The 118,761-nt window shown below is 40.4% G+C and overlaps 1 protein-coding gene across 1 annotated transcript; it reads left to right on the forward strand.

Moving 5' to 3' along the window:
• Nucleotides 1–8,506: 8,506 nt before the first annotated feature.
• nfasca (neurofascin homolog (chicken) a) lies at nucleotides 8,507–92,613 on the forward strand. The gene is made up of 34 exons (XM_053446456.1): nucleotides 8,507–8,785; nucleotides 33,009–33,068; nucleotides 37,627–37,797; nucleotides 41,565–41,582; nucleotides 43,049–43,154; nucleotides 46,325–46,521; nucleotides 47,270–47,392; nucleotides 49,026–49,196; nucleotides 49,481–49,528; nucleotides 55,304–55,415; nucleotides 55,848–56,032; nucleotides 56,127–56,258; nucleotides 56,434–56,577; nucleotides 56,825–56,936; nucleotides 57,059–57,225; nucleotides 58,024–58,171; nucleotides 58,923–59,047; nucleotides 60,574–60,618; nucleotides 62,678–62,779; nucleotides 63,375–63,572; nucleotides 63,880–63,950; nucleotides 65,810–66,032; nucleotides 66,236–66,351; nucleotides 66,508–66,718; nucleotides 67,127–67,249; nucleotides 67,617–67,790; nucleotides 69,575–69,601; nucleotides 72,319–72,588; nucleotides 73,239–73,361; nucleotides 78,079–78,228; nucleotides 79,346–79,474; nucleotides 80,272–80,307; nucleotides 80,859–80,928; nucleotides 88,379–92,613. The coding sequence occupies exons 3-34, from the start codon at nucleotides 37,704–37,706 to the stop codon at nucleotides 88,605–88,607; spliced, it is 4,179 nt and encodes a 1,392-aa protein (XP_053302431.1). The 5' UTR covers nucleotides 8,507–8,785; nucleotides 33,009–33,068; nucleotides 37,627–37,703; the 3' UTR covers nucleotides 88,608–92,613.
• The last annotated feature ends 26,148 nt before the right edge of the window (nucleotides 92,614–118,761 follow it).

Consider the following 118,761-nt stretch of genomic DNA (forward strand, 5'->3'; position numbering starts at 1 on the left):
CCGTAAAATAATCATCCAACAGACCAAGAGGAAGTCTGTCTAACCTGCAGTATCACCTACTTAAGCGAAAGGTTTCTGGCTCTGCTTTACTCAATAATCAGTTTTTCTGGGCAGAATGGCATTTCAGGTACAGTTTATACATTAATTAGTGGATTAATTACAAAATGCTGCAAGCATGTTAATAGTTTAATATTAATTGTATGCAGGAATTACACAGCCTCTTTGAAGATTGGAGCCACCATGTAAGAAGTTGAAACCCCCCCTCATATGTTCAATAGCTTAGTATTCTTCAGAATGTGATGAATTATTCCCATTCATTCAGCTACAACAGAATATTCAAAACATCATTCAAGGAGTAATGAGACAGATACAAAATATCATAGATAAATCCACAGTAAAATGCAATAGATTTATTTGTTGGCTTTTCCTCATTTGGTGCATGATTATTAGACTGGTTAGTTTAAAATAGTTAAAAAGTTTATCTGGCTCTTATTTCCTCATGTGTTGATATTGATGTTTAAGTATTTTTAAATGAAGCAAAATGCTCATCTGAAGTTTGTTTTGAGATCTGGGTTTTACCTTTTTTGACTAGTGCCCACCTGGTGTCACAGTGCAGGATTAAATCAGATTGTGTGTGTGTGTGTGTGTTTGTGTGTGTTTGTGTGAATGGGTTTGTGGTAATCATCATCAGTGCAGCCATGGTAACGTCTGCTCAATTACCGGTGTGTTGCTTGTTTATCTCCAGACAGCGGGCCTCTCTCTTCCTTACTGTGTGCGACAGCTGCTCCCTCTACACTCACTGTCTCTTACCCCTTTCATTTTAGTTTCTCACTACTTTCATTTAAATGTATCTCTTTCCATCACTCTCAATCACAGTTCCTAATTTTGTATCCGACAAAATACAGAACACATTCAACATTTACTTTGTTACAGAATCACATGCTTGCCTATTTGGTTTCTCTATGTATGTTATGATTTGGCACTCATTGAAAATCTTCAATTTGTGACAGAACGTTTCTAATTTAACTGGCACATTCAAGCCTGCACTTATTCAGCAGCACAAAAGTGGGTGATATATTGAAGATACTTGATGTTTCACGGCTTGTACCATATGCAATGTACAAAATGACTATATCGTGACCATCGAGTTTAAAATGTCACGTGAAAGTTTTAAACTGCCAGCATGAAATTCTCTTTGAGTTTAGCTTCTCTCTTCCCATGCCCCTAACAGCAGACTGCCCCCTCCCCCGCCCATCCAGAAAACTCTCCCGGCGCATGCGTATTTGTGTATCAGTAGAGGAGGGAAGAGACTCAGAGAGCGTGGAGAGAAAGAAAGAAAGAGAAGAGCCCAAACGAGTTAACCAGGGTTCAGAGACGGTTATTGACAATTTGTGCACAATTTTCTGAACGCTGAACCGAACAAAGCTGTTTACAAGTGACGAAAGTGAGCGGCATTCATTCCAGCTAGAGTGGAAGCTTGTGTGCGTGTCTGTGCTCAGTTTACACACACACACCCACACACACACACACACATACACACAGACCCCGGGGCTCCGGCCCCACTCACTCACTCGTGGCTAAGTGGAAATCTAGGTATTTGCACTCTTTACCAAAAGTCCACCACCTCTTTCCTAGAGGGACCTTCTCTTGATATAAACTTTGCTAGAATTGAACAGACAGCTGCCTTGACAGCTTTCTGTATTCCATCAGCACCAGTATCATTTGCCATGCATTTGCTCAATGTGAGGCTGCATGTTGAATCTACTAAAGACATGGTCGGTAATCCTTTTCTGGTGTCATTCTCCTGAAGCCTTGGTTTCAGCTTCCTCCTAGAGGCCTCCTTCAATCAATCAAACTCTATTGGTATTATCGAGCGTCGGAAATACACGAGGGTAGTGGATACTAACTGGAAAAAACAAAGGGGAGACTTTGTTTTTTCAAGTTGGTATTTTTCTTTAAAGTGCCCCCACTTTTTTTTAAAGCCCCTTGATTTTAGTCAGTGGGGGAAAAAATTGCCCCCTAAATAATATGTAAATGTCCTTCCCAGGGTATAGCCCATATTCACAAATCACAATTTCTCTCCTCTGATATTGTCTGGCAGCTGCCTGTCTATATCTATGTCCTCTTATCTGAACACCTTCTTTTTTTTCTTATTCAGGGATGCTTTGATGGTCATGGTAAACCAGGAAGAGTTTTTTACTGGAACAGAGGTGTCCAAACAGAAGTTGATGTACACAGTATAACAGTCTCTCAGTCTATCTAGGTCATTTGGCATAAGTCCTTCACAGTCCTCCATGTGATCTAATAATAAACTGCGGTCAGCTGTGTCAAATAGAGCAGAGATTCTGCCACTGTATTTATTAGGACATCATTGAACAACTTAACAAGAGCATTCTCAGTGCTGTGGTCTAAAGCTTGTCTGGAATACATCGAAAAGTTTTATGCTTAGAAGTTGTTCAATTGTTGGAAAACAGATATTTCAATGATTTTACTCAAAGTGAGAGCTTTTATATTGGCCTTTTCAGCAGTGGCTTGTTTAGTTTTCCAGAGATAGCTGGAGAGAGAGACCAAGTAAATGTGGATCATTGGTTTCTTCTGGATGTTCAATTTATTCATCCTTATGTGTTAATATTCTGTCTAGTTAACATGTGTGTTTTTGTCTATGAATATGAGACAACTTTTTTTAATCTCATACCCCCATTGTCCTCCTGAAACCTCTCTCCATCTATCTCACCATACATTTTTAAAGAGCTCAATTAGTGAGCTACCTGATACAGGTCAAGGGGCCTGCTCATGTGTGACCATGTATCTTTGTGTGAGTTTGCATGTGTGTGTGTGTGTGTGTGTTTATGGAGGAACATACATGACTTAAGTAAAAATAAATAAATAAATAAATACAGAAATAAATAAATAAATAAAAAAGGAAATAAATTAATTAATACAGAAATAAATTAATAAATATGTTAATACGAAAATAAATGTCAAAATAAATGTCTTAAATATATTTGCACATTTATTTATTCCCTGATACATTTCCTTTTCATTTGCAGTGTCCTTATGCTAATGAGAAAGGCGGGCCTAACCGCAGTCTCATGCAGGATTGGTCACAGGAGTGTAATGATCCAGCCCTACTACTTCTGCCTCTCAATGCTGGGGTCCAGTACCTGTTTGCAGCGTTGAGCCAGTTCACACTTAAAATGAACTAGTTCAAGTTCAGAGGGTTAGTTAAGGTTATTTTTTATTGGGATGATTTAGGTGTCGGTAGTCCTGACTGTGAGCGTCACGTGTTCTACTGAGCACAAGGAGCGAGCCAAGAGGAGAAGGAGGAAACATGAAGGAGGAAACTGATCATGAAGCCGCTGATCTCTGAGCAGATGTGACCAGAGAAACTCTGTGTTTCCACTGTTCTACAAAGTCACTGAGCGGCTGCTTCACGGTGAAGAGCTCAAGTCTCAGTCACTGCCCGTGTCTCTGAGCGAGTATGTGGTGGAGCGCAGGGGCCGTGTGTGTGTAGCTCAGTTGACCAATCCTGCTTGAGACTGAGGTTAGGCCCGCCTTTCTCACTTTCAACAATTAATAAATCTTATATTATTTCTTTCGCCCATATTCACAAATCACAATTTGATAAGAAAATGTTTCCAACCAGGCCTCAAAACAATCTGTCAACAAACACACTAACAAATACTGTATCTGTGTAAGTTGTTGTTGGTGATTGTGTGTTTGTGTGTGGTTTTGTTATTTGATTAGAAAAAAATACCTCAGTGCCCAGGGTCAGTTCTTTCCCCAACACCTGGTTCAATAACCACAGGATATGGCTGTACTCTTTGTATAATATAATTAATTAACGTATGGCCACCTATGGCCTATCTGTAATGCATCCAGTAATTATTTAGCTTGTCTTCATTTCTCGTTCCTCTCTATGTACTCTTGTACGGTGTGTCCCACTATGACATTTTTTACTATTTTTTCAGTTAACGAGTCGTAGGGGAGAGCGTGGCCTAAGTGGGTGTTCTGCAACAAGAAGGTTGCCGGTTTGAATCCCACTCTTTCCCATCTGCATGCCTAAGTGCCCTTGGCAAGATACTGAACCCCTAAATGGCCCCTCATAAATGTTGAGTGTACTAAAAATGTAAGTCGCTTTGGACAAAAGCGTCAGCTAAATGACATGTAATGTAATATGCAAGCATGTTTTTTATGGGTAATTTCAGTGCTAATTTATGGCTAATAACTCAATGTTTAATGCTAGTGGCCCTTTACTCTCTTTATATGGCTTGTTTCAGGATTTTAAATGGTAAATAGTCTGTATTTATATAATGCTTTTTTAGTCTTGTTGATCACTCAATGCACATTGTAGTACAGCTTTTTGCCATTCACACGAAAGCTGCTTTCAGACATGAACTGAACTCTGGAGATTCTCTGCACTTTCTTCAGAGGACGTACATGTGTCAATGCAAATGTCCAAGTGAGAGCCTCCAGATTATCTGCAAACTTTGTCTGTCTGGCCTGGCTGCTCCACCTCCTGACTTTACAGTGAACCTCCCGCTGTCTTGTGCATGTGTGAAAGGGTACCCATTTCTCCTGACTTTATCCGCAGATACATTTTTTAAAACAGCTAAACATTCATACAGTGATATGGGCAGCACTTTTTTTAAGAGTCAGTGGCAATTTGGGGTTCAGTATCTTTCCAAAGGACACTTCGGCATGCAGAATGGAGAAGACTGGGATCGAACAGCGACCTTATGGTTAGAGGACATATAATGTTATCATGTTAAACAATTGTAGAACTTCATCAAGGTTTAATTGACATAAAATTTGTTTGATTTAGGGCCATGGTTCCCTTTTGTCCACTGACCTCAGGCTTTATCATTTAAATTCAGTATCAAGCATAGTGTGCAATCAAACTTCCAGGACATGAGCAGAATTCCAAGCAGTCAGCTATAGATCTGAAGTGCTATGTTTTCTTTGTGTGTGTTGTGGTGTGAGGGGGGACACAGTGCACTTGTCTCGATGTATATTTGTCTGTTTGCTTGTCTATTACAGAGGTCAACTGACTGGAGTCCATCTGGACACAATTTGATGTTGTCTTTAGTTTTGTTTGTGTAGTGTGTGTGTGTGTGTGTGTGTGTGTGTGTGTGTGTGTGTGTGTGTGTAATTGTGTGTAAGTGTGTTGTTTGGGTGAGTGTACATCTTGGTGCATGTCTTAAGGGGGTGTTGAGGTTTTCCTTTTGTTGTTAGGGCATATGTTTTAATTATATGCAAGGGTCATTTGCATGTCATAGCTAGAGGCAGTGTGAGGTTGCGTTATTGATTGTTTGGGGGTGTGGCTGGACAGAGAGGGGAGGTGAAAATGCTGGCCAATTCTAGGAGGTCAAACATAGATACACACACATGCACACACCAGTACACAACAAATAGATCATAAAAATGAAAATCTCTGCCTCAGCTGGCCTCAGGTCAGTTGAGGCTCTGTGGGGGTGTGGGGCTTTAACATGCCCGAAGGCTCATAATCCTCCTCCATGCAAACCAACTATATCCTACTGACCTTTTCTATCTGGCTATCTGGACTTCTTGATAATTCTTGCTCTTTCCAGATTTTCTATTCTTTTAGGTACCTTTCACCATTGGGAATTTATTAATATATATGTTTAATTAAATTAAATTAAATTAAACTAGTGCAGTGCCCATTTTACACATGCCTGTTTGGAATAGGCTGTCTGCTTGGCCTGTGGTAATGCTGCTTGAAGTTTTTTTTTCTGAGACTGTAAGTGAGCCGAAGCAACTCAAGACCATCCGTAGGACTCAGTCCACAGAACCCTGCAGCCATGTTCCCACTTCTGAGCGTGTCCTGATTAACAACTTGATGAGTCCCCAGCCACTGCTGCTATAGAGCACTGTTTGCCTGTTAATTCAAAGTTTATTTATATTGAACGCGATATGTGTGTCTAAATTGCACCAAATTTGACACTGCACTTCTTTTCTGCACAGGCAGAGAGAAAGAAATTTCTGGAATAATTCGACAGATGAAATTCTCTTTTTTTTATCTTCCCTTTCCATATTCTGAATAATACATGTGTACTATAATATGTTAAACGTCATGATACGTTTAGTGCCTACTAGGCCTCGTCAAACAGTTCTACAAAAAACTCACTTTTTATTGATTGTGTGCTGGATGTTGTTTGCAGATTGTTTTACAAACACTCTATGGTGCAGGGTGAAGTTGTTTTAATACTACTTGTTTTATCTGCAGTGAAGCTTTTGAGTGTCCATGATCAACAGCATTCATTTTTTTGCACAGATTTTATAGTCATTATAGTCAGAGTCATATAGTTATTTTTTAAAAGTGTGTCTGTTAGTGTGATAATTTGTGTGTGTGCATGCTTACTTTACATTCATGCATGATCAACCCTGTCTTCTCTCTGACCTGGGTGTGTTTTGCATGTGAATGCATTCATGTTTGATGTGTGTGTTGGACCCTCCTTTGGTTAATTGTACATGTGAGTAGACTGTGGGGGATGTATATCTCCTTTTCATTGGACAGACTGACTGAGAACTGTGTCTGGAGTCTGGAGGATAGGAGAATTTAAAATAAAGAATACATACAAACAACCAGATTATAGGTTACTATCAACCAAATACGATTCCAAAACAGACATTGACCTAAATGACAATGAGGTCAATGTCTGTATTTACATCTCTGATTGGTCAATTGTTTCTCCAAAATGGGAAATGCGGGGTAATGTGGGACATCAGGTAATTTGAGACACCCCCTGTATCTAGGCAACGGAACATATTTGTGATCATGTGACCATTATGTTTTCAAGCCCCTCCCATTCCCCCCTTGCCATGAAGGAGAAGTTGGTGCTGGTGCTGTGGAAAGTATGTTTTTTCACAAAAATGTGTTTTTTGCATGTAAAAGTAAATTTTCTTGCTTTGAACTTAATCAACTGTAGTGTCAAAACAAATTGAATCAGGTAGAAAAACGTATATCATACATGTTGGTGAACTTCCAACATTTAAAACCATGTGATTGATGCTAGCTGAAGATTAGCCTGAATTGCTAAGAGATGTTGTTTTTACTAAGACGGTGGCTGTGGGGTAAAGTGGGACAAATGCCGTGGGGTAAAGTGAGACACTGTCTCACTTTACCCCACCATGAAGAACAAGTTAAGTTTAGCCTTAAACGTATTTTAGTTTTATATTACATTATATATGTTTTATTTTTAATGTCATAAACATTGTAGAAAAGCCATCATGCCAAGAAACTATACACCAGCAAGACAACCTGGGGCCAAACACCCCTCCAAAGATGGAGAGTGCAGCCGCTGAGGTCATGCAAGGAAAGAAGTCCTTAAGAAAAGCTGGAAGGGATATAAATATTGATAAGACAACCCTCAAAAGAATCATAAAGAAAAAAGAGAAAAGGAAAGTAAAATCAGTAGCCTGGGGTGCAGTAGCTGAGGTAAAGAGAATATTCACTGATGAGATGAAGGAGGAGCTTGCCAAACACTTGAAACAACTAGCTGACCAGTTCCATGGCCTTGCTCCAGTTAAGTGCCGTGAACTGGCATTTGAATACGCAGAGAAAAACAATATCCCTGTCCCTGCCAATTGGACAGAGAAACAATATGCCGACAAGCTAGTATGTGCAAGAGATCACATGAATCATAATAATAATAAATGTGCTTAATTGACCAATCCCCATGATTCTGTTAGTAGTCCGATATTAGTTTTGGAATGTGTGGTTGTCAATCTAGCTGTCGGGATTTTAACTATTACAACATGTGTTGTTATGGTAGTTTTAAAGTGGAAAAAGTAAGTGGACCACTTTACCCTGTAGCTGGGGTAAAGTGAGACACAAGACCACTTTTTAAAAACAATCATATTTTCACTGCCCTTTGTCCTGAAGACATTCTGATCATTGCCATTGCTAGAAAACATCCTGAAATGTGTACATTTTACTGATATATCATTTTAGCTCGCCTAGAGGGGAGCAAATGTAAAAAATGTCCCACATTACCCCGCTCTCCCCTATTACAAAACAGTATTCTTTAGTTTTTCTATGTCGTTTTGGTTAAGAAGGTTTTACTTGTGGTTTTGTTTACTTTAGGAAAAAAATTAATTCTTGTAGAAAAAAATGGTTATTAGGTTTTTTCTAGAGTGATCACAACCTGTGATCTTCATGATCTATGATCTCATAGAGACTATACAGTAGAAAGCCGTATTCTACAGTATTTTACTTTTTGTATGTGGGACAGTTGTGCATTGCGTTCAATATGTGTGCACGAATGTATTTGACAGCAGTGAAGCTGGCGTGTGTGAGGCTTATTAATAATGTATGAGGTTGGAGGGGTAGAGAAGAGGGGGTGGCGACAGATGGAGAATCTGTGTGTGAGAGAGAGAGAGAGAGAGAGAGAGAGAGAGAGAGAGAGAGAGAGAGAGAGAGAGAGAGAGAGAGAGAGAGAGAGAGAGAGAGAGAGAGAGAGAGAGAGAGAGAGAGAGCGGTGTGACAAAAGCGAGAGGACAGAGAGGGCCAGAGAAGGACAGAGAGAGAGGGGAGGAACATGATAGATTGAATGAAAGTGTGAGACAGAGTCTAGTGTTTCCTACATTTTGAAAGTAGTGATATCGCCTGCCGAATAGCTGCTGTGGTGGATTTGACTGACAGTTGCTCAGTCTTTTTGTTTGCCGTTTTCTCTTTGGTTCGTTGGATGTTGCAGGATTGATGGAGATACAACAGTCACTCAGCACTGCTGTACACCGGGAGACAAGAGCTGCACTGACAGAGGTATTAACACAGTTTGTCTGCATATTTACAGTGTGCATGTGTGTGCGTGTGTGTATTTGTGTTTCAGTAGGGAAGAATAAAACAGCATTTCAGCATTTTCATTTTTCCAGGAAAAATATCAGATTGGCACGCTCACGGTAAACACCATTTAGCAATAACACTTACACAGGTGACACTGCCAGATGCCGTTCCTTTGGGGCAAAAGAGAGACTGTGAAGGAGCATAAGCCCTTATGATTGAGTCTAAGTGGATGGTGCAGACCCAGAAGTCGCTCTATAGGAAAGAATTAGTGATCAATCTGTTAAAGGGCACCCATGTATGTGTGTGTGTGTGTACGTGTCGTGATTGAGGGCTGTCTGAAGATGCAATGTGATTGTAACGTAGGTAGTTTATACACAGAACACACTATAACCATTTACGAGTAGCTCTCTGATTTTTATTTTGTATATGTGTATAAATGCTGTAGAGCGTACAAAGGGAATTCTCTATATTGTCCTATATTGGACAGCTTTTGACGTTGTTGCCTTAGACATTAGTTGTTAAGTTTAACAAAGGCATAAGGGTTATGATGTCTGATCTCCTGAGCAGGCCCCATAGCTTTTATAGTACTGACATACAGGCCAGTAGCCAGTCGGATTTACCTTTAGCCTAAGTGTACCCTCAGGTTCTATTTCTAACATTGATTAAAACACTGGATGACGCTAAGGTACACAACTGAAGTTAAGTCCCTAACATCTTCTGGTGGCCACTAACATCTACTGGTAGTTGTTAACCTAATTTGTGCAGTGGACCTTTAATCATATTCAAACATATTCAACATCTTTTCCTATGTTCAAAAAGTGTGTGTGTGTGTGTGTGGGGGGGGGGGGGAGGATAATTGCATCAATACATTAATACTTTTTTCATGTGCAATATAGTATGTGTTTGTTCAGGGATGCAAGAGGGTTGATAGGATTGGGAGAAGAATACTACACACAAACACACACTACCCACACTTCACACACGCACACACTACACACATTCGCGAACACACAGTCAAGCTCACACACATTCTGATATACACAAATACAGTCTTTCCTTTGTTTGGGAGCATTGTGATGAAAAGGTTAATGCAGCCAGAAAAAAGAAAGAGAAAGAGAGCCCCTAATGGATAACAACAGGCCTTTCACTCACCATCCCATCCCCCTTTCTGTCTCTGCTTACAAGCCCACTTTGGAAAAAGAGAAAAGATTAGATAAATTGTCACTATCTGATCGGTTGCATTACGTTTTTTTCTTTCTAGATAGAACAATTCTAAAGGCCATATATTTGAGTCTAATCATTGTGTTAGGAAGAAAATCTGAGAAGACATGCAGCCTCCACCGGACATCTCATCACAATGTTCAGGCAAATGTATCTTAGTAGTGTTACTTCAATGTAGTTCAGGGCAAAGTCAGGTTGTGGACACCTGAGTGGTTGATGGATACATCATTGTGACATTTTCCCACAGAAGATGCACATACAAATTGAATTTACTGACATTACATTGGCTCAGTTTACTTGAACTTTTAATAGTTAAGAATGGCCCTTGCCTTCCATGGTAATAATGAATTCAACTTGAATGCTAAGGATGTTTTAATGCTCAATACATAGTCCAGTTATCATTGAAATGAAGATGTTTATTTCACAAAATGTTTTATCAGATGGGGTTATCTTTTATTCAGTTATTCAGAGAAAACTGTAAAATCAGCTGGGACTGAGCGGCGGGGTGCAATGCCACTGATGCCGCAAGGCATATATTCTTGAGGGGGGATGATCCCCATGGGTGTCGTGGCTGCAGCGAAATTCCTGTTCTGATGGATAGTATCAAATAATATCACAATTTATACAGGAATTATAGCAAATATAGAATAGCAAGAGAAATGTATCCGGCAGTCAGTCCGGTAACAAACAAATCCGACAAGGAGCAGGCAGAAGATAAGTCCAGGGACAAACAGGCAGGTCAGGATGGGGATCAGGCAGAAGATAAGGCAGGAGGAAAAACGCTGGAAGGTCAGGCACGAACACACTGAACAATCTGGCAGAGGACAAAGGAAACAGGCAGGTAGATATATTGGGGAAACTAATGAGTTGATAGAAGGCAGGTGCGTCTGTGGTAGGAGCCGGTAGAGGGATCTGTGACATGAGGAAGTGCAGAGCAGAGGGGAGTGGCTGATTTCTGAAATGAGAAAAGGATTAGTATATGCAAAACTATGACAAGAGAAATAACAATATTAATAAGAGGGTGAATCCGTGACACATTCAGTAGTAAGAGCTCATGCCCCTGTATTAAGCTTTTTACACACAGATTTACTATTTTCCTTTATATTTTATATTTTTGTGTAGTTTTTAGCATGAAATAAGGTCTGTTGAATAAAATCAGTACTGAAGTAGAACATAAACATAAGTAGCGTTAGAAAACAAATTTTTTCATCAGTTTGCTGCCCCTCTTCTGTTGCTTAGACTTGCATGTTATGTAATCAGAGATATTTAGCTTGAGATGACTCCTCTGCCATGTCAACTTAATCTGTCGGTTCAATGTGTGTGTGCGTGCATGGATGGGTGTTTGTGTGTGTGGGTATGTAGTGAGATATCATGTAATAAGCCCTCACCAGCAGAAAAAACATTGCATGCAGCAGAAACAAAGTTCCTGCAGTGAAATATTCTGTCTGAAAGCTGAAGGTTATCTTCACTGCTGATAATCCATCTCACATTAAATAAACAGAAGATGCTTTGGGTCAGAGCTCCTACTCAGTGCTAGTTTATTTCCAGTGGAAATATTATCACTTTTGTAATGAGATAATAATTTTCTGTAATCTGAAGATTCTGTTGACTTGTTTTCCTGTGATCACCATCAAAAGTAGACCTGTATAGTTACAATAATTAAGAAAATCTACTGATGACTGAAGAAAACCATGTAAAAACAGATGTGCTACTTCCTTAATGGCAAAATGAGGGAATTATGAGAAACCTAATCTGTGTGATTTGATTACTGAGAATTTCTCTGACATCAGCTATCTAGGCTCATCTGAGGCTCACCAATCAGCCTACTGGACCATTTCACTATCTGACTCAGTCTGTTTCTGTCTTTTAAAGACAAGGTACCAAACCATGACACCAAAGAAAAAGATTAAAAAGACTCAATAAAAGCATGATAAGAAAGTGTGAGCATGGTTTTGTCAATATTCAAATAGGATATTTTCCTTAAACAGTACAAATGCTGGTGACCCGCACAGAGCTCCACTGTTTGCTTCAAACTTTCGTTAGGACTCAACAATAGTCCCAAGTTATTTACACGATTTCCTCACATTCCACAGTTTGACCTTGGATAAAGGTGTGAGGGCAAGTTTTCTGAAATCGATGACCATATCCTTGATTTTTTAAATGTTAATTTGGAGGAATGACTCCTCGTACCCCTAAACAAAGTGGCAGTAGATTGTGGTTTGGGTTACAAAAGAACTAGGGTTGGGCAATAGCTTGACTATATTGTCTATTATCAGCGGTTGGCAGAGTCCATCCTTGATAGTTTTTTGGAGCTATTTTGTCTTTTTATTTTGCCAATATAATTCCTTCCTACTCAAAAATTCTTTCAACTCTATAAATCATTAACAAAAGAACTGACACTTAATATATATATTATATATAATATTAAATATTTTAATCTATTCAGACCATGCTGATGCTGCTCACTCACCTTTGTATCTCTGTAGTGCTCGCGCTGACACAGACACAGACAGACACACTACAGCTGATTACAGCTACATTTTGAACATATTTAAATTTCTCAGTGTCCTTACATAGATTTTTTTGTAGCCACTCCCACAATATCAACACGTAACACAACAAAATGAGAGATACCATTCTTAAAAATTATACTTTTCTGTAGGAACTGTTCTGTAAATTGTTCAGGTCCTGACCTTATTATGTTATGATTTGACCCTTAGGAGAGCGGGGTAATGTGAGACATTTTTTACATTTGCTCCCCTCTAGGCGAGCTAAAATGATATATCAGTAAAATTTACACATTTCCCATTACTTCAGGATGTTTCCTAGCAATGGAAATGATCAGAATGTCAGTGAGCAGTGAAAATATGATTGTTTTTTAAAAAGTGGTCTTGTGTCTCACTTTACCCCAGCTTAGGGGTAAAGTGAGACAAACCAGAGAAATCAAGGGGGTAAAGTGATCCACTTACTTTTTCCACTTCGAAACTACCATAATAACACATGTTGTAATAGTTAAAATCCTGACAGCTAGATTGACAACCACACATTCCAAAACTAATATCGGACTAGTAACAGAATCATGGGGATTGGTCAATTAAGCACATTTATTATTATTATGATTCATGTGATCTCTTGCACAGCCAACATTTTAGAAAAAGCATATCTTAGCAATTCAGGCTAATCTTCAGCTAGCATCAATCACATGGTTTTATATGTTGGAAGTTCATCAACATGTATGATATACGTTTTTCTACCTGAATCAATTTGTTTTGACACAACAGTTGATTAAGTTCAAAGCAAGAAAATGTACTTATACATGCCAAAAACACATTTTTGTGAAAAAACATACATACCACAGCACCAGCACCAACTTCTCCTTCATGGCAAGGGGGGAATGGGACGGGCTTGAAAACATAATGGTCCACAAATGTTTCCGTTGCCTAGAAACAGGGAGTGTCACACATTACCCGATGTCTCACATAACCCCGCTCTCCCTACATTCTAGACATAGACTTGCTTGTGTATCACCTCATCCAACATGATTCTTGGATGAGTGGGCCCAGTTTGGATAGCCACAGGATTTAAGTACTATTTTTGTTCTTATTTCTCCAAGTCAATTATTCTTTAGTGTTGTAATGGCATGATAGCAAATTGCTCTTCTGCCGTTCCTTTCCCTTGGAGTGTTGTGAAGACTGTGCCTTTCAACCCTATAGACTAAACACTAATAGAAGGATGCAGTCCAATGCATCACAGATTGTTAAGACATTTTCTTTGGAGAAACAAAACAAAAAATAATGATTACAAAAAACCCATCAACAACATGTGTGGTACACTCACTCATGCTGTACAGTACTGTGAGTGTTCTAGTCCTCCCTCTCTCCAGCATTTGGCCACAAGTTTTAAACATCCAAATCGAATCTCTTTCCTGCAATGTCTAATCCAACTCTGCCACTCTTCTTTCCCCAACAACCTGTCGTCCAGAATTCATGTTTCCTCACGACATCATTCTGAGGCCATCCTCTTGTGTCTGTTGACATGAGACTAAAACACATGGTCTTTCATTTGAAACTTTTAATACAATGTATTTGGAATGATTAGTTTATTTTAAATATTTTGCTAGTTTTGTTTCATTTAAAATCGTAATTATTGATATTAAAGGTAGGTCTTAAGTTGAGCTACATGACAGTCTGGTGAGGTATATTGTGGGATATTATTAGTGTAATGCTGCTTATGCTTCAAATCTGTCAGAAAACAGTAAAAATGTGTGTGTACTGTGTTGTCAGCTTTATAGAGATTATGTAAGTCACTCTTGATTGTTATGCACAACATTGATTTATCTCATTTACAAAATTTGCAGCATAATGCTAAGAAAGGAGAGACTCCAAAAGCAGAAGGACAGGGAACTGCAGCAAGCAGCTCAGGGTAGCAGCTCTCTTTTGTCTTGAATCAGGCCATCAACTTGTAAAACAGATGAGGGAGAATCAGTAACCCTACCTGGTTCAGGGGAGCCATTATTTACTTATTCAGTATTATTATTTTTAATTTCATAAATGATTTTGGCGATGGGTGCCCTTTTTTTGGTTTGAGCACCTGCCCCCCAAAATGTCTGTGCACGTGCCTGACCTGTATAATGATATTAAGTCCATTGGGATGTGTGTGTGTGTCCAACTAAAGAGACACAGTCAAAGAGACTAAAGAGACCCATCCTCCATCTCCTATCTTATTAATTCACATGTGATATGCATGTTTCACAGTCTTTTTTAGTTTTGTTAACCTGTAAATGTGTGATATACAGAATGATTATAATATAACCATTATAAACGTTATATATATAGTACCTTCAAAAACAGAGTTTACAACGTGCTTCGACAGCAAATGCGAAGGGAAAAAGCCACCTTTAGTTTTCAGCTTCAACTTTGGAACAGCAGGGCTCTACCTGAGGATCTAAGGCTCCGAACACACATTAGAGGTCTCTATGTCTGTGATGTGGCTTGGGGCCAGACACCCGGCAATAAAAGTGATCAGTAAAATCTTATGAATGGTCAGGGAGCCAATGGAGAGAAGCAAGGATTGGGGTGTTGTGATTTCATCTGTTAAAACCAGTAAGAAGCCTAGCTGCTGAGGCCTTCTGTACTATATATATATATGAAACATTTTCATGACATTTTAATGAAAGGCCCAAACATGAACCCTGTTTGTGCCATGTGTTTGTCAGAAGAAGTCAGGTGTGAGTTGTCTTGTTTTTCTGAAATGAAATAGCATTTCAGTATTAACATCATATTGTTATTTAATCACATACAGTTAATCAGGAGCTATTTCTCTGCAGGGTGCAATACTTTCCTGCATCTTTTCTGTGTTCTATCCATGAACTTTGGTTCACATGAATTAAGATGGCATTGTTGAAATATGGCCGGTGTTTATTTGGTAGGCGGATGTTTTTACCTTAGACAAACCCTAACCTTGTCATCCTTTCTACAATCTTTATGTTAAACTGAACTAACCAGGTTTCCGGCTATACCTTTATATTATAGTGACAGATGTAATCGGCATCAGTCTGCTGATCTAAGCTACCTGTCAAAAAGAAAGTTAGTCAGCATGTTTCCTATAATATCAAAGTTTTCCTTTAATTGAGCATCAGTGCTACATAACTTAATTCTAATGTGAACAAAAGGATCTTAGCCTGGGTGCTGCTGAGGGGGGATAAAAAGAAGAAACTGCTGCGGTTTTTTCTTTTAGTCTGAACTAGTTCTTTGGCCTATTCATTCTAAACGTGCCTGTTTGGAATGGTCTGTTTGCTTGTCCTGTGTTCATTAGGGTTGGGTATTTTTTAACGTTTACTCCAATATACTCATATACATTAGTGCAAAGCTCTCAACAAGTTACATAACAATATCACTAATAAAACTTAACCCAACTAAATTATTGAACAATGGTTTCAGTGCTTAATACAGCATTTCTCCCCACCACTGGGGCCAGGGATGCTCACACTGCCCACTGATGTGAAAATGGAATCACACTAGCAGTTAAACCTGCAGCATCCCTCTATTTTCCATACATCGCCAGGTGCTTCATTAAGTTAGTTGTCTTCTACCATTCCTTCTTTGGCATTCCTTCTTCCTAAAGTTTACTGGTGGATCTCAAACAACATGGTACATTACGCCACCAACTCCGCAAGCTGCTGCTCGGTTGCTCGGCTGCTCAGCAGTAGCTCCCAGGTCGCTGCTCCGCCCTCAGCTATTGCTCGGACATTTCCTTTACATGCCAGTGATGCAATCCTTTCACATGAAATACAGCCACACTTTGGATCGTTTAGTTTTAATCATTTTGTTGTCTCAAGTTTAATGTAGCCACTAGCTAACTGTGCGAAGAGTTTGTTGTAACCAGAGTTAACTAGACATGAGTGGTAATGTTAATGATGCCAGTAAGTAGGGCAACAATTTCCATACAGAGTTCAGGCATCAAAATTAGGCCCCCTGAAATCTGTGCCTGCAATATGTATGAAGAACCGCGTAAGAACCTGTGCCCGATTGGCATTTGATTCTAGTACCCAACTCTAGAGTTATTGCTGGTTGCGACTTTCTTTGTGATGAACACAGTGTTGACTATGTAGTATTAACACAAAACACAAACTTGATCTAACCTAAGTCCAACTCTCGGTCTTTCTGAGTCGGATTATATGTTAACATCATTTTTGTGTTATTTATCTGCTTCCATCTATAATCACTTATATAAGTATATATTGATTATCTGACATGAGTCTTTCCCCAGTGTATCCATTCTGAGTGAAAGGCTTAGGTCAGTAATTGCCTGTACAGATGCTTAAAAGCACAACCAAAGGGACACATTGTATGAGTGTCTGTGCTAGAAAAAACACCATGCTACTCTCATGTTTATTCATTTTCTCCCTCATAAGTCACATGGGAGCTTACAACAACCTAGTCTACATTATTTTCATACCAATCTTTGACTTAGCTATCAGGCATTTTTGTTTCTGTAAATGCATTAAAATACAAAATAGAAAAACTGGCTCTTTATTGAGAAGGATTTAGTTTTTTGTGTACAGCGAGATTAAGACATAGTATCAGCCGGGCTTTGAAGTGCGACTGTGGGGTATTTTTGATGGACCTCAGTCAGGTCAAGGATACATGCACACACACCCAGACACACACACCCAGACACGCACGCACGCACGCACGCACGCATGCACGCGCACACACACACACACAAACTCCTCAGATGCAAGGCTTTGATAAAGGCAAACACACTTTCAGCCTCCCACCCCCCCAACCCCACCCCATCCTATCTCTCTTCTTCCTCCCCCACCTCCTTCCTCTATCTTTCCTCTTGTGAGGCTGTTGCTAAGGAACCCTGGTGACCAGGGACTTTTCTCATTGGTCGACGACCAAGGGGGTGAAGGAAAGGAGAAGGGAGGAGGGATGGAGCAAAAGGGTAGGGTGGGGGTATGTGGGTAGGGGCTGGGGGAATTGCTGGGGGGATGGATGCTTAAGAAGGAGCACAAAGTGAGATCCAGATGTACTAGTTAGGTGGCAGGCAACTCCCGCAAATGGGATTACGACCGAAAAATACGTAATATTATAACCATGCCCATGTAGGGAGTTTCGCTACATGGCCTTGGACCACCCCCCACCATCATCTCACCGGCTCCGGGGATCGAGACTGCGCGGCTAGCCGGGCTCGCGCTCAAGGCTCGCGCTCCACCCTCTCCCCGGGGAGAGGACACCTCTAAACGTTGACTCAACAGTGTGGAAGAATGCTGCTGCTTCGCCAGATCCAGCTCCTACTGCTCCCACTGCGGGGCTGCGCTGGGGAGCTGGGGTGCTGGGGCTCTCGAAGAAAAGGCTTCGGCCCACCTGACTCTGGTTCAAAACGATATGGTTCATATTTCTACAGAGGTAATGGATAGCTAAAAATCTGGGCGCTTGTATCTCGTGAAAAAGGGAGGAGGGGAGAGGGGGGTGGGGCACTCAGAACAGGTCAATCTGAGGAGGGCTGTTTTAGACAAGGTAAAAAGGGTGCTGTTTTAAATGATCCTTGTAGTATTTCGACCAAAATATGTTACAGACACTTCATTAAGACCAAAAGGAACCATATCAAATGTGGTCAAATGGGCATGCGATGGGTCCTTTAAGTAATTTGATACCAAATATATCTTATTACAGGCAGCAGTTTGTCATTTCTTTTACAGTATAAAAATCACCTGTAATATCCTCACGACCACACGATGGTTTGCTTAAACGTTTGTTTATTATCCACTGCACACCGACATAGCATAGCCACGGGCATCACTTCTTCTCTGGTATTGTTTCTCTAACCCCGTGTCTTATCCCCTTCACCCCAGCGTTACCGCCCCCTAGTGGAGGAATGCAGGTAGGCTTTTCTCTGAACTTACAACATTCCCTCCCCTCAGAGAAAAACTAGTAGACACCCAAATTCATTAAACACATGACCACACATTTTTTTTTTTTTTTTTTAACTATATATAACTATATCTCTATTCCCATATATACAACCCTCAAGAACATCTTTAAGCTAGGGATTCGGGTGGACTACCTCATCCCAGTGAGATTCCAGGACGCATTCTTGTCCTGTGGATGTGGAACTCACTACTAAACTAACCATAGCCATTCCAATCATACCAAGTCTTTTTTTTTTTTCTTTTTTTAGAACTCATCACTCCCCAAACCTCCACCCGCACCCTCAGATCTACAAGTAGCTCGCTCCTTCGGGTTCCCAACACCAAGCTCCGCACCATGGGCGACCGGGCCTTTTGCTCAGCAGCGCCCCGCCTTTGGAACGGTCTCCCTGACCACCTGAGGGCAACACAGACCCTTGACTCTTTTAAGACTGACCTAAAAACCTTTTTATTCAAGAAGGCGTTTTTACTTTGAGTTGAGTTTTTAGGACTTTGATTTTAACTATGTACTTGTGGCACTCTGAGATTCTCGGATGAAGAGTGCCTTACAAATAAAATGTATTATTATAATTATTACAGTATTCCTTAAACAATAAATGCGTTGTGAAATTCACATAATTGTTCAAATCATTTGCAGCATCAAACACACACACACAAATACACACACGAACAGATGGACATTTATTTAACCTGCCATCTTGTCTGCTACAGTGCAGGCTCGCTGATCCACCGAAACTGCTGTCCTTTTGTCGGTTATGTGGATTCCAAGCTTAATACTTTACAATGTAGGCTAATGAAAATGTTTAACGTCAACAAAATATGTAACAATGAAAGAACTTAGAAATGTGACTTTGTGCACATTCATTTAATCACGTTCTATATCTGGACTGGTGGATTCAACATGGTCCTTTTTTTTTTTTTTTTGGATAACATACTGGAAAACCAAGTATAGTGCTGAACGTATTTGAGAGGCTGCCTGCTCCAAGTGGGTGGGTGTGGTTTTGGACTGAGCGATGTGCCTGGAGGGATCACTAAATGGCCTCTTTGTATGATAGATAGATGATAGATAGATTACTTTATTCATCCCCGAAGGGAAATTAAGTCGTCATAGCAGCAGGTATATTTGAATACAATAAAATACAATACAATAGAATAAAATAAAAAATATTGAGGTAGTGTCATGAATTCATGATGTCAATAAGCAGGTGTAAGGGGAAGTCTTTAGTGTGATTTAGCTGCAAGTGGGAGGTCTTCAATATTTCAGATGAAGGACATAGGAAGAGACGTTAACCTTCTTTGATGATTTGTCAGGTAAACATCTGCCATTTTCCTAACCCTTCTTTCTTCATACCATCTCCTCTCATTTTTTTCTTTACATCCTGGTATTTGTGTTATGGCCCGTTTACTCTCTCAGTACAGCATTTCTTTTTTTTCCCCTTCCTCTCCTCTGTGTTTTTGTAGTTTTCTCATCCTAGTCAAGGGTTAAAGACAGAGGATGTCACACCATCTACAGATTGTTCAGCCGGATGAGTCTGTGACACCACATCATCTGTGTTGTTTTTGTATTCTCTGGTCTTGTCTGCTGATATCTCTCTGTCTACATCTTTAACTGTCTCCCCTCTTGCCTCGCCTCCCTCCACCTCCATCTCTATGTCTGCCTGCCTCAATCCTGTCTTTGTGGGTGTGATTGGTAGAAACTGACAGGGAGTAATGAACTGGTTGGGGTCCCCCAATCGGTTGTATTTCCTCATCAGATATTTTGAACTCTCCTTAGTTCAAAGGTCTGCAAGATCTGCATAGGATTTGGTCTTGCTGTGTGCTCTGCTTGTTTGTGACTTGTTTTTGTGCATATACATGAATACATTTTTGCTTTGTGTGTCGGGTGGCTGTAGCTTAGTGTGGAGTGGGTCGTCCTCTAACCATGAGGTTAACCGTTAAATCCCTGTCTTCCCCTTTCTGTGTGCAGAAGTGTGCTTGGGCAAGATACCGAAACCCCAAATTTCTTGATGGTCATCAAGACTAGAAAAGTGCTATGTGATACAGCCCATTCACTGTGGATATGGTCATCATCTAAGCATCATATGAAATACATACTGCTGAAAATAGTTAGACTGATACAGAGTTCATGTTTGAGATTGGTCTTTCAAAAAATATAATTCAATTCTTTTGGAGAGAAAAAACTCTGACAGAAAAAGACTCAATGTGAAAGGCCATCTGCCTTGACATGATGGATATGATGATTGACATGTATTTCTGCAATTGCTTCAATTCCTGCTGTCTTTCAATGCCTCACACCACTATGGAAATGTCACTAGAAAGTGTAATACTGTTTCATGGTGGTCAGTTTGACTTGTTACAGAGATAAGCACATGTCTAACTAATAATATTAAGGTGTTTGATCCAGCAAACCGGAGACCTATATATTCATAATTTCAGTTGTGGTTAAGAGGTAAAAGTGCTACTCATTGATTCCATTTTTTCCATTTTTTCAAGTCTTTGAACTAAAGGAGCCATTTAAAAAAAAGATTAGTAGCAGCATGGGTACTGGGAAAATAGGCAGAATTGGTCAAAGTTGTTGTTACAGTTTGTCTTTTTTAAACAATAAATAATTTGTGCTTTTGGGGTATGTATTTCTATTCCTGCATAATGTATGTATTCCTACTGCTCTCATAAAAGAGGCTGTGTGGACACAGGAAGTGTTTCAACATCAATCCAGGAACTCGGATTGATTTATTTAGAATTGATCTTCAGGGCACACATATACACACACACACACACACACACACACACACACACACACACACACACACACCAAGAAACAGCCCTCTGAGCCCTTGTTTTGGCTGGTCCTCACATCAAAATGTCCTGACAATGATGGTATTGAACCAAAATTGGCCATCATAACTATAGATTGACACAACCACACGCACACACAACTACCCGCACACACACCCACACACCTCCTTTTTTTACAACTCTCCGTTGTTTCTTTATTTTCATCTCTTTCTTGCTTGACCCTAAGGGACATCTTTTTCAGTCTCTTTCACCTCTCTTTCTCCCTGTACATCTCTGTCTTTCCCCATGCTCCTTTCTTTTATTTCCTCTTAATGAATAAAACCACTGAACCTGTTTATTTTCCATTGCATCTCCACTTTGCTGATCCCTACTATCTTTTTCTACTCGCTCTTTCTCTCTCTTTCGATTAAAAGTAGGTCATTCTGCAACATCGAACTGAAGCCCCCACCAAGAATTACATCCACAAACACACATGCATTGCCTGGTAACCACACATTCACCCTCCACCCTCTCCATTTTCTATCCTCTGTCCCTCCATCTTTCCTTCCCTGGAGGTTGAACATGGTGCAGAAGACTGGGTCTGCATTTGACACTGCTTTGTTTTGTCCCTGTTTGTGTTCCATTGAGGGGCTGAGAGTTAATTGAGCAGGGCTTTGTAAAAGAAAGGGGGGTTCATGTTACACAATGTCTGTAGATGTACAATAGAAGAGCCCAGTAATAGTCTACACACACACATTTTGGTGCCGCATTGTAACTAAACTTGGGTTATGTGTGAGATTTATAACCTGGACAGATGCCGATGCCAAAAAGTTGAATTTACAAAATAAATATACAAATATATTGAATTTTTTTTCCTCAGCTTTAAATTGCACCTAACATTCCATCTCAACAGGTAGAGCTATTTCAATCGTCAGTTTCCTCTTTGCCTTCCTTAATGCATTTAATCTTAATTCATAAAAAGGCAATGATGTGCATTCATTTGGTTACACTTCTGGAGCTAACAAACAGATTTGTATAGTTTTACTTCAACTCCCAGGCCACTTTATTACAATACAACAGCCCTGTCTTAACATTAATCTTTTAAAATTTCAGATTTGAAATTTTTTGATAGTCGTGTATGCTGACTTTCACACATAGGCAAGTAGAGGTCCAAAGGTTACAATGTAACTTACCATCCTTTTATAGGTATGTTTGGCAGTAGATGTTAAAGGTGGACCAGAATATGTGAGGTTAATTATTGTATATGACAGCCATGAGACAGAGCATAACATCTTACAGGAGTGAGACAGACCAGGACATTTTAAAGCAGTGAGAGAGACCAGGACAATTGACAGTAATGAGACAGACAAGTACATCTTACAGCAGAGACACATACAGGCCAGGACATCTATAGCCGTGAGACAGACCAGGACATCTTACAGCAGTAAGAGAGACTAGGACAATTGACAGCAATGACACAGACCAGAACATCTGACAGCAGTGAGACCGACCAGGACATCTGACGGCAGTGAGACAGAACAGGCCATCTTACAAGAGTGACACAGACCAGGATATCAGCACTTCTGCATTGTACATTGTGTTCTTTGGAACAGACCAAATACAAATCAAACTAAAAGCTAATTAATTTCTGGTCACATGATTCAAATAATAAAAAAGGAAGTGAAAAACAACATCACTAATGCAACAACATGCTTTAGTGAATACTGACAATGGAAACACAAATAGTGCTTATTATGTTTTAGACACATAAATGAACCCAACAACTCCCACACATTTCCCAATTATCCCATCTGCTTTTTAGAATGTGACCCCTGACATTCTTGTGCAATACACAGGGTTCAAAGGCCATGGTTGGAAGGATTGAGGATACACACGCACCCCGGCACATACACCTCAGGGATAGAAACTAGCGAATTGTTGAGTGTAAGATCCGTTAAAGTAAATCAGCAGGGAAGATTAGGTGAATGACTGGACATCGTAGTACCCCCCCTACCCCCACCACCACCAGCACCACAAACGCACACACAAACACACAGCTAAGGTTTGTATATGGTCATTTTTTATTCACTTCGCACATTCAGTTTAGGCTTCTACTGTGTGTTATATTATTAATAAAGGAACACTTCATAATGTAAAGTGTTCAACGTCATTCTTGTAACAGAATTCTCAAGAAGGCCACATTTACAAAAACATATTCTGTATTGAGTAGAGATGACTAAGTAGAATACAACATTTACACAATATATTTGTCTCAATGAATATAGCATTCCACTATTAATCTGTATAGTAAATTCTAATTGTAGTGACATATAATCTCTGATTCTGCAAAGTTATTTGACAGAAATTATTTCTATTTAAACCTTAACATCTATTAAAAGAGCATGACTAATGTACTGTAAGCATTCTTAGTCCAAATGTTATTCAGTACTTGGTTCTTATACTTGCTTTCATGTGCATACTTCATCTCACAGATATGTAGTTTCAATTTCAGAGGACGTGCAGAACAGATATCTTTAATTTAGACTTAATTTCTTGATCCTTCACAATGATAACTTATTTGAAAAAGGAAATAGTGAGTTACATCGGCTGAAAGACTGAAAAAAGTTAACTTATTTTTAACAGTTAATGACAGTCATGCACGCTGGTACATAAACAGACCAGTCCTGAGGAAAAAGCTAAAGACGCTGATCATACATGCTGTGGATGTCAAAAAGAGTGTTTTTTATAACATTGTAGTGATGTGTCGTTCGTGAACGATTCGTTCATTTTGAACGAATCCTTACAAGGACTTGGGAGTAACGAGTCCTCTCAAAGAGAGATTCGTTAATTTTCTCGTGGCCGCGCATCGGGACTGTTGCATAGGCTGATGCAGGTCACGTGAAAAAGGATCCAAAGACTCATATCCGGCAGATGAACGAATCATGGATCCGAAGACTCTGTTGGCAGAAGAACGAATCATTGATCTGAAGACACGGTTGGGAGGTGAACGATTCGTTCATCTCCCGGTTACGAGTCTTTGGATCATTTTCCACGTGACCTACATATGCTCAGTACTGGTAGCTAGAGAAAACAGAAATGATTTGTTCATTTTGACTGGGTCTTCTGATACGGATCTTTGGATAATTTTTCACGTGACCTGCATAGGCTCAGAAGTGGAAACAGAAAGGATTTGTTTACCTCGTTTACTTTCGCGTGACTAGGTTTAGTAACACGTGAATGATATTCGTTCGAAAGTGATAATTACAGGTTTCGTTATTTTAACTTTTTTTGTACTTTACTTACAGTTAAGTGCAGCGTAATTGTTTGCCGTGATAATTAAATGCTAGTGTGATAATAAATTACCATTTCAAATCATCACTACTGTCATGATACATTATTTTAATGCAGGAATTTCTTGCAGGGATTTCTTCACCCCCCCGTTGAAATGAACGAATGACTCGAAAAAAGATTCGTTCATTTTACTGAACGAGATTCAAAGAACCGAGTCGGTAAAATGATCCGAGCTTCCCATCACTATAACATCGCACATTTATCCCTTGAAGGTTACCCTAATTCCTGATTGGCATATGGCACCATTTCAGACCAAACATGAAATGATCATCGTGAATAATATGGGAACGTTTACACAGGTTAGAAACTAATAAAAAATTATGTCGAATGTGCAGAAACTGGGGCTGTAAATAAAGGCAAATGAAAATGTTTGTCATACACACACATTCTTCAAACCCATCAAATGCAGCCTGAAATGAGTCGTTATATGGTGTGTTTCTGCTTCTGGTTAGGTTAGTTTAGATATAGAGACTTTGCTGTCCGGTAAGCTGGGTGAAGAACAGATGATGTCACACCTTGTACAGATTGTTAATTGTTTGAGGCAAAATTTGATCTGTGAATGTGGGCTATAATGTCTAAGAAAATTTGATTTGATTTGAAGCCGTCAAACAAGATAACAAGGAGAGCACTGTATACATAGCACTGCAGCCTTCTTCACATACACATTTCCCTAAGTAGGGCATACTACCATACCCTTTGGCCAAGCACTTAACCTAGTTAAACAATTCACCCCCAGATGTTCAATATGTGCATTAATGTACCTATAAGGGGTATACTGTATAGCTTTAACAAATATTGGATGAATGCTTTAGTCATCAGTTCGTGTTAAAGCTATAATAGTAAGTTCTGGAAATCACACTAGTTCAAGCATGATAGTGGAAATCCAAACACTGGGTCGGCTGTGGATGAGGGACTAGAGAAGGTCGTCCTACAGTGCCTTGCATAAGTATTCACCCCCTTTGGACTTTTCTACATTTTGTCATGGTATAACCACAGATTAAAATTTATTTCATCGTGAGTTTATGTAATGGACCAACACAAAATAGTGCATCATTTGGAAGTGGGGGGAAATATTACATGGATTTCACAATTATTTACAAATAAAAATCTGAAAAGTGTTGAGTGCATATGTATTCACCCCCTTTACTGTGAAACCCCTAACAAAGATCTGGTGCGACCAATTGCATTCACAAGTCACATAATTAGTAAATAGGGTCCACCTGTCTGCAATTTAATCTCAGTATAAATACACCTGTTCTGTGACGGACTCAGAGTTTGTTGGAGATCATTACTGAACAAACAGCATCATGAAGACCAAGGAGCTCACCAAACAGGTCAGGGATAAAGTTGTGGAGAAATATGAAGCAGGGTTAGGTTATAAAAAAATATCCAGAGCTTTGAACATCTCTCTGAGCACCATAAAATCCATCATAAGAAAATGGAAAGAATATGGCACAACCGCAAACCTACCAAGAGGAGGCCGTCCACCCAAACTGAAGAGTCGGACAAGGAGAAAATGAATCAGAGAAGCAACCAGGAGGCCCATGGTTACTCTGGAGGAGTTGCAGAGATCCACAGCTGAGGTGGGAGAATCTGTCCACAGGACAACTATTAGTCGTCTACTCCACACATCTGGCCTTTATGGAAGAGTGGCAAGAAGAAAGCCATTGTTGAAAGGGATCCATAAAAAATCCCGTTTGGAGTTTGCCAGAAGCCATGTGGGAGACACAGCAAACATGTGGAAGAAGGTGCTCTGGTCAGATGAGACCAAAATTGAACTTTTTGGCCTCAATGCAAAACGCTATGTGTGGCGAAAACCCAACACTGCCCATCACCCTGAGCACACCATCCCAACAGTGAAACATGGTGGTGGTAGCATCATGCTGTGGGGATGCTTCTCTTCAGCAGGTACAGGGAAACTGGTCAGAATAGAGGGAAAGATGGATGGAGCCAAATACAGGGAAATCCTTGAAGAAAATCTGATGCAGTCTGCAAAAGACTTGAGACTGGGGCGGAGGTTCATCTTCCAGGAGGACAATGACCCTAAACATACAGCCAGAGCTACAAAGGAATGGTTTGGATTAAAGAATGTTAATGTCTGAAAATGGCCCAGTCAAAGCCCAGACCTCAATCCAATAGAGAATCTATGGCAAGACTTGAAGATTGCGGTTCACAGACGGTCTCCATCCAATCTGACTGAGCTTCATCTTTTTTGCCAAGAAGAATGGACAAACCTTTCCATCTCTAGATGTGCAAAGCTGGTAGAGACATACCCCAAAAGACTTGCAGCTGTAATTGCAGCGAAAGGGGGTTCTACCAAGTATTGACACAGGGGGGTGAATACTTATGCACCCAACAGATGTCAACTTTTTTGTTCTCATTATTGTTTGTGTCACAATAAAATGTATTTTGCACCTCCAAAGTACTATGCATGTTTTGTTGATCAAACGGGAAAAAGTTTATTTAAGTCTATTTGAATTCCAGTTAGTAACAGTACATAATGGGAAAAAGTCCAAGGGGGGTGAATACTTATGCAAGGCACTGTATAACAAGAAGTTGGCGCTTTTGATCCCATGGCAAGATATTAAACCCACCAGGTTTAATATGGCAATTATAGCGGGTTCAAGCCTTAAAGGACCCATCGTATGCCCATTTTACCACAGTTGATATGGTTCCTTGGGGTCTTAATGAAATGTCTGTAACATATTTTGGTCAAAATACCACAAGGATAATTTAAAACAGCACCCTTTTTACCCTGTCTAAAACAGCTCTCCTCAGATTTCTCTCTGCTCTCCCCCCCCCCCTCACCCTTCGTCCCTCCTTCACGGTAGAAATATGGCTACTGGAGAGAAAGATAAAATCTTGCAACCATATCGTTTTGAACGAGAGTCAGGTGGGCCGAAGCCTGGCTGCGAGAGCCCCAGCTCCACAGCGCAGCCCCGCAGTGGGAACAGTAGCTTGCGCGGCAGCAGCATCCTTCCACACTGTTGAGTCATCGTTTAGAGGTGTCCCGGGACTCCCATCGACGATCGGCATGTTTATGCGGCCACTTAGATGTCTGACGGGTAGCAGCAGCGAGCTAACGCTAGCCGTGGGATCCCGCCAGGGTGCTAACGCCCCCGGGGGGAGCCGGCGAACCAGGGAGAGACGGCCCAGCTCCCCCCGAAGCCGGTGAAATGATGGTGGGGTGTGGTCCAAGGCCATGTAGCGAGACTCCCTACATGGGCATTGTTGGAACATTACATCTTTTTCGGTCGTAATCCATTCGACGCCATCTAGCGTATAATTTCTGACATAGAGGAACCACAAAAATTTAGTTTTTGGGACGGTAGACATGCCAGATAACCAAATGAACATGTAGAAGCACTACAAAAGTGGAATTTTCATAATAAATCCCCTTTAATTCGCTTAATAGACGGAAGCAGCACATAACCTTACATGTCATTTAACTGATACTTTCATCCGAAGCAACTTCCATATGCATTCAATATAAACAGATCTGAATAGTTTCACATATAGTTTCCCAGCTTCAAATATTTAAAAAGTTATAGCCAATTTTCCTCTAAGCCCAGCCCTTAGCAAAAGTTTATTATAATTAGTGATTTTTTACCAATCCTGAATTTTTTTTATAGAATTGTGTATCTCAGTCTCACAACGCTTTAATGCTAAAGTTGGTGTTGATGGTTCAGAAACCAAAATGGAGATGTTAGATTACTGTTTTTAAATTTATGAAAACTACCAAAAATCCATAATGGCAGACAGTTATGGTCAAAAAGGCTTTTTTGTAGAGCACATTGAGCTGGACTTGCGTGTGAAATTTCAAGTCAATTAAACAAACTGTGTGAGTGTCAAATGTAATAGCGCCACATTGTGGCCGACTGGACTCGAATTTCTTGGGCATTACTTTCCGAATAGTTGTACCAATTTGTATGTTTCTAGACTATATTATCTCAATTCGGCACTTTAGATGCATTCATACCAAATTTGGTGAAATTTGGTTTAGTGGTTACTGCGCTATAGATGTCTGGAGATTTTAGCGCCCCCTATCAGCAGAACTCAAACTGCTTTGCTCTGCATGTTTCCGGACACTATTCAAACATATCTCCCAAGTTTGATGATGATTGAACCAAATGTAGATGAGTTATTGCAAATTTCCTGTTAAGCATCAACACAGTCTGGTTGTGACATGTATACCACATAACATATCCGCCTTTGCGAAACGTTTTTGACTAATGGCGTTTTTTATAAAAGAAATGTGTATCTTAGTCTCACAGTGCTGTGTACCAAATTTGGTGTTGATAGGATGCAAATTTGCAAAGAAGATTCATGACAGACCTTTATGGTCCTAGAGGCTTTTTTGTATAACACATTGAGCTGGACTTGTGTCTTGCATTTTAAGTCAATCAGTCTTAAGGTGTGAGGAGCATGGCTTGTCAAAATGTGTATTTTCAAGGACTTATTACAGCGCCACCATGTGGCCGATTGAGCTCATATTTCAGCGATAAATGATGCACATCAATTCCAGTTATTGTGGCAAGTTTCATGTTTTTAGCTCATTTTAGCTCACAGGAATTTGAGCCCAAGGAAATATAAATATTTGTAAATATAACAAACCGCAACAAAATCAATAGGGTTTTGGCCTTTCAGGCCTCAAACCCTAATAAACTATACTGTAAAGTGCTTTGAGTGGTCATCAAGACTAGAAAAGCGCTATATAAATAAAGACCATTTAACTCATACTCCTCTGTTACATACTACCAAGCTCCCTCACCTAAGTCTGGGCTTTGCTCACTGTCCAAGCTAAAACAGGAATTAAGAGCTTTGTTGCATGTGAGCTAATACTATCTGGAAGCCTCACTGCAAGAGTACTTATAAACTAAAAGCATGTCCATTGATTGATTGAGCTTCATCACAAATTACAATGGATTACTGAGACCAAAATAGCCTGTTTGTTTTATACATCTTGTCATAATAAGTGTGCTTATACAAAATAAATTGCTGAGAAATGTAATCAAATGAAACAGCAACAATATCAGCAGTACCACAAGACAGCATTGTAACTAAAAAAAATGTTAATCTTTTTAACCGCTAGAGCTTTAATTTATAGAATTATTTCATTCTGAGCAGTGTGTTGTGATAAGAGCTTAGGTATAGCCAGTAGCCAGTTTAGGTGCACTTTAATGTGCAGTAGTTCCTGTTAGTTTTCCTATGAAGCCATTGACTCCTAGCCTGGATGCCAGACGAACTTAGCCCCGCCCACAACAATTTGGTCGGGCAGTTCGGTCTGGAGTCGCTCCATTGGGAAAAAATTATGGCCCGACCGGGCCAATCAGATTGTCAGGGCGGGCTTTATACGATGATTGACAGATGATCAACGGTAACGTAATCAACCACGTCATCACAGTGCCCTCGGGTTGAATTCGTTTTCAACAAACATGCCTGCCGCTGGCGAGCTGAGATGTGTAGATGCTTTGACCATTGGGTCTGTTTTAGAAGACATCGACAGCGCATTCATTTTGAAAGAGGAACACAGAACGTGGAGGCGACGCCAAAGCACCGCGCTAATCCCTATCGCCCCGGCGCTTGGCTGTTCACAACGGACACTGAAGCGACGCTGAACCGCCGGGCAGCGCTAATAATATCACCCGTTTATCCAGTAGATCGCTGCACGGCTTTGTGCCGGTCACACCGGAGGCTGAAGCACCGCGCTGCGCCAAGGCTGCCTCGCGGTGCTTCAGCCTCCGGTGTGACCGGCACAAAGTTTTAACATGGGAGTGGATGGGAGCCAGCTGTTATTTAAGGCTTGGCGCTGCGCTGAAGCGTCCGGTGTGAACCCGGGTTAGTAAATAACTCACAATGCGTTGCTTAGCATACGTCACATACTACGTTGCTCTGATTGGTTGTAGGTCTATCCAATTGAGCGAAGAGGAATTTTACTTCCTGGTCAGTTGAAACACGCCCCATAATTTTTTCCCAATGGAGCGACTCCAGACCGAACTGCCCGACCAAATTGTTGTGGGCGGGGCTAAGTTCGTCTGGCATCCAGGCTAATTGACTCCAGCTGCGATCAGCAGTTATGTAAACACTCAGTAGACAGGACACATACTCTCACCCCTTTCTGTGCTGGGATGTCTTTCAGAGACACAAACACTGGAAATACTTGTCACTGTCCACCACGGTGCTGTTACACCAGTGGCACCACTACTACTATTACCATACTGTCTGTGGGCTACACACATTATAGCATGGCTGTGCATATGATGATGGGCCTTTGAACTTTTTTGCGTTAGTTTGCACTGCAACAAAATTGTACCTGATGCTTTTATTTCAATGCGTGTTACACCACCTTAACTGGAGTTACAGAGTAAGTTTTATAAATTTTGTTTTTATTAGTTTTCTCCTATTCTGTATGTTAATTCATAACACAGTATATGGTTACTGTAATATAATATTTTTGTCCGATATCGTGCAGTTCTCCTGCATAGATAATTGCAAGGTGGCCTCCTCTGTCAAATTATGTTCCGCCTCCCAACACATTTCTAGTTAAGTGGTAACAACTTATACTGATCACCTTTTTTTTAGGCTAAATTCATCACTAAGCGGTTGATTACTATATCATAATTTCGTGGTTTCTGTATGAAGGTAATTGCAGCCCCCCCCAACATTTTATTGCTACTTTTACCTGTTACCACAAAGGAAAACACCAAACTCTTATGAAGAGGAGAACAAAATGCATTGGCATAAGCCTACTTTGAAATAAATGAAAGACAGAACTCTTCTTATCGCTCATCTCCGGCTTGGTACTTTTCAAGAAATGATGTGTGCTTGTTCTGGAAATTTGTCTTTCAACAAACGATTTTTTGTTGTTTGCTAATTTCCAACAACATATCAAGCATACAGGTAAGCCAGTATCGTTGGCATTGAAAGCAAATGAATCCTTCCACGCCTTTCCTCCCAGACTTTTCTTTTTGGAGATTTATCCATGGTTAGCTGACCGAGGCCGGGGGTCTGACACTCAAGATTAGCCACCTGCAGGGAAAAGCGCAGGGCCGTAGACGTAATGGGATGTGACGCATATTTTAGTTGACGAAATATTAAAACAAAAAGTGGAGGCAGGTCAGACTGGAGGCGGACACATAAACTGAAGCTCGCTGCAAACCAACTGCAGCTTCTGCTCTGATCAAGAAGCTGCAGCACTGACCTCTGAGCAACTGTGACCAGAGAAACTCTGTGTTTTCACTGTTTCCACTGATAAGAAGCAGCTTCACGTGTACTAGCTTTGATTTCACTGTGGGTGTCTCTCTGAACAAGTGAACGGGGGCGAGGGGGCGCAGCCCCGGGGCCCATGTTTTTGTGTGCACTGTCTGGGAGCACGCACACATACGCACACACACACACACATTCACCCGTTCCTGGTATTTCATGATGGCCTGATACAATGATGCTTTAGAAAATGAACGTGAATTTGACGTACGTGGCCTAGACAATGTATGGAGAGCCAAAGGAGATGGCGGGGCTCACTGGGATGGCTAGATTCCATTGGCAGTCTGCAGCATGAATGATAAAGACACAGAAAATGACTGAAAATAACTGATTTATGATCCACACGTCTATGAAAAGACCCTAAATGAACACAGTGGAGCTGAGCATGGCTCCATGGGTGTCTTCCCTTGTCCTGGCACAGCACCCCCCGGTCTGACGGCTCAGTACCATCCCTAATTTTGGGACAGGCAAAACCCTGTATTGGTCTCCGAAATGCTCCGAAAGGCAATCGGCCCACAAAAATCCATATTGGTCAGGCTCTAGTGATTTATATTTCTACTTCCACAGAGGCATTACCTCCATTCCTAAAGGCAGACTGTGTTAAAGTGTGAGCTGACTGGGGATGTGTGAGTGTTTGCAGCATCAGCAACAGCAGTAAGAAGGACAAAAAGAAATAGCATCCTGTGATCCTAAGGGCAGCGGCTGGTGCACAGACAAGTGCTTTGATAGCACAAACTCACAGTTGGAGAACCACACTAATGCAGACAGTCCTGAGGCATGTGTGTGGGTCTGTGTGTATATATATATATGTGTGTGTGTCTGTGTGTGTGTGCGTGTGTGTGTCTGCTCGACTGTATCTTCTGCATCTTTCTGCATCTTCTGCATCTTCTGCATCTTCATTTGCTTAGGGTGACAAAGACTTATTAGTAGTCAGCACATCAGACTCAAGTCTTCCCTTCAGAGTTCTGAACCTTTTAGCTGTAGGCCTGTTGAGTGGTGCATTCATGTTACACAACCTTTTGATACACATAGTGCTTCTTTAGAATACTTAAATATTTGCACTGATCCCAGACCTATTCATAAACAGTTATTTCATAATTGTCTGGCCTGATTAACATAATTCATGAGATTATAATTTGTTTTTCTCTTTTCCATCAGGCCTGCTAAGTGGTCGAAACAAAGTGGCTGGACAGAGAGAATACGTGTCCACACGTGTACGTAAGTCAGTGTATTATACATTTACTGCAAACCTTACGCACCAATTCTTACTTATTCCTCAAGCATATCTGTCTATGGTAAAAGAGAGTTCAATATCATTGTGAATATCCTTCTTTAAACGTTGCTGGTCCACCTCAGTAAAACATTCATGAAAATTGAATTGAACTGATTAAAAAGGTTCATATTTGTATGTGGAAAGATTTAGGTTAATTTGATTTAAGGTTACCTCATAACAGTTGAGAGACTTAATATATGCTTGTGAATATTTAAACTCAGACTAATTTTACAACCTGCTTGACCATCAGTGTTACTTGGTTCTCTTGTGCTTTGCTTACACGCTTTAGGGGAACGTGACTTCCATATTTCTTATTTATTTCCTCTCTGTTGCTGCAGTATTACTGCTTGACTGATTACGGCACATGGTGATTATTCACTGACAAATGATGGGTGATGAGGGGAAGGTTACAGGTAGGGGATAGGCCATAAAAGTGGTTGCCGTAAGTGCTGCATCTGCAGCTGCTGGCAATTTGTACCTACAGTATTTATTTATGTGTGTTAGTCATTCCATTTCTGTGGTTGATGGTAATTGAGTATGACGGTTGGAGGGCTATTTTGGGTTCTTTGTAGAGGAACATTTGTGATTCTGGATTTGGGGTATATATGGAGGTCAGCAGAATGGTTGAGGGGGTAGTTTGTGTGTTATAGCCTCCAGTATTACGACTGAGATAAAATAAAAAAAATAGTCCAGAGAAATAACCACGTTTAGTATTTAGAGCAACCATTTGCAGTTATAGAAATTGGTAAGTTCACTGATTATGCTGGTCCTCTGCAAATAGTTTGCGTTTTTTTTTTTTCAAATAAAGGTTGTATAACATGTTGAGACAATAAGTAGAAAAAACACCTTTAGTCACTACCTTGCCTGCCTTATTTTTAAGCTAACTTGGAGTAGGTTCTGTTTATAACATATGCAGTGAATAAACAAAAGGCTATAATGTGAAAAAAAAGGGGGGTGTAATGTGAGGGTAAATGTCATGTAAGTCATATAAGGTCAATATTAGGAGATTTCAAGTTGAAAATAAAGCAGAAAAATATATTCATCGCTCATGGCTCGGATAGAAAAGGATCATTACACATCATCTGCAAAAAAACACCCCATTTGCTGGATTTGTGCATCTGTCAATTAAAAAAATGCTGATTCACAAAATCTCTTTATTTTGATGGTAGGTTGGCAAGTAAGAATTTATAATGTATGTTTAATCATGTGACAGTATTTTTATTTGGGAGACTTGAAAGCTGCAATTAGGACTTTCGGGTACAGCTGCAGCTTTAGCCAATGCAAAGCAGAACAAGGAGTCATATCACCCCCATAGCACTGTTCCCTCTCTATTCCATTTATGAGAACCTGTATAGACCAGGTGTGTATTAATGACAGCCCCATGAACATATAATGTTTATTGAGGAGCAGCCTCAGTCTGTTTGTGTACGTGTGACTCAGTGTCAATGCAGATTCCATACACACAGGACGATGTCTTTTACTCAGGTTAGTACAAAATTATTAATTTACAGAGTGAGGATGGTCTTGCATTTACAATTTGTACTTTCTCATAAATTGAAAAGAGTAAACTATGAATAAATAGAATAAATAAATCAACCAATCTATGCATCAACCTACAAAGAGGACTTATATTTAGGCTACGTGTGTTTTGTATACTTAACAGAAGCATCCTCCTTGTTGCCATGCAGTGGGGACTGTAAAAAACGAGTAGTATGTTGCTGCTACACTGCCATGTGAGGTAATGTGTAGTATGTTGTATGCAATGCTCACTGACCCTTTTTCTCAGTGGTTGTTTGTCATTTGTACGATAATGCACTGCAGGAGAGATTCCACACATGGAGACAAGCTCTGACCTAATTCAGAGGTTTTGCAACTTTTACTCTTCTCTGTCGATCTCTCTCCATTTCTATCTTCTTTTTCTCTCTCTTACTTTCTCATCACATTTCTCTCTAAAGTGGACTGTGTGGTATTTTATTTTGCTTATCCCTCTAGTTTTCCCTGCCCTGTATGTGTTTGTGTGTCTGTGTGTGTGTGTGTGTAGGTGTGTGTGTACATGCTCAGTAATTAAAAAGAGATAATGTGATACTGGTCAGTTTTCACATCTGGACTGCAGAGTGAGGTTTTGTATGTGCGCGCGTGCGTGTGAATGCCTCCTCATGCCTGCCCATGCTGGGGTCTTACCTCCTGAGGGACAGATTAGCTATTTAGTTGAATACTGTAGGACTGACATGCCACCAGATGGTTTATGCATAATGTCTCTGTGTGCGTGTGTGTGTGTGTGTGTGTGTGTGTGTGTGTGTGTGAGGGAGTGTTTGCAGGTTTTGGGTGAAATCTGACAACTGCCCTTGGGCCATAAAGCTGTTGAGTCCCCTCTCTTGTGAAGTCAGTCTGTTATTCCACTGCTTACAGTTGAAAGAAACACTGCGTCACTGCTTGCTACCACAATGTGAGCAAAATATTCCATATAGCATCATCATCAGGGAATAACATTCTTGACATTATCCCAATTGAATATCATGATGCTGATATGCTTCATGCCATTCACTGTAGAGTACAGCATTAATAAATAATAATAATTATCAATTTTTTATATAGAAAGATGCATTGCTTTAGTCTATCAGGCGGTATACATAACTCTTTCTAAATAGCAGTTTGTTTGATTTGGATGATTTGTTTGGCTGTCAGAGATAATGAAAAAACAGCCAGAACATTTTTTAATGAGCCAGAATAAGCTTAAATGAAAAGGTTTATATATTTCTGGCCTGATCAAAGCAGTTATTTGTGAAAGGTTGACTTCTTTTTCTGAAGGTCAACAAACCTTCCATAAATAATATTGCATATTGTTTTGGGAGCCAATCTTTAAATAAACAACAGTTGTAATACAACATTGGAAAGATATTAGTCCAGTTTTTACAACAAAGAATAATGCTTCATTTATTTGACCGGAACAGCTGTAAGATCCTTTACACTTTATACACAGTTAAGGCGTATTCAGCGAAGTCAGAGTCCTCATCAGCAGTGCTTTGTGTTTGGTCAATTTTACCGTCCACATTTTCTCCTAGATTCCTGGAGATTTGAAATGGCAACCTGAGCTTTGAGCTCTGGTATAAATGAAAGCAGAGAGGAGGACTGTGGGGGATGGCAGCATGCAGGGTACAGGGATTAACAGTGGGCAGGTGGTCTTTGCGCAGCTCTAATTTGGAGTTGGTGGGGTATAAATTAGAAAGCTCTGTGTGGTGTGCTGGCTGCTGAATATTTACAAACGCTAAAGACAGCACTGACTGTAAAAATCATGAATATAGCGTCCATTTCACCACCTGTAGGTTTCTTAAGGTTGATAATAAACTTCTCTTAGGATTAATTTATAACAATAAATAAGTTGTTTAGTCCAGTAAATTATATTTTGGACAAAGGGCACAGATACCTGGTATGGAATACAATTGTGACAAACAAGTAACCACCAACAGATAAAATGTTTGTTTAGCACACAAGAAGTGAACTTAAACTTACACAGGTCAGTTGAACAACCCTTAGTAAGGGAAGGGGCACATAGGACGTTCTCAGTAGTATTGCTATCACATTGGACATAAACAGACGACTGAGCAGAGTAGTGGACTCAAGTGACATGGCTTGGAACCACGTCGACGTTGCATAATAATTGTGATAACTTTAAAATCATGAAATCCAAAAATTCACATGCTGACAGGCTATTCCATTTTGAAGTCTCCCCCCCAACTCAAAAATGCACTTGCTCATTCTGTGTAATGTTTGAGCTTCATCTTACTAAGACCTATGGTGGTCTAACCGCAAATTTAACTTCTGAAATGAAATGTTTTAATACATATGGATTCTGAACATAAGAAGAAGTCATTCCAATGATTGTCCAACAACTGTACTTCTTTGAGAAAAAAAATATCAGATAAGTTAATTAAAGACAGCAATATTTTTCATGTCATTTGTGATTTGTGATCAGTGAGATTATTGTTTATTAGCTCATTGCTTTTAATTCACTGAATGGCCCTTATGCCCTAAAGAGATAGTTACATCAAAGACCGAATGGCCTTCTCCTAAAATGATGAAATTCCAAACTGATCATGACCATTAACCATTAAGACCAGTATAGACAGTATTGTGATCCATGTAAGACTCTCATCTTGATATCAGTACATGACTATGTTTTATCAAATATTCAGCATACTAATTTCAGGAAATTCATTGAAAGTATTCCACATTTTGCTGTTAATTGTCTTCCTGTGAAGCAGCCTGTGACAAGCCTGATCCCACTGATACAGTGGCATAGGGCTTCGCTTCTATTTTGTTTCAAGGCTGCTCTCTAAGGAGCCACAAAGAGACTCAGCTGTGAATGTAGGCCAGAGTCAACACACTCTCTCTTGTCAGAACACGCACTGACCCCCAACATACACAGTTTATACTGCTCTTTTACTCTACTGTCTACCATGCTGTCTTCTATCTAACCATCTGTCTCTGTGTCTGTATTCACAGGTCCTCGGCGCGGCTCTCAGGAGAACTTTCTGACCAATAAGCAGTGGTGAAGGACAAGGCGAGCCAATTAGGGAGAGATGTTGGGGAAGGGCAGGCATACGGCCCTGGCTCTCGTGTCTTTACTGGTTCTATTGTTGCGTGAGGCAACACCCATCGAAGTCCCACAAGACCGTAAGTCACCTGGCAATCATCAGATCCATTTTACCTCAATATGCTACAGCAAATGATAATATGCTATACGTAATACTTTACCTTTAGATCAAACTGTTTATTTGGTTGAATCAAAAAAGGTATTTTAGTTAGTAATAAAGATGAAGCAAAAAATACAGACAGTACTACTATTAACATAAATTCAGTAGTAATGGAACTTGTTTATATTTAATGTGTTTAGATGTCCCTCAGAATATATTTTTGCGCTTTTTAGTACCCCAAATAATCTAAATATCTCCTCTCTCATGCTTCTCCATGGAGCACTAGCAAGAACAGGGCATTTCTTAGTTCATCATCTCTGTCTCTGGGCCTCACTTATGATTGGCTACCTGGTTTCTAAGTGATACACAGGTAAGCCTATTACTATAGCTTGGTAAAACCCACTGAGATGGTCTGTGAGTGCGAAAATAACCATAACATATGGAAAATGAGAAAAGAAAAGATCAACTTTAGCCCCTCTTCTCTAAAACAAATAATCTTGAAGGGTGTACAGTGATATATTGGCTTCCTGACACCCAATTCTTTAGTGTTTCCTAAACATACTTTTCTTGTAACTTAAAATCTCATCAAAGAATTGGCTGCTTGTACAGGTGGACAATGCAAGACTGTGTAGTTGTGACATCAAAACCCTCAAAGAAATGTATGCTCTCAATAGTGTTGGAGCTAGAGTGGTGATCACATCTGTCACAATTGCTTCATATCTCTGGGTAATACTGTGTCACTTCAGGTTGTTGCCACACTGCAAAAATACAAAGTTATTAAATCAATCATTAAATCAATGCAAATATTAATGTTTGATAGTAATTCTGATACAGCAGGAGTCATTTCAGGAAGACTCACAGCCTGACTGGAATCTGCTGTTAAATAGATACTTGAAGGATTTGGAGACAAAACCACAGAGGAAACTTTCTCCTCATTTTTGCCCTCTCTTTGCTTTTTTTCTTTCTCACACACACACACACACACACACACACACACACACATACACACACACACACACACAAACACACAACAAAGATGAATCTTCCTCAACTTTACAATAATTAATGATGTCAAACCAAGAGAAACCCAAGGGCATTTGGTTTAAATGTTCTCTATACACAGAAAATCTGCTCGTTTTTCAAAATCAACAGGTTATTTTTGACAGAACATTTTAACTAAAAGATGTGAAACCATGGAACACCTGACACATTTAATAAGGAAACAACAGTGTGTAAAATCTAAAGAAATGTAACTATTTGTGTCACCTCACACCCATCTTTCACTGTGTTTAAAATCTCTGAGGCACTTAAAAAAATTGATTAAAATGTGCAATTATAAAATTATGCACTGAAACCTTTAGATTAAAGTATTTTAAATCCCATAATACAATTGTAGAATCGGGAAAAAGTAACTGATTTTCCACAAGCAAAATGGTGCTCCTGAATGTGCAAAGATTTTGTTTCTCAAATCAGAACAAATCCCAGATAAGAAAAGTATTGGTGAATTTCAGACAGCATGAGTGGGTATTGTTTAGAAATTTCTTGTTTAGAACAGTTGGATATTGAGGCCCCTTGTTAATAAAAAAAAATTCATTACACCATTAGTTATAAAGTGTTTTCTGAACCATGCCTCAGCTTTGCAATTTCACATTATTAGCAAAATCATGGTTTATGATATGTTCAAGACCTCAAGACTCCACCCCTCTTAGCCCTGCATCAGAAGCACTAACAAAGGCACCACATGCTCCACTGCTGATGCTTTAATTCAGTAGGGAGAAACCCCATCCCCCTCTTTTCCTTATGTCTACTTATCTACTTCACAGCTGCACTATTGACCTTTATCCATTGGTGCTTTCCACATATCCTCCTCACATGCATCTGAACATTTAAAAGGGAAGGCCTTTAGATGATGAATACAAGTTCAATTCAGTAAATAGGTCTATGTAGTTATGTAGTTAGCTCTTGAGAAAACAAAGTCCTCCTTTTGGGATATGGATGAATGTGACATACAGAGATGCATGCGCACAGCACATACCTAATTTCAAGGCTAAAAAAAAAGACACAAGGTCAAGCTCCTGACACAGGGTTGCTCTATAACCAGAGCCAGGAAAACTTTTAATGACTAAATAAAAACCTTCTAATAGTAATTATAATATAATTATATATATAAAATATTTTTTATATATCTATCAAATTAAATATATATATATATATATATATATAGTATAATAATAATGATCTTCTCTAGTCACACAATTAACTAGCTTAGTGGGATGAGGCTTTTCGTCTTTAATGTGACTGAAATCACTGTGCCCAAGGTCAGGTTATAGATAAAGGGCCAACTAGTATTACCTTGTAGTGTCTACGTTGCGGAATCATATCTAACTCAGATGCCAAGACAGAAAGGCACCAACTTCAACTCTTTTGCGTATTTCACCAGTGGAAAAGACGTAAGGACACAACGTTATTTAGGAATGCATGCTTTAGGCTTAACCATCTAATAGGATGTGAACACCTACATGTAACATAGAGAGTGACAGCCATTCTAGCCATTTATGGATGTGCTGTTGGAATGGGTGACGCAAGTAGAGGGAAATATACCTGGATCCTTTGGGAGACATCTTCAGACTTGGGGGTGCTCATGTGACTCTGTTAGCATTTGTATGTTTTTCTACCTTCTGGTCTCCTTGATGCATCAAGTCTACATTAAAACCTTCTGCATAAGACATCAGCTGCTGCCTGAGTTCTCCATTCACCAGCTTCCAGAAAACTTTCACAGCAATGGTTATTCAGTTATAAATTCAAATGGGACAAAATGACAACATGACTAAAACTCTTTTCTGACATGTATTGAGTGAACTCAGTAAACCACAGCAGACTACATTTACATTCATCCTATCATTGGTGCTGAAGAAAAAAAAAGAGCATCTGAGTCATGTGCAGAATCTGGCTGCGAAAGCAAAGTCTGATACCACCACACATAAACGCTGATAAAATTAAACCAAGTCTGGTGAGGATTGAGCTACATTCTCTCCTGACAATCTAAAGTCATTAAGCCTAGCTCTTAGTATGTCTTGTATCTTTCTTTTTGTGTGGGATATTGTGGCTTGTATAGAATAATAAACAGTATACACAGTTTACAGCTCTTTAAAAAGTTAATATGGGGGCCTCCACATACATCCATGCATGTGAAGTTGTAAACACAATTATAGTTCTATTTACCTTATGTTTCTAGCTTTAATTGTCAAAGAATGAGCCCACTGGAGATTGTATGTGAGATTGTATTATTGTGTTGGATATATGATCTAAAGCATAACTTTTGTATGGTCTCTCTCTTCCTCCTAACTCATACTTTTCTGATGTGGGAACTCATTATAGGTGAGTCCTTTGTCACTGTTTCTCTGTTTCATTGTGTTGATCACACTAGTATAGATACTTATTCACATAAGCTCTTTAACATAATGTATGTATTTAACCTGTAACAACAGTCTTCAACTGGTCCAGATTTCCCTTCAAGTTGAGGTCGACCAACATAGTTATTTTCTAGAAGAAGTTGAAATACTTGCTTGGGACCTATTCAAAATGGACTCCACCAGTTGGGAACCCCTGAGCTGTAACATAATCATGATGAATATAACAATGTCTAACATAGTAATATCAATGTTTTTGTCTTGATATAATTTACCATCACATTACAATTGGTGCACCGGTCTCTTGTCTCTTTTTTGCTTTCCGTTGGACTAACAGCAAAGATCCAGCAAGACCGTAAGTGTTTCTTTTTAACATGCCACTCATTTCTCTTTCCCACCACCTCATTGTTTAGCTCATAGCTTGTAATGATGACTGTGAAAAAGACAGAACGGTGCAAACATCGTTCTGTCTGTCATTCTCTCCATAGAGGTTAAAGACCCTCACATATACAGTATAATGCACTCATGAGCAGATCACTCTGTAGGAACACATTAACGGTAAATAACACCAATTAATGTGCCTATGCTGAGCTGCGCTTGGATAACTCATGGGTAGTTAATAGTATGTGAGGATGTTATATAAAATATAATAATAGTTATATGAATGTTATAAAAAAGAGTGTTGTTTGCCATAGCTCTCATACCCTGGTTTTATCACGAGTATGCATGCTACTTTACACCTATATTTGTGTGGTTACCATAGCAACACAAGGGCTATATAGGCCATAACACAGTGCTGTTTCAGTTCTATATAAGATTAGCTTGAAGAGCTTCAATTACAGAGGTAAAGTGTTCTTACATCTCTCTCATCTCTCTGTCTGACCAGCAGGCAGCTGGCTCTCTGAAGTGCTACTTATCTTGTCTTTTGTGAGCTGATCATCACCTTTCATTCAAATAAACATAAAAGGGAAAAAATCTGTGGAAATGAAAGAAATGTGATATTTTACATTTTCTTACTGTCAACAAATCCCATATGACTATCAAATTTAGTCAGTTATTAATCAATAATGTCAGATCCTACATCCAGATCATTCCAGCTACTTAAATCCGGAATTCCTGGCTGTGTACGTCTCCTGTTGTGTGGGTCAACTGAACTTAATCTGCACAAAATATTGGACTTTTCATTAGTGTATTTAAGTACGCAACTCATAAAGTCTTTGTCTATTCAAACAAACAAAAAGTAATCTTCAGGTACTGTATTAGTCCTAATAATTTCTGTTTAGTGTTGATGTTTATTGTTAAATAGGTTTGTGCAGAAGATTAAAGGGATATTTCATTGAAAAATGTCCAACAGAAGTGGCTAAGCTAGCAGACTTAGCTACAAGATGGGTTGAGTATGGAGGCATGTCATGTTTTTTCTGCTGTTTAATTTCGTTTGAAAAAGGACTAACAATTGACTAAGTGGTGAGTAGATAATGAGTGAATTCTCATTTTACGGTGAACAATCCCTTTAAGGTGCAAGCCGTAGATGGTACCTGATACATATTTGTCATGGAATAGGAATGCCGACCAAACATATTCTGATTGTTGACAACCAGTTCTTGCCATCTAATGTCTCTCTATTTGGTTTTATTACTATAACGCAAGAAAACAATCTATCGATCTTTAAGAAAGCCGTACATAAATCACTAGCTACTAGTTTTCAATAGCTGACATAGAATGACATGCAAAGCAGAACGGTGTGTGGGTGCATGGGTATGAATGTGTGTGTTCATTTTGTATTTCTGTAACCCTTTCTTTGTCTCCCTCCTCCTTCCACAGTAAAGCAACCCCCCACTATAGTCAAACAGTCAGTGAAGGACTACATTGTCGACCCAAGAGATAACATCATCATCGAGTGTGAGGCCAAGGGAAACCCAGTGCCAACGTAAGCACAAACACACACAAATACTAAGAGTCAATTTGCATGGTGTCAGAAGACATTACATTGACTTACATTCATTTACAAGTGACTTACTCTAGCTACTACTTGCCTACTATTATCTTAACCTAAACCATAATGGACATTAAAGAACAATTGCTGAGTGGCTAAAGGTTAGCTAAATTAAATAGTTTGACACATTTCGCAAATCTGACAGTAATTCTGAAAACATGCAGAAAAGGTCACACTAAGACTGAGGTGACAAAATGAGGCTCATGTTATGCATTCCCACTGTTTATCATTTAATCCATTCACTCAAGAGCATTGTATTTTCTCTGTCTTTATTTCTCTCCTCTGCTGCCTTTTGTCACGCTGCTCAGTCTGTTCTTGTTGTCTCTTTGCCCTCCCCACTCCTCTATCTCCATTGACTCTGGTCTGTCTGTGCCAGTGAGAATTATGAGGGGTGACAGTGCCACTCTGATGTGCTCTCCTGCCGGTCTGTCCTCAACCGTCTGTGTCTCTCTCCCACAATAGCACATTTCATCATAACCACCCTTCCTTTTTTAGTGACCCCCTTTCCCCTAACATGAACGGTTGCTTGCCCTAAAGCTCCTTTGCTGCTCTCTAACAAACCTTTAAAGAGTGACACCTGTCTGCATGCCTTGTGTATCCTCTGCTTGACAAGTCTGCTGTGCTTTTCAATGCCCCGCCCAGCTACTTGTTCTGCAGAAAAGGCAATGTATGGTAGCTTTATTTATATAGTACGTTTCAAACATAAAGGCAATTCAAAGTGTTTTACATAGCCACACGCCTCACGCACAAATTCTATGTTGGAAAACGAGCCATTTCTCTGCAAGAATGGGCCTCTTGTGAAACCTGCTAGTGGCACACACCAAACACTATTTGTGAAAAGCCAAAGTCAAAGATTAACAGATGCTTAATGAGTGGCAGTATTGGAATCAGCTTTGGTTTGCTCTCTGTTTAAGATCCAAACAAATGCAATCAAATATGCATGTATGTGATCATTCAAGATGAGTATAACATAGGCCTCCGTGATGAAGATGCACATCCCTCCATCTACGTACAGGATGTCTTCTCTCACTGAGATTTATGAAGCTTATGTTCTCATTTGTATAAGCTCTGGAGTCAAGCCGAGCAATAACTTTCATTATTTTCCTAAGCAATGTTATTGTTTTGTTTGAGTTGACTAGCTGATGTCTTGTAACACATAAATCAGAAAAGCCTTCTAGGTATTTTCAGGTAACTGAACATTTTAATTTTACATTCAGTTACATTCATCACTCTGTCTTACGGTCTGTTATAGCTGTTGCAAACGTATTCAACTCTTGCTTGTTTTTTTTTTTTATGCAGTATTTTCTGATTATTTAAACCCTGCTTGTGATTGTCCTGTAAAACATTTTCTGTTTCTCTTTTTATAAGTCATGTCACTCAACTGTGAAATGTGAAACAATACCAGAGTACTACTTTTTTCTTCCAGTCCACATACAAAAAATGATTGCCATCACAATAGCACAAACAAAACTTGCTGTGATGTACACTCATTCATCAGTATTCATCTGCTTCGAAATAGTCACATAATTCACACACACACATTGGGCCTCCAGTGATTACATCAGTGGGGGTATGACCAGCTCAGGACAGTGGTACATTGTTCATAAGGAGACAGCCTGGCTTTACGTAAGACACACAGACACACATACACATGGTCACCAATCCAAATACTTGTACACACACACACACACACACACACACACACACACACACACACACACACACACACACACACACACACACACACACACACACACACACACACAAACACACACACACACACACACACACACACACACACACCTCACAATACAGCACTCAACCACTCTCCCATGCACACATACTGGCTCTCCCATTCCCAATACAGGCATTGTCCTCTAGTAATGCACTCAGTTGACTATTCATCCTCATGAAACATTCAGGGAAGGGGATCGTTCACTTATTCTCTCACAATCAGCATCTGACTACTAACACACACAAAAAAACAGCAATGGTCTCCAGTGCGTCAACAGTAGACGATTGTCAGGCTCAGTGCTGTAACTCAAACACGCCCCAATTGACTAACTCACTTAAAAATGACAGGAAGCATCTTTTGTAAATCCACACTGCTCACTAAAAATAGAGGCGTGTTATGTAAGCATATTCAGTGTTCTTCATTAATCAGGGATCATCACATGCAACAGGATTAAGCAACAGCACTATTACATATAGGCTGTGCTGTGTGATAGATTTTTGTAGCAAATTCATGGCAAGAAAAGGAGTTACTCACTTTCCAGCTGTTAACAATAAGGCCATGTTAACATGATTACAGCCCACGTCTCTCTTTCCTTCTTTTTCTCCTCCTAAAAAATCACCTTGGTGATTCTTCGTATGTATAAGCTAAACAACATAAATCCACGTATTTTGATACTGACTGTTTCGAAGAATGAAAAAGGATGCCTAAATAAAGTCTGATCACCAGAAAAACACCAAAAAACAAGGCGATTTTGGAACAACCTGCACTCAAAGGTAACAGCTCACAGTTTCAGGATGATATAGACTTCCACAGGACCATCTCATCATTAAAACTAAATTACAAGATTTGTTTCCAGGCTTTTGAGTGGGCATTAGCAACTTCTGTTCCATAAATAGGAGCTAGTAAGGAATGGATGGAAGATAGATGGATGGTTGGCAGGAAGGAAGGAAGGAAGGAAGGAAGGAAGGAAGGAAGGAAGGAAGGAAGGAAGGAAGGAAGGAAGGAAGTTAGGAAGGAAGGAAGGGCGTTGCAATGTATATGTCAATGCATCACAACTTGTTTGAGTCTTTGGCCCAGACACAAACAACTAAATAGTTAATCTATCTATAATAGTAATAATAATTCAATGGCCGTATAACAATCAACAGAGTTGTGTTGCACTCACTCTAACCTTTCTCTGAGGGTACTCTAACACTTTCATTTGCCGTGATATAAATTTGTGCTGAGGTGTTTAGTTGCTGGGGGATATCTTACATTATGCAAATATAAATGGTATGTTAGCTTCTTGCGATAAATGTCCTGTGACTAGCTTCAGGCCCAGGCAATATATCAACAATGAAACTCTTTTGCTCTTTGTTTTGTTGCTCAGGTTTTCATGGCGAAGGAATGGGAAGTTCTTCAACATTGGGAAAGATCCCAGGGTGACTATGCGAAAACGCTCAGGAACACTGGAGATTGGTTTCCGTAGCGGGGGACGACCAGAGGACTACGAAGGAGAGTACCAATGTTTTGCTACCAATGACTTTGGAGTAGCTCTGTCCAACAAAATCCTGCTGCGGGTCTCAAGTAAGAACGTACACACGTCACGACACAATAATCTAATTCTGATGATATTTTTTAATTTTCTTTCTTGCAGAAGAAGTTTTAAATATTATTCAGGGTTCCTACATGTCTTTTAAATCATTGAATGTATATGAATACAAATAAAAAATATGTATATATTATTACTTATTATTTGCAAAAATAGAATGTTGTAGTCCTTTTGATATTTTTGTTACGGTTATGTGTTGCTGTCTGCATCCGTCTTCCATTGTGTCTTGGCTCTTCAGCTTTTAAATAAGTCTCCCTCTTTACTGCTCGACTTAGACAATATGTTTTCGAGAAAGCCTGAGATCACATAGTTTGTATCATTGTAATACAACACATTTCCCCTTTTATCTGTTGGTGGAGTTTTTGTAAAGCCTGATACTTCTCATCATAAATGTTCCAATTGTTTTTACAGTGATAAACCTTGATCTTTTTCTGATCAAGATGTGTTGGGTTCTTTAAGCAAATTTGACCTATTTGAAACAATTTAATGTTTTAAGAAATGTATGAATTTGATGACCACTAATACTACTGTGTTGCCTACAACTTCAAACAGCAGAAACACCTTTCATTTCTTCAGTTTAACCATTAAACTCCAAGAACAATAATGACAAGCTCCATTCTCATCATCTCATTATTACAATGAAAATCCTTCCCTCCCCTATATGTGATCACATGTATCATTTCCTTTTCTTCTCTCCCTCGCCTCCCCCTCTCTGTCCATCAGAGGCTCCTCTGTGGCCCAAGGAGGTGTTGGAGCCAGTGGTGGTGACTGAAGGCTCCCCACTGGTTCTAACCTGTAACCCCCCACCAGGACTACCTCCTCCCTTTACCTTCTGGATGAGCAGCGGTAAGCACCAATTACACACATATATACACATACATAAAAGTTTATTTCGCTTTCCTTATGAAGTGTGCTGTATGTGTGTCCTGCAGATTTGCTACGAATTAGCCAGTAAAAATGAAACTATCAGACAACTACGTGCAGTTTTATCTCTTACAGAGATAGTTCAGCCACAAATGAAAATTCTGTCATTATCTGCCCACCACTACGTCGATGGAGGGGAGGGTGTTTCAGTCCACAAAAGACTTTTGCAGTATCAGGGATAAACAGCATTGCGGCCAAATCCAATACAATTCAAGTAAATGGTGACCATATCTTCACACGTAAAATGACAACAGAATAAAACCTAACATTCCCCCACACTGCTCCTATGTTGTCATCCAAGTGTCCAGATGCCCCGACACCCAAATTTGATTCAATTAAAAAACAACATAATTTGCACCATGTTTTTTGGATAAAAGTCCTCTGATATACTTCAAACCTAATCCTATCATTTAGTTTTTATCCTCTTTTCCTTTTTCTCTCACCTCCTCTCTCTCCGCAGTTTGAAGGAGACATTTCAGTCCTGAGCCACTCTGGCATCCTTTCTTCACTCTGGCATCCGTTACGTTCTGCCGCACTAATTAGCTCTAACTATAAGCTTTATCAAAAAGGAGGGTTTTGAGTGTACTCTTAAACGAACACACGGTGTCTGCCTCCCGAACTGAAAGTGAGAGATTATTCCACAGGAGGGGCTTGATGTCTGAAAGCTCTGGCTCCTACTCTACTTTTAGAGACTTTAGGGACGACAAGTAGGCCTGAATTCTGGGAGCGGAGTGCTCTAGTGGGTTGATAGGGTACTAACAGCTCTTTAAGGTAAAAAGGCGCTCCATTATATTCAGGGCCTTGAAGGTGAGGAGGAGAATTTTAAATTCTATTCTAGATTTAACTGGAAGCCAGTGTAGTGATGCTAATACTGGAGAAATGTGCTCTCTTTTCTTGGTTATTAGGAACCTCTGTACACCTGCTCCTTCATACTATTATTCAATCCATCAATTATGTGGGTGGAGGGAATTATATAAGATCCTGAAGATATAGGTCAGGAGTGTCAGTTAATGTTCATATTAAACATGATGCTCTATTCCATTTGTGTTTAGAATGCTTTATTTTATTGGCTGAAAATGTCTGAATAATTTCCCAGTAATATACCAAGACATTTCCTGGAATTAAATAAAGCAATGCTCTGACAGAATACTTACATTGTTCTTGTATTAGCAGATTGGCATCCGCTATTACATAGTTTTATCTACAAAACTTCGCAAGAAACTTTCAAGAAATTACAGGCCAATGAAATAAAGTGTTACTTTATCTTCACTTTCCCTGACAATCATAATGGGTGTATTCCATGTTCCTCTATAAATCTTTGTTTTGTACTTGTCCAAGGTGAAGTTTGTTTTTTCAATTAAACTAATTTTCAAATCCATGTCTTTGGTCCAGGGCTTTTAGAAAAGGAATAGTTATTTGTAGTATGTAAATACCAGCCATGAGTGATGCGCAAGTGTCTAATAGTTGCTAGTAATGTGGTTTTATTTAACCTGTGTCTTTTCCTTTTTATCCGTATCCCTCTATCCTACCTCTGGGCTCCTCATGTTCTCTCTAGCTATGAACCCAATATCACAAGATAAGAGAGTGTCTACAGGTTTGAATGGAGACCTGTACTTCTCCAATGTTGTTGCTCAAGACGCTCAGACAGACTACAGCTGCAATGCTCGCTTCCTCTTCACACACACCATCCAGCAGAAGAACCCTTTCACACTCAAAGTTCTCACCAGTGAGTAGACAGCACACACACACACACACACACACACACACAAACAGAGAGAGAGGAGGTCATGTCTGCTGTGTGTTTTGATCAGATACCAATAATCTAAAATGGAATGTAACAGCTTGAACCGGTAAAAGTGAAGACTTCAATTATTGGATTCTCTGGATGTAATATGAAAGCCTTTCTTTCCGCTTTGCTGGTGTATCTTCAACGCCACTATGTGCCATCATACCCTCTGTATTTGTTTTTTTGTGTGGACTGATGATCCACTTTGTGTGCCTTTTTTTCAGAGGAGCCATATAATGAAACATCTTACAATGCCACTGACCCCTATGGTGGTGAGTCACTTCCTGTCAGGACAGCTCCACTTCCTGTTTACCTGTTTAGTCACGCCCTACAATTACATGGCTAGAAACATTAACCTTCTGGCTGAAGCTGTCCAATGATCTAACCTCCTAACTGCTCTCTGTAGGCATAGAATTCCCTGTGTGGTTTCATATGGAAAAGTGTAAATGTGTTGCTGTATTTATTTTAAGGCATTTTGGGTTGAAGTTATCAATATAAAATATATTTTAATTGGAAATAGAAGGTATAAGAACATTAACATGTATTCAGCATATCTTCTGAAGCGATATTCTTGTCTGGACAGCATCTACATTAAGTTGTATTTGAAAATAATCAAAAAACTATTTCAACATCAACTAATGAGCATACAACCTAGTTAAGAGGATTTACGTCAAATCAGATCATTCTGGCAATCCCATGGTTTGTGAACAAGCAACAGATTGAATGTACAACTGACGTGAGGTCAGTCAGAATCACAGTTTAATGTCACACCATTCGATCAGTGATGCATCCACTTAATCTTGTATGTACTGAAGTTAGATAGTTCAGTGCTGGGTCATGTTGCTGAGTATCGACGACCCCTTGAAGATGCACCAGGTTAGAGAGGGGTATATAAGATTTGCTCATATAACTAGTGCCTTGTTGTAAAACCAGTGGGGCTATCTTAATCAAGCCAGTGGGAACAACTTCAGTAAGTCGAAGCAGATACATTGCAAATATGAGGCCAATTCAAGCTGCTGGCCAGTGTTTTGCATGAATCCACGAATAGAACGCTGTTCATTGTACATGGTCATATTTTGGTGAGTGGCGAACTGAATGGATCTGTTTGCAACTTCTGAATGTGAACTGCGATGAATACTCTCGTAGGACTGATCATCTGTGAAAGCACCATAAGATTAAAGATTTAGGCTGCGGTCAAAAAGTCAAAATAATCCTCTTCCTAACAACTATTCCTTGACCGTGATAAAAAACGTCACAAAGTCAAGGAAAGATACGAAGGAGAAGTTGTAAGGAGTTAGGAAAAGAGAACCGTCTCATAGAAAAAAAGGACTCCACTTAAACTCTTTAGGCCCAATTCCATTTCACCCCTTCTCCCTACCCCAAGCCCTTCCATTTCATTTTGCCCATTCCTGTGTAGGGATAGCTGTCCCAATACCTGTTGAGAACGAGGGTTTTGGCCAAACGTTAGGGCTGTAGTGCCTTTGAAACAAAGATTTTTCAGACCCACCCTTCAAACCAAGGCGTACGAGAATTTCCCAATTTGCCTTGCGAATCACCTGGAAGATGGAAGAAATACCCATAGATGTATCAATTTGTCCATTAATAAAAATTAAAAATTTACAATAATGATTGTAATATCTTTGAAGATACACAATATACTTGATTTAACCAGTGTATAGCAGCGATGTTACTGAATTTAACTGCTCTAATAACAATGCATCGTGGCAGGGTTTAATACAGTCTCCTATTAGCAGACTTTGTGCTTTTGATTCATACGTGAAATAATGCAGAGCATCCAAGCTTTTTGGATTCAAATGTCCTTGATTCACCTTAGCATAGATATTATTTGACTATTATAGGTTTGTCACTTTAGTAACTGCAAGGACTTGCTTGTTTACATCGACGACTTCTGATGATGTCCCTTGTGACTCCAATTCAAGGGACGTTAAGATAACCCTCGAGAACAAGGGTTAGGGGTAAGGGTAGGAAGAAATGGGATAGGCCCTTAACCCCAGTTTTAGTAAAGTTTCCTTTCCAAAACAGAATGACACGTTCTGAGGAAAGATGTAACAAAATAGATTGAATTTAATTAGATTGGACTGAAATGTTAAAATAATAACATGAGTAATATCTATGGAGAACTTTTTTTGTGTGTGCAGTCCACATCTGGGGATCTAGTTCTGATAATGATATTGTGTCCAATATGCTTGTTGTACCTTGTTAATCCTGACTGGACAGATATAGATGTAGATGCAGCGAGGAAATCAGGAGCTCAGACAATCATATGCAGATTCACATAAGTTCTGGTTCATGACAAGAGAATTAAAGATCTCTTCAGATTATTCATATTAACGTGGGTTTGCCTACGTACTACGAGGCTGCGTCACTTTAAATGTTGATGCTGCCACAAAGAATTGTGGGATTACATTTTCTCTTTGCCTGTCATAAAGATGGTCCAGTGTTTACGATGCTAAGGAGATAAATTAGGATTTAGAGAAATCAGAACAGCTCTTATCATGGCAGCTGCTGAAATACTTCCGGGTCATTTCACTCAGTTAGGAACCTTCCTAATCTCAATGGACTAATCAAAAGCACCCTTAATATCCATGTAACAAAATTATACACCCTTAGATTGAACACCCCCTATGAAATCATACAGTTCACAACATGTGGTAATAGAAAAACAACTGAAGCCACATTTTAGGAGTTTAAGGACATTTGAGGCTATTTAATCATTTACTGATTTCTGAACTCCATTGTTTGAGTGAAGCTTCAGTTTAAAATGTATCATTATTTAATGTTTGACCAACAAGGCCTACTTATATAAATGTTTTAGGGGTTAAAATTGTGTCCATGCTGTGTGTTATACTTTATTCTTGTTTTTTCTAGGTTCAGTGACACACGATATGACTTCTCTCTGATCCTACTATGTACTCTCACAGAGGAGTGTTCATCTCATTCAGTTTATAAATAGAATATTCCATTTTCAGGAAGCCCAGGGGAAGACTCGATATGTCCCTTAGGGATCACATAGTCCCTGTGACTGATCAGGCTTGCCAATTTAGTTCCAGTAGGACTGAGGATACCGATGAGAATAATTAGGTCAAATGTTGAATAATCAGTCTGGATTCATGCCATGGTCATTAATAGTCATATATGTATATTAATAAGCTTTGCCACCTCCAACGTCTGCTCTTATACATGTTTCTTTGTGAGTGTGGGCATGTGATAAAGAGCTGTTGACATATTCACGCACAACTACTAACACATACTCATTCACACATACTAGCTAGTTTGTAACCAATCTCTTATTAACACAAACAGAAACAAAGGCCACGTTTGTATTTTTTTTCATGCTGTTTGCCATGTTTCCAGGGTGCTTACTTCATCACCATAGATATCCATCATAATGTTTGTGTGCCTAAGCATTTTGGCATATGTTGCCACTGACCCTTGATGCCTTCGTCTTCTGTAGGCTCTTACTCTTGTAATTTTTTTTGTCCTCACAGTGTCACAAACAATAACCAATCCTCCTTACCCACTCCTCTGTTCGCCAGTGGAAAAACTCCCTGCTAACATATGCTTTAATCCCATAAAGATCTCCATTACAAAGGAGCCCAATGCTAATTTAATACCACACACTTGTCAGCAGGCTGTATCCTTCCCAAACTGGATTTGTAGTCCATGGTGTTAAAAGTACTTGTGCTTGGGTTGGAGCAGTTTGGTAATGTGCTGTCTACAACTCTGGGTAGTGGTCAAGATCCAGAAAAACAACTGTATAAAAATAAGGAGAATTTTTAATTGGTTCAGTTTGTGTTGTAGTTGCAAACATTTACTACTAGTGATGGAATATCATTGACAGATTCTTCTCAGATTTGTGTGGCATTTATAGGGCAATTCTACTTTGTTACATATTGAATCATATTTTATATGTTTGACTATGGTTTCTGTTGGTTAGTGAAATATTCTATTTACCAAAAGTAATTGCTGATCTTGCAGAAAGTGTAGATATTGGCTAACATACATCTAAACAGAATCAATCAATCAATCAATCAATCAAATTTTATTTGTATAGCCCATATTCACAAATTACAATTCATCTCATAGGGCTTTAACAGGGTGTGACATCCTCTGTCCTTAACCCTCAGCAAGAGTAAGGAAAAACTACTAAAAACCCTTTTAACAGGGTAAAAATACGTAGAAACCTCAGAGAGAGCCACATGTGAGGGATCCCTCTCCCAGGACGGACAGAAGTGCAATAGATGCCACGTGCAGGAAAACATCATCAAGATTAAAGTCTTCAAGATTAAAGATTAAAGTCTCTAGCAGCATTTGATGAGGGTAGACATCACGAAGGACAACCCCAGAATGACATGCCAAGCAGTCCCGCTGCAATCACAGTCCATGGTCAGCAACCATCCCGACCACGATCCACCATCCAGACCAGACGCCACTCCAGTCCTCAGTCACCGTCCACCGCCGCCCACCAGGACCCATCACGAGCCACCACCGCGGTCCCGGTCCACCGCACGTGCCCAATGCAAACGCGACACAGGGTCCGCCACCAGCACCACGATCAGCCCACATAACTCAGAATCCGCCACACTGGATCCAACACTGCGACCCCCGGTGCGCGATCCACAAACCGCAATCCATGGTGCGGCCACAGAGGCCCTGGATCTGCGGGTGATAAAGCAAAGGGATTCCGGGGAAGGGGGATAGGGATGGAGAAGAGGAAGGGGATGGAGAAGAGGAAGGAGCATAACATCAACACAATTTTGAAATAAAGGTGCATTTTGATTTGCACTAAACTCTGGAGATCCTTTGGACCTTCTCCAGACTGTATGTGTGAACGCAAATGTCTGACTAAGAGCCTCCAGACTTTCTGCAGTATTTTTCCGTTTAGTCCACTAGTGTCAAATCTACAGAAAGTCCAGTGGCGCTTATGTGATAACACATCACAGGATCCTCTGCACCATTCTCCACGAATAAGCTGGGATGTTGATGATCTCATCCACATTGTAATTAACTGGCTTTCAACTTGACTGTTGTTTGAGATAGTATTAGTAGGTTATTCCTCTGTATGTGCTGAACAGCAAGACTAAATTGTCAACAAACCAAGAAAAGTTATCTTCCCTTCCTAGAGATATGATTGAGTGTCGTAACTTTACAGTCGACTTCATACCTGATTAAAATGCCTCATGTTTGTGTTACGCCGTAAATAAAGACAGCACTTTGCTTGCATCTCAGTCTGATACTCAAAAGTCTATTCACACTTTGGTTTCTTCCTTTTTTCAAGTTCAAGTGAGGCAAAACTATTGTCGTACTAGTCTAGGATTATAGAAGGCCTTAATGGTCTACAAGGTCTAGTAATGGCAACCAATTACATGTCGCGGTTGAGGCATAATTCACATGGGAAGGTCTAAATACACTTCAGCTTGATATTGAGCTTATCTCATTCCGAATTTGCCCTCACTACAGAGAGAGTCAAAGCAAGGCAAAGATGGAGCACAGCCACAAGGAAATTATAAGAATAATAGTGCTAGATGTATGTGGCAGTGCCCACAGAGCGGATGTTTAGCTCCTTGTAGGAAATATTACATCTTTATTTAATCCGGCAGACACATTGAGAACGAGATTTATTTTTCAAGAAAGGCATGAAAACAAGAAACATTCACAACTAGCAACAAACAATTAAACACAAGCAATCACAAAACACAGTCAAAATAAATTAATAAAACATTCACAAGATTACTAAAAAACATCACAATTTAAAAATTGTAATCTCCAAGGGGAATAAAAGGCTGTAGTTAGAGGGCAGTTTGTAAATAATTCCATTTATAAGGAATAATTGATCTTGTGCTGTATGTACTGATTTTATATGAGAGAAGAGAGGTAAGGTAATTAAGTTTAAAAAGTTTTAAAGGCAGAGCTTTGTAGATGAACAACATTAGATGTCTAACTCTTCTTGTTTGTGATAAGTCAGTTTTCAGGATTAAACTCTGGACGTTTGTTTTTAGTAACCTCTCCTCATTTCTCGTCTGCAGGCCGTAAAGTATCCGAGTCCACGCCGACCTTCCTCTCACCATCAGGCAGTGAGAGCTCCAAAATTGTGCAACGAGATGAGCAACTGCTACTGGAGTGTATCGCTGCTGGACTGTGAGCTCTCTCCTTCTCTCTTCCTCACTTTCTCCCTCACTCTCTCTGCAAAAAATAAGATCAATAAGATTTAGGTAGTATGGTCTTGTTTTATAAAACACAGCATCTGTGTGTTCAATAATTTTTTTTTTTTTTTAAAAAAACAACAAAAAAAACCAGCATGTTGTTCATAGACAAATGTGAATTCACTAACACTATGAACAGTAGGTGATTAACTATCGCTGACACTGCTTGTAACTGGGTTCTAGATATTTATTTAACATTCAACACTGTTTGTAAGTGGTCCAAACACCTGTAACACGGCAATGGAAGAATGATATTGAAGGATGATCGGATACTGAATATGCTCCTGAAAAAATTCTTGAAATGTGAGGACTGTGTTCAATGTTAAATTAATGACAAAGCTGCGTTTGTTTCATTCCTCCCCTACAGACCAACTCCTACCGTCAAGTGGTTCAAGAAGGGTGGGGAACTGCCAGGACACAAAGTGAAGTTTCAGAATTTCAACAAGACCCTGAAGATTATCAGTGTGTCAGAGGAAGATGCTGGGGAGTATGTGTGCATGGCCAACAGTCATTTAGGCAGCATACGCCACAGCATCTTTGTCCAGGTTAAAGGTGAAGAGGTCACAATTATGTGTTTTTGCACAACTACTGTATTTAAACTTGTGAGTGAGTCAATCTTGCTAACCTGAATCCCTGTGTCCGACAGCGGCTCCTTACTGGCTGGACAAACCTACGGACCTGGTGCTAGCCCCGGATGAGAACGGACGCCTGGTGTGTCGGGCCAACGGGAACCCTAAACCTAACATTCAGTGGCTGATCAATGGACAACCTATAGACAGTAGGTGTGGCTGTTTCAGCTTTTCATTCTTTCTTTCATTCATTCAGTTTTAAGTTATTGCCCCTAAACCCGTGTTTTGCTGGGACCTGATTTCCCTCAATTTTTACATAATTTTGTCCTGGGATTTTTCAGAAACAGTATCATAAACCGGTATCATTCCCCCTTTCCCCAAAAGGCTCTCCTCCTAACCCGAACAGACAGGTGCTTGGTGACACCATCCTCTTCCGCTCAGTGCAAATGGGAGGCAGTGCTGTTTATCAGTGCAACGCCTCCAACCAGCATGGATACCTGTTGTCCAATGCCTTCGTCAGTGTTCTCGGTAAGACATGGAGGGGGGTTGGGCTGTGTGCTGATTTGAAACTGTCAATAGAAGCCAAATCACATTGGCTTGGAGCGGTATGCATCTTTATGCACTACCTTAGCATTACTCTTCAACAATTACATCATCTCGGAAAATGTAAATATGAAGGTATGTATGAATACTGATTATGTTAAAGAAAGTAAATGCGTTGTATCAGTAAATCTACTTCTTTCATGTCAAAATGACCACTGTCCCTCCCCTATAGACATGCCTCCGAGGATGCTGGGCCCTAAAAACCAACTGATTAAAGTAATTGAGAACAACCGCACCTTTTTGGATTGTCCTTTCTTTGGTTCCCCTCTTCCTGAACTACGCTGGTGAGAATAAAGCATTTTTGGCAAAGACATTCTTGTTTTGGAATCATTCTACACCGATGCTCCCAGTGAATAAACTAGTTCCTAATACCATTCTTTACCCATGTGCTTTTCACCATGTGTAGGTTTAAGAATGGACAGGGCAGTGGGCTGGATGGTGGACAGTACCGTGTTTACATCAACGGCACCCTGGAGATCAAAAGGGCTCGAACAGAGGACGAGGGCACATACACATGTGTTGCCAACAGCATCCTGGGCACAGCCGAGAACCAGGTCCGCCTGGAGGTCAAAGGTCAGACATATCAATATTGCTGCACTCTGAGCAAACCTGAGAACTAAAGTCATCATCAATTACACAGTAACATATTGTTATGAAGTTATCCTGTAACGATCTAACATGACTTGTATCTTGTGCAGTCGATATGTGCAGTAGCTATCAGCGCCTGCAGGTTTTTTGACCTTTTATGACAAAACAAGCCACAATTTTTGTGTGAAAAACGAAATGATTTCCTTTCCATCTGCCAAATAACTTGCACTTCAGATGATATGCAAATCTCGTGTGCCTTTTATTAAAATGCCTTGCAAACAAACATTTGTGAATGTATTTCAAAAATATCCATGTAGCATTTGAGGTAGCACGGCATTGAATGAAATACAAAACAAGCCAACTAATATACCAAGGCTCCCTTTCAAGTGGCAAGGACCCTTATCAGGCTTCTTGTGATATCTTGTACAGAGTTGAGGAGTTCAGGGTGGATGTTTGAACATACACAACACAAGACTTTTAGTTTTATATAGATGTCATTTTTTGGTATTAGTATTTTCTTTACAGTATGAGAAGAAATTAATACTCAGATTTACATGGCCATACAGTCACTGTAAAGTGTATTGGTGTGAGTTTGCCTCTTTTGAAAGGACTGTACGATGTGCCGTCTGACACAAACTCATCTTCCTCGGCTATCCTGCCCCCATCTAAACATGAGCTCTTATGGTCTCTCTCTGTGTGTGTGTTTGTGTGTGTGTGTGTGTGTGTGTGTGTCTGTGTGTGTGTGTGTATGTGTGTTCGTTTGCACTAACTCTTTCAACTCAGCGCAAACTCGTATAATCAGATTCCCTGAGCACCAGTCAGCCATCAGGGGCTCCACAGCTCGTTTCAACTGTAAAGTGAAGTCGGATCCCAGCCTGCCTGTCACTGTGACCTGGACCAAAGATGACAAGTCTCTCTATCTAGGATGGAGGTAATGGCACTTAAAGGTGGCCCTAACAACCCTCATACATTATGAACTCTTCTCATGCCCCTGTAAGAACAAAACACCACATATTTATACAGGTTGTAAATTAAAGGGATAGTTCACCCAAAATTTTGAATTCACTCATCTTTTCCAGTCCACAAAACAGTTCTGGAGTCTCAGAAGAAAATTTGTAGCAAATTTTTTTGGGATACAATTGAAATATCTGGCGACCTAAACTTCTGACTAATTTAAACAACGGCCACCAACTTCCTCCATACTGCTCGTGTTGTCGCATCCAAGTGTCATATCAGACTTGTAATTTACACCTTGTTTTAAGCCAAAAGGCCACTATCTTTCCTGAGAGGTAGACTTCCACTTATGTTGTTTTAAATACAGATGTATTTCTATATTTGTCTTCACTGAGTAATCCATTTAAATTAATTTTGCTTGTAATATAGATATTAGGTCAATCCCCCTCAGATAAGTTTCACTAACATCACTTATTGGAAGTCGCTTTGGATAAAAGAGTCAGCTAAATGAAATGTAATGTAATGTAACATAAACTGTCAAATGGTGCATAGTTCCACCCAACTCCTAAATAATACATTTAGCTTGATTTTCCTCCGGAGCAAACAAAATCGTTTTGTTGTTGATCAACTATGGTAAACAAACACTGTGTAGTTTTACTTTTAATACAGTCAAGACTTTGTATTATGCTCAGATTGAATAATTTATGTGCTATCTTTGTTTCTCCCAGGCTGAGGAAGGATGACGAGTCACTGACCATCCCCAATGTGAATGAGGGTGATGAGGGAACATACGCCTGCACTGTTAAATCTGAGATTGACCAGGACTCCGCATCTGCCCGCCTGACTGTGTTAGGTACATCACATACAGAGCAGTTCTGGAACAGTGGGCTTCAATTAAAGTTAAAAACAGCATTAGATCACCCAATTAAAACATTAAAGAAAAACAGTTTTAGTTTAATTACAAAGTTGAATAAAATAGGTTTCAATAATAGGTGGACCCTGTTCTAGACCTGAGCCCAGATGCTGTCCAATCCAGACCCAAACCTATAACAGAAAAATTATCTATATAAAATGATTTATATAGACATTGTAAATCATTTCATGTGACACCACTCAGCCAATCCAACCGGAGCATACTAGTGAACATTCCTTGCAAAGTCTTTGAACTGACAGTCACAATGATGTTGATACATCTAGTGTTTTAAAGGGGACATATTATGCCCATTTTACAACAGTTTATATGGTTCCTTGGGGTCTTAATGAAATGTCTGTAACATATTTTGGTAAAAATACCACAAGGCTCCTTTAAAACATCACCTTTTTACCCTGTCTAAAACAGCCCTTCTCAGATTGACCTGTTTTGAGTGCCCCCCCCCCCCCATTCTTTAAATTTTCTTTATTAGGACCTCTCTCAATTTAAATTTAATACCCCTGTACTTCTCGTTTGTAAAAAAAATATTATTGTTATGCACCCTGGACAGGTCTCCAGTGTTTCACAAGGCCAACATCACAGACAAACAAGCATTCACACTCACATTCACACCTTAAGTCAATTTATAGCTACCAAACCCCCAATCCGCATGTCTTTGGATTGTGGGAGGAAGCCAGAGTACCTGGAGAAGACACACATAAATACTCCACACGACCAAACCAGGTTTCGAACCAGGAACAATGTTATTGGAAAGAGTGTGCTGACTCCCTGCATTACTTTTGCATTAGCATTGTATGCTATTATACTAACAATCATAAAATAATCTACGTCCACACACCTGATGAATACTGGATTAAGGGCTAGCCAAGACGTTACTCATCATGTGGGAACATTAAGACTGAATGTGCTAAAGCTACTTGCATATCAAAATTTACATATAAATTGGCCCAGTAATAGTAATAATACTCAAACTTTAAATGTAATGGAAAAACTGGATAAAGAAAAGTAGAAAGGCTGACAGGGTTAACATACTGAAGATGAGGATGGTTTACAGTCACGGAAATAAACCGAAAACCAAATTAATGGTATTCAGCAAATATTACTGTTAAACTGGTTCATAAAGAGAGATTAACAGATCCTTCAGAAATTACCCAAATGTTTGTGTCTCAGTACTTTCTTGAGATTATGGAAAATATTGCTCTCAGGTCACTCATCTGCTGAGTTCTTAAAGTATATGCTTTAATGATTTTGGCTTACAACTGTTACTCAGACCTTAATGCCAAAGTCTCATCTGTAAAAAACTTTTGCTTGCCAAGTGATCTGAATTAACATTAGTAAATTGTGTTCTAAATAATGTGTTAACAGTTAACTTTCTTGCTGTTGATTGGCTGGTAGACTAACATGCAACCCTTTATATCCACTGCCTGGTCCTTGACCCCATCCCACAGAGGAAGCCTCTCTCAACCCCTCACTCTCTAGCACCCTGCCTCCAGGTAACACATGGCTCAGGTGGAAGTCTTAGTTTGTCTTTTCTTTGCTAGCTTTCCGCTAGTTTATGTTGTTAGGGTCTGACTTTTCTCTAACCTTGTCTTAACTTGTGCCTTTGTTAAATTTTAATGACTACATTGAAACAATTTTAATGGGCGTTTTTATGGATATTATTTCCTTATGTGCCAATTAATATCCTTCCCCAATTTGTGTTTGAGGAGTGGAATTGTTTTGATGCAGAATGGATTTTTAATGCATGCATCACAATCCATCCTGTCAAATAATTGACTCTCATATTAAGTCTGAAAATGTCTGTTGTTGATGCTATTAGTAGTGTAGACTTTCATATTTTACTTCATTTCATTGTTGTATATAAGTGTGATTTCCTGAATTGTTCTCAATATATTTCTAGATTTGGAGGCAATTGGGCCTTTTGTTAAATAATATCTAGGGCTGTCAAACGAATAAAATCTGTAATCAGATTAATCAGAGGGTAGCTTAGGTCATTTTAGACTTTGCTCTTTTTTGTTCCTTTAAAAAAAATCTAATATGGGATGGTTGAATAAACTTTTCTGTTTTCTTTTTTAAATCAAACAACGAATCAAACCTTTCCACAATTTAAAGTGATTGTAAAATCTGAATCTGAGCCCATCTGTAGAAGAAGTGTTGAAAGAGTTAATACTTAAAAAGAACAAGTTCCAAGTTCAGTTCATGCAAATAAAATAAAATCAAAGTTTATTGTCAAATGAGACAATGACAGCGTCATCAGCTCAGTGAAATTCTTGTGACCTGCTAGGCAACATCTATGCAGTAGACATATTACATATAACATAAAACATATAACATATAACATATGACATATAACAATGCAACAATTTAAATTTAAAAGAAGGGCTAGCAGCAGTTTACAGGGTGAAGGAGTGAGGAGTATTAAATTAAATAATATGAATATATGTGTTGTAAGTATGAATGGGGGAGCAGAATGTACATTGTAACTGTTCAGTGGGTCAGTGTTGTTTGTTCAGAAGCCTAATGGCCTGGGGGAAGAAGCTGTTTTTGAGTCTGGTAGTTCGTGCTCGGATGCTCCGGTAACGTCTGCAAGACGGCAGCAGTGTTAGAATTCCACAGCCTGGGTGGCTGTGGTCCTTTATGAACTTCCGTGCTTTTCTCAGGCATCTTGTGTTGTAGATGCCTTGCACGGAAGGGAGATGGCAGCCTATGATACGCTCCGCTGTCTTCACCACCCTCTGCAGGGCCTTGCGATCAGCAGCGGAGCAGCTACCACACCAGGCAGTAGTGCAGCCTGAGAGGATGCTTTCAATGGTGCACCTTTAAAAGTTTGTTAAGTTCATAGTTCATTTTCATAGTGCAGTTCATAGTTTATTTTTTATTGGAAGGATTTAGGTGACAAACGTGTGTTTGGTTATGAATCGATGATGTCAGATCATGTCTGTGGGTCGCTCCGGTCACTTTCACACTGAGTCCTGACTGTGAGTGTCAGGTCTCATGTTGTACTGAGCCCAAGTTGACGAGTCATTTTCATGATGATTAAATACAGCCTCATAAACTCTTGAGCAAATCAAACAAACACTGAAATACTTCATTTGCTGATCGGGTCCCAATAACTAGTGATGAGTGTTTATTAGTTTAAGTGAGAGCAGAGTGGAGGAGGACACAGAATGAGCTGATCACTGAGCAGCTGTGAGCAGTGTGTTTCACTATTCTCCTACAAAGTCACTGACCGGCTACTTAACGTGAACGAGTTCTGATCCGACTGTGTGCGTGCTCCAAGCGAGTGAGTGAGTGGGGTGGGTAGGGGTACATGTAGCGGGTCATTCTGCGCATGCGTTAAATAATTTGTGCGTTAATTCCACAAATTAATCATCCCGTGTTCATTTTGACAGCCCTAATAATAACCTATAATATTCTAATAATAAGTGTATTTTAACTCAAGATTCAAGGACTGTCCATGAAATATATGACACTGTACAGTATAAGTGATGTGTTTTGCAGCATCTATGTGTTAGACATGTCCGAGACCGATCATTCCCCGTTTCTCTGCAGACCGCCCAGACCCTCCCATGGATCTAGATCTGTCTGACCCAGCAGCTCGCAGCGTTCGTCTCACCTGGATCCCTGGAAATGATCACAGGAGTCTCATCACAGGTTTTTGTACAGACACTCTTCATACTCTCTACTTGTACTTTCTGGGCTCTCCTTGACATAATTTGAAGGGTAAAATTGCCTTTAATGGTCTCTTTCCACAAGCATACTCTAAGGTCTATGTATCAAAATAGTGCAGCTTATCTCACAGTGCCCTCACATGGAAATACAGTGTATCCTGTAGGCACACCAAGTAAAAGACAGGTAATTAAGTTAGTTTCTGAAAGAAAGGATAATATTGTGATGGTGGAATACAAATTATAATTTCAAAGCAAATTGGATACATTTGAACAGACCACAATTATGATCCATCTGACAGATGAGGTTTATTACTAATAACGTATTAAATTTAATCTCTATAATCCATCTCATTCATTCGGTATGGTCTTTTAACAAATTTCAGAGTAGAGGGGATGAAATGACACGATACAGGAATGCATAAAAGCCAAAATTGCAGGTGGTCCCCCATTGGTGCATGAGGGGACTTTGAGATCCCAGACAACATTGTGAACCCCCATCATAACCTGATTTCCCAAGTTTCAAGTGTTTAAATGGTGAGTGTTGTGCCTTTTCTCAAGCCACGTGTGCGTCTCTGCAGAGTTCTTGGTCCAGTTTGAGGAGGACAGCTGGGAGCCAGGCAGGTGGCAGAACCTGTCCACTTACCCTGGGGACCTCAACTCTGTCATCCTGCAGCTTGCCCCATTTGTCAACTACCAATTCAGGGTCATCGCCATTAATTCAGTTGGCCAGAGTCAGCCCAGCCGTCCCTCACCAAGATACAAGACCAGTGGAGCAGGTGAGAAGCACGACAAACTCATCTTCAATCATATTTGTCTTTACAGACACTTTTGCTGGCTAAATATATCTTGCATGCCTCCTCATCAAGGACAGTCATGATCTTGTTCATCAAGGGCTTTTTTTCCTATTTAAAAACATCTGTCAATAATAATGATAAAACACCAGCTTCTTCTCTGAGATAGAATACACAACAGATTCTTGCAAACACAAGCCAGAAAGCCCATGCTCATAAATCTGCATCTCTGGACATGGGGTTTGTTGAAGCTGATGTTGGAACTGAGTGAATTTTGTTATGTTAAATCAAGCTCCAGATGTAATTACCAGAGGTCTTAGAGGATGGGGCTCCAAGAAGGACAACATGGAGATCACTTGGGAGGTAAGTCATGTACAATGCAAGAAATGACATCCTGTGAGTGTATTCAAATTAATGCCTGCTGACTGTAAATAGAAATATAAAACATAAAGGTGTACACTCATTATTGTGATCATGGAAATGTGAAAATGAAATCAAGGAATGTGACAAAGTTGACACAATAAACTGAGGTGATGTACTTTTTATCTACATTTCTCAAATTTTGGAATAGTGGTTCTGCATATCATAATCATATATGTTGATCCTTAACACACACACACAACATAGTAGGGAGCTGCTGGAGACCAGCTGGAAACAAGAATCAATAAAACACATGCGACGTGGTATGTTTTTTTAACTTTGTTGTTGTTAAGGAAGACACAGAAGTCAGTGCTACGTTAAAAGTAAAGCTGAATCTTTCCAGCTGAAGTATTTTTCGTATGCTGCCTAAAGCTCTGGGGCTGTTATTTTACAGGCTACCTACTTCTTACCTTGTTTTTACTTTTCCTTTCCCCTAATGACTGGCACTTAGCATGGTGGTAAAGTGTTTACTATTGTTGCCTCATGGCAACATTGTTCCTGGTTCGAAACCTGGTTTGGTCGTGTGGAGTATTTATGTGTGTCTTCTCCAGGTACTCTGGCTTCCTCCCACAATCCAAAGACATGCGGATTGGGGGTTTGGTAGCTATAAATTGACTTAAGGTGTGAATGTGAGTGTGAATGCTTGTTTGTCTGTGATGTTGGCCTTGTGAAACACTGGAGACCTGTCCAGGGTGCACCCCACTTTTGACCCAATGTCGGCTGGGATTGGCTCCAGTTCCTCCCGTGACCCTCAAAGGATAGGCAGTATAGATAATAAATGGATGGACTGGCACTCACACAACAGACAACATCAAGCTGTCCCTATTCTGGCATGATCAGTTGAAAAATTATCCAAACTCCTCTACCGAGAGAAACATTCTTTTAGGATTTATCTGAATGATAATAATAGACCAAGATGTCTTGCTTTATAAAGGCTGACTGGTTCTGTTTTCATTTTTTTGATAGCACAAGGTTGTTCAGACATTTTCAACATTTATCGACATTAATTGCATATCAAGCATACGCTGCATAAAATACAATGGACCAGCCACGTTCAAAGTGTTCGTCCTCTAACCAGAAGGTCGGCGGTTCAATCCCAGTCTTCCTCATTCTGCAGAAGCGGAAGTACCTGGAGAAAACACGCAAACAAAAGTAAAACTTAATAATCATACACTTATTTATGGCCCGATATGAAATTTATAAAAGATGATTGACTGTAAATAAATTTGTTATGAATGCCAATACATGTGCTTGACCAATCACAATCTCAGCAGTCTAGCATTTTAATAGCATCAATATTATACATAAATATTAAATTAAAAATAAAACTTGAACACTTGAACGTGCATCAAGGTGTAATCACAGAAACTAACTTTGGAAAAATATATTTGACTTTGATTTCTTAGTTTGGTACGTTTCCCATCCAATAACAGGAATGGGGCTGCGATTATGATCTATACTGCGACCAACCATCAAGGGGCAATCAAGATGTTTTGGCTTCACTTTTGGAACCTGTTATGTCGTCTATCTCTATGTACAGTTTATGGCCCAAAAAAAATAATATTTGTAAGATCATCAAAATTTCCCTTCCGGTTAAACTTGCAGATTCACACTGCAGGAAAGTATTAGTACTAATAAACTGTACAAAACAGAAACTTTGAGGAGGTTCAAACTTTTATTGTTGCCATTAAAAGTCAACCTCTCTTATTATATTATTAAATACCTTTTATTTGTAGAAGTATCACATCAGCATCTGCTCTTCAATCAGTTTGTAGTCACAGTGAGATTTGTCTTTCCTTCAGCCACTGCTTGATCTGGAGAGAAATGGTCCAAATCTACAATACAACGTGTGGTGGAGACGGAGGGATGTGAGGGAAGAGTGGAGTAATGTGACCACAGAGGGGTCCAAACATATCATCCACAACACAGAAACCTATGTGCCTTATGAGATCAAAATCCAGGCCATAAATGAGTTTGGCCAAGGACCTGAGTCTAATGTGGTCATTGGATACTCTGGAGAGGACAGTAAGTAGATTTACCCAAGATATAATATTTTTGATTGACAGACAACACCCTCATCGATTTATTTTTTTATACAAATAGCTTTTAATGATGCCGGTTGATTTTTAAGACTTTATTAGTGCAGCAGAAAATCCTCAGCACAAACAGATCCAAACCTTCTGACTTTTAACACATTCTGTGAAACATTCTTATTTTTTTATGTTCAGAGCCCACAAATGCCATCACTGACTTTAGGGTATCAAAGGTCGACAGCACCAAAGCAAACATCCACTGGAAGTCTGTGGACCCAAACTCTGTCCAGGGAGAGTTCAAAGAGTACAAGGTGAGAAGAGCTACTGCAGAGTTTGTCTAGAAAATTTTGCATAGTATTTTCTTCTGTTGTTCCCTTCATTATTTCTAAAGTTTCTTTGGTTTTAATCTCCTCACCCCCTCTGTACCTTTTACCTGTTAACCCCTTTCTTCTTCTTCTCCCTCCCAGCTGTACTACTGGCGTGAGTCCAGTATAGTCCCAGGTTTGATGGTCATTAAGGAGAATAAGACCAAAGGGATCTACAGCACCACGTCCGAGCCATCTGTCATCCTAACTGACCTGGTGCCCTACTCTAAATATAAGATTTTTATGGTTGTGGCCAACAGCCGCTTTGAAGGCCCTCCCAGCAACACTGTGGAGTTCTCCACTAAGGAGGGAGGTGAGGATGGCATCTGCTCAATCAGTGTATTACATCACAAATCACATATCTATAGGTTTCTCAATGGACATTTTGAATCCAGTATGTAGATATCCTGCCTTCTGCCGTATTTACACCTTTGTTACTTTAGCCAGAAAATTCCTGTTCCATCCATTAAACCTGGAGGGGAATTACTAAAACCATCAGAAGTCAGTATGGCAGTGACAATCACACAAACGCTTGGTATGTCTTTAGTACATTAATGTAATAGCAACAGGACCCTTTACAGGACTTTACATTTTGAGATATCTTTTGACCCAATTGGTTGTCTATTTACCTAGAGAGCATGTGAGTATTAATGCCAGTAAAAGTGCCAGTAGTGTCAGTTGTTTCTTCTCTTTACAAATGTTTACATGTATGCATGTACAGTCCCCGATGCTCCAAGGTTCTTCAGGATCAACAGGAGGAGTTTTGACACTATCTACTTGGAATGGGATAAACCTTTGGAGCCAAACGGCATTCTAACTGGATATCAGCTCAAATATCAAACAGGTTGGCTGCTCCAATGTTCATACAAGTACTGATGGTGGCGAGGAATTGATGTAAAAACTCTAAATATTAGTTTTTCTTAGGTTTGGGAATTTGTCATATTCGTAATATATCTCAGGGGAATTGGTCAAACAGATCTTCATTTAACCAGTATTAGTCTTTTATATTGACTGCTAATTTGGAAGTGAAAACAAAGCTGAAGCTTCTAACATTATTATTATTACATAATACACAACTGCAACATGTAGTAGTGAGGTAGATGAACGGGAAAGGATCCAAAAGATCTCAGAGAAAGTATGGGCAACAACTGGAAGCTTACTTATTGCGTTTATGTGTGTGTGTGTGTGTGTGTGTGTGTGTGTGCGTTTAGTCAATGGCTCCAGGGTGGGTCGACAACAGCTGGAGACTTTTCTTCCAAATATGACAGACTTCACCCTCCGCCTGCCAGATCGATCTACCCGCTATAAGTTCTTACTGTCAGCGCTCACACAGGTGGGAGCAGGAGAGGTCTTCGCTGAGGAGTCCCCACACTTCACCAATGAGGGTGAGTCCAATGAGTGTTTCCATCAAATTACATACATATATATGTTTGCAAAATCCCTATAAGCTGCAGAGGTTTAAAGGGGACATATTATGCCCATTTTACCACAGTTGATATGGTTCCTTGGGGTCTTAATGAAATGTCTGTAACATGTTTTGGTCAAAATACCACAAGGATCATTTAAAACAGCACCTTTTTACCCTGTCTAAAACAGCCCTCCTCAGATTGACCTGTTTTGAGTGCCCCGCCCCCCTCACCCCCGGTGAGCCTGGCTGTCAGAGCCCCAGCTCCCCAGCGCAGCCCCGCAGTGGGAGCAGTGGGAGCTTGAGCTGGCGCAGCAGCATCATCCTTCCACACTGTTGAGTCAATGTTTAGAGGTGTCCCGGGGTCCCTTGTTTATGCGGCCACTTAAATGTCTGACGGGTAGCAGCAGCGAGCTAACGCTAGCCGGGCCGGTGTAGCCCGGCTAGCTTTAGCTCGCTCATCCAAGGCCATGTAGCGAGACTCCCTACATGGGCAGGGTGTGACTATGAGGTTTATTACGGTCGTAATCCCATTTGACGCACTCTAGCGTATTGTTTCTGACATAGAGGAACCACAACAAATCGCGGGAGTTGTTTTTTTCCAGAGTTTTTGGGACGGTAGACATGCCAGATACCCAAATTAACGTGTAGAAGCACTACAAAAGTGGATTTTCATAATATGTCCCCTTTAAGTAATTCGATTATGAGGCACACCTGACTAAAACTATTCTGCATTTAAAGAAATGAATAAGGTTCAGGCTTAATTAAAATTGTGTTGACTGTTGATTCAACAGTGTTGACTCCACTGCATGGTAATTTTGGAGGATGTTAGTGGTGCTGTTTATATTAATGAGGCTAGCCAGAAGTATAACGGAATGCAAGATAGTTTATAGCAGCAATAACTACATCATCTACCTTAAATTAAGAATTTCTAACACAGTCTCACAAAAACAGATATACACATAAATATATACTACATTATTTTTAAATACATTTATCATTTAAATATGAATTATTTCACATCGCTCTATTATGTGTCATATATTTTACATACGATTTTTGTGACTTTGTAACAGACAAGCTCTAACCATTTACCTACATTGGAACTTGGTTGGTTAGAAAGTGTGTATACATTGTGAGTCTGTGTCTGTGTGTGAGAGAGGGAGATGTAAAATTAAACAGAAAGTGAGAAGGGCTGTAGCCCTTAAGCAAACACAGGTCTCTTTGTGTATGACATTAAATGGAGAAGAGGAGAAAGAGCTGGTGTTTAACACTCTTTCTCTCTCTCGCCCGTTCTCTCTCACACACACACACACACACACACACACACACACACACACACACACACACACACACACACACACACAGATACACACACTGATTGAAATCAGCCAGTGACCCTCTGGTGTCTCAAGTGGTATCTGCTCACCCATATAGTTTTGATTTTATTCTTCATGGTTTAGAGAAATCAACCTCTGAGATATTTGAATTAACCTCTAGTCAACTCCAGTAGATCTGAAATAAATAGGACGTGATCATTCTTTGAACTTGATTCTTTCAAAAAAAAACTATGTCCCCTGTAATGCTGGGCAGACTTCATAAGAAACTGTTTTTAAATGGCAAAGATAAAAAGATTAAACACAAACTGAAAAAAAATGTTAGATAGTGGAAAGCAAGAGAATTTGTTGAATTGACCTTCCAGTCTTTCGTCCTCTCTGACACCTCTCCCTTCTCTCCCGTCTCTTTTGTTCTTGTTGTTGGCAGATAATTTTACTGATACTACAGGTCTAGGTAATGGGGAATGGGAAGCACAGCGTGTTTGCTTGTCCACCCCCCCCCCGTACAAACACCCTCAACCTCTGTGTTTCCATCTAAACACTCAGCAGCAGTGCAGTCCAACTTCACCCCCCTATTGTGTCGTTTAGATCTAGAAGCCCCTGCAGCTTACACCAGCAAAGCTGCTGCATTTGTGTCGATCCCTTTGGGTTTAAATATTTCACTCTCCACCTCTGAGTCAAATGAACCTTAACACAGAAACCATTTTAATATAAAGAGTCTGACCAATAAGATCTGTTTATGTAAACATACTGGAGCACATTTAGAAGTTAGGTTTATTAAATCTCCAGTGTCAATCTGGGGACAATTAAAGCTTGAATCTACCATCCCTGTATTCACTATATTGAGTGGCAGAGCAATTGTTAATACCACAAAACCCATAATGACAAGTAAGTTATTAATGATATCAAACTTTAAGAGAAGAGAACATCACAACAATCAGCAGCATAACTGCGGGAGGTTCAGGGGTCACCTGCTCCCCAGGAATAACTTTAAGCTTTATCAAGGAGGAAAGTTATCCTAAAAGTTGAGATGATGTCCGCCTCCCAAACTCAATTTGAAAGCTGTTTCCACAAGGGATAAGCCTGGTAGCTTGAGGCTCTACCTCCCATTCGACTCTTCAATGTCAGTAGTTATACTGCAATGCTATAGTATTAGTATGTCAGCTGCTTGTCAACAGCTCCAGCTGAGCAAACTCTGCAACTATTATTTAAGTTTGTGATTTATTTGTAGTTTGCTTCCTATCTAAATTAGTTTAAACTTAAATGAAAACATTAAACATAATAATAATCACTTATCACAAGGGTTCCAACCTGTAAGTAAATGTGTTCATTATTCCGTCAATTGACTCTTAAAGAACCGAGATCATCATATTTATGATTATTATATTAAATTGAGAACAGGTCAAAGCTCCAACTTAGAACAGACCAGACTGTGTTTTTACTCTTGGACTGAACTACTGTTGTGCTTTCTTTTCTCATCCGCTTCTCCTCATCTCTCCTCTTTATGTTAAACTGCTGTATGTCTGCTAACATGTGCTGTCAGAGACTGAATAAGCCCACTGACCATGCTCAGGTCAGCATTGGTTTTAAATGCTGTAGGTTACTCTCTAAATCCTTTCTAGTGAATGGGATATACATTGATTGAGCTCAATTACAGTATGCAACAGTATAGCACACTGGTTATATTACATACTTCACACCCTCAAATTGTTTTGTATCATTATTCACTAAGTGGGCCTCATAGTTCACCCTGAGAGATGCTGCACAATTATCCTTTGCTCTTTTCTTAACTTTCAACTTTTGATTTCTGAGCCAGTCCGTGACGGTGCACTTTTACGATTCAATCTCACAGCATCACCCATCCTGTCTGCTATGAGACACAAGTTAGTCTGGTGTTGCAACATATTTATATACAATATATACATATTTAAACATCTATATGTTTAAATGTTTTTTTTCACTCATTGTCATTGGATACAATGTCATGAAAATGCTGCTGTTTTGGGCTTGTGTTTTTGCGTGCGTGTGTGCATGGATGTGGGTGGAAAGGAAATTCCCTTCCTTACACTAGAATGTAAAGACCTTGGAAACATTTTGATGAATCTTGCGGCCTTGGTGAGTGTGCCATGGAGGACAGACAAACAAAATTCCATCGGCAGTTGGCTTGTTTGCTCACTCAATAGCTTGATTGTCTTGCTTCAGAGCTTTTTCAACACACATATCACTCTGCCATCTTTATCCATCGTTTGTTAACTGAGTCAGTTATACTCACTTGGAATAACAGGTAAGGTGTACTGAAAATGACCTCAGCTTCAAGGTACTGCAAAGGTGAACATTTTTGAAGTGGAAATCATTGGAAAATGGTGTGCTGTTTACGAGCCTGAGGTGTCTCTTAAGTCAGTTACTACAAACAACATTGTATTGCACTTTACTTAACTGCATTTTCGCCCTTCAAATCTGAAGGGCACTCACTCCAAATGGCATCAGCATCAAAGAGTTAACACCAAATGATGCCACCAGGGGATATTCTTCCATAATTTGTCATTTTTCTGTGGCTCATCAATAGCCGATTGTTACATGAGGAGTAGTACAGAATGGTACTTTTTTGAGTGCCACTTAAATGCAATGACAAGAAAAAAAGTATAGTCTTTGGCCTGGGAGCTTAAGGCTCTACCTCCTGTTCTACTCCTCTATTTAGGGAGCAAGGAGATCTTTTGGAATATTAAGGTGATATGAGCTCTATATGTATTCTTAATGCTTTAATCATTTGCATCCTTTTCAAGGAGAAATTGGTACAGATGTGTAATATTATCATTTGTCCTCCTGGTAGCAGTGGCCTCTAAGTGTGTGTGCAGCACAGGGACTATGCAATATTTGGCTTATCCCAATAGAGATGAAGTGAAAGACACTCGAGTGAAAACTGAAATCAGTTCCTGCCTGATGATGATTCCAGTGTGTGTGATGTATGTTGTGTGAAATGTGATGGGCAGGATGATTAAGTGCAGCCAGTGGGGAAATCATGGAACTATGTTTCATCTCTGCGCTTCCTTGACTTTCTCCTATGTCTGTCAGTGCGTTTGTGTCAGTGTGTGTGTGTCAGTGTGTGTCTGCCTGTTTGATAATCCTATGGCTTGTTTAACCCTCTGCTCTCTCCCACCTCCTCCCTTGTAGTCAACCTTATAGACGCCTCTGTGGCTTCAACTTTTACTCCCACTCCTCCTCCTCTCGCTTCTCTTCCTCCTACTACCATGGCTCCTACAACCATCGCTCCTACAGCCATTAGCACCTCAACTACTACCACTCCTAAAGCTACAACTTCTCCTTCTACTACTACGTCTACTACAACAACTCCTACTACCGCCACCACTGCAACTGAGGCAACAACCACCATCACACCTCCTGTGCTAGTCACCACCAGGCGTACCGATCAGAATGTGTTGGGTACATGCTGTTGCCCCATTGTGGTTTTAACCGTCTTTGTTGTGTTTAAGTTGATCTTGAATGGCAATTTAATTTATGAATATCATAAGACAATTGCATTCTCCCAACTGACGAAATCAGGAAACTACATTAGGGCTGCATTCCGATAAGCTGTTCTGTACCTACTGCACAAACAGTGGGGAATTACTTCAGAATATTGGGATGTAGCCAGCAACTATCCTCTGAGTCTGGGACTGAGATCCCAAATGTATTTTGCATTAAATGATGATTGTAACGCTCTTGGATAGTATACCCTTTACACTTTGTAGTTAGGAGAGCTACATATTTCAAGTTCAGTTCGCCTTTAGTTTTTAGTTTTAAATAGCTTTGGAATTCTCTAGAAACCAAAAGTAAATATTGCAATTACACCTTTCATGAATTGAAAAATCCTCTGGAACTTTACTGTGGGTGAATTTTCTGTCCATGAACATTTCTACTTGGGGCTTGAGAGGACTATGTTCAGCATGAATCCTAACCTAAACAACCATTCCCTTAGAGATAGTACCATGCATAGTTCTAATTGGAGCTCTGTGTGACGATGTTGTAACTGTGCCCTCTTTACCCCCTGCTTTTGACCTTTAACCCTTTACCCCCCGTCACCCCTTGTGTAGTGGCCCCGGGGCGGCAGATCTGGGATCTGACGGTGGAGCCTAACAGTAACTACGCTAACGTCAGCTGGAGACACAACTTCCCCGCCGGCAGCAGCGAGTTTGTGCTAGAGTTCACACTGGACAGTAAGAGACCAGACCAAGCCCACCTTGAGCTATCAACACCTGGCACTGAACTTATTAATGAGTAAACCAAAACTATAGTAGTGAGATATCAGTGGAGATACAATATTTTTGCAACGAGTAAAAAGAGTAGGAGCAAACTTTTTTTTTCAGCCAGCAGGCAAAATTTCTAAAATGAGCCATCATTTATTAAATTAAAACCAGCTTTAATTTAAAAGTTGCACTAATCAATATTTTTTTATAAACAATTATTGAAATGACAAATAATTGAATTAAATTTTATTTGAACAATTTTAGTTTCCATCTGCTATAGTTTTTAGCAATCATCACTGTTTGCAGAGTGAATTGACAATTACTTGCAAACATTTTATCCACAAATTCAAAAAACTAAAAAGATTAAAATGCTTGTAAGAACTTATGTTGTCACTTCTAATCTAAAGATTTGTTTAGGGTGTTTCACAGAAGACTCAAGAACATTCTCTTAAACATCACTGGTTGAATACTGCTCGGTCCATCTTTATTTATGAAATTCACATTAGATTTCCCTTTTCCTGCATCTCTGATCATATTCAGTCCTTTTACCAGCATTTGATCATGATTGACATGATCAGAGGTCCCTTTACAGAAAAGTTAAAGAACGATTCTGCTCCAGTAATTTATACAAAATTTTTTATACAGACTTTGATCCCTCCTTAATGTTAGGGTCTTAGCCTTAACCCCCCCAACCCCCTCTCAAGGGTTTTTGTGAAATAAAATGTGTCCTTGTTCCTGTCATACTCATAGAGCAACAGAGCAAGAGTAGGAAAAATAGAATGCAAGAGAAAGAGAATGACAAAAGATTTTTTTTTAATATTGAATATGTTTTTACAACTCTTCTATCATAAGAGAAGCAGTAACTGCTGTCACATTGGCCTGTTGTTTTTTATCAGCTTTTTACTTGAGGATGTGACATTGGTAGTTAATGATTCATTTCTCAGTTTGAACTTAAAATGTGAAATATACTGGAGTCTCTGTATCTGTGTCTTTCTTGCACTCTTTCTGTCACTTCTTGGTGTGAGAAATTTGGTTAATCATCATAATTTCTCTACTTCCTATGTAATCCACCATCACAATAGTTTCCTTTCAACATGCTGCCTGGCTTTGAATTGCTCTGGTTTTATCAGCACTGTCAGTGGGCTGTTGGGATTGCAATTGCTGAATTGTTTGAGTAACATCTTCATGCTTCTATAATCACTTTCTCTTTTTATGGATTGGGTTTTTATTTTGAAGTCAGTTTATTTAAAACACATCCTCCCTTCTTTACTGGTTGAGATTGAACAACCCACGGTCTTTAGAGTCTGTGGCCATTTCTACCAATTCAACACTCAATGAGTTATCATTAAGGATCGAAAGAACGAAGGATGTGTTATTTATGTACTTGCGCGGTGGCAGAAATTCTTAATGATCCCTCCACCCATCCCTTGTTCTTCAACGTCAAATCTAAAAGCTTTGACTCAAAAAAGAGGAGCAGTGTGCCCCTGCCATCACCCTCCTCACCACCACCACTTCCCATCTTAACCCCTTCATCTTTCCTCTTTTTTCCTGACTGTAGATTTGTGTAACCGATGCCTTTCCCAGAAAAAAATTGTAGCCACTTTTTAACCATTAATAATGGGGGAACATAACACCCATATTAGTTGTGCTTTTAATTACTATGTTAGCATTTGGTCATAATATCATCCAAGAAATTCATGAACACTGAAAGCATAATTTATTTTTTATCAACTCTGAAAAGCTGCTATTTGAAACAGTCTAAATGTTTTAGACTTTCCGTCATTTCTAATTCTCAATTATTTTGAAAATATATCCTCCTAAATGTAAATATGTAAGTATTTAAATACCTATTGACATTTAATTTCCTTCATGTTCACTCCAAGTCATCTTCATATGTTCAAGAAAAAGTACATATCACTCTAGAATACATCCTTCCTTCTTTCGCTCTGACATTTCTAATAATATTTGTTAAAATGGTTACATCAGGGGCAGATCCAGGGGTGAGGGCAATTTTTTATTTTGTAATCTTTTTTTAAGTACACAATGTGGTTAGACAAGGAGAATTTTTCAAAATTTATTCACAGATATCTTGCTTTGCTCAAAGCTATAGAGCTAACAGTGAAAAAGGAATGACCTAAATATGTAACTTACTGAATCAGTTGTGTATGTTGAATGTTGGACATAAAATTGGTATCTGATTTAGAAAAAATCCGAGATCCACCACTGAGTTACACAAGATACAAATACACCTTGTTATCACCTAGTACTCCAGAACAGACAAACCAAACACAGGACTTTCATGTAAGATGTGACCTGAAGGCAGGAACGTGCACAGACATTTTGTGGGGCAGGGGCTCAAGTTAGAAAAAAAGGAACTTCTCATAATTATTTTATAAAAGAATGTTCTAAAACAAAAAGATAATCTAGGAGCACATCTCTGACTTACTTACCAATTTATTTTAATACCCTCGCACTCAAACAAACAGAGAGATTTTAACACAGAGATAATAGTCTTCCTTAGTATTCACAAGGTTTATCACAAGAGCAGCAACAACAAAGAAACGATGCCACAATGTGCATGTTTTCTATACTTCTATAGTGTTTAGAATATATTTACAATAATTGACTGCACCAAAAATTGCACTAATAATTTATTTATTTTTGCACATGACAAAAAATCCTCAAACCTCTTTCAGTGGTATTGAAATAAATAACACTTCAAAATACCAAAATCTTCAAACAAAACTGAAAGACTATTCTCAACATAAAGATGCAAACCAACCTACCCTTGAAACTACTATTGAGTTGCAACAATTAGGGAACTCAGCTCTCCTCTCCAACTTATTTAGTTCATTTTACTGGGAAAAATGGATGTTGATAAATAATAAATGTGAAAATGCAAAAATACAGCAACTTTATTGAAATCGTCAGAAAAAAGTTCTTAAAGTTTGGAATACATTTAATAAAAAATTGGGCATTGTGCTGCAGCCATTATTATAATGAATTGTTTGATTACTTTTAGTTTCACAACTAAGTTAACCCTCAACTTCTATAGGCAAGCAGAATGCTTAATTGCCTGAAAACATTAATGATTCAATAGTTTATTATTATTATTACAATTACCAAGGACGCACACACACACAAACACACACACACAATAACTGCTGGTGACAAGGACTTAGTTCAGTGTACCTACAATTCCCTCCTTTCACATTTGAGGGAGGGCTGTCCTTATCATGTATTGATAAAGATTTATCAGCATACAAAAAAATTGTAGATCGAGTTATTAATTGAGGAGCCGGCAATCAAACTATTTAAAAACTTTTCACAAATACACAAATTAGTGTATTTTAATTAGTTAAACCCTTATTTGCTTATCAAGGTTGCGATTGTGATAACATCAATAGTTGTTTTTGTCTTTTGGCTAATTAGCTGTAAACTGGAGGCACTGGAAGCTGAGTCCTTTGTTCATCACCATTCAGTTGCCCTTGAACTTTACAACTTCACCACTCAATCCTAAACACTAAACCTTTGAGGACTTTGCATGTGTTATTTACAATTGAACCATAATTTTGTCTCTTTTTTGTGTCTCGTCCTGGAGACACTTTAGTCATCTGTATTTGTAGTTTTTTTCTGTATATGGTTGAGTTGTTTGCAGTACACGTTGTCAGACTGATGACGATGAATTTGCCTGTGTTGTGTCTATTTGCATGTGTTTTCTTAAGTTGCAGTGCTTTGAGCTCCCTGGGCTGCTTTCTTCTCTGCATTGACCTGAAAACTTAAAAATCACTATAACAATACTAAATATCAGCCATGGCCATTTTCATAGTACTTCATTTACTAATTATTGAAAAAGAGGGTCTTCGCTTATTTCAACCATTGGCATTTTGTTTGGTGGGTTTGAAGACTGGTAGTTAATAGCATGGCATTGGAATGAAAACAGTTGGTTGACTTCAGTGTTGTTAAATGGTTGAAAGCATGGTGCATGATGTCACCACCCAGTGCTGCCTTCTTCCTTCACCTCAGGGTCATGCTCATAGCTTGGCCATGTCATGACCGACATGTCTTTTTGCAGGAAAGACGCGGGTTGTAGTCGCTGTGTGATTAATTGAGACGAACAATGCTTTGCCACTTTAGCCCCTGATGTTACACAAGGAAATTCTGCTGCAGTCAAAATCAATCAATTCTATCTCGTTCAAACATGATGCAGACCTGCCCATTCCCAAGACATTCTAGGAGTGTGCATGTTTGAACACCCAAGTGGTGGTTTTGCCAGGAAGACCTGCTCCTTGTGCTTATCTTCTCCTTTGCTCCATTTCTTAGATGACATTTCTGGGGAGAGTTAGTCACTAAATATAGTCTCCGAGCCATAAAAGAGGAGAACGATCCTGAATGTCAGCTGAATTGAGCTTCAAAGTTTTGCTTCTCATCCATTAGGTGTAATTTTTCAATAGTAACATATGTTTGCTTCTGCACTGTAAAGAGGTAAATAAATCATAATGATGAGGTTGGGCACTGCATTGTTATCAGTCTCAATTCACATCACCAACCCTGCTATCACTCAGAGAAAAAACTCTCCCTTCAAAACATTGTGATGCTGTGATCTTAACTAGAAAACACAGGCATAATTGTGGTATGAAGGCCACACCCCCCGGAGTGTGATCGGCCTCTTTCTTGTGTCTCCAAGGCAACAAGACGGAGAAAACAGTACGAGTGAATCAACAGCCCCCCATTAGAGTGGCGGATCTGATCGCAGGTGCCACGTACCGTCTGAGGGTTTACTCCCATGAATTCAACAGCATCAGCAGCAATTATTTCACCTTTAAGACCCAAGCAGGTGAGACCACACCAGGCTAGGTGGAACCAGCGTTCCTGCCAGGTGGGCTACTGTCAACTGAGTAAAATCTTGGTGACTTCTTAAGGTTTTGTTATTTTACAACATGCATGTTCTTCCCAAAGTAAACTTCAGTCTATTACGAGAAGGCATTTCTCTCTTCTGTATGTGGGCACCACCCACTTTAACTTGTTTGTGTTTATGAGCTTTATCTATAAGAATGTTGTTAACATGTCAAGAAAATACACGTCTAGTGTAAGTTCTTATATTTGTTTGCACATAATAGGTAGAAAAAGTATATTTAATCCATCAAGATCTTCATCTTGAGACAGCACACACTACAGCTCATGTACTGTCTGTGTAATATCAATTTAACATTATAATCCAAATGTCACAATTAACTATATCATATATACAAAACAAACATGGAGGGAAACATAATATGTGTCCTGTTATTACATCCCTTACATTACATAAGAAATTATAGATCTTAGTCTAGCTAGTTGGTTTCCCTGAATAAAGTGTGTTTTGCATTGTTACTTTGTTTAATAGTTGTCAGGCTAGTTACAAGCTGTTAACATGTACAAATAGCTGTTTCCAGCAGCCACCTACTGCTGGATATGATAGGTTAACAACAATCATCAGTTCTACTGGAGCTGAAGGTGACCCCATGGCCATCACCACAACTGCTTGGTCTGATCGGCCATATGAGACTTATGATTGTAACAACAGTGTTGACAAGAATCTGTACATTGTTACAAATGCTGCTGCAAATACCTTTGCCTTTATTTTATTCTTATCCATTCAAAGTATTTGCATATTTTTGTTGGACTGAAACCTTGTCTTGAGAGTAACAATCATCTTTCACACCAAAACAGTCTCTCCCGAACTTTTCTGAGAAGATAGGTGCCTTATTTTTATGGATCAGATTCTATCTACAACTGAATCTTGGATATGAGCTGGGGGAAATGCTGGTTCTGAGTTGAATGCTTTGCAATGTGAATCGATTGTCTGGTTTGTTTGCTCTGACTCATTATGGCCCTGAGAATGACTCACTGTGTTTCAACTCTTCCCTCTCCCTCTGCCCCACCCTGTGTATGTGCTTTATGTATGTCTCCAGCTTACATAGACCAGGTAGACATCGCCACTCAGGGTTGGTTCATAGGCTTGATGTGTGCTATTGCCCTCATCATATTGATCCTCCTCATCGTCTGCTTCATCAAAAGGAGTCGTGGTGGCAAATATCCAGGTGAGACCTGACACTGGGGCTTTGATACCAGTAATAGGATTATTCATATTTTCCTTTCATTTTAACATAGAATTTAAAAAATAAAAACAAGGATTTTCCGCATAGACTCCTGACTTTTTAAGTTGAAGCTTATTTTGTTTATTTTGTTTTTGTGAAATAAAGTGTTTTGCCGGTATTTCTAATTACATATGTTTATGCATGCAAAATCACCTGAGGGAGTTGTTAGTGACACATCTTGAACACAATTGTAGATGCAGTTGCATTGTCAGTCCACATACAAAAGGTGTATGGAAGGAAATAATAATTACATGACTGTTTCGAACCAGTGATGTGGCAGCCCATAGGCAGCTATAGCAGCCAGTAAACACAGGAAGCAGTCCTCTACTCAGTCCTCCCATTTTGAAAACCCTCTGTATGGAGTGAAGACGAGACTCATATAAAACCAGAAAAATCAATGACACCAGTTTCATCATTGTACTTGGACTTTGGACCTGTGTAAATGAGGACGATGGCCATGACCTGGGGCCTCATTTATAAAACAGTGTGTACATTCTAAAAGTGTATGTGTGTAAGGTTGTGAGGGTTGAGAGGATGTCACACTTTGCTAAGCCCTGTGAGGCATATTGTGATTTGTGAATATGGGCTATACAAGTAAAAATGTATTGATTGGTGCATTACCATGGTTTAAGTGAAGTTTCCTGCTTTTGATCCTGATCTACACTATGTCATAATTAAGTGTATTCAAACAAACAAAAATGAGAATTGTGTTAATGTTTTACAGTTTCTATAATATTTAGGTGGCTGCTGTGTGACTGGTTTCTTAAAATATCTCGGTAGGTCCTGACATGTGATGCTTATAAGAACTAACACCCAGTGATGAACTAAGTAAAGCAACAAATATACACACTGGAGTAAACAAGTTTTCAGTACTGAGTGAAGTACTGATGCACTTTACAAATCCAACCCAACAACTGAACTAAAACAAGCTCAAAAGTCCTCTAACCTGCATTGTGTTCCAGTTTTATACTAAGATTAAACAGCAAAAAAAGCATAGATTTATTGTCTATGTTATGGATGTTTTTAAATTCAAAAATTGAAAGCTACTGAACTGGCATGATATATCATGTACATTAATTACTTGTACAAAATTTGCCAAATCTGTTTGCTTTATACACGCATTAGTATGATATGATAGTAGGGAAAAGGTGATCAGCTGGCACATAGTGAACCTTAACACTTTGATAAATGAAGGTCAAAGACAAATGTATGGAACTTATATTAGTACTAATATTTTCAATCTAACTCCAGAAACTCCTCAATATGTGGTTATTTTGTCGATATCAGCAAAAGGATAATAATGTCTCATTCGTTCTTGTTTCTTCAGTGCGTGACAAAAAAGATCTCCCCTTAGACTCAGTGGACCATAAAGACCAGGATGGATCCTTCGATTACCAGTAAGTATAATTATACAGACTGTTCACTGTCTTCCCTAAGTATATCATCTGTATTTGTATACTTAACTTTCAAATAATTGGAAGTTCATTTGAGAATATATATAGGTCACAAGAATTTTGGGTAAATTGATAAGGATTGTGTCCACTCGATTTTTTGCCTTAATTATTGGTGCCAGGTCCAGAAAATGTCAACAGCAAGTGATGCAAGATGGTTGAATGGTGGAAATTCAGATCAGATGAGATGTGCATCAATTATGATGGAGTTCAGCAAATAGGTCTAATGCTTACAAGTTATTCATGGCGAACAGGACTCTTACCATCACTCGTGCAGCTAGGGCTCTATAGATACATTTCATAAACAAGTTCATGGACTAATACATTAAAAAGTCACATGTGTTGTTGTTAACACATTCTTCATTTAAGGATATAACCATGACTTCCTTTGTAGGTGTTAATGCAGCTTCCCAGGATGAGTTTGACTTAGTAAGCAGGTAGCGTTAATGAGCTGCGGTCAGCTGACCCCTTCAATGAAGTGGTCTGACAACAGACAAAAAGATTTGTTAGTGATAACACGCTAATCTTGTGATTGGCTAAACTGAAAGTTGTGGGCAACATAAGAGAGTTGTTTCATGTACAATATACTGTATGTGCATAAGAGTTCACCTGGATGAAAATGTTCTCAGTCAAGCAGCTGATGTACAATGAAATCCTACTATTCCATGGTCAGTTTACCATCCTTGCACCACCCTTTTCTGGGTACCATTTTTTAAGCAGGGCCACATATGAAAATGACACATGCTATGTTGTGCAATAATAACAATTGAGCCTACACAGTTTGCCATATTTCTGTAATGTTTGGATGTACTGTATATGCTGTAGAATATGTTGGTGAATGATGTGCCTTTATCTCCTTCCAGGTCCCATTGAACTTTGACTAAAAACAAGTTTACATTAACCTGCTTTCTAAACCTGAGATGTACACGTTCTAACTCTGTGAGAGTGACAGTGCAGCTTTTATAATTGATTGTAGATACCCTTAGATGAAAAACAACAACATTTAAATGTGACTGACATTTGATCCTAATGATGAAATGACAACAGTAACCTGTGATTGCCCATATATGAGCGCACATACAGTCACAAGAATATGGTCCTTTACAGTATCCACACAATCTACACTCTTTTTTACATAAATGAAAAGTACACAAATAATTAACCTCTTTGCTAAAATTATGTAATGCTGTGTGTGTTTTGTGCTTTTGTGATTCATGCATCCCCAATATCTGAGATCCCGCACTGTTTGTTAATCAACAATGGATCTAACATTAACACTCAACCCGTATTTTACACTCAAGGTCATCGCTTTACTCTGATTCTGTCCCTGGTGCTAATGCATCAATCCCACACCACTCCAGCTCTGTGTCTCTGTGTTTTTGTGTGTGTGCATAAAGAAATTACATGCATGTCTCATGTGAGGCTTCTCTGTCATCTGTCCTCTTTCTTTCTCTGCACATCTTCTATCTTGCTGTCTCCACTTTTTCCTCACATTTTGTCCCCCCCCCCCCCCCCCCCCCCCCCCCCCACGCTGAAATGGGTCATCTGTCCCTGACAGGAACGAAAACGAAAACAGGTACTTAAGTTTCGGCACGGCATTTTTCGCTGCCTGTGCATGTCGGGTGGAGTCGGTGTTTCGCCTGAGCTGGGGAGAGGGGCTGTGGATAAAGTGTAACTTGTTTGGGTCTGCTCAAACAGGGACAATCAGCATTATTGGCTTTTTGTTGGGCTTAGATGATGTCAGCAAAATCTGTCCCGCTTTAGGTTTTAAAGTATCATTTTAACTATTTTATGAGTGACATCATAGTAAGTATTAAACTTCCTGGCTCTGATTAACAGAGAGAACGAAGCAGCCAAGTTGTAGGCTTCAGTTCCATAACAATTTCAAACTGGAAATCTAATAATCACAGTAACAAAATTATTCCAGTGTCAACAACCTAAACTTCATACCATGGTGATCACATTACATCCAAGAGATACATACATACACACAGAAAAGTATAGTCTGGTGATCATTTAGATTTGGATTTAAAATTGACATTCTATTTTTTACAGGAAAATAAATAAATGATGAAGTTCACAAATATTGCAGTATATCTGATACAAGTAAATGGTTTTGTATTTATATAGCGCTTTTCTACTCTTGATGAACACTCAAAGCGCTTTACAGTACAGTTTTACATTCACCCATTCACACATTCATTCATACAGTGCATCTATCGCAGCACTCTATTATTCTATGGGGGGCCATTCAGGGTTCAGCATCTTGCCCAAGGACACTTCGGCATGCAGATGGGTCAGACTGGGGATCAAACCGCCGACCTTGAGGTTGGAGGACGACCACTCTACCCCTCAGCCACAGCCACCCTGTGACTTAAAAAATGTCACTCTACATTGTTTGATGTTCTTTGGAGCTAAATACGGTGAAATTCATTATTATTAAGTAAAAAATGTATCACACAGACAAAAAAATCAACAAAAGCATACAGTACAGAGCAAACATACAAAAGCATAAAAAACTAAAACCACAAATTACCACATTGAAGCCAGAAAAGACAGAGATAGCTGCAGTTACAGCCTCCATCAGTTAAGCCTGAAACATGCTTCTGCGACTGCGTCTGCGTCTTTTCACGCCGCTGTGGCGCAAGACTCGTTGTCATTCATGCTTCCCCAACCGTTGCGCGTCTTACAAAGCAATTCCGCGCCAGAACACTAGGCGGAGTAATGCTTTTTGTCGAAGACGACCTGAGAGACGCCTTCTTTGTGGGTGTGGCAATCGTTGTTGACTGTTTATTTACCTTCTACCAGTCGTGTTCTCCATTACAAACACACGGTGAACCATGGCAGAGAGTGTATTCACGATTCCAACCGAACAACAATTGATTGAGATGGAGCTGCTGGACATTGAAGAGCAACTTCTTATAATTAGTCATCAGGAAAAGCGACTGGAGAGGAGACGGAGGCGTAGGTGGTCTGTACGGCCGACGGTCGACGGGTTGTAAAGGTGCTCATATTTTCGGACCTCTTCCGACAGGAGTTCTTCCCGGTTGTCCATTCTTCTTTTTAAAATCTTCCGTTGTTTCTGCCTGTATTATGGGGCATGAAACCGGAAATGCAGCTCCAGAAGGGATGTAGAGCAGACCAATCACAGCCTTGCGGGCTGAGTGAGCTTGCGGAGCTTTGCCGTAAATTTTAGAAAAGTGGGGCGACGCCCGTCAGCACGTAAGAAGGGATACATAAGCACGTAAGGGACCCGGAAGGGCTCTTGCGCTTACGGGCCCGTGAAAACGCAGAAGCATGTTTCAGGCTTTAGTCATTTTTTGAAAACAAAGCATATGGTGAGGAATAGCCAGAATCGATATCACACAAAAGGGAGTAATTCAGGGTAGATAGGGAGCCTAACACTTGAGCCCCAGGAGCTCTCAAATTGTTCATTAACCATAAAGCATCTGGAGAAACAAAGAGCACTGGTCAATTCACTGAGTATTATCCTCTTTTCAACTAACATACCAAACATAAGGTCTGCCTAAGAGCAGCCAAACAGTGCATCAGATCATAATTGTTAGATTACCAATTAAAGATATCATACCAAAAAGGGACAATCATGGGACAAAGGCAAAGGTCATGGACCCGGAGTGATTGTTGGGAATATCAGATACATTAGGGTAAATTGTAAGTATTTATATAGAGATATTTGTTTGTCTTGATGACCAATCAAAGCGCAGTATAGGAAAGTACCTACATTTTATTAAATTTTTCTTTAGAATAATGTAATCTATACATGACGTTTAATTGAATCAACTTGAAACTTCCATTAATTGAACCTGAATGGTAATTTGAATTTATTATTTGAATATGTTCATTGGCTATTGCACTCATCCATTGATTATAATGCATCTGAATGTGTTGGATGTTGTTAGCCAGAGAGGTGTACAGAGTTGCCAAACTTCATCTTGTACATATTAAAGCATCCATCCCGATTATAGGCTCTTCCTGGATCAGTTGTTCCAGCAAGAATACATTGATTCCAGATGAAAGCATCTACCACCAGGTGCATAAGGCCTGGAGATCAACCAAAATGTTCTGACCTGAAATTCATGCATCTTGTTACAATACTTCAAAGTAGAATCATAAGTTTTACACAACATTGATTTTTCAGCAGGAAGTTCTGAGAAAATGGCGGCAGTCTGATCAGTCAGGAAATACTTGTACACAAAGGAAGAGGAAACCAAATGTGAACAAATGCATATGAAACGGTTAATACCCTAGTTAATACCCTCATAACTATCCATTAAAGTTTAAAGCCTGCTCCAACTTCCACTTGCCGTACTAACTGTAATTAGTCCTCTGCAATGAAGTTTGACCTCCAAATTAAGTGATTTCGCCGCTGGAAATGCGTTTACAGCCCAAAGCCTCATGCTAGATTGGAATGTTAATATTTTAAAACGCAATTTAAATCATTGGTTAAATTAAATGCTTTTGTATTGCACTTTTCTAGTCTCACTGGCCACTCAAAGGGTCTGATCTACTAAGATCCCAAATAAAGAGTGCTAATTTGCATGTGAAGATTGCACGTTCTGTTTGTGGGCATTTTGCGGGAGATCTACTATAAATAATTGCGTAAATGATAACAAGTGAAAGAGCATTACCGATCGCAGAGTGAGTTGCAATCGCTAAACAAAATTTGATACCTTGATATTTGAGGTGTTAGTGGAAGAGGCACACAAACATGTTGTTGAGCTACAACAAAGAAATATTAACATAGCTCAAGAAACACAATTTGCAGACGTTTTTACACACACAAACCTTTAGTAGATCAGGCCCAAAGTGTATTACACTACTAGTCACGTTCATTCACTCCCAGAACTCACTTTTCTTTCCAACATCATTCACACACAATATCAGGAGCAATTTAGAGTGACCAAAAGACACTTCAGCATCCGGAATGGAGGGTATCAAACCATCAACCTCCCTATTAGTGGACCTTCTGAGCCACAGCTGCCCAGTTGGCTGGTAATCTTCCGGTGTGTAGTCATTATAGGATGCTGGGTTGTTGTCATCTGTCTGACTATCTGACTGCTTAATATGCTCGTGTTTCCTGCGACATCAAAATTGGCCATGGTTCTATGGTCAACATATCCTGAAAATGCATGACCTTACTGTTATAATTGATTGTCATAACTGTTTCGAGGTCAAACCAGTACTTTGTTTTGTCATTATCTCATGAAACGTATTCGCTTCCAACCTTAGCAAAGACTTGTATATGTCAATGTTATTCTTCATCTCAATGCATCAACATCGTTTTTAGTATCTGTTTGTTTCTGTTCTCCCCACCTCACCTTCATTTCTGTGTTCTTTGTCTCTTTTGGATTTTATTTCCTCATTGGTGAAAAGGTCTCTTGAAAGGTATGAAAAGAAGAAGTATCACCACCTTAGTCCTCATAATCCCACTCTAAATGAATCTCACTTTCTTATGCTTCTTTGCAGTGCATTTTCATTTGTTGACTCTTAAAATCTGAGTGAATATTATTTATCAAGAGAACTTCTAAGAACTAAGCATGTGTAATTCCAATAAAAACAACTTTTTCCCAACACAATGTCCTCAGTGAACTCAGCATTCACTTCTTGACTCATGTTAATCTGTTTTGCTATGGGAGATAGTTTACCGGAAATAACAATCTTGAAGCATCTCATAGGCGGTTGTGTATGGAGAAATAGCTCTCTGACTTACTTCTGGCACTCTTAAAGAATATCCTTCTATCTGACAGCTACTGTTTTACTGTTGATAACTGGCGGCAATATCTTTCATAAAACATGTCTCCTCCAAGAGATGGGACATAAACATAAAAAATTCTAGTACATGTTAAATAAATGTTTATCCAAAGATGCTTACTATCGTTATAGGTTATTCTTGTCGTAACAATGTTGTCCAAGTGTTCATGTTTCTTAAATTTTTCGAATTTGTTGAGAGGTCATGATTGACAACTGAAGCTGTCTTATGATTCTTTGGAGGGTGTATGATGGGGCCTAACTACCTAAGCTCAGCACCCACTGCACCGACTCTGACTCTGAATGATGTCAACAGTGCGTCCATATCTAAGATAATAAGGTTTTGTGACATCATAATTCCCTACCCAGGTGTAATCATTAACTGCCTGTGTGGCTGTTACGTTGTGTCATCTAAAATTGATAGTCTTGAAAAAACGGTTTACAATGAATCTAAACAGCTAAGAATCAGTCCTTCAAAATCATTATTTAGTTCAAAATACAACACAGAAACCATCACTGGCCTCGTACTAACTGAATGACAAAACTTCTCAAGCATTTATCCACTTTATGTTAGCTTCTAACTTTGTTTCAGAGCCTCACATTATCACATGATAGCATTCGTGTTTAAAGCTTTGAATCTTTCACTGCTTCTTGCTGTGCTTTGATAAAATATATTCTGGATTCCAACTGTGCTGAATTTGCTGGATTTAAAAATTGTGTCGGACCTTGGTCATGCTGCATCTTCCTTTGACCATTTGTATACTTTATGATTACATATCTAGATCCTAAACTGTATTTAATGATGTGTGCGATTCCCTTTGTGATTTAGCATGGAGCATGATGGTTCTCTGAAGCAACAGTGCAGATACTGTCCTCCTGGAGCATCTGAATACATGATATTTTATCCCTTTGAAATATAATACTCCACCGCAAGCAGAGAAGAGAAATATCTCAGTTCTGCCTTCTTCTTATGCATTTGCCACTGTCATGCTGCTGGCTTAACATGAGACAGGAAAGCATCTGCTAGCTAGAGCTCTTTCACCCTGTGCATGATGTTCTCCCTGAAATCAGAGTGAATAGACATGCAGCCATATTCTGACCAGAAATCAACGCAACTCCAGGAATTGCAGTGGACTTTTCAGGCTTATATCTCATGAAAGAATATGGCCAGCATTTAGCATGTGTATGCAAATGTCTTGTTTGAATTTTTGAGGACAGTATTTATCTCTTCATTACAAAAAAATACTGGTTAACTTAATTGCTTTGCCAATCAGGTTTTGGAAGGAATGTAATTCCTACATCGATTGATTATGCTGACATAAATGTTGGGACATTGGAGTCTAGAGTTCATGTCGAGTCAGAAAACAAATGAAGCACTTTATGCTGACAGTGATTGTTTTGCAGATTTTTTGAGTGCAAACATTTTCATATTTACAGTGAATGGTTTGAAGGTACATTCACTGATATTTTCAAAACAACATACTTTCAGGTGGCAATATGTTTCCTTCAAACATATTAATGCAAGCTTTACAAATGTTTTTAGGAGACAGGTTTTTGTTTTAAAACCCCGATTTGAATACTGTTTAGACTCTTGCTGTAAATCACTTCTCCTCATTTCCCTTTGCAGCAGTGATGAGGACAACAAGCCTCTGCAGGGCAGCCAGACTTCACTTGATGGCAATGTGAAGGAAAGTGACGACAGCCTCGTGGACTATGGTGAAGGTGGCGATGGTCAGTTCAACGAGGATGGCTCTTTTATTGGCCAGTACACAGTGAAGAAGGACAAGGATGAGACGGAGGGCAACGAGAGCTCCGAGGCCACTTCACCTGTCAATGCCATCTATTCACTGGCATAGCCTCCCGGCAGCACATAGGGGACTAAGTGCCCCAAACATCCACCCAGTGATTTTATGGTTGTACGACAGCACCATACACCCCAAGCAAACACACAGACACACACACACACACACACACACACACACACACACACACACACACACACACACACACACACACACACACACAACCACACACACACAACAACATATTACTATATGAAACACCAATAACACAGAAGAAATGCAGCAGGGCCTGTCTGGAGACTGTGTAGACTTTCCTCTGATGATAACAACAAGGAACTCGGCAGTGCAACTAGACCACAAGCCTTTACTTTATGTTTCCAGCTCTAAAATATGGCCCGTCTGAGGTGATGTCTGGACAAAGTGGACAGTGCTTGTTTTACTCTGTGCTCTGCCTGCCCTTTACCCACACAGACGAAGTGTGCCTTCTGGGCAGCTTCCAGTATTTGGAGACATCTCCAAGTGTTACTTAGAGATTTTTCCTTTGTTTGTTCCTGCTCTGAACATTTTAAGTGTCACTGCTCTCCTTCCTGATGCGCCTCTCATACTTAAGTGTAGCATCCCAGTAAAGTTCACACAGTGGTTACACACAAACCCACACACGCACACACTCGCCCCGTGTTTTAACATATCAGCTTCGAACCATCAAACTCAACAGGTTGCTGGCAGATATGTTTATCATATTGATATTTAAGCAATGAAAGATTTAAGTTTTTCCACAGCTGGTAGATGAGACATCAAATCTTAATGAATGCTGTATACAGTCCTGGCACACAGTTTAGTGCCCCGCAAAACTATGCACTGTCACCTCCACAATACCATAATGTTTTAATCTGGTCAGTAAACAGTACATTTAAGTTCACTTTTGCCATATACAGTCCAAACTCCCATGCTTTGTATTAACTTTGCCTTGTATCATGTGGTAGACTTTTTTTTTTATACCTTTAATCCAATCGATCAAAATGGCTGCCATATCAAAAGCCATTTCACCACAAACAGCAAACTTTGCTATTGTGTGTTTTCAATGAATACATTTAAATAATATTTTGGAGCACTGTAGAAAGGCAAGTGGATAACAAGTCAGTGAATTGCCTAGTCAGCATGCAGGCTAATGATACATTCATGTCAAATGGGATAGTTCAAATGGTGACTGGAAAGCTCCAACTATTACCATTAATATTCGGTTATTCTGTATTACAATATTCTGTTGCTTTTTTGTCAGTTTCTCATTTGTTAACCATAAGAATATATAAGTATTATAAGTACATTTTAGACAACATTGTTTGGATTGCAGTGCTCATTGCAATGACTAATTGTGGTTGGTTAAAACATATCAAAACACAAAATTTCCTAAATCCTTATGTTTCCAGGCTGGGGGCTGATATACATTCTCTCCTGTGTGACATGAGTACAATACGAGAAGTTGAAGGCGTGTTCATGCTAAATGTTGCATTGTATTGTACCAAAATTGAAAAGGATTTTTATTACAGTCTGTAGTCCCAAACAGCCAGAGTACAGATGTTAGCTTTAACCTAATTTGTAGGCCTACTGTATACCCCAACTTATTTGAGTTCTTTTTGATATTTTCCTCCAGACCTCCATTTTCAATTCATGACGTTATGTCAATCACACTGCCTCTAAAGGTGTTTGTGTTAAGTATGTACAGAATGGTCAGCACCTTTTCTATTTCCAGAATTTATGTTTATTAATTTGACCAATTTGTTATGCATAGACAAAATGAATACAGCAATGGGGTCATGTAGGATACGTTTAAAACTACATTATTTAAAGCATGAAGATATATCAATAAAATTTAGAACCCACTTTGAAATGACACAAGCTGAGATTTTAGTTTTTGCAGAGATAGACAAAAAAGAGAAAACTAATTTAATTAACAGAATATGTTCTTCTAGTCATTGTCTTTGCAGACTTATGGACTGCCATTCAATGATCTGCTCATGTTTCTTTAGTTAATACTTGCTCATTGGTTTTAACGCAGAGTTTTGCCACTCTTACTGCAGTTACATGCTGGTCAAGAGGGCTATTAGACCCTCCAATGCTAAATCACATGGAAATTAAATGTATTTTAAATGTTTCTTTTATATTTCTATTTATGACATTATGTGGATAGTATTAATATATTAGTTCTTAATTCAATAATTGATATATCACTCATGACAGACTTATTCTAGTTTTCACACACCAGAATTAGCCAAAGTAAAGATGTCTTCAGAATCTGTTATTGCTTATCATGAGAGGCATTGAACTTAACAGTATGAATAAGATATTTTTGTAGCAGATGGCTTTTCTGCTGTAAACAAAACCAGAAAAAGAAAATACTGTACCTGTCATCATGTTATCTGTCTGTTGTAATGCTTTTCTTGTACTACTGTTATTCTGTGTTGTTTTTCTGATTTATGTAACATACCATTTCTACCACACTGAAAATGTATATTGTTGCTTATTATTTATTTGGCATATATTTTGTACATGTTGGTCTCATATCTTTGTAAATATTTCATGGTCAATTTCCCCTGAAAAATGCTTTATTTGAAAAGAAAACAAAGATTCACAAATTTGCATCCACCAAGCAAATGCAGCCTGTGCATCTCTAGTGTGTCATGTACCTCTGTTATGTAGCTTTGACTAGCATTTGCACTCAACAAGAACCACTCTACACTCCAATATTTCCCTTTGCTTTGACATTGTAATATATAGAACTGACTTTGATAAGTCAGTCACTTGCTTAATGATGGTCTGAATTCTATATTGTGAAAGAGGAATATGTAAGATTCTCTATGATGTAAATATGTTCTTCAATATCCCATTTGTAGCATTTGTCACATAAAACTGCTAGTAGGCCTAAAAAACATGCATTCTCTGATGTATTGGAACAAACTCAGTCCTTCACATTCATCTTTCTGAGACTGTCTACTCCTTCTTTCCAAATGCCTTTTTCCCAACATGGTTGCATATCTGTGTCCCATTTCAGAGGCCTTCCTCAGAGGAATAAAGCTTGAGCCTTTTCCTCCACAGTTAAGCCTTTCAATACTCACTTAGTCAAAAAGAAAAAGATGAGATTATTCTTTCCATGTCCCTGAGGGTCTATGTGACATTTAGTCCAAAAGAATCTGTGTGAAGCCTAAACTTTACTCACACCATACTCTAAACCCATGAAAATATCTCCATCTATTCAAATGTCTAGTATAATGTAAACATATGGTTGATACATGTCCACCATGCTGCCTGTTTCCTTATGTCCAGGTTTAGTAATTCAATTATGTTACATATTTATAGCACTTTAGCGATTGTGGAGAGAAAAAAACTTCCTCAGTAACTATAAGAAACCTCTAGCAGAAACAGACTAGATGTAGGCGGCTATCTGCCTCGACCTATCAGTCTGCCGTTCGGATTGTTGTCAACTTGTAACATTTCCAAGATTACCCTCTGGAAGTTTTCCCTAAAATAATGTAACCTTTTCACTGCAGGATCTTAAAAATACATTATCTGGGGCCTCCCATGAGTCTTTGGTTCAAGATATCAACTAGTGCTTCCAACTGGTCAGTAGCTTTAGTCATTTACACCACCATCACAAGCACAGTGCTTTTTCTGTCATTTTGTTTGTGTGTGAACATTGATTTGAGGTGCATACAGAGTAAATCGTCTCTATTTACTGCTTTGTCCCAGCTCACCTTTTATGTGGGAAAAATGTAAGCGTATTGTTTTTCAGCTTATTTTTTATTTGAAAAAGCTACAAAGTCTTGAATTTCCCTGATGCACATAAGATAGTCGCAACTGGATTTTGTAAAATGGTTGATCACATGCGGTATGGCTTTTTGTAATTTCTCACATTAGCATCTTCTTTTTACCAAGTGTATCAGAGCAGCAACGTCTTGCTTCATCAGGCTGATGGCTTTTGTTAGGTATATCTACTGAACAGAATATTGCATTAATATATTCACCATGTATGCGTGTATGATGAGATGTTGCAACTTCTGCTAGCGACGCCTTCTTTATAGTAAAGCTATCTCCTTTCTCTACCTCCCGAATGCTTGTCTCTTTATTCATCTCTTAACTTTTAATATTTTTCCTAAAGCATGTGCACCATTGTTTTTTTGCACAATTTAGGTTACCAACTACCACCAGCAGATGTTAGCAGGTGTCAGTGGCCAGTGGTACGCTAAGGCTATGGGAGAAGAGAACTGAGATAATTTTTAGGGGCCAAGCTGCTTTGCTGCCCGCCCCTCTGGTTTTTCTCAATGTTATTATTATTATTATTACATTATTATTATTAGGAAATCCGCCTTCCCATGCATGAAAATAAAATAAACAAATAAGTCTAGTCCCATGCTTAGTATTTCAAACAGATACAGGAAACTCTCACTAAACAGATTCCCAATGTTCATGACCAAATCTTCATGCCATGATAGATGCAATGTAGCCTGGATGCCAGACGAACTTAGCCCCGCCCACAACATTTTTGGTCGGGCAGTTCGGTCTGGAGTCGCTCCATTGGGAAAAAATTATGGGGCGTGTTTCAACTGACCAGGAAGTAAAATTCCTCTTCGCTCAATTGGATAGACCTACAACCAATCAGAGCAACGTAGTATGTGACGTATGCTAAGCAACGCATTGTGAGTTATTTACTAACGCCGGGTTCACACCGGACGCTTCAGTGCAGTGCCAAGCCTTAAATAACAGCTGGCTCCCATCCACTCCCATGTTAAAACTTTGTGCCGGTCACACCGGAGGCTGAAGCACCGCGAGGCAGCCTTGGCGCAGCGCGGTGCTTCAGCCTCCGGTGTGACTGGCACACCGGAGCCAGTCACCCGTTGATCCAGTAGATCGTGCAGCGATCTACTGGATCAACGGGTGATATTATCAGCGCTGCCCGGCGGTTCAGCGTCGCTTCAGCCTCCGGTGTGACCGGCACAAAGCCGTGCAGCGATCTACTGGATAAACGGGTGATATTATTAGCGCTGCCCGGCGGTTCAGAGTCGCTTCAGCGTCCGTTGTGAACAGCCAAGCGCCGGGGCGATAGGGATTAGCGCGGTGCTTTGGCGTCGCCTCCACGTTCTGTGTTCCTCTTTCAAAATGAATGCGCTGTCGATGTCTTCTAAAACAGACTCAATGGCAGCATCTACACATCTCAGCTCGCCAGCGGCAGGCATGTTTGTTGAAAACGAATTCAACCCGAGGGCACTGTGATGACGTGGTTGATTACGTCACCGTTGATCATCTGTCAATCATCGTATAAAGCCCGCCCTGACAATCTGATTGGCCCGGTCGGGCCATAATTTTTTCCCAATGGAGCGACTCCAGACCGAACTGCCCGACCAAAAAAGTTGTGGGCGGGGCTAAGTTCGTCTGGCATCCAGGCTAGATGCAATGTGTAATATGTCAGAATTTTCTCTTAATAACAGATTTTCTTTAAATGTTTTGTCATCTCACCTATTGCAGTAAATGGCAATAATATTTTTCTCTCTCATGGAGCAATCAAACTTTGTGAAAGTAAATTTCAGGCATCCCTATACTGTCTAGATCAGGGGTGTCAAAACTACGGCCCGCGGGCCAACTGCGGCCCTCAATCCATTTTTAATTGGCCCGCATCAATGTCTTAAAATATAATATATAATTATTTTTTTTTAACAAAGAATGTAGTAGCACTTAAATGGCACTTACTTATAGCACTTTGTTTTGCTTTATTTTTGATGAAATTGTCCTTTCTTGATTCTTGTTGTTCTGGGTTTGTACCCTTGGGTTGATGCACTTAAGGCTGACGCATGCATCTGCGTTTTCAGAGACATGCAAGAAGGGGTAGGCTCAATAGCCCCTTGCTTGCCCCTTGCGTGCTTGCGTGCGTCTGCCAATTTTTGTAACTATACGACAAAACTACGCAAGCCTCACGCAGCCCGCAAGGCTGTGATTGGTCCGCGAACTACATCCTTTCCGGAGTCACATTTCCGGTTTCATGCCTCATAATACCGGCAGAAACCACGGAAGATTTTGAAGAAAGAATATGGACCAAATAGAAGAGCGTTTGGCAGAAGAGGTCCGAAAGTATGACCACTTGTATAAGGACACGCAGATGGCCTGCAATTCCTGGAAGGACACCTCGGCTAACGTCGGTTTGCAGGTCGCCGAAGGTACGAAGCTGTGGAGAAAGATCAGGGACAAATTTGTCCTCCAGAAAAAGTAATAAAGTAATAAACAGTCGACCACGACTGCCACACACAAAGAAGGCGTCTCTAAGGTCGTCTTCGACAAAAAACGTTACTCCACCTACTGTTCTGGCGGTGAATTGCTTTGCAACACGCGCAACCCTTGGAGAACCATAAATTAAAACGAGTCCATCGACACAACTGCGTGAAAAGTTGCAGTTGCAGAACCATGTGCCAGCCTTTATTGTAAGTCGCTTTGGATAAAGGCGTCAGCTAAATGAAATGTAATGTAATATAATGGACTATGGCCCACTGTATTGCAGTTCTCAGCCCTGACTTGACAGCTGTCCCTCAGAACACCGCCACGTCCCGCATAACGCCGCCACGCTGCCACGCCCCCCCACCCTGAGCGACGCGGTTGAGTCGCACTGTCAACAGTCCGCTCGAGGGCAGGGGGCGTGGCGGCGTGAGTGGCCCAGTCCTCGGATTTTTTTCTGTATGTGGCCCTCGGGACAAAAAGTTTGGACACCCCTGGTCTAGATGATATACAGATTGATATTTGTGTCTGTTGCTAGCTAGAAATGTCATCAACACACCCTGTGGTGATCCTGTAGAGGATCTCCTACTTTGGAGAAAGCGCTCAGATTTGCGTTCTCACATAAAGCCCCGCCTGACGCTGGGTTCACACCGGACGCGTAAGCAACGCCAAAGTGTGGCTTAAGCTCTAATCCCTAGTGCGCCGGTGCTTGGCTGTTCACAGCGGACGCTGAAGCGATGCAGAAGCGCCGGTCAGCGCTAATAATATCAACCGTTGATCAAGTAGTATAAAAGCATATACTTTCTCGTTGCTCCAACATTAAGCAACAGCGTCCCAACATTTGTCTTTTTTAGTGTTGTCTTTATACAACATCTTCCGAGGATCATACAACTCATGTTCTTCTCCACTTCAATTATTAATTTAATGTCATCCATGTTGAAGGACTTCTCCGCTGTCTGCTCCGTTAAATGTCGGGTGTCGAGGGTAAATTGCGTATTCTCCACTCAAGCCTTTGTGGAGACTACGTAGTCCCCCCCCCTCTCTCTCTTTTTATCTTTATGACTACTTTTGTGTCTGTAGTGGATGGGCAGAGGGGGACATTTTATAATGTGGTTGGTAAAGGTGGTACAATTAAAACTCCTGGACAACAGAAGGTGAACACAAATTATGGGATGCATATTTGATAATTTATATCATATAAAATATTTCATCAATATCATTGAAAATCATTTTTCAGTGTGTTTCTGTCGCGATACGCTCACATCAAGCGAAAAAAATAGACTCCAAGCCGAAACGATCGCTTCACAGCGCTAGGCAGCCTTCGCGCGGCGTGGCGCTTCAGCGTCCGTTGTGACCAGCACAAAGGTTTAACATGGAAGTGGATGGGAGCCAGCTGTTATTTAAGGCTTGGCGCTGCCCTTAATCGTCACTTTGTCGTCGCTTCAGCGTCCGGTGTGAACCCGGCGTTAGTAAATAACTCACAATGCGTCGCTTAACATACGTCACATACTACGTTGCTCTGATTGGTTGTAGGTCTATCCAATTGAGACAAGAGGCATTATTTTTTCTGGTTCGGTTGAACCCCATAATCACAGCCCAATGGAGCGGTATCAGACTTACATTCTGACTAGAATTGTGAGTATGACAACGTCAGGCTACTGTGAACCCATCCTCTCCCAGAATAAGCTGTGGCTATGAAAACCTCCTATTCCTCCTGAAGTTGATCACCATCTCCCTGGTCTTGACCATATTCAGATGCAGATGATTTAAAAACCGGCCCACTCCACAAAACCATATTGTATATTCAAATCAAATCACATTTTATTTGTACTGCCCATATTCACAAATCACAATTTATCTATTAGGACTTTAACAAGGTGTGACATCCTCTGTCCTTAACCCTAAAAAAAAGTAAGGAAAAACAAAAACAAAAACCCTTTTAACAGGGTAAAAGAAGCATAGAAACCTCAGAGAGAGACACACGTGAGGGATCCCTCTCCCAGGACTGACAGAAGTGCAATAGATGCCACGTGTATTGGAGAACATCAGAAAGATAGGGGTATTTGCAGCATTGATTAGAATAAACACTTTGTAGCATAATGGAAGGTTGCAGCGGGTGAACTAGGCCTATGCGCAGATGCAGCGTTCTGTCAGCTTTTAGTAGTCTTGTGCGCCATAATACCCTGTCGATGTCAATCTAATGTCCTAGTAATACAATGTCACTGGATGAACTTTGGTATCAGTGCCTTTAAATGAATGGTTTAACAGCTTGTTCTGCAGAGTTACCCAATGCACATCCTACTCCAAAGCCTGCTTCACAGCGCCCTCACTTCCACTTTTAGATCATATAATTGATGTATTTTTCGCTTGGCTTGCCTTGACAACATGCCACTGTCAGTCCCATTCACACCAAACATTTGGTTTTGCACTACTATAATATTGTTGTACTTCCAATAGACAGAATAAAATTGTATACACACTGATTGTTATGTGGAACATTTGGACAGGTGAACGCAGGTGCAAACATAGACATGGAGACAGGAGTAGGTGAAAGATATTTATTGCCAGGCTGCAGTTTAGGGAGAGTTGGAGCTGGTAGCGGTGAGCGTATCGCGCCAGGAAACACACTGACAAATGATTTTAACCAATATAAATGATATATTGTATATGATTTAAATGCCCAAATATGCATCCCATTCTTTGTTGTCCTGGAGTTTCAATTTCCCCTATTTTTTCCCTCACATGATAAAATGTCCCCCTCTGCCCCGCGCAGCGCCATTCCCAAGCACGCAGCCACCTGGCTGTTCACACCTGACACGCATTTCTCCGCGCTTGTCAGCCTGTGATTCTGCTTTATCCGCTTGTTGTATGTTACCCATTCAATGTAGGGGTTCGGGGGGTAAATGATGATGGTCATCATAGGATAAATGTGACAGTTTCAAATGATTATCAAGAGAGCAGGGACCGGAGCCACACTATTATTATTGGTTTCCTCTGTCTTGCCCAGATCCTGATACATTATACATGATATGTCCACATTTTCCCCAGTAAAAATCAATGATGATGCCTTGATGTCCTTCTCTACAAGATTTACCTCTACATGCTCTGATTACATTTAAATAATAGTGAACACTCGGCTGCCCAGGACGTCCATAACTCCACTCCTTTAATCCTCATATGTAGCGTCTAAAAGCCAGGATGATAAAACTTTGATAGCCTACACAGGTATTCTGTGTAAAAGCTTTTACACCCTCAGACACCACAGTCATGGTTTAGCCTCCAGAGTAACCAAACCAGAACATTATTGTCTATTGATTTATCCCCTGTATCTTGACATAAAGTGGATTACACCATTTCAATTAAATTGTCATGACCACTCATCTCAGTTTACGTTGACAACACACAACACCTGCTCAAAGATCAATATATAACACTGTAACTCTTATTGCGGGTGTGACAATGGTACTGAGGGAGAAAGGGAGAGAGAGCACAAGGGAGTGGTTGCTTTGCTGGTGACATGTTTAATTGAAGATAGCCTGATCCAGTCTGCCTTGAACCTCTTAAGGCTGGTAAATATGAATGCCTCTGCCCTTAAATGAATATTCCCTCCGTCTTGTGCATAAGTGGGTAAAAAAACATTAACAACCCGCTTCAACGAATGCAGGACAGTAGTAGATTGAGTCAGCCATGGAGGAAGTGTTGGTTAATTATTACACCTTTTTACCTTCAGCCTGACAGCTACCAAACCCAAGCAAGAAGACAAACTAATGAGATTGCTTTGTGATCTGAGCTGGAAATGGAGAGCAAGGCTAACAGTGTTGCTATTTAATGTATGTAATGTGTTCATCTGTGTTGTATGTATTTAATCAGTGTGTGTGAAATTTACTTTGAACATTTACAGAGTTAGACAACAATTGGCGCCGTACTAACGGGTGCCTGTTGTAGCAGCTCTTGGTATATTATTGTCGTTTTTTTTTTTTTTATTACGTTTGTTGTAAGTTTTTTATATTTATTTTTGCACTGCTCTGCGCATCTTCGTACCGCACAAGGACGAGATGCTTTTGTTATTGATTGGACACTTTTTTATAACTTTTAACCGCACTTCGGTCTCTTTGGATCACTGGGAGCATGCCTGCAACACACGCCTGCATTGTTTACACCCGCGACCAGCTGATGGCCCTGAGGCACACTACACTCTTGGCCGGAGAGAGACCCACCATCCCGGAGGAGCTAAAGAGGAGACGGCGGGGCTGCAGAGCGGGGCTTAAACGGAGGATGGAGAAGAGGAAGTTTAAAGGCCTCTGTATGCTTCTCCGAGTCCGTTGCGGACTGACGGACGGACGGAGCGGACGGACCCTTTTTGATTTATAGTTCTACGAGCCTTTTTGTTGTGAAAACAATTCACCGCCAGAACAGTAAATGGCGCAACGGAAGTCGAGCTTAGAGAAGCCTACCTCATGAGGTATATAGAAGAAGTCCACGCTGGTTTATTTACGTCCTCCCGGCTCCTCACACACAGTGAACGATGGCAACTAACAGAAAAAGGATGTTGATGACGCGACAGTTTTTGCTGAAATAAAGTGACACCCAGCGGGTCAAAATGCTTATGTTATCGTGTCTTAACGCAGCGGTTCCCCGGTCTTGTTTCCAAACTGCGTTGCTAATTCAACAGCTGCAACAGCTTGAAGCTACACGGAGGCAGCTGTCCCCCCAGCTTCCACACACAGTCAGCAGGGACACCCTAACTACTACCAAGTGTTTGCTTCTAACCTGACGGTGTTTGAGAAACAGTGTCATGACAGCGGGTTTTTGCGCTGTTCCCACCGCAGTTAGCATGGTGGCTAGCCCGCTAGCCCCGTTATGAAAGTTCGTTATAACCGTATGTGACCATACACACATGCCGTAAGTGCTCTAACCAGCCACCGTCAGCCAGACAACGCCGCTGGCTTAACACACTTGTCACATTATCATAGAGTCGTAGTTGTGATTTTGGTTTATTGTGATGTAGGTGTCACAGTCTGCTCATCTCCTGTCTGCTGGTATTTTTCCACTCACCTGTCTCTGCTCCACTCTGCCAGTCAGCCACACCTCCCAATCAGGCCAACTCTCCACACCTGTGACAGCCCTGGCTGCATTTAAGCCTGCTCCTGTCTCTGCTTCAGTGCCAGATTGTTCTTGTGTTATGCCTGACTTCCAGCGTGTTTTCCCCGGACTGATCACCTGTTGCCGACCCCGTGGATCCCCGACCTGCCTGCCTCGTCTCTGCCCTGGATATTACCTCAGCCTTCTGTCTTCGACCACGAGGTTTCGCCTATTCCCTCCTGGTTACGCTCCTGCTCGGCTCTGTGGCTACACAGCTCACCACTGGACCTGTCTGCCAGCTAGGTAACCCATCAGCTGTTGACTTTACCTTCAGTCAGCGACACCAGGCTCGCTCCTGCTCAGATCTCGCAGATGATCACTGTGAGCAAAGACTTTTCACCCTGCCACAGTTTGAACTGTTAAAGACTGCAGTGAACAATAACGGTCATTACCGACTGGTATTTCGTCTGCCTGTGCTGCTTTTGGGTCCTCACCATATCCGTGACAGTAGGGAATGGAACAGGAAGTTTGAGGTCCCGAAATGCTGGCGTTAGCGGACCAATCACAGCCAAGGGCTATCCGTGGTCTCTCCGCCATTTCGACGTGTAGTTAGAAAAATGAGAGCTGCATGAAAAGCTCTCAGAGGAGCCGCGGAGAGGCCCGGAGAGGGCGTTCCACGTTGGAGAAGGCGGTCCTATCTGTCCGTGTCCGTCAAAACGGAGAAGTATACATTGGCCTTAAGCTCTTCATACCTGCAGTCATCACTGGAAACGTGAGGTCGCTGGCAAATAAAGTGGACGAACTGGAAGCGCTCATCAGGACACAGAGGGAGTACAGGGAGTCCAGTATTGTGTGTCTCATGGAAACGTGGCTGCACGAGCAGATACCGGACTCCAACGTCACCATTCCCGGCTTCCAGACGGTTCGAGCCGACAGAGACACCACCGCGACCGGCAAGAGGAAAGGAGGGGGACTCGCCGTGCTCGTGAACAACAGGTGGTGTCAGCCCGGGCACGTCACCGTTAAACAGCGTGTCTGCAGCCCGGACATCGAGCTCGTCGCCGTCGGACTTCGTCCAAATTATTTGCCGAGGGAGTTTACCTGTGTTTTCGCCATCAATGTTTACATTCCTCCATCTGGGAACGCAGAAGCAGCGTGTGACGTCATCCACACTGTGACTGCAGGATTACAGACAAAACACCCCGGAGCCTTTATCATCATCACAGGTGACTTTAATCATGCTTCCCTCTCATCCACACTCCCAACCTTCTTCCAGTTTGTAAAATGTGCCACCCGGGAAAATAAGACTTTGGACCTATATGCAAATGTTAAGGATGCATACAGCTCCACTGCCCTGCCACCACTGGGCATGTCAGACCACAACCTAGTCCTGGTCTCACCATCATACAAGCCTGTGGTTCAGCAGCACCCAGTCACAGTTAGGACAGTGAGGAAATGGTCTCATGAGGCCATGGAAACACTGCGTGGAGCGCTGGAGGCCACAGACTGGGATGCTCTGTATGAGCCACATGGTGAGGACATTGATGGCCTGACTGACTGTGTCTCTGAGTACATTGGGTTCTGCATAGACAACACCATCCCCACTAAAGAGGTCCACTGTTACCCAAATAACAAGCCGTGGATAACAAGCGACCTTAAGGCCCTTCTCAACGAGAAGAAGAGGGCCTTTAGATCACGGGACAGAGCAGAACTCAAACGGGTACAAAGGGAGCTCAAGCGCAGCATCAGGGAGAGCAAGGACAACTTCAGAAGAAAACTGGAGCACAACCTGGAGGACAACAACAGCAGGGACGTCTGGAGGGGGATGAAGGAGATCACCGGCTTCCAGAGGAGAGATGGGGGAGCAGCTGGGAATGAACAACGTGCGAACGAGCTGAACACATTCTTCAATAGGTTCAACTCCAACCCCCCCATCCCCAGCGGACCCTCCACTGCCTCTACGACTGCCTCTACAGCTTCTCTGAGCAACAACCCCCCACCACCCCCGTCACCACCTCCCCCCACCCCCCCACTGGCTTTCACCACAGACCTTTTCACACCTCCCACCCCCAGGACATCTTCACATCAACCACAGCCCCCCACCACCTCCTGCAACACACACACATCTCCGCACCAGCCTCATCACCTCCACCCCCCCAGCCTGGACTCCACATCACAGCCAGCCAGGTGAGGAGAGAGCTGGAAAGGCTCAAACCAAGGAAAGCTGCGGGACCGGACCGCATCAGCCCTCATGTGCTGAAGGCATTTTCCAGCCAGCTCTGTGGAGTTCTCCAGCACCTCTTCAACCTGAGCCTACACCTTCAGAGAGTGCCAGTGCTCTGGAAAACATCCTGCCTGGTCCCAGTGCCCCAAAAAGAACGTCCTGCTGCACTGGAGGACTACAGGCCGGTGGCACTGACCTCTCACATCATGAAGGTCATGGAAAGACTGGTCCTGGCCCACCTCAGACCGCTGGTGTGCCCATCACAAGACCCCCTGCAGTTTGCGTATCAGCCCCGTGTTGGGGTTGATGATGCAATCATCTACCTGCTGCAGAAGGCTTACTCCTCCCTGGACAGACCCAACACCTCAGTCCGGATCATGTTTTTCGACTTCTCCAGCGCCTTCAACACCATCCAGCCCAGACTGCTGAAGGCCAAACTGGAGGGCACACAGGTGAGTGCTCCCCTCATCAACTGGGTCGCTGACTATCTGACGGGCAGACCGCAGTTTGTGAGATTACAGAACTGTGTGTCTGATCGTCTGATCAGTAACATCGGGGCCCCCCAGGGAACTGTGCTGTCCCCCTTCCTCTTCACCACACACACTGCTGACTTTAAGCACTGCACTGAGACGTGTCATCTGCAGAAGTTCTCTGATGACACGGCCATTGTGGGATGTGTTGAGGGCGGGAGGGAGACTGAGTACAGGGACCTGGTTGACCGCTTTGTGAAGTGGTGTGGGGAGAACCGCATGCAGCTCAACGTGAAGAAGACGAGGGAGATGGTGGTGGACTTCAGGAGGAACAAGCCCCTGCCCTCTCCTGTCTGCATCGGTGGGACGGATGTGGAGGTGGTCCCTGCTTACAAGTACCTGGGTGTCACACTGGACAATAAACTGGACTGGTCCACCAACACAGAGGCCGTCTAGAAGAAGGGCCTGAGCCGGCTTTATTTCCTGAGGAGGCTCAGGTCCTTCAATGTCTGCATCAAGATGCTGCAGATTTTCTACAAGTCTGTTGTGGCGAGCACCATCTTCTTTGCTGTGATGTCCTGGGGTGCGGGCATCAAGGCAAAGGACGCCAACAGACTGAGAAAACTCCTTAGGAAAGCAAAGTCTGTGGTTGGCTCTAAGCTTGTCACCCTGGAGGAGGTGGTGGAGGAGAGGATGCTGGCAAAACTGCTGGCAATCATGGACAATCCCTCTCACCCCCTCCACAAAACACTGGACAAGCTAAGGAGTCTTTTGCACACTGCCTACATATTCTTACACTCATAGTATATTATATTATCTATTGTATAGTCGAATACTTATATTTATACCTCTACTATATATCATATCATATTATATCATACTCTTTGTATATTCTTTGTATATGATATTTATACATGTGTACATGTTATTATTATTATATTTACTATTATTATATATACTGTTCCTGCCATTATTACTATATACTGCTCTTATACTGGTAGAATTGCTATCATATATATATATATTATGTTATATTATATACTATATATACTGTACTATTTGTATATACTGTCTAACAATAACATTACCATCATATCATCAGTACTATTACCATCATCTTGCCACTGCACCTTATCTACCTATTTATCTTGTGTTCCTGATTTTTTAAAATTCTTTCTACCTCAATATATTTTATTTTATTCTATTGTATTGTATTTTATTTTATTCAAATATACCTGCTGCTATGACGACTTAATTTCCCTTCGGGGATGAATAAAATTATCTATCTATCTATCTATCTATCTATATTGAGTGATGCTTGTTTAAGTGAGTTGATTCTTTCCTTGAAATTGTGTCCGGGAAATGGACTCAATTAAATCAGTACATCTGACTAAATAACCTAACCACAGCTTTAAAGTCAATTCACTGTATAATTACTTCACTGACTTACAAAAATGTGTATAATAATATTTCTTAGATAAAAAAAAACAGACAGTCATATCAGAAATATAATAGAGCACTATCACGACCTCAAATAGTCCCACATTGTATATAGACTCAAATACACAACTGTGTAGGACCACTCGGAAATAGCAGTATATTAATCTAAAAATAGTGATTCTATTTGTGATGTATGGGACTCAGTCGAAATTACAAACTGTATATTAGGAGGTCAAAAATACACAGAAATGTATGTGTGTGTTGCAGTAACACACTAGAATGCCAGTACAATGCATGTTTTCTCCAATGCCCAAAAGTTTTACAAATAGATTTCTTTCATCATGATCCATGCATTATTCGCTAGGAAAATTATGAATATCTTGCAATGTTAAAGAAAGTGAAAATAAATTCCTTGATCAGGCCCCTGATCCAGATCTTAAAATAAATGTAAGGGGTACTTCCTGAACCCATACCGCATCCTTCTCGTGGAAATCTTTTCAATTGTTTTAGTCTAATCTTGCTTCCAAAAATAGGGTTAATATAAACTGACTAACAAATGTACTGGCGTAAAAAAGAAATCCTTCGTTTAGTGAATCCTCCTAAAGGTGAAAACATGTTATGACCTTAGCCTTTAAAATTATTTCTGATGTATGAATCATACCCAGGAAATTTGTCTTTGTCCCCATCCTTCCTATTTCTGCAATTACACTTATTCTTTTCTCACAGATGTGGTATGTCCACTGGGAAACTTTAGTATGTAGTATAAATGCTATAGTACAGATGCTCTGCAGACAGCAGAAGCCTTTCGCCAGGTACCCAATCAGATTATCTACCTGTCCTAGGACCACACACACACACACAGACATATAGAACATAAAAAACCCAGTGGGACCTCTGATTTAATCTGGTAAGTGATAAGGTCAATCAATCAATCAATCAAATTTTATTTGTATAGTCCATATTCACAAATTACAATTCGTCTCATAGGGCTTTAACAGAGTGTGACATCCTCTGTCCTTAACCCTCAGCAAGAGTAAGGAAAAACTACTAAAAAGCCTTTTAACAGGGTAAAAATACATAGAAACCTCAGTTAGAGCCACATGTGAGGGATCCCTCTCCCAGGACGGACAGAAGTGCAATAGATGCCACATGTAGGAAAATATCATCCAGATTAAAGTTTTTAGCAGCATTGATGAGGGTAAACATCCCGAAGGATAACCCCAACATGACATGCCAAGCAGTCCCGCTGCAATCACAGCCCATGCTCAGCAACCAGCAGGACCATGATCCACCATCCAGACCAGACGCCACTCCAGTCCTCAGTCACCGTCCATCGCCGCCCACCAGGACCCACCAGGACCCACCAGGACCCACCACCGTGGTCCTGGTCCACCGCCCGTACCCAATGCCAACGCGACACAGGGTCCGCCACCAGCACCACGATCAGCCCACATGACACAGAATCCGCCACACTGGATCCACCACCGCGACCCCTGATGCGCGATCCAAAAACCGCAATCCATGGTGCGGCCACAGAGGCCCTGGATCTGCGGGTGATAAAGCAAAGGGATTCCGGGGAAGAGAGATAGGGATGGAGAAGAGGAAGGAGAAGCTGGAAAGAGAATTTTAAATTCTATTCTAGATTTAACTGGAAGCCAGTGTAGCGATGCTAATACTGGAGAAATGTGCTCTCTTTTCTTTTTTCTCGTCAGGACACGTGCTGTGGCATTTTGGACAAGCTGTAGAGTCTTTAACGACTTACTGCTAGAGCCTGATAATAATGAATTACAATAGTCCAGTCTCGATGTAACAAAGGCGTGGACTAGTTTTTCTGCATCTTTTTGCGAAAACACATGTCTGATTTTTGAGATATTACACAAGTGGAACAAGGCGTTTTAAGTCACTATTAAAGGATAAATCAGGATCAATGATCACTCCCAAGTTCCTGACTGTTTCGTTGGAAGCAAGGGCAATGTCGTCTGGCGCAACTATATCATTAGATAATGTATCTCTAAGGTGTTTGGGGCCAAGTATTATAACCTCTGATTTGTCTGAGTTTAATAAGAGAAAATTGCGGGTCATCCAGGTTTTTATGTCCTTGAGACATGCTCGAAGTTTAGTTAATTGATTACTTTGTTCAGGTTTTATTGACAAGTATAACTGGGTGTCATCCGCATAGCAGTGGAAATTTACAGAGTGTGTCCTGATAATGTTTCCTACTGGAAGCATATATAATGAGAATAAAATTGGGCCGAGCACAGAGCCCTGTGGAACACCATGGTTAACTTTGGTGCGCACAGATGACTCATCATTAATTTGCACGAATTGGGAGCGATCAGAAAAATAGGATTTAAACCAGTTAAGGGCGGTTCCATTAATGTAAATTAACCCTTTGTAATAAAATTTGATGGTCAATTGTGTTGAATGCTGCACTGAGATCTAACAGAACGAGGACAGACACAAGTCCCTGATCTGAGGCTATTAAAAGGTCATTAGTGACTTTTGCCAAGGCTGTGTCTGTGCTGTGATTGGATCTAAACCCCGACAGAAAGTCTTCATATATATTATTTTCCTGGAGAAACTCACACAGCTGATTGGCTACCACTTTTTCTAAGATTTTAGACATGAAGGGGAGATTAGATATTGGTCTGTAATTGATTAAAACCTCTGGGTCTAGGGTGGTTTTTTTGAGAAGGGGTTTGATTACTGCTATTTTAAAAGACTGTGGTACATAACCTGATGATAATGACAGATTGATTGTGTTAAGTAATGAACTATCAATTAGGGGCAGAATTTCTTTAAGTAATTTTGTAGGAATGGGATCTAAGAAACCAATAAGGTTGGTTTAGAACCTGAGATTATTTTGGTAAACTGATCACAGTTGATCAGAGAGAAGCTGTCTAAGTAATGGGTAGGATTCTCAGCCGTTTCTGAGATCTCTGTTGTTGGGAGGGTATTAGTGCCAATTGAGGGCAGGAGATGGTTGATTTTATTTCTAATAGTTAGAATTTTTTCATTAAAAAAGGTCATAAAGATATTGGTATTTAGGGATCGAGGAATACTGGGTTAGGTGGAGGTGTGACTCTCTGTCAGCCTGGCTACAGTACTGAATTAGTATTCTTCCAGTCTATGAGGTTTTCAACATGGTTGCTGGAGCGCCACTTCCTTTCTAGTTTTCTTGATAATTGTTTTAAGTCATTTGTCTGGGAATTATACCACGGAGCTAATTTACTATGTTTGACATTTTTCTTTTTTAGAGGGGCTATTGAATCTAATGTTAATTGTAAAGAGTCTGCAGAGCTATCGACGAGGTGGTCGATCTCAATGGAGCTCGGGTTTTTAAAGAATTTGTTCTTTATATGTACGAATAATACGGGTTGAAATGTAATTGGAATTATTTCCTTAAATTTAGCTACAGCACTATCAGGTAGACATCTAGAAAATTCGTTTTTATTAGTGGCATATATTCAGTTATTGAAAAATCAAAGGTTATTAAATTATGGTCTGATAGAGCTGGATTGTGCGGAACTACTGTTAAATGTTCAATTCCGACACCGTATGATAATACAAGGTCAAGTGTGTGGTTACAACAATGAATAGGTTGGTGTACACACTGACTGAAACCAATTGAGTCTAGTATCGAAATAAATGCTACGCTAAGGCAATCTTTATTATTGTCAACATGAATATTAAAGTCACCAACAATAATAATTGTTTGAGTTTGAAAAGTTTGATAAAAAGTCAGGGAATTCCGTTAAAAATTCAGTATAAGCCCTGGGAGCACGGTAAACTACAGCAAATATGATTGGCTGTTGGTGTTTCCTGGATTGGCGTGGAAGACTAAGAACCAGACATTCAAATGATTTGTAGCTGAGTTTAGGTTTAGGATTAATTGATAGACTGGAGTTAAAAACAGCAGCAACTCCACCTCCTCGCCCAAATTCTCTGGGAACCTGTGAATTTATATGACTTGGGGGAGTAAATTAATTTAGACTGACATATTCATCAGGATGCAGCCACGTCTCAGTGAGGGATAATAAATCTATGTTGTAATCGGAGACTAGTTCATTAACTAAAATAGCCTTAGTTGACAGTGATCTAATGTTTAAAAGACCACATTTAAAAGTCTTAGTTTCCTGTGTTGTTTTAATTTGTATTAGATTATTGTCTGGAGTTCTCGCTCTGTTATTGTTTAATTTCAATAATTTAATCGGACGGTGGACAGACACAATCTCTATGAGGTTGTGTGACTGATCCAGAGGGAGCGCAGAGAAGTCTTTAGCACTGCAGCTCTGCTTCCTGGTCCCAACTATGGGTTGTCATGTTATAGACTGAGTAATATGCCTAGATAAGAGAACTGCTCCATCCCAAGTGGGATGAACGCCGTCTCTCATAACAAGAACAGGTTTTCTCAAAAAAGTCTTACCAATAATCTACAAAACCCACACCATTTACAGGACACCACTTCGACAGCCAGCGGTTAAAAGATAACATGCGGCTAAACATGTCATCACCTGTTGTATTAGGGAGCGGGCCAGAGAAAACGAATGTGTCCGACATCGTTTTTGCAAAAGCACACACCGACTCAACATTCACTTTAGTGACCTCCGACATGCGAAGCCGGGAGTCATTGCTGCCGACTTGAATTACGATTTTATTGTATTTACGTTTAGTTTTAGCCAGCAGCTTTAGTTTAGATGCGATGTCGCAGGCTTTGGCCCCTGGGATACAATTAACTATGGTCGCTGGTGTCGCTAACCTGACGTTTCTCAGAACTGAGTCGCCAATAATCAGGGTTTGTTTATCTGCGGGTGCCTCACTGAGTGTAGAGAATCTATTTGAAACGTGAGCTGGTGGCTTTTTAAGACTAGCACTATGCCCCCTCCGGACCGTCACCCAGCTGCCCTGGGCTCCCGGACTGCTAGTCAAGGCTAAGCTACGTGCTAAGCTAGGTGGCTTCGCGGCTAGCGGGAGCCGGCTAACTACAGCTAACGGAGTTTCTAAGCTGCGGAGCCGAGCTTCTAAGTCGCTAAGCCTCGCCTCCATCGCTACCAACACACTACATTTATTACAAGTACCAGTACTGTTAAGGGAGGCAGAGGAGTAAGTAAACATTAGACACTCAGAGCAAGAGAGAGCAGTGGAGCAACAGGGAGAGAGAGAAGACATCGCTGCTATAGAGCGGGAAGTGACAACCCGACGCTGATTCACACATGAGCAGCTCCTGTTTCGTCTGTGTTCCTCGTCTAATAAGACTAATAAGAATAAGCCACAGGAGCACAGCAAACTACAGCAAATAGGATTGGCTGAGTTTTCCAGGATGGGTGTGATAGAACAAGAACATGTACATTTAAATATATCCTCTTAAGTCTTCTTTATAGTCCAAAAAATATATATTACGTTTATATATGTATGGTATAAAGTTATATTCTACATTTTTTTCTTACAACAAGTCTCATGAAAAGCCTTAAATCAAAAGGGAATGTATCTAACCAAGAGTTTTAAAGATTTGTGCTTCATTTTTATCGGACTCGTAGGCCTACAGATATTATTAAAAACACAGCAATGGGACACTTCGACATGAGTCATTGGTGACATGTTCCTTCATCAACATGAATGCATACACCATAGTGTATTTAGACCCGAGCCCTCACTATCCATTCTGCTCCTTTAAATAATGACTAACATATAGGTTACAGTATAGCTTGGTATACAGTATAGGTGTTCAGACCCTTTCACTTTTGAGAGCTTTGTTTTGTGGATTTTTTGCCCATCAATCAACAAAATCTTCATAATGATAAAAAAGATAGACAAAGATGGTATAGTCTGAAACCTACCTGAAAGGGGTCTGAGAAAACTCCCTTATCCCTCTTCTCCTCCCACCCTGCATCCTTTCCAATCCCACCTCCTTGTTGAGCTTGTTAGTGTTGCATGACTAGCAGTGCCTTTCTGAGCTGACACTCAGACCAAACACAGAGTCCCATCTGGGAATTTCAAGGTGTAATGGCTGTCTAGCTGGGACAGGGTGCAGGGGCTAGAGGAGGTTGTGCACAGCAGGGGGAGGAGGTTAAAACAATCATATATTTTATTAAATGGGGGATGCCTTTAGTGATCTTTATTAATCATTCACATTGTACATTTGTTTCACTATAGTTGCTGTCACTTCGCTTTTGTTTTGAATGGCAGAGGGGGCTGGTTAATTATATGACTTTGACCATCGAATGCTGGGTTATTAATTCAGCCACTGTGATTATAACCGTAAAAACCTACAAACCAATTTTATTTCATGACGGTGAGGATATAGCGGTTACCCCTTTCTGAGCAGGGAAATGGCCCCAGAACTTCGACCCCGATTCTCTCCATGAGTCCCCTGTTGGAAACTGTTGTAGTTCGGCATGGGATCAGTCCGTTACAATACTTTCACATGATTCATATAAACTAATTCTAGAACACACAAATCAGAGTGATTGGTAGAGACATCAAACATATTTGTAGATTCAGGAACTAGAATCAACATTAAATATATGTGAAGAGTGTGATATCACTCTCAGAATGAATGTTAGATAGCTCATAATGATGGAACAACATGTGCAAATGTGATAGAGAGATGCATTTTATCTTTGATTAAAACTACAGCTTTCTCCTAAATTTCGATTTAACAGCTGATAAATAAGGAAGTGAAGTGTGTGATACAGAGGGAACCAACCCCCTTCACATTATATGCATCGACCAAAGAGATGCAAATATGCTAGAGACGAGAGTGTCAAGATTTACACTAAGAGCAGGGTTTGCATGGGGGTTGCATGTAATTTTAGGCTGAATAGGACATTCATGAACCGACCTCACTTCACACCATATTTGCTTGACTGTGGTACTTGAGTTATGCAAACAGTATGCAGTCTGCAGAGAACATGGAGCACATATTGGAGATTTTAATATTGACATTTAATGTGGGTTATAGGAGCTGTAAGCAGGGTTACATCGGAACTTAAATAATTTTTTCAGAATGCAGATTTAGTTTAATAAGTTTAGGAATTAAGTAGTCTTGATTGACAAGAGTTTGTTTGGTTGTTGATGGGCTTTCATGTGGGTTGTAAGGATAATTTTATTTTGAATATGTTTCCTCATTATGTTGGATTGACACATGTCTGTTGTCGAAGTGTCAAAAGGGAGGAGTTACATATGCATTCAATTAGATATAGATGTATTGGGTGTAAAACAAACTGGTAGATATTTTGTGAAACTGTTCCCTGTACTCCTTTAAAATCCACAGACAGATGAAGGAGAATCTATCGAAATCCATGGAAAGGACACTGCTTGACCTGAAACCAGGAGACTGGATTGTACTGAACGACGTGAGGAGGAAAGACTGGAGAGGACGTCGACGGAACGAGTGCAAGCCAAGTGCCTCTCACCATACAGATGATAGTGAAGGTCGCAGAGAGGACAACCTGGAGACATGCAGGCCATCGCAGGAGGATTTCCAGAGCCACGGTTGGATTCTACAGGACGGATAGTGCTTTGTGCCAGTGCGTGAGCCTTCAATTGTTTGGTGTTGAAAGAAGAGGCAACACATGGAAGAGGGTTACTGCTAGTACACGACAGCTGAGGGGACGACTGAGAAGCAGTTCAAGGGAAAAATGGTTTCCCTGCTCACGAATGCTCTCATCATCGTCCTGCCACCGACATGTTAAATGTGTTACTTTGACAGGAGTAATAACAACTCCTGAGCATCTAAGTCAGAACAAAGTGAGAACTAATGTTTGACTTTCCTGATGAACTGACAGAGCCTGGAGAAATTCATGATATGAGATTATGATGACAACAGACCCAAGCTCGTTTAAAAGATTCAACTCATTGTGTGGGAGATAAGAGTTCCACAGTATGAGTGTCTCCAGAAGATTAGCATCTTTGAAGGGGGGCTGGGTTTTTCAACTATCTCCTATTATCAAGGACATTAGGAAATGGGACTTTGCATCTTCAGGATGGCTCTAAAACGAGATGCTCGTCAGCCGAAGGAGGACTTCGACACATTGATTGTTGAAACAGATTCGGATTTTGTGGGACTGTTAAATAGTTTTTTGTGTTAAGACTGTAGTTACTTCCTTAATCAAGTCTATGATTGGACAATATGTTCAATTTCATGAAACTCATGTATCCTGGACTCTTCCTAAATCTAGATGATGAGATGTTATAAAGATGTTGAGCCTATTAGGCTCAAAGGGGGGATTGTAATGGGAAGTTCTGTATTTAGATAGGTTTAATGAAAGAACAGATTAGTATATAGAGAATGTTATTACAAATTGTGTTTCTGTAGTTAGACTTGTAACACTAAGATGTTTCGTAACTTCCTCTGCTCAGATGTGTATTGCTTCGAGACTCCTCTGCCTGTTGCTTAAACAAAAGGTGTCACAACTGGGGCCAGTCAAGCAGATAGAGCAGAAGAGCTATGAGTGTTACTGACCAGAGACAGGGGTCTCTGAAGAGAGATGTTATTCACACCTAGAGTCTCAGCAGAATCCAGATTCCATTGTGTCGTAAGACTTCAAAGAAGTCCTCATGCAGATTGATGGAGACAGAATGTCTGATCAGCCTGGTCACAACACTCAGAGAGCTGATTGGATAAACGTTTTTCTCCTGTATGAGGATGAGTTCTACTTGTATAAATGAAGTGTACTTTTGATGGCTCAGGGCCATTGCCTTCTATCTGTCACTGTGGTACAAGCTTTGAGCCACCATCCGCATATGGTAGAATTAAAACACCAGAAGATAATTGTTTGCTGTGTCATGTATTGAAATTCCTATTGCAATGTCGAACATGAAAACTCCTGTAAAGTCCCATCCCTATCCCCAACCACTACATGCTAGCCCCCCACCCCCTCACTCACACGCCACAACATGCTAACGTCACTAGCCTCCACACAAAATCTCTAAAAGAAGCAAATACCAGAATTATTAAAAAAAATACTTACATTTCCCTCGTCTTCAGTACTGCGACGGAAAGATGGCACCGACCCCTCTTTCAATAACAACCTTTTCGAGAATCCGGCGTTATATTGGCCCAGGTTGATAAAACAGTCCGATTCAAAGTGGTAAGCGCACACTAACAGATATTTACCAACTCTTGCAGGAACTTTGCCATCATATATGAACTCAATCCATCTCCATCTCAATCCATCTCGAGCATCTCGGTTGTCGAATTCGATTCATGCTGCTAGCTAGCTTATCCAAGTGTTTCCATGGCTTGCAAGAATGAAATGGCGGCCGTACACCGATGGACTGTCTATAAAGTGGGTGGGTCGAGTGGATGTGGGGGCGTGTACTACATGGGTATGGTGCGACTTTGACTATTTCGGTCGTAATCCCATTGGATGCACTCTAGTGTATCGTTTTTGGGACGGTAGACATGCCAGATACCCAAATTAACATGTAGAAGCACTACAAAAGTGGAATTTTCATAATATGGCCCCTTTAAGAGAGGTAACCTGAGATCTGAGGAACAAGCCGAGGAGATCCTCATTCATCTTAGCGGCAAAGCCAGAGATGTTGTCAAGTTTTGTACCAGGAACAGTGACATAGACCTCACCCGTGACCCTGAGGCTGTCTATGGTCTCCGTCGAATGCACTTCGACTTTGCCCCATGCTCACCACTCCCATTAGTTGACTTTTACACCACTCTGCCTGAGAAAGGTGAGGGTGCATTTGACTACTGGCTTAGGCTGCACCGTGCCATTGACCTTGCCATTGAACAACTGAAAGAGCAGGGCAAATCGCTTGACTGTCCTGGTACTGAGGTGACGCGTAAGTTCATAAGGAACTGTCCCTCTCCGGAACTTTCTATGACCTTTCTTTCGAAGACAATGGAAAAGTGGACTGCTAATGAAGTTCAGGAAATGTTGTAGGAGTATCATTTAGGTATGACCTCAACAATGAGCATGGCAACTAAGGAGAGGGTTACAATGAACACACTGACACTCCGACAGCTACTGGGAGGCAGGGCTCACCGCAGTCGCAGGCCACTGACTTTGCTACCCTTGAACGCCTTATTAGCATGCTGGAAAAGTTGTTTCTGCAGAGACCTGTTCACTCTAGTACGGCCAGACAGTCCGGCCCACGGCGGCCCAGGATGGAGGGGTTACATGAAATGCCTTGGTCTGTTTCTCATGATGCTGCCCATTCCATCTTCACCCACTGTCGCGACCATAAGCTCTGTTTCCAGTGCCACTCACCGAACCACTCCAGGCCTGCTTGTCCTGGCCTGACGTCGTCTACCACTCATCTGCAGCCGGAAAACTAATGGATCCGCACTTTGGGGAGGATCGTGTGGATTATGATAGTGACCCTATCAGCTGTGACAGTGATGATTTGGAATTCATTGTATGAATCTCTTTCTTCCTTTGCACAGCCTGGAAGAAGTTATTTTTCAATTGACATACAGACTTCAGAAATCTGACAGCTGGTTCTACACCACCAGATTACTCTTGAATATCGTGAAAAATATTTAAAATAAGAAAAATATGTCTAAAATAATATAAAAGTGATGAGGGGAACCTTGAAACTGGCTTTGGGCTAGAAACTGCCAGTAGTTTCCCCCTGTGCATATATTAAAGGTAGATGTAGAAGAGTGGTTGAGCTAGGTAGAAAAACTCTCAGGAGGTCTTGGAGAAGTAGTTTGTATCATGGGAATTTGTATTTTCCCAAAAAGAAGGCCCAAAAGGGTAGAATTAATAATGAAAATATTAAATAAAACAAAAGAGCCAAAAACAAATACTTTGTAATAAGAAAAGTAAAATGGCATAATAGCCAAAACAGTTAATTGCAATAACAGTCAACTTTACCAGGTTCGCTGGTTGAGAAACAATTTCTTAGGAGAGCTCTAGACACACGAACACACAGAAGGGTGCGCTTGGAGGGAATGTTTTCTTTTCCACTATGGACTTGATTTTTACCTTCTGAAGGGTCCTTAACCAACTACTCTCTCGTAGATAAACTGTCCTCAACAAAGAAGCTAAACTGCCAGTAACACAAATTTGACTGCTGCTATTGTTTCAGGTTTTTTACATTGATTGTAAGATAATGATGATGAAAGAACAAGAGCTTAAATGTATGCATTCCTCTGAACTGATCAACCTGGGAACATTTCCAATGCAAATAGACACAAATTCCTGTTAATTGGAAAACATTCAACTTATATAGGAGTATAGGAGTCTCATTTGAATTCCTTTCTCTGATAATTCTGCCTAGCTATCAAGATTGCCTGCGTTATTCACACCTTTAAAGTCTGTCTGATTTTAACAACTTCATATCGTCAAGCTGGATGTTATTAATGATAGCAGCAACAGTTCATAATATAATGATCATGATAATAATAATAATATGAAGACGAATTATTATTATTATTATAGTTGTTGTCTTATTCCTGCAGCTCACGAGTCAGAGATATAGATAGCAGCATAACTAAGGAATGGTTCTCCTGAATCAAGATTCAGTTTCCCCAAAATAGAAGGTATACCAAACCTGACAACTATGCTAAATCAGCAGAGGCAGACAAAAGTAAAATACAGTACATTCAGTCATGGAGCTGCTTTGGCTCTTTCACTCACTCGCTTATCAGGCTCACTGTAAGTGAAGTTATCTATGCTATTTCACATGACAATCACACCCTTAGTTTTAGTCTGTTATAAGGACAAATAAATTAGAGAGTGAACTGTGATCCTATAGCATTTGTCTTACCTAGTCTAAAATTGTGTATGATTGACTGGATAGGGAAATACTCAGGACCCAGCATTTCTGGTCTGCGATCACAACTGAGGTTCCAGGAGCACAGGGCTCATGTATAAATTATTGTTCTGGCAGGTCGAAAGGAGCAGCAGTTATGAAAACTATGAAATATCTTTCAATGTGACTTTACACTACACAAATTACAATACACTTACTGATGCAACTGTCCCACAAACACCTTGTACAGTTTATCACATCCATGAATAAACAGCCCAGTTATGGTAAATGGCTTTGGTAAATTGTTTTGTATTTATATAGCGCTTTACTAGTCTTGATGACCACTCAAAGCGCTTTACAGTACAGTTTTAGAATCAACCATTCACACACACATTCCTACAGTGCATCTAGTCGCAGCACTTTGTTATTCTATGGTGGGCCATTCGGGGTTCAGCATCTTGCCCAAGGGATCACATACTGCCGACCTTCAGGTTGGAGGACGACCACTCTACCCCTCAGCTACAGCAGCCCCAGCTAGGATGATGATGTGCTGAGAGCCAGCACAGCTTTTCTCAAATTCCTGCCTAGATTTGTCCTGCTGTTTCAACTCTCAGGTCTCAAAATCATTCCACGTAAAAAAAACGATAAATATTGAAAACTTAAATCCCAACACCACTTGGCCTTGGAAGATGACTGAGATACAGCTATGCCACACAAGTACATCACAGTACTCCAATTCATTACAATATAACCTTTGCCTGTAAAATGATAAACAGGATCTTGTGGATGTTGATGTTTTTTTTTCCGGGTGTAGCCTGCCTTGGACCTCAGCAACTACAGAATTACAAAAGTTATTTGTTACCATGCTGATTAAAATGTTGTCAATGTCGCATTGTTTGTTCTCGTCATGGTGTGTTTATCAGGCAATGTAGCATTGGCCCCCAAAAGCCTCCATGGTCAATGTGTGTCTGGTGTGTGATCGGGTTGATAGGGAATATCCAAAAATAAACTACCATTTCAGGACATTGTGACAATAACTGCTGAATTAACAGAGAAATATTGTCCAAGACTAGCTTGTATCTTGTGCATGCATGCATGAGTGTGCTCATGCATGCATGCAATTATGTGTAGACGCGACAAAGTTATCGGTAATGCTGCATTTGTGAGCATCAAGGATAGAGGTTGCATTTGGTGAGAGGCTAAAGGCCGATATATGCCGAGCTTAGAGAAGCCTACCTCATGAGGTATATAGAAGAAGTCCATGCTGGATATTTACGTCCCCCCCGGCTCGTCACACACAGTGAATGATGGCAACTAACAGAAAAAGGCTGTTGATGATGAGACAGTTTTTGCTGAAATAAAGTGACACCCAGCGGGTCAAAATGCTTATGCTATCGTGTCTTAGCACAGCGGTACCCGATCTTGTTTCCAATCTGCGTTGCTAATTCAACAGCTGCAACAGCTTGAAGCTACACGGAGGCAGCTGTCTTCCCCCCCAGCTTCCACACAGAGTCAGCACGGACACCCGATACTAACTACTACCAAGTGTTTGCTTCTAACCTGACGGTGTTTGAGAAACAGTGTCATGAGTGCCGTGGGATTAAAGTCAGCGGGTTTTTGCGCTGTTCCCACCGCAGTTAGCATGGTGGCTAGCCCCGTTATGAAAGTTCGTTATAACCGTATTTGACCGTACACACATGCCGTAAGTGCTCTAACCAGCCACTGTCAGCCGGACAACGCCGCTGGCTTAACATACTTGTCACATTAATCATAGAGTCGTAGTTTTGATTTAGGTTTATTGTGATTTAGGGAATGGAACAGTAAGTTTGAGGTTCAGAAATGATGTCGTCCCGAAATGCTGGCGTTAGCGGACCAATCACAGCCAAGGGCTATCCGTGGGCTCTCCGCCATGCCGACGTGTAGTTAGAAAAATCAGAGCTGTCCGAAAAGCTCTCCGTGGAGCCCCGGAGAGGCCCGGAGAGGGCGTTCCACGGCAAAGAAGGCGGTCCTATCTGTCCGTGTCCGTCAAAACGGAGAAGCATAAATTGGCCTTTACGCCTTCACAATCACATAAACGTTTCAAATGGCGCAAAATCTCAGTCAACATGGATATTCCACCATGAAACCTCTTTGGGTTTGCCAAATCTGTCTTCAAGGACTGGGCTAAAATAGCCTCTCAAGTTTCTCAGTAGGCTTCTAGCCGACATTATTATCAGCAGTATTGATTATTTTGCCCTGAGCAAGAGATGGACACAGACTGAGGGGTCATTAGATTCTGGCCAGTCTGTCAATCACCTCTTCAGAGTTGATTATACATTAAATCATAAACAATTGCGGATTTGTCTAATCAGTACAAGGTTATGATGGTGATAGTTCATGTGAGAACAATAAACCGATAACAAGAAACTATGAAAGTAAAATTTTTTCATTAAAGGGTTTAAAAAGGCAGACATATCTAGAAACCCTTAGGATGGATGTAAAACTATCCTAATGACCGGACTCCAGTCTATTCGTCCGGATTTTGTTGTTGGTTTATGGAAATCTGAACGATCGTTAGATGTTATTAGTTGTGCCAAGGGGTCAATAGCATTGGTAGCGCAGGTGCATCTCATAGAGAAGTCAACTTGAATCCTCCTGCAGCGCCTACAGGTTTGGTTCCGACTCCGGTGTCTTTCGCACTTCTCTCTTCATTTAATGCTTGAATTGTCCTTTCTATAAAGTGCACAAAAAGCTACTTTGAAAAAAAGGTCTTTAATAAGTAACTATCTTTCCCATATAGAAATAGTCTGCTTTTACCTTACTGCAATGTAACCTCTAGAAGAGAGATAACAGATGTTGTGGTTTGATTCCTGGCTACTCCGGTCAACATGGCTAAGTGTCCTTAGCCAAGTCACAGAGCCCCAAATACCCCCTGACAGCTGTTCAGTTAGTCTATGAACTTTTACTCGCTATATTTAACACAAATATATTTTCTTTTTACACCATACTTTAATAAAAGGCTTGTTACTTTTGATTTATT

The sequence above is a fragment of the Pleuronectes platessa genome, chromosome 2 (genome assembly GCF_947347685.1).
Source record: "Pleuronectes platessa chromosome 2, fPlePla1.1, whole genome shotgun sequence".
Classification (NCBI taxonomy): Eukaryota; Metazoa; Chordata; class Actinopteri; order Pleuronectiformes; family Pleuronectidae; genus Pleuronectes; species Pleuronectes platessa.

Coding starts and splice junctions, on each gene's coding strand:
- nfasca (XM_053446456.1), top strand. CDS start 37,704: ATGTTGGGGAAGGGCAGGCATACGGCCCTGGCTCTCGTGTCTTTACTG. Junction 56,578..56,824: donor TGCCTTCGTCAGTGTTCTCG/GTAAGACATGGA, acceptor CCTCCCCTATAG/ACATGCCTCCGAGGATGCTG. Junction 72,589..73,238: donor TACCGATCAGAATGTGTTGG/GTACATGCTGTT, acceptor CCCCTTGTGTAG/TGGCCCCGGGGCGGCAGATC.